Raw genomic sequence first — 129,931 nt, forward strand, 5'->3', positions numbered from 1 at the left:
TCCAAATCGGGCTCGTCTTTGTAGCCGCAACGAATGAAGAAATCAACTATTTCTCGATGCTGGTCAAACGAATCCATGATCGCCTCGAGAAGCCAATCCATCTCTTGCCTTGTAAAGATATCGCGCAGATTTGGAAGTCGTTCCGTCCAATCTTTTATTAATGTTTTTAAATTATTGATAAGTAGGTGTCGATGGCATTTCTCCTTCAAGAAGTAGTTTTTTCTTAACCTCTTCAATTCGTCTAATTTTGGATGCTCCACGCGTTGTTCGTCGGATCTGACACTTGACGAAGACATTATAAATTTTGAACACTGTAGCACACGACACACAAACACCGATTATTTAAAAAAATATATTATTTTTTTCTTTCAAAATCAATGAGACAGTTGTGCTACTTACACCACGAGGTCGAAACGCGTACTGAGATCTCTATACAGAAATTAAAAAACACATGGTCGTAAGTAGGCCGTAGCTACACGAGCTATGCATAGTCACGGTTCGAAAGTGAAAGTCCCCTTAGTGTAATCGGAGGCCGCATCGCGCGACAATAGCGCACAGGAAGCGCATAGGCAACACCCCTAATACACGCTGGACTTTCAAAAGTTTGATCGCGACGCTGCTGACTGTACACTGGTTTAACATCGATTCTGTCTGCGGTCCAACCGAGGAAATTCCGCCGTTCCATCGGACAGAATCGATGTTAACCCAGTGTACATTAGGGTGTCCGTTATTTCCCGACTTTTTTGTATTGCTTCTCCCCCCACTTAGATGTCTTCTATTTGATTAGACAATGAGAAAGCCGGGTTATAGAGTTCGAAAAAATGATTTTAAGGTGGCCCCCAGGCGGCTTGAAGCTTGCATGTATTTTAAATGGAAAAAACCAAAAAATTTGATTCTTAGCGATAAAAATGATGAAAAAATTTGAAAAAATTCACAAACCCATGTATTTAATGTATCTTTTGACGGGGAATCGATTGGTGATCTTAAATTTGACCTTGAACATAACCTCAAAGCTACAGCTAACAATATATTTTATGGCACGCTAACCTAAAATTCGCAACTTCGCTGCTACTTTTAGGCTTTTAGTACCATAAAATATTGTATGCAACTGATACGGATATGCTTTTCTAACGAAACTCGTTACAGCCCTCGCCTTCGGCTCGTGCTGCAACCCCTCGTTTCGCTGAAAAAGTATATCCGTACCCGTTGCATGAAGTACTAGAAAAAAATCGTTTTTTTTTTGTGACCCCCAATTTTTATTGCAGATTCGAAAAGAGCAAAAAATTTCAAGTCAGATTATGTCTTTCGATTTTTTTTCAAGGGCATTATAAAGGGGCTACAGATACAATTAAAACCCTAATTTTAGCGTGCAATTTTCGGATTTTTCCTAATTAAGGCTTTATCTATATCTGCAGCGCCTTTAAAATACCCTTGAAAAAAAATCAAAAGATATAATCTGACTTGAAAGTTTCCGCTCTTTTCGAATCTGCAATCAAAAATGGGGGTCACAGTGAAAAAAACGATGTTTGGTTTGCTGTATAGCTTTGAGGTTATGTTCAAGGTCAAATTTAAGGTCACCAATCGATTCCCCGTCGAAAAATACACAAAATACATGGGTTTGTGAATTTTTTCAAAATTTTTTTTCGTTGTTTTAATGAATTTTTGTCATATTTGTGTTTCCGGTGAAATTCAAACTTTCTTTTGATAATAATACAAATTGAACATGCATAAAATAATCATTGATTTCCATCATTTGGGTCGACTTTTATTCGCTGGAATCATGGCTGTAAATTAAGTAAAATTTTAGAGTCGAAAGTTACATTGACTATATCTCAAATATTTACTCACATTATTTTAATGACTTGCGTTTTGATAAATTCAGGAAGAGCCCAGGATTATTATAAAGACATTTACGCATTCACTGCTTACTATAAACGGTAGGGAAATTCACCATAATTATAAGGGCAGCAAAAAATTTTCGGGAAAGATTAAGCCTCATATGAAGGTCAGAATGATTTGAGAAGCCACCACTTATAGGAACACAAAGGCCGCAAAGATTTTGCATGCGACCAGTGCACGAAAACATTTGTGAAAAAATCGAGTTTGGTTACGCACCAAAAAACAGCACACAAAGGTGGCAAAGACTACGCATGCAACAAGTGCAAGAAGAAATTTGAAAATAAATCAACTTTACTCAAGCACAATAAAATATTCCACGAAGTTTTCAAAGATAACTTATGTGAAAAGTGTGCAAAGAAATTTGGAATTAAACGAAGTTTGCTCTTTCACATAAAGTCAGTACACGACGGTCGCAAACATTTTGCATGCGTTATTTGTGAGAATAAATTTGGGGATCAAAGCAATTTGAGAAAACATCAAAAAGCAGTCCACGAGGGTCGAAAAGATTACGAATGTGATAAATGCAAGAAGAAATTTGGACATAAATGGAATTTGCTCATGCACATAACAGCGGTCCATGACGGTCGCAAAGATTACCCATGCGACAAGCGCGAGAAAAAATTGTGAAGTGAACAGAGTCACTATTACATCTGAATTATTAAATAAGTTTAAAGGAGCGGTTCTTTCTTTTGGACTAGGAATGGATACTTGGAAGGTAGCTGCATCATTTAAATCTAGCCATATTACTAGTCGCATGCGTTGAATATCTCCACGGAAAACACTTTATTTTGCTAAAAAAATTTTTTATTGCGAAAAGTTTCTGGAAGAAGATGGTCATTTGAATAATAATAGATCCTACTTGCAATATGATTGTCTCATCGGTCCTCGTAAAAAAGAATAGATTAAAGGAAGTTCAATTGAAATGATGAGAGTGTATAGATTTATAAAATAGATGACACGATTTTTGAAGGTAAAAATATGTTAATTTTCAGGGACGGCAGAGGGATCGACCTTGAAAAATTAGAATTTCAGCCCAGCGCTAATGATAGAAATTAACGATGATTTTATTTATGTTAAATTTGAATTATTATTAGTAAATAAAATTTAATTTCACTTGGAATATAATTATGACAAAAATGTATTAAAACAGCGAAAAAAGACTCGATTAAAAGGATTTTCATTTTATGTTTTATGAATGAAAAACTAAATATATCCTGATGTAATACAATTATTTTTCTAATATTTATTGATAAAATTATAATTAAACTGTGAAAAAAATGTTTTCTCTATTTTTCATCAAAGCTTTCAATCGATTCATAAGTCTCATTTAGTTTTATCATTATACTTAAAAATGTCTTGATTTTTATTTGAATGTGCATGCTTGTAGCTCCTACATATTTTATTGAAGCCTTTTGCCTTTTATACTATTTACACATTACAGAAAATTTTGAGATGAATGAGATATTATGAGTGATGTTTTTAAAATCTCACTAACTTTGTAAACATTTGAAGAAAAAATAACATTTTTCTTTTTTTTACAATATAAATACGTACTTGATCGATGAATTTTAACATTTCAAGTCTTAAATTAAAGTTTAACCGCTCATCTTTTTAAATCTATACACAAAAATTACAATAAATCACTACATCCTTGCAGAAAAATTAAAAAAAAAATTCGAAATATTAATAAATTACAAAATATTACACGAACCGAAATGATACTTTTCCGGGATTCATTCTCAACCCAATTGACAAAAAAGGCAGTTTATTTAAATAATATTTACCTTCATATTATTGAGAAAACTCTTCCAATATACATACGTGCATACATACATACATAGTTTATGGATATACTCGACGTATATGAGGCAGAACAATTGACAAAAAGTTTTTTCAGACCCATTACAAAGCTTCCAATATACTTTATAATATACGTTATGCATAATTTATATTTTACTTGCATTAAACTTTTTTACTTAGAATCATACATTTGCTACTTAAATTCAATTTTATTATGAATCTTGCTTTTTTAATTTCCCTTGAAACTTGAAGAAAAACACCGACATTCAGCAGACGGAAACTCCAACGCAACTTACAGCGACGCAAATCCCATCGACGAAAGTGGATGTACACATTTTCAAATCGCTTGCATTACCGAATGTTATGACGCTGTAAGGGGGTTTGTTCTCTTCGGGCAAAGTCCTAATTGCCTCGTTCCAGGGAAAAATTATTCGGTTCTTCACTCAGCTCTGATTGGTAACAATGCAATAATGGCAGAATTACTGCTGAGACATAGCGCTAATCTTAATTTGACCAATGTAGACAGATTGACTACTTTGCATGTTATTTGCACGCTCAACTGCGATGCTGGCATCGCGAAAATTTTATTTGACATCAGTGATCAGAGGCGTTAACGGGTGTTTATCAATGCCCAGGACGATTCGGGCAACACACCATTACACTTAGCATTAAAATATGTAGAGACCGGTACCAAAAGCATAGTGGAATTGTTGATCAGAAGAGGAGCCGATATACATGTGGCGAACGCAGAGGGGTTGTCACCTCTTAAAATTGTTTCCACAGAATATTACGATAAAGAATTGGTCGAGGTATTTTTCAAGATAACACCGACATTCGGCAGGCCGAAACTCGGGACAATTCTGTCCATAAACTGCTGCGTTTAGCTATGGTAAATTTCCAGCATGATGTGGTCGATATAATCTTCGATCAGGGGGCTGATCTATCAAGATTTGCTTTCCAAACTCTGAGTTGCTTTAGCAAACGATTTGATGAGCGGTATCGTATTGGCGATTACAGGCGATCTCGTGGATATGATACTAAATTAGAACTAGTCTCCGGTATTCTAAGCATCATCGAGTGCTTAGAGCGAAAGGGATATGAGCTAGACCAAAGCGACGCTCTGACGATAATGAATTTGTTCGTCAGGTACAAATCGTTCCTGAGTTGTTCGAAGTTGGTGGATATTGACGACCGTTGGAGGAGTCAAAAATGACTCGTACTTTAATTATTTTCTTTAACTTTCAATTGTAGCTTCGAAAGTACATTTTTATTAATTAAATTAGTGCATTGAACGGTTATCGTTCGTTGTATGTTAATATAACATGATAAAAATGTCGACTTCCCTTAAGAAGACACACACTCATAGACACGTATACATGAATGCATTGTTGAACATCAGATTTGAAAACATGCATGATAGGGCGTAGAATCTCGCGACGTATACGCATAGACAGCACATACGTATTCTATGTATTATCGTACGCATAAGCAAGAGAGAGAAAGATATCTCAACGCAGTCAATGCCGTGAGCTAAGCTGACTGCTGCTGCTTATGCTGTTACATTGCCTCGTGCGTATACGTCGTAAACACAGTCATACGCGCGTGCGAGAGAGAAAGAGATACGCGCGTCGAGTTTCGGCAGCGGGCAGCGGGCAGCAGCAGAAAGCAGTTCTGTAGCTGGCGCGGCAGCCAATCACAGCGCGTAGCGCAAACCGACGCTGTATAGGCAGTTCTACTACCAAAGTTGCGCTCGCTCGGACGGACGGACGGACGGACGGACGGACGGACGGACGCTCGGTTCTTACGGGTTTACCCCTGATGCCAAACGCGAATATAGATGTTTCACATCAAAATATAGATGTTTCACATCAAAAAAGTTTGCGAGCCGAATGAAAGAGTATCAAATCTTTCCGCTTATCCAAAACACGGGGGAGTACGAGAGAGAATGAAATGAGACAATGATGACTCCAAGACTCTCGACCTACGACTTATTCCAGTTACAACCCCAAGAGGTAACGCAAATATTCTCATTTAAGGACTTATACAAGATCGCAAAATCGTCCAATTTGTCGAAGATTTTCCCAAAAAATCCTAACATTCTGAAAAAGGCTTGTGCATTGCACATGACCGAGATATTGTCACGTCCTTCGTGACTTATTATAAATAAATAATTATAATACGAAAAATAAACATAATTATAGAAATAATTATAGAATTCCGAATGAAAGAGCATCGAATCTTTCCGCTTATCCAAAACGTGGGGGAGTAAGAGAGAGAAGTGAATGAGACAATGATGACTCCAAGACTCTCGACCTACGACTTATTCCAGTTACAACCCCAAGAGGTAACGCAAATATTCTCATTTAAGGACTTATACAAGATCACAAAATCGTCCAATTCGTCGAAGATTTTCCCGAAAACTCCTAACATTCTGAAAAAGGCTTGTGCATTGCACATGACCGAGATATTGTCACGTCCTTCGTGACTTATTATAAATAAATATTTATAATACGAAAAATAAAAATAATTATAGAAAGAGCATTTCAAAAATAACAGCAAGCGTGAGAAATCGCTCAGCGAGCGACTGCGCTGGCTCGAACTAGGTGATCAGATGACATGAAAAACAAAGCTATAAAAATTTGAGAAATCAAGTGAAAAATACTTGTAAATCGAACACCTCCTCTAAGATATAAAACAGATCCAAAATCTAAATAGATCGATAGAGACCAATGCTGAGATAAGGCGTTGGCAATTTAACTTGAAGAGCAACGAACTTAATCTGCTAGCGAATAAAAATATGTGTCGTCAGATTCTCACGTACGAGCGGGTGCAGATCGTTCATCTCCCCCAATAAACTATGTAGAAACTCACGGTATATATTGAGGGCCCGCGAAGGCCTCGGAGCGATTCGACTATCATCTTATTCGGTGTGCGGAGCTCACGTCACTTTGTACCGCGATTTTATATTATTCAGACTTGTATTAAATCGAATCGACAACTTAGACGATCAAGCGGTAGTGCGAGAACTTTGTGAAAGCCACTTATACTTTTGTCATAAAGTCAGCGATATCTGTGTTCCTTGCCACATTAACGAAACTTGAGGATCCTGGCCATTTGAGACGAGTGGCCATAGTGGTCATCGAGCATCCACTCCAATCATCAGGGAACCAGTGAGACATCGTTCACACCGGAGAGTCGCCAGCAGTACGTTAAGTAGTTTAAGTAGATAGAACGCATGTAATTAGATATAAGTACCCTTTTATAATCCTTCATACTCCCCAGCCAGAATAAAAACAATATTATTAAACGACGACGTAACAATATTATCACGAGGATTTTGCCGGCGATGGGCCCTGGATGCCCTTTTCGAGAAGATACTACGATACCGATTGCCGATCGAGCGCTCTTATATGATCATCGATCGGTAACGGTATCGGTATCGTAGTTGACGCGGTATAGACCACGTATATTATGGATTCTCCCAAATTCTGCGTCTCTGAGAAATCTGAAAAATAAAAAAAAAGGTGAAATTTTTTTTCTCACATTTAATGAAGTAATAATTAAATCTCGGACATCAAAATTTCTTTTTTCGAAAATTAAGTTCAGTTTTTTGCTTAAAATTATCTATTTTTAATCTACAACGGCTATTAATCGATTACATTTGAAAAAAAGGAATTGAACAGAGTTTTCCAATTACCTCGAAATTTGCCTTTCATAAAAGTCCTCTGACTGAACAAGTGATTGAATAAATGATCCTTGCTCGAGATTTTCATGTCCATTGAGGAGACAGTATTTTTAAAAAATTGAAATATTTATTTCCAATCAGGAAAAATACAACAATATTAAATGAAATACCAATCCAGTTTTGGCTTATTTGTACTGTTGTTCGTACTTGACGAACAGATTCATTATCGTCAGAGCGTCGCTTTGGTCCAGCTCATATCCCTTTCGCTCTAAGCGCTCGATGATGCTTAGAATACCGGAGACTAGTTCTAATTTAGTATCATATCCACGAGATCGCCTGTAATCGCCAATACGATACCGCTCATCAAATCGTTTGCTAAAGCAACTCAGAGTTTGGAAAGCAAATCTTGATAGATCAGCCCCGTGATCGAAGATTATATCGACCACATCATGCTGGAAATTTACCATAGCTAAACGCAGCAGTTTATGGACAGAATTGTCCCGAGTTTCGGCCTGCCGAATGTCGGTGTTATCTTGAAAAATACCTCGACCAATTCTTTATCGTAATATTCTGTGGAAACAATTTTAAGAGGTGACAACCCCTCTGCGTTCGCCACATGTATATCGGCTCCTCTTCTGATCAACAATTCCACTATGCTTTTGGTACCGGTCTCTACATATTTTAATGCTAAGTGTAATGGTGTGTTGCCCGAATTGTCCTGGGCATTGATAAACACCCGTTAACGCCTCTGATCACTGATGTCAAATAAAATTTTCGCGATGCCAGCATCGAAGTTGAGCGTGCAAATAACATGCAGAGTAGTCAATCTGTCTACATTGGTCAAATTAAGATTAGCGCTATGTCTCAGCAGTAATTCTGCCATTTACCAATCAGAGCTGAGTGAAGAAGCGAATAATTTTTCCCTGGAACGAGGCAATTAGGACTTTCGGCCGTTTTAAGACTAGAGTTTGAGCATGGGATGAAGTTCATACAGAAACTGCTTTCTCTCCATTTCTTCCTCCAAATTAAATCTCGCTCTTAAGTTGTGTAATTTTTCCAAGTTGTCGTTGGCCATTATTGTTCTGTCGTTCCTGAAAATGATCAAAACAAAAAAATTAGTTTGTCTTGAGGTATTCATGAAAAATAGTGTATATACGTATGAATGTTATTTGTACGCAAAAATTAAAGAAATGTCGTGGAAAATTAAAAGTAGTAATTGCATGTAAAAACTGCATAAATTTGTATCTGTTCCGACGTGTTGAGTAGATGAATTAAATATGTCCTAAAAAAGTGGAATGAATATCGAATTTTTTTCGAGTCACTCCGTAAGACATGTATCAACAAGAAAAGCATATGCTAGAGCAGTCGATGTTGGCGTGATAAAAAAGACTGCGGGGTGAATTGAAAAGTTAAATGTTTTTGCGAAATTTTATAATCGCCCAATTACACAGTTTGATGTCAAGTTTCCTAGTGTAATAATTAATTGAATTTGTTTATTTGATTTTTTTTAAGAGTTCGTTTTTTATTTCTTCAATTTTTAAAAACGTGAATTCGTTTACTTGTAACCACTATAAAGCTCTTAACCCTTTAACGCCCGAAGTGACCATTTTTGGACAACATTTATAGCGATGAATTACACCAACTAAAAATTGTTTAAAAAACTTTTCAGACATCATTTCTCACGTAAAATTTAATTTACTTTTCGAATCCGGGGTCAGAATTAAAAAAAAATTATTCAATAAAAAGTTGTAGAACAAAAAGGGTTTAGAATTAATCAAAGAACGCGCCTGATTTTTTTCAGAAATTTTTGGAACGATTTTTGGATTTTTGAAAAAATGGTGTTATCCAGAAATCCAAAAATCGCTCCAAAAATTCTGAAAAAATCCAGGTATGTTCTTTGATCAATTCTAAACACTTTTTATTCTACAACTTTTTCTTGTAAAGTTGATGGTTATCGAGTTAAAAATTGTCGAAATCATTTTATGACATACAGGTCTTCGAGAGCCGAATTTATGATCGCCATTTTGAATTTCGTCATTATAACTATTTCAGAATGAAGTATACATGCTATTGACCAAATTTATATGCGTGAGACCCACGAGCGAACCTTCTTTCCGTGTTGAAATTTGAGTTGAACGAGATTTTTTTCTCGAAATTTCATGTTTTTTTTTACAAAATTGTTTATAACTTTTTATTGAATATTTTTTTTTTAATTCTGACCCCGGATTCGAAAAGTACATTAAATTTTACGTGAGAAATGATGTCTGAAAAGTTTTTTAAACAATTTTTAGTCGGTGTAATTCATCGCTATAAATGTTGTCCGAAAATGGTCACTTTGGGCGTTAAAGGGTTAACGCGAACGAAATGATGAGGTATTTGAGTTGAGTTTATAAGATGATCTCCGCGTTCAAAAGCTATTTAAGACGGTATATAAAATTACGTTTAACCGCGAGGACCCTCGACAATGCGCATAAGAAAGCAATTAAATTGGAATATGAAGTTGAGCTCTTTACTGGTGAGGATGTATTCGATTCGTATGAGATAAAAAAAGTGATGATCACGAAAAGCTTGTTTTTGATGTCTCGTCTTGTACGCAGATGAAAATCGTGAATCGACGCTATTTGAATATGCAGAATAGTTGGGTATAAATTATTTCTAACTTTTTCATATATATATAACACAATTATAATAGAACGCTATTACCGCACCGGAATTTCCCGTTTTTTATGAATATTTTTAATGTCAAAGTTGGGCGTTTTTTGGTTTTTTGTAACATTAAATATACGATAACTCGGAAACTATTTTTAACCATTTTCTGTATACAAATTGCCCAAAATTAAAATTTTCCACCAAAAACTAAGCTTTTTGAAGCCATTTGAAACAAAAAAATTATTATTGTGTTTTTTCTATTACATCGATATTTTTGAGATATGCAACATTGAATTTTTGAAAAAACATGATAATAGCGGTTTTCAACCCTCTATGAAAGAGTTAATAATTATGAAAGTCGAGGTCGACGATGATTCTATATAATCTTCATAACTTCATCGTTAATAAAATAAAAAAACAAAATTTGTCAATAGATAATTGTTTAGCCATGGTTTTTAGGTTTAAACAATTTAAAAGTATAGGACTAATGCAGAGTTTTACTCATGAATATTGTAAAATAAAATTATGTAAAATAGTAAAAACAAATAAATTTATTGTAGCTTGAAATTCATCAGCCACATTTAATGATCAAAAAGTTATTTAGATTTGGAACGTAACAGAATGCAAAGAGAATGGATATTAAAAATACAGCTTTGTTTTTATTTGATATGATTGATAAAATTGAAGTAAGAGAGAAAATAATCGAGCAGTCAAAATAGAATTAGCATAATAAATGATTAAAAGTTAGAATAATATCACTTATTCTTACCTGCGCATAACACTAAATCTTTGAAACTTTAAACTGATATTCTTCATCTAAGCTCACCAATTGAACTGTTGCGGTGATCTGTTTCACTGAATATTTATGTAGCGAGAGGACAAGATCGAAGAAAGTGGGGGAAACAAAGCTGTAAAGAATTTCACATTTACATGCACACATGTCCACGGGGGATGTGCTATTCAGTCAAATGATTCAAAATATTTATTGCTTTCTTAGTTATTGAAATGTTTCGTAGCCTGTGCATAATTTTAGACTAATCATCAAAAAAGTGGTGAAATGTTTTAATTTTTTTTTACATATTTTTAATCTCCGATTTGAAAATAAATAATACCGAATACATACATTTTACTAACAAAATATAAATCTTAATCATGGAAACAATTATTTTGCATAAAATTTAAAAATTGTCAACTTTAAAAAAATTATAGCGTTTATTACATTTTGCAAGGATCTCAACATTGAAAATACTTTTACACTAATAGAAGGATTTTCAGCGCCCAATTATAGCGGATCTTTTGTATAGGTTGAAGTAATGTATAAACTTTTCCCAGCGAACATAGCAATTTTCATTAGAAATTCTTTCGTGTATTTGTAAACTATTTAATAGTAACAGGAAAGTATTGATGTTACATTAATCGTAAAGTTAATTAAATGTAGTAAAATAATTTAATATCTTTCGTAAAATCATAACACATATAATGTTATAATTTTTTGTTTTAATTCTTCCGGTTTTAATTCTACCTCTAGCCACAATCAATTACAATAAAAAAATCGTCACGCAAGTTAAAAAAAAGTTTTTTTGCACAATTATCATCACTCAAGCGTAATTGATTTGTCGAACAATTATATATATGTCTTCGTTTTAATAAAATTTTTGGAATTATAACTTCATTTGGTATTTCCATTCGTGAAGTTTCAATACAATTTTTTCATACACAATATTCTTTGGAAAACATAAGCGCGCGCTTTCTCTGTGGGCCATCTGATGGCCGGGGAACTTTAATCCAACAACACACAGTGGTGCATGGTGTTTGTCACAAGGTATTACTGCTTTTCACGTTGCTAGCTAGCATATTTTGACAGCTCGAATATTATAAGTAAGAAGAGTTGAAGTTAAGTATACCAAGGAGAAGAGAAAAGAAATGAAAAATAGAAATCATTGAAGTTTTAGCAGAAACAGACACAGCAGCAGCTGAAGCTGTACGAGGTGAAAATCCCTCATAGGAATTAGCCCAGCCGATGAATAAATAGCCAATAAATTGTTCACGTATTCTTATTGCATTACATTTATTGTCATTTTTCATAAGTACATCCAAAATGTGAATAGCGCGTTTTTATCGCAATTTGCCACGAAGCTTTGAATCAACTAAATTAATTGGAATCGATTATGTTTTACACAGAAATTTTTCCTTTAGATGGTATTAGAAAAAAGTTACAAACTAACTCTTTTTATTGAAAAAATGAGTTCATTAAAATTAGACATAAAATGCTGGTGCATATACAAGTGTATAAACTAATAAAAGGGAAAAATTCTTTGGTTTTTATCGTAAAACGTTGCGCTTAATTTTTTTTTTCAATAGCATATATAACCGAATGATGCTTGAGGTCTCATTTTTTATCATGAGTAAACGTATATTGATGTAGGTATGACTCAACGTGTGAATTTAATACAGATAAATGTCGCTGTCGACAATGTATCTGTATCCCCTGTGATTCTCATATACGGCCCATTTTCTGTAAATTCGAATGTCAAATTTGTTTTTTGTTCTGATCTGAAAAACGTCACTAGTTTTCAATGTCACTCACCTTTCCGAACTTCTTTAAAATTTTTGGGAACTTCGGGGAATTTTCGGGGATTATCCTTTTTCAGAGGCTCGAAGTGAGAATTTCTCCGAAATTTGTACTTCAATGTTTACTAATACCTCTTAAATACTTATAATCTTGACTAAAATCCGGTGGCCACGAAAATTCGAGGGTATAGAAGAAATTTTGAAAAAATTTCAAACCAAAATATTGTAGTCCTTCTCGATTCATAGACAATCAATCATATACAATATCTATTATACACCCGCACAAGCTGCGGTACCGCGAGCGACGAATTCGAAGTTTTTTCTGACAATGATTCAAAGCTCTCCAGACACCTACGTTACGCACGTGTGTCTATGAGTGTGGGTTCGTATATACAGGAAAATTAGCTAAAAAATGTTTCAAACCAGAGATTTGTGATAAAGTGGTGGGTAATTTTATAAAGCTACTTTTTCAGTATTCTTAAAAAAATTGTATAAATTATTACCAGAAAGAAGCATAAAAATTAGCGATTACTTCGGTTAGAAAAACCGAAGTTATTTTTATTTAAAATTTTTTTGAATATTCTTTTCCACCCTATGGAACATCGTTTCTTTTAGAAAAGCTAATAAAACTTTATAAACTCTATAAACTTTTATTAATTAATAAAAACATTCGGATTTGAGACTCTTATAAAAGTTAATAAAGGTTTACAGAAGCTAGTTTATAAAATTTCAGCAGAGTTAATGGCGATTTTGAGTTTTTTTCATTTTTCAGTTACAATAATGTCAACTTTAATAAATAGTTATGAACAGTAAATAAAAACTATTTCATGATTATAAAAGATAATAAAATTTCATAAAAGTTTTTAAAAGTTTATAGATCTTTCTATTTAGCAATTTTGAATTCTGAATTATAAAATATAAAAATGTATAAACTTTTTATAATAGTTTATAAACCTAATAAGAATTTTATTTTAGTTTATAAAAGTTTATGTAATTTATTTGATTTGTCGATGCTAGAACAACTGCGATATTTAAATTCTATCATGTTGTATTTTTCTTTTCTTTTGCCTCCTCTTAGAGGTAAGCTTTATGATATACTTTAAAATGATCTTTTCAACTAGGCCATTGTACGACAATTTTGTTTACATATTCATAGACTTCATTGAATTCTCAACAAATGGCTGTATGTGTCCTATATGTATATGTGTGTGGCAATTCATTCATAAATTCTATAAACTTTTATAAAATTTTATTAAATTTTACAGATTTTTAATTTTTTGTTGATAATTGTAACTATAAACATTCATAATTACCTTCAGCAGAGCCTCGAATCTGAATGTTTATATCAATTAATAAAAGTTTATAAAAGTTTATATGTAAATAATATATAATATATAATATATAATATATAAATAATATATAGTTCATATAAATAAGTATTACCTTTTTCAAGGGGCCAACTTGCTACAGTCGATTCGATTCTTCCGTCTTTACAGTGCAGGCACCGAGATTGCGCAGCCGCCTTCACCGCGTAGCGGTTTCGAGGGACGATTACAAAATCATTAGCCATCATATTGTTTACGATTTAGGTACCGATTTGTCTGTTAACACATCATCTTTACAATATTTGAAACAGTTTGAAATTTCAACTTGTCAACGATTCCTTTGAGAGATTTTTTTGCGAATAGATTGTTAATTTTAAGGGTAAGTTAAAGTCGCTCTACTTCGACTGCACTATTGACTTTATATCGTAATATCGTCGCGTCGAAAATTAATAATAAATCACTATATTACAGACGCGCATTTATTTTGCGCAGAGAAAAGAAAAACATTACGCATCGTTAATACCAGCGGATAAAAGATACGAACGATTGCTTGCAATTATACATGATTATTATCCCCGAAGCATCGCAATGACCTATATAGCACTTCAGGCACGCGTTAACGCGCGTACGTTTTTTTCACGAATGCTTATGTTTTATTAACACAATCGGTAAGTCAATCTCGTTGTAAACTTAAAGTATTGCATTTTTCGAGTTCATTGTCAAAAATGTATTTATTTTAAAAATTATCTAATTGATAAGCTGTTATTTGTTGAAACAACAAATCTTGAATTATCTTGTATTATTGAATGCAGCGCGACAGACGTTTTCTTAGATGATCGCGAAACTTGAACAATTATTGTGAAAATATAATCCCATAACCCGTTTTATAATCGTTATTATAAAATGACGACGCAACGTGAACTGCACTAGGATATAGGGGAACTAGGAACTCTTCAATGGGTTTTCCGATTGCTACTTTTTTTTAAAGTAATACCTAGGTAAATTGCACAATCGGTTCCAGTTTATTATGTGACAATTCTTTGACTTTGTGGAATTTTTCATCAAACTCCATTGTGCATAAATCAAATGCAATCTGTGATTCTTTCGACTGCAATCATCATTTTTTTCTTTCAGAAACGGCGGGAAGCTTCCGGATTATCTGCATTTAAATGAGAAAAAAATCACGAGTAAATAAAACTTATTACGCATGGAATATCAAATTACTTACTCGCAAATTCTGGAACTAAATTTTCTTCGTTGCGGCCCCTTATCTTTAAAATGAATTCAATTACTTGCAGATCAGTTTTCAAGTCTAGGTGATAGCCTTTGGTCTTGATTATTTGATAAATTTGTACAATTTTTAAAACGAACGGTGTTTACGTTACACGCCGCCAGGTGGCATCGACTCATGAATGTCGCTCTCACAAGTAATTAGGCGAATAGACGAGCATATATCGTATTTTTTTTACAGCTAATGCCGAACAAATTTTTGATGCCCTGTCTACTTGCATCTTGAATGTGGGTCAAAATAATACTTTTTTACAAAACCGTGCGCACGCATGACACCGATCTTGACGCACTTTTGGTATGTTATATTATATTACATACTAAAAAGGTCCCAAAACCAACATTTTAAATCCCCTCCCCCCTTCCAACCCCCCACTTCTGGTACAAACGTTTATTTTCTATCTACATTCATTCTGAAGGCCTGAAGTAATTAAAAAATCTGAAAAAATTCATAAAAATACTTTTCAACAACCCAAACAACCTTGAATTTTTTTCAGATTTTTGTGTACTCCAAGCCTTCAGATAAAATCATTAAAAACTCTGAAAAACGAAATACGGCGATATGAGCCGATATGAACTCAGACATTTTTTCAGTTTTTTATTGCTATGAAAAATACATCCTCAATTTTTTTTCAGATTTTTTCCAATTACCTAACACACCTTTTGAAGCAAAAAACTAGAAAAATTTTTTCCTAGTTTTTTTCGAAGCTCCGCATCGTCCTAAAATAATTATTTTCGTTAAAAAAGTGGTTTTTTCGAAAATCTATCGACACCGGTTCACGACACTTTTCAGAGATTCTGAATCCGGCTTTCTTTTCTTAAAGACTTGAACTTTAAGAATCACCATGACGTAAACGCGATTTCGATCATTTTTGCAAAAGCGAACCACCCTAATATACACTTTAAGCTCATAAAAAATCATAAATGAATTATAAATTCAAATGAAAAAAAATTCTAGCAAAAAACATCCTTTTTTTAGAAAATTTGCAATATTTTAAAATACATTATACGTCAAACTTATTGTAAACTCAAATTCGAATATTTTTTCGGGCTCTTTAGTAAAAGTTAACGCTTTTTACATTTTATTGAATACAGCACGACAGATGTTTTCTTGCCCGATCGCGAAGCTCGAACAATTATTATGAAAATATAAGTCTATAATCGTTCGTTTTGTAATCGTTCTTATAAAATGAGGACACAACGTGAACTGCATCTATTCGCGTATGGAAAATCAGTGGTGGGGGATAATGAGAGCCAAACAATGCGTGATGATATTCCAGCCACCGCAGTCTTTGCGAGAACATACAAGAAAACGGATGACGGGCATCGATTTATGTACCTGTTTTTTAGTTCAAGTAAATTAAAAAAAAAAAAAAAAAATGAAGCCTGTCGAAATCGAATAAAACTCAGTGTAAATGTTCTCTTATCGATAAAATCATCAACATGTTATCGGGATACTCAAAGTCGGAGTTTCTGCCGTTTTTCTCGAAATACGGCCACTACGTGTTCGCGATCATCGTCGTCGGCGTATCCGTCAGTTTTTTCGTCCAATTGTTGATCGACAAAACCAAACGCCGATCCAGCAAAGGTTCGCAGCTCTACTCTGCGAACAAATCGCTGGAACTCGCGCCGGATGAAGGTAAATATATCGACGATTCAAACATATCAATTTTACCCAAAAACTGTGTGTCGGTCAGAATTCGCCGAGACCGAGGAAGAAACGAAGGAAGAGGAGGACGGGCCGTATCTACCGCGAGACTTGAAACACGTGAAATACGTTTACGCGAGGCCGAGCGTCGACGAGATGATCGAAAAGTCGGCGGAGTTCTACGCCATCGCGAACGCTCGACGGACCCTGCGATTTTTCAGCTCCGAGCCCGTTCCCCGACAAGTCGTTCGCAATATCGTGAAAGCTGCCGGTAATTATAATAACCAAATCGGGTTCGACAAAAAAAAATGACTTGGCTCGATTCATTTATTTTTGTTTTTACGCAGGCACAGCACCGAGTGGCGCTCACACCGAGCCCTGGACGTTCTGCGTCGTGTCCAACGACGAGCTCAAACGTCAAATTCGCGAGATCGTCGAGCGCGAGGAGGAGATCAATTACAAGAAGCGCATGGGCAAGAGATGGACGGCCGATCTGAAGCCCCTGCGCACGGATTGGCACAAGGACTACCTGACCGAGGCGCCTTACCTGATTCTCGCGTTCAAGCAGGAGTACGGACGCCTACCGAACGGCGGGAAAAAGATACACTACTACAAGGATATGAGCGTCGCCATCGCCTGCGGCATACTGATAACGGCCATACAGGTGCGATCGACGTTCCAGCTAATTTTCATGACGATGGTGTATGAGAAAAATGAATAAAAATGATTCGTTTACACAGTACTGCGGACTCGTGACGCTGACGTCAACGCCGCTTAACTGCGGACCGGCTCTGAGGCAGCTGCTCGGCCGACCGGCCAACGAGAAGCTCGCCCTGTTGCTGCCAATTGGGTATCCGGCCGAGGACGCGACGGTTCCCGATTTACAACGCAAGCAGCTCGACGACATTCTCGTCGAGTTCGAGTAGGAGGGCATATGCTGAGAAATGAACGACGAGTATAAAGATGTATATTCAAATTGCATTTATTTAGCAAAATGCGCTGTTAATAATAATAAAATCTTATTAGCTGCGGTAAGTTATTTTACAATTACACGTTACGCTATATCAGAATTTTACGTCCTATAATATGCAAACATGCTCGATTACACGCTAGAAAAAGTGTTTAAAAAATAATAATGATTAATAATAATAAAAAATCAAAAGTTCGCCATTCTTTTAATTCCTCCGTTTGTTTGTTTATTTGTTTCTTCTTTATATATATCACCACAGTAGTAAAAGATTTTAAAAATAATAATTAAGTACGTGACACAATCGTTTCCGTATAAAATAGGATTTTGTGTTAAAAAAATACTGCGTTTACAACACACAACAACCAAAGGATGTATTCGGACTGCATTGGAACTTTTTTTTAACCAACATTCGAATCCTCGCTTATTAAAAATCAATGCAATCGGTTTTTGCTTTTTGTCAATCTGAACAGGACTTCGATCTTTTGAGTATCTTTAGATTTAAAGGCAAAATTATATTCCACTAAGGTACGAATAATCCTAGGAATTAACTACAATTATTACAAACAAACAAAAAATCGTTGAGAATCATCACAAAAATGTAAACTCAATAGAGCAGCAAAATGAATTAATAACAAAAAAATCACTTTCAACGAGGACACAATGTTCAATTTGAATTTTATAATACTTTTTTTCTTCAGTTAAACTGAAATTTAAATCTCATATATTTGTGATATTCTCAGATGCGATTTTACATACATTCAAGTTCATCGAAAACGAGAATTTTTTTTTTTTAATGAATATGTATGAAAATCATAGCTATTAAATTTTACACTATAATTTTTTGAATTTCAAGTCATAGTAAAAGCCACAAATGATGTCTGGACCGAGGTTTTTACCTCTAAGTTTTCGATGATTTTATCAATTGGTTAACTTAACGATACATCCCTATGAATATTGTCAACATAATACACTTATAATTACAATAATTTACAAATGGTAAGGACAGATATCTTACTTAACAAGAAATAAGAATCGTATGCATTTAATTACAAGTGTTTTACTTGCTTACCGGCGGAATAATAACGTACACTAAAAAAAATGTAGTAGTATTTATAGTTCATTTACTTAAATCAGATATTTGTTTGAATCTACATAATTAGTAAATTAAAATAAATATTTCATTGCTTTAAATGAATAATTTATTGTTCCAAAGAAAAAAATTTGTTGGATATAACAAAATATACTCATTTTGTTTGAATGAACCTTTTATAATACTATCTAAACTATTTTTTTAGTGTAGTTGTTTCCACTTGTCCCTCTATTAAACAACATTCGTCGACAATAAACGAATTTTCCAAAAAAATCTTTCAAAAGTAAATCCATTATTCAATTTCAAGAAAAAATAAATTATTATGATACATCGACACTAAAACAAACAAAAAATCACAAGGTTGATTTTCAAAACTGCGCACGACTAAGAGTAATATAAAAAATATGTTCACGTTCCATAAATATCTAAAAAAAATCAATGTTCAAGCTGCAATTCATCATTGAGTAAAAAAGAATTCGGTATAAATTCGTACATTAAACATTTACAATCAAGGTCGAGTTATACATTGATAAAAGTAGTCACAAGCGCGCGAACGATACACTTATATCTGAGATCATTATGACATTTGTGCGAGAGTTTTATCCATTCATTTTTATAATTTAAAAATCACACTTCTGCGTGACCTGAATTATTATTATGTTGGCTTAGAAAAAAAAACGGGTACTGTTAAGCGTATAATCGTTGTCGATTCGTCACTATATCGTTCGCAATATAATATATCCAATTCGAACAATTGAAAATGTGATGATTCAAGCGTTTGGGCTAACAAACTTTACAGATAAATTCTACATTCATGAACGAATCACTTTAAAACTATACATACCGCAGAGCACCTTTGAATTTTAAATTAAATACAGGTAAATTTTACATTGCTGTATACAAATTGAAAGAAAAAAAAAGTGAAAAAAAGAAGTCGAAAAAAGTTGATCATATAGAAAAGATCGCGCTCTTGCGGAAAATCTATCGACTATATTTATATATTCATGCATTTTTCGTAATCTAGTCGTTGCCGTGTCATCGTTATCGTTATTAGATTCCTAATGAAAAAAATAAAAAAATAGCTTCATATACAGGAGCGCGTCGTCGCCGCGATCGGCTCGATACAGTGGATAAAGGAAACTTCAGAAGATCCCGGAGCAGCTGTAAACTCTCTGAATACGCCGTGTCGCTTTGCGGATCCTTCCGCTCCGTTGGTTACTTGGCCTGATGGAACTCGGCGATGCACAGTCTACAAGACCAAGAGCCCTCGGGCGGAGAAGTGAGCGGCGGATTGAGACAGTACATGTGGTAACCTCGATCGCAATCGTCGCAGAACAACAGTTGATCCTGATGATTTTCGAACAAAAAAAAAAAATAAATAATAAGCACACAATGCGAGATGCAACGAAAAAATTGAAAAAAAAAAAAAAAAATCGGCGTTACCGGCGATGTACTACTTACGTCATTGTCGGACGTCCCACACATCGAGCAGCACTTGCACTCGATGCACTGCCATCTGTATTTGCGCACCGAAACGATCATGTTAGCGGTGAATTGTAAGCACGTCGGGTGACCTGTGTTTGTTAACGTCGTGTTAATCGACGATAAGCGAGAGAGAAAAAAACAGAACAAAACGTTTCGTTTGTAGAGCGAACAGAAATAAAAAATTTTTGTATATATATAGGATCGATGAATCAAGGAACAAGAATGACGATAGGGTGCCTAGGACATTTATCTTGTGCCGAAGAACAGTGAACTCCAAGACAATCAATTTTGATTCAAATGCTTTGCTTTTTTTTATCATCGATTTGATGTGAATTTTGAGAGGCTGTTCGTTAATCAATTAATTAATCAATTTTTTTTTTTTGGCAATCATTTATCACTCATTTCGACGAGAACCCGCGTGAAATTTTCTTGCTTCACCTTTCCTCAGCACTACTTAAACGTCCAGAATAAAAACAATAAACAATCATAATGTATGTTTATATCGGTTCAGCGTGTTTTTATTCAGTATACTCTGTTTTACTTCTTTCTTTTCTTTTTTTATCATGATCATTTTTTTCGAACATCATTGATTCTTTTCTCTTTTTGTGAAATTTGATATTTTGCGGAGTTTAAGATAGTTTCAAAAAAAAAAAAAAAACGTAGTGGTTGAAAAAGAAAAAACCAACAAAAATTCACATAGCGGGGAGTCGTAACTTGGATTTGTTCACGTTCTTTCTTTCACAGCACAATATAAAAGTACAGCACACTCTCGCAGTCTCGCACTTTTTTCATTATATTCTATGATTATAAATAATACGTATTTCTTTGTCTATCACACTCATACTCATATTTCTTTTTTTGTTTCTTTACTCGAGAGCTTTTTTTTTTTTACTTTTTCGACACTCGATTCGGTGATGCGAGAGTCGGAATTGGTTCAGTTCACCATACCGTTCGGCTCCTGAACCAAATGTAAATAATGTCTTTTTTTTTCTCAAATCAAGATTCTCCGTTGACATTAAATAGTTTTCGGTTCGTCGTACATCATGATGAGCAATCAATCGTATCGGTAAATTTAATATCAATCATCAACGGAAAACCGATCAATTTCGACGAGTTTACTCAAGATTCAATTAAAAAGTACTTAAGTATATCAAATAATCATCTACATCTTGCTTTATAACGAAGAGGAACTATTTTTTCATTTTTTTTTACATTGCACCGTTGGGAGGGAAGAGTAAAATTAGAAGCAAAATTCAAAAAGAAAACGTCGAGATAGTAAAATTATTTTACGTATACAATGCTGCGAAATTCATCATATGAAAGTTCTTAAGGCGATTAGACGCCGTCAAGCGTTGCATGATGATTATTTTTACAAATGGTCGATTTTATTTATTAATATGGATTTTTTTTCTTGAAACGTTTATAAGGGCACATCGTGTTCTTGGTTGAATAAATAGCGTTGCTAAGTAATCCTTAATAGAACATGATTTGACCGAGAATTTCTGATTTTTTTTTTTGTTCGTTTTACAAGTATCAAGCAGCTGAGTACAAGTAAAGATTTGTATTGTGCTTTTGATTGACTGCTTTGAACTTTCTTTTTTCTATCAAATTTTCTTACGGATTTGATTATGTTATGATTGATTAAGATTGAAATCTCACGTTAAAAAACACTTGCGAACTTCAGTGTCAATTCGCAAATCTGATATCGTGAATTGGAAACGATATTCTTACACAACTATAAAAAGTGAGTATTACTTTTTTTCAACAATTAGCAATGCCTTGAAATAAAATGAGCATTCACTATTATGTTCATACTAACAAAGTAATTCAACATTTAAGCTTTGTTTTTTTTAAACAACCCGATCAATTAAAATATCACATATGTAGCTGCGCAGTTGCAAAGAAACATTTAAAGCTTAAGATCGAGGAAATGAATACGTTTTTTTTTTCTTTAATATTGCACAAAGTCGATGATTAATACTTTTGAATAAAAGTAATTTTACGAATAGATGAGATCACTCGTTGTCTCGTTAAAAAAAAAAAGTAGTAATAAAAGATTCGAAATATTTATCGTGATAATACTGGCAGCGGCAAGATAAAATAAAAAAAAAATTTATCAAAAATAAAATGCGTTCGATTTAGAAATACTGATTTAACGTTTCAGTAAATGATTTTGAAAGTCCTTGATTCGATTTTTTGGACCACTCGTGACTTTCACGAAAAAGCATCATAAGATGATTTAAAAATCGTCTTTTTTTGTTCTCGTCTCACCCCTCACGCACTCATTCTCAAAAACTACAATATCATTATATAAATCAACCGGTAAACACACAGCGCCGCCAGAAGAGTCTCCAATTTATAATTTTTTTTTTTGTTTGTTTGTTTGTTTTTTTTTTCTTATAAATTGTGATTATTGGCGCGTCTCGTGTACTTGCGCTTGGTCTTCTCTTCCACCACCGGTTGCGGTGGCAGTGGCAGTGGCTGCTGCTGCTGTTGTTGACCATTACTACTACTAGTAGTGGTAGTGGTGATGTTGTTGGTGTTGTTGTTGGCCTTACCTGATCGGCCGCAGTCGCTGCAGGAAACGAGCTCCTCGGAGCCGCCGGTCTTCTTGTTCTCGCGCGCGTCGCCGAGGCAGAAGTCGCAGTAGGGCGACGGCTGGGCCGGACCCTTGCCCTTCTTGCTGGCTTCGGCGCCGCCGGCGTGATGATGATTGCCCTGATGGAGCTGCTGTTGCTGCGGCGTCATCGTCGTCGTCGCGGCGCCCGACTGTTGCCCTGTCGGCGGCGTTGCCTGTGCGCCTTGCTGACCGGGTTGCAGCGGCATGGGCGTGCCGTCCGGCAGTAGGACGGGCTTCGGCGAGCCTGCGCTGGTCGGCGGTAAGCCGGTACCACCGACGATACCGCTGCCGGACATGGCGCCGTTGTTCTGTCCTAGGGCCGGTGACATGCTGCGCTGATCCGCCGTGTCCTTGATGCCGAGGCTGGTCGAGCTGGCACCCATAGCTGCGGTAGACACAAGGGCGGAACGAAACATTTTTCATGATGAGAGACTTGTGTGTGATGAAGTTAAGAAGATAACGCAAAAAAAAAAAGAAAGAGAGACGCGCGTGCTCTGCTGCTGCCGCTCCGAGAGAACTCTGGCTATGGTTTTTGGCTGCAACGGTGGTCGTCGCCACGGAGTTCGATATTTTTCGAAACAAACAATTTTTTTATCAATCATCACGAAGTACACACGAGATGAGTGCGTGGGTCGTCGTGTCGAGCTTCCGCCGCTGCAGCTGCAGAAGAGAGTGTTGCGTAGCGGTTGTTCTCTNCCAATTTTTTTTTTTTTTTTTTTTTAAATTAATTATCAGGCAAAAATGAGGGTATATGCGGGAGGATACGCGTTGCTCTCGAGACTCGAGGCATTATTTTTTTAAATAAGTAAACGATTCGATTGAAATGCCACGGGTCTGAAGAGCAAAATATATCAGTTTTCAATTAATTAGCAATCTTGATTTATGATTAAAAATATAGTAGTTGTAATAATAAGAATAATAAGGTAGATTTTTATAGCTGTATAAGATATAATAAGAAAAAAAATTAATAAATAACTCGAGAGAATACAGTAGAATAGAAAAAGAAGATGAAAAATACCTTGCGCCACAATATTATACGCACATCAAGAATAGAAAAATCAACGGGTCATTTTTTTTTTGCATGCACATCTCTCTCAGCCTATGTGTGAGCTCTTTTTTCTTCGTCTCTTGTCACCCTTTAACCCACATATACATATGAATTATACAGAAATACAATTTTTAATGTAAAAAACTTATAGTGACTTTTATGTTTTACGATAATTACCATATTTGTTAGAGGCGATTGCGATTGTCTCGTGTACTACGAATTCGAACATCGATTTCTCGATCTTCTCTTTATCTCATTATAATGAACTCTGTATGTCGTACACTTAATTTTCTTTTTTTTTTTGTTGTATTCGAGAATGAAAAAAATGATGAGTGAGAAAAAACACAAAAAATCAAAAGATACGTTTGCGTTGTACTTATACAAGAATTTATTGAACAGAATAATATGTATTTTTTTACAAACTTTTTCAAAAACAAATTGACATGATATTTTTGGTCATTGAAAACGCATTTCTTAACGGCTATATTGTATATATGCATGTCATCGATTGATATATAATATACACACTCAGCTCGATCAAAGTAATGCCCAATAATACAGACTATGCTCTAATTTTAGCTCTTTGAACGATAAATCTAAAGATAATATAAATCGTGTTTCTTTTTTTCATAGGCGTGCTTAACGCCATCGAAATGAAGGAGCTTTTGATTTCTTGAAAAAGTAATGTCTACGTACTATCGGATATGAATAATGTAAATAATGTATTACTTTACTTTTTGTGCAGATTAATTCAATCATGCCGGTAATATAATAAAATTATAATTATGTGAGTGTGTATGTGTTTTTTTCGTGAGAGATTAGAAATGCGACAATATACAGTGCTACTAAAAATATGGTAATCTTTTTTTCTGTTTTTGATTTTAGCTTTCGTACATAATAATAATAAGTTATATTGTATGATATGCTTTTCAAATATATTATATTCAAAAATTGATGTTAAAATTTAATCACCCATCTACTGTCAACAATAACAACAATAAAAACACTTTCTACTGAGCAACTACGTATATACAAAAAAAAACATGATTTCGTGAATTGGATAACAACCAACGACTTTAATCAACAAATTTATCTCTTGCTTGCGGTTCACACGTCTTTTTTTTTGGTTTAGTTGTTGGAATTAATTTTTTCAAGGTGGGCTCGAGAGACACAGAAAAAAGAGTGTTTGGTTCATTAATTCATTATCACACAACTAAAGATATAGTTATTATTAATGATGGCTAATAATAAAAAGCATGCAATTTTATTCAATTAAAAACAAAGAAATTACTGTCACCAGATTAATGTATAGATGTACGTTGGTAAAAGAAATCAATAGTAACACAGTACGTAACAAATTAACAAAAACAAACAAACACAATCAGCAATGCTAGCATTAACTGAAAAAAATCACTTATCAAGTTTCGACGGTATCAAAGTTGAATCACTTATTCGAATTGAATTCCGTGTCAAAATTTATCTCATGCATATTAATTAATCTTTACTATATATATTCATTAAAACGTGTCATTGGCATTAGGTGTATAAAAACATTGGTTTCTTTTTCGTAAATTTGACGCAACGAAACTTTTATATTATAGAGGAAAAGAGTAAAAAAAGCAACTTTTCATCGAAATCGAACGAACATATTTGTTCTTGTAGAAAAAGCAAAAAAAAAATGATGAAAAAATCAACGATGTAATGATGCGAAAAAGTAATATCACACACGCACGACATTCATACAAACACACGGGTTACATTAGCAGAATCAACTTTTTTTTTTCAATGACAACATGACGATATGATTGTTATTCGAAATCGATTGAAGTGAGAGTAAAGTGAGCGTTTAGTGAATGAAATGTAATATGAATGATGATGGAAAATGAACGATCGAGATGATTATTTGGAGTCCATGATATGTAAATGATAATTTGATTTTTTTGATGCATGCGTATTGCATAGATACACGTATATAATAATTAATAAAAGGTGCAATTCGTGAGATATATAAAGTGCATCATGCTGTTGCAAACTGTGTTAGAATGTGCTGGGATACTTGTTACCGAATTTTCTTTTTTAACACGTGAAGTTAGTTCAAGATTTCATGTCGTTAATTTACAATGACATATCACTCTATGGGTGCGTGGGAAAAATTGACTTTGAGAAGACAAGTAATTTTACCTTGTTTTTTTTTTCTTTTCTAGATTTAAAACATAGGACGAATTTGTGAGATATGCAAATCATCACCAGCACAGTACTAATTCAACATTAATCAAATTCGTGTATATAAATAACGATGATAAATATACGGTAGCGATAAAAATTTTCAACAGGACTCTATGAGAATGCTATGATCTAAAAGTTTCGATATCAAGTGAATAACTATATGCAAGAAAATGAGTATAAGCAATTTATTTACATGATATCAAGCTCTGAACGGAACGGAAATAGAAATTTAAAAAAAAAGTAATAATAATTGTGCTAAAAATATGTCCAATCAAGAAAGGGCTAACACAGAGACGATAAGAATCAAAGTTCTATGGAAAAGTAACATTTAGAAAAAAAATGTACTAATAAAATATGTATAACGAGAAACAAAAATTTTAATAGAACTTTGGTAATCATTTTCAACACCGACTGTATAAATTTTCACAGATTTTAAAAATTAATTTATGCTTATGTAAATATAAAAACGTGTAAATGAATGATAATAAATATATATTTTAATATTAAGAATTAGACTATTAAAAATATACAGTAAAAGAGATAATTTTGTACAAAATCTAAACATAGCGCACGAATACGAAATTAAATGGAACTTCTATGGAAAAAGTATTTAGATTAAAAAATGGAACATATCATATGCGATAATTTAAATGAAATGATGATGCATGAATATCGATATTTTGCAATAGTAAAAAAATTAATAAAATAAAAATAATCAGATATTTAGACAAGTTTTTAAAAAGTTGCTATGATACGAAAAAAAGAGAAATAAATTTCGAAAATAAAAGGTTAGTGGAGCGCTTCGCTTAATAAAAAAAAAAGAAATAATAATGATAAAAGGAAGGAGATTAAAAATTGAGCTTATTTCTTTTTGAGGCTCCAACCTGGCTGGTCCGACGATGCGACCGCATCTGATGCTACGTTCCGAGACTCAACATCGGCGGGACTGGGGCTATGTTCCTTAGCAGGATCGCCGGAGGAAGTAGAGTGGGAATGACCGTAATGGTAGACCAGACCCGGTCTGGTTTTATACCGTGCACTGCATACTGCAAAATTGCAAAGTACTTGTTTTCCCGCAACGACAAAAAAAATCACCTAATGCAATGGCAAACTGTTTCTTTTTTTTTCCTTCTGTTATATCCACATTAAAGCTGTTAAGTTATTCTTATTTTTTTTTTACTTTTTTACCAACTTATCATCAATTCTGTCCATTTTACAACATACAGTCTTAGAAGAAGAATATTATGAGAAAAATTGCAAGGATTTGAAGGATCTGTATATAACTTATTGATTATTGGAGTGAACAAAAAAAAAGTGGTTGATAAAAAGAAGAGCTTCTGGAAAATCATATAGTTATTATTTTAAACGGAAATGTATTTATTCTTTTTTACACTCAAAAATCATTGGAAATTTTCAATTAAACAAGAGTCCATTATACATAAATATCTTTTATGAGAAAAGACTTTGGTGTAGATTTTTTAAAATATATTCTTTTTTAAAGTCTTAATAAAAAAATGCAACCAAGAAAACAATTCCAGAGGCTATTTTACATCAGGAAATAATATAAGAGGACAAGGGACGACTTGCATACCTTTCACACTAGAAAACATCCTATCTGCCTATAAAATATCGTTCTAACGTGTTTTTAAACAAGCAGTGAGAGGGTTTCCAGCCCAAAAAAGCAAAACTAATACGATGCAAGGCTTAAATAAAATCTCGATTACACCTAAAAATCTGCTTGCTACACATGTGAGGCAAGTAATAACATTTTTGCTTTTCATTGTATTTATGTTTATGCGTTTTTTTTCTGCTTGCACAAGATCATTCTCCAAAGGTATCAAAGATAGATTGTCTTGTCAATTTTAAGAAATTCAATTTCGAAAGTGGATTAAAAATTTGCACGAGTGCAGAATTATTATAAATGGAATCATGATGAACCATTCATGTATGGGCATCACCCAGTAAATGATTGGAGCATATTGAGATATAACATAAATTTGATTAAAAGTTTATCACACATAAAAATCCCAAAATATCGTTTTTAAATAATTAATATCATCTACTTTATACCTTTGAATTAGTTAACTATTTCTAAATAAGAGCATCATAAAGAATTATCAGCAGGCACATTCGAATTATTTCAGAGCTTTTTTTTATCAATGATTTCAACAAGCTATTTCTAAATTTTACTTCAATTACTCTAAGAAATGAGCAGAAAATTTAAGAAATATTTTTGCAATATTATTACTTGAGGAGTGGAATTTCTACTATCTAAGTTTTAGGATTAGTCCCAAAATTTTACTAGGTAAAACTACAGCTGTAGGCACATATCTAGGTTTGGTCAACTATTTGTCATGATTAGTAAGCTATATAATCTTTTTTTTTATATATAAGTATATCTATATATATAAATAACTCGTGATTCTAGTAATGTTATATTATTGATATAATATATCATCGAAAAATTTAACTATCGAAACAATAATAAAATTTTGTGTAATTTTTATAATATTTGTAATATTATTTTTTGGTCGAATCGATATAATACACGAAGTATCGTAAATGATGGATTCATCAACTATCTCCACTTGGTATTACAGATAACGTTATAAATATTAACTATTTAATATATATTTTTTTTTCCATCAGTCTCAACTTAAGCTAAATCTTTGTCCAATTTTTAGAATTATCAATCGATCTAGACAGTGTGAAAGTCACTACTTATAATAGGTACTCAAATTGTTAACAGAATTAAATTCTTTGACAAAGTGCATTTGTGGCTCAGCTAATTATTAAAGTAACAAGCGGAGCCATAATAATAACTGAAGTAAAATTAATAAGAGGAAGTTGTCATTTGTAGTTGTATCTATGATTAAACTTACGGTCACAAACGAACGGCTTATCAGAATCACTGGGATCATAGTTTGCTTTTTTACGTCCGCGACCACCACCCTGCAAAAAATTTAATGTGATATCGATTAAAATTTTTTGCGCGCAGCCATGGCATTTTATTTTGTATTCGAGAATATCTTACTTTTGTTCTTTTTCCTGTTGGTGTGTCGCTGGAAGTAGGATGACTTCTACCCGGATGATGACCACCTCCTCTTGGTTTCCTTCGTTTCCTTTTGCTACTGTAGCTCTCTTCATAGTCAAAGTCGCTGTCTGGATCTGGCTCTTCGTAAGGATCGATATCCAACATGTCTTGTTCGTCGTAGAACCAAGCATCTTTACTGTGCTCATCTGGCAATGGAAAAAATGATTTATAATCGATGAAGAAAAAGAAAGGTGAAAAAATAACGAGCAAATTTCTTCAACACAGCCGGTAAGTCTTAAGAAAGTTTTTACAAAGCTTGAACAATACCTTTCAGAGCCAACGAATCTTTACTGTCGTCGTTAATTCCTGGAACGGTATTCGAATCGGTACCGTCGATGCCGATCCCGTCGATCTCGATCTCGCCTCGAATCGGCCTCTTCGGATGAAAGTAATTCATGAGATACTGTCTTCTCTTTTTCCTCCATCTTTTGCTTGGGTATGTGTACAGTTGGCCGTGCTGTAAGCCCGGCAGACGCTCCCGCGACGACATGAAGAGATTCGAGTGATTTTGAGCGACTCCTGTAACGAGCATTTTTTGTTTATGTTAGTTCAGTTCGGTAGAGAAACACTGTATAGGCACTATATGCTGCCGCTGCTGAAATTCGAAGCCACTGCAGTTTCGCGCCACACGGTTGTTCGGTGGCGCGCTTCGGCGCATTCGGTGCTCGCAGCTCTGGCGCATCTTTTTCTGCCACAGCAGCAGCAGCGGTCGTGATAGTATACACTATATACAGTGTATATAATAATATTATATACATATAAAGCCTCGGTACACACGCATACACCTACACAAAGTCGCACTGCTCCGGCTTGCCCACACAGAGAGAGAGAAAGAGAGTCGAGAGACTCTGTGTATATATCTATACATGCACGCCCTTAATGCCACAATATAGCAGCAGCAGCAGAGCTTCGCTGGATGATACATATATTTACAAGCGGCGTCGTGTGCCTATATATATACACGTCCGAGAGCCTCGACTCCGAAAATTCAATTCCTCGAGAATCGTGCGTGACGCGTACGTATGATATACGAAAAATGTATCATTACGGCTTACCTGTCTGCGAGTCGAGGAAAGGCATGCGTAAACGGCGTTCTCTGCACAGACGACTGTTGTACGAAGCCGAGTTCTCAATGGCCTCCATGTAAGCGGAGTCGTTCAAGAAACTATATATGCGTGTATCACCAGAGACACAGAGCGTTGCAGACGTTGTTGGCAAATGGCAGATGATACGCATGGAAAAAAGGAGAGAAAAATAGCGTCGTCGTACAAAATTACATAAACAATGGCCGTAGACTACTCCTACCTTTCGATCTTGACGAGATTGTCCCGATTGACGAGACGATTGATCTCCTGGGGATCCGCAGCAGCAGCAGCAGCCGTCGCATTTTTCTGGCCGTTGGCACCAGTCTGGACGACGCTGCTGTTGTTGCCGTTCGACTGCGTCGTGTCCGTCGTCGTCGTCGTCGTGCCGTTATTCGTGATCGCGCACATACTGTTGTTGCTCGTCGTCGTCGAGGAATTGATGTTGTTGTTCGCAGTGGCAGCAGCACCACTGGCCGCTGACGAAGCCAGCGCTGCAGGTGTCGCGGTACCGGCTAGCGTCGTCGACACCGCCGTCATCTTGTAGCTTCGCCGAGGACGCGCATCGGAGGACTGACTCTATACTACTTTTATAATGCTATACTACTATTGGCGCTGGATGACGACGATGATGCCGGCTGGCGGCGGCGGCGGCCAGGCCGAAGAACGGAGCAGCAGCAGCGCGTCGAAATATTACACGCACACATAGGCAGTGCACATACACATAGACACAGTGCGCGCGCGGGGTGGTTGTGCGCCACTGCGCACAGCGCACAGCACAACGGCGCTGCTGCTGTTTTTTCCGAAACGAACACGACGCTCTCGGCTCTCTGCGTGCACTGCACTTTGGCATCGTTGCTGCTGCGAAGAATCGAGTACACGCTTTGCTTTTTTCATTATAAAATACTGCGTTGCGGTCAGACGACGTTCCGAAGATTATAAATCTTTCAGAATGCAATATAAATCTGTAACGAGAGGTCATCGCGCAGCTTGCGATTGAGATGCGAGGAGTATTTGAAAAAAAAATCTAATGCAGACTCATAGAGTTTGAATGAATGAATTTTGTACAAAAGTTGAGAAAGCTATTTCGGAGAAAAATTGAGTCTTGATTAATTAATTGCTTATGCAATGAATTTGTGTGAGTACAGACTGAGATCAAATCGAGTGTGCTAATATTTTCTTTGACAAGCGAGATGAATTTTTAATAAAACTGTCAAACTTACATGCTTAAAAGTTATTTTAAAAAATAATAATAAAATTAAACGATACTTCTGAAAAAAATCGAGGATGTTCCTTAAGCGATTCTGAGACTTTTTTGTGCTATAAACTTATTTTCCAAACTCAATAGTTTATGAGATAAAAATAAATAAGATACGATGGTTTTTATAGTTTTTCTCGTTTCGATTGAGACACGCTAAGAGGGAAAAGTTAAATATTAAAATATGGGTTAATATTCAGAGATCGGTAAGGTGTGATTTTTTGCTGGATGAACTTGTAGTATATCGTGCTAAAGTTTCAAATCATTGGTATATTTTGCCGGATAGGAGTAAAAAACTGAAAAGTCTCAGAGCATCTCAGATGGACTCAATGACGGGCTCCGAGGCTTTCTTTTTTCACTGCATATAGGTGCAAATGAACTTTTTTGTGAATTTTCCCCAGTTTAAAGTTAAATGTTACTTTAAATTGGGATTAGCACAAAAAAAAACATTTCAACCGAGCTGAGTTGACGTTGGTCGAAGTCAAAATTAGATTAAATTTCGAAACTCGAAATTCGTTCGTTTTCATTGTTTATTTACACGTTCCCCAATCTAGTCCAGAAAATTTAAGCAAACACTCCGGTACCGCTTTCGTTTGGTCTCTGAAGACTTAAGAGGATCAGGGGGCTCTCCTATTAGTTCTTTATTTTTGACCTGAAATCACTAACAGCTTCACTAATAGATTTTTAAATTTTAGTCACAGCCTCGACACAGGTTACGACGCCTCAACGTGAAGAGAGCGATCACATCGAACGTGGCAAGTTTTCTTTTAAAAATTCGAATCAATTGTGTGCAGCGTGAGTGCGCGAAAAGTTTTCTTTGATCGGGAAAAGAATAAAAACATATATTTAATTCGAGTCAATTGAATTATAGACATGTACCACTACGAATGGGACAGTAGTTCCGACGACGACGACTTTCGTTCCGATTATTCGTCCGCAAGTGACTTCGAACCCTTACGAAAAGACGTCAATTGGGAGGTCGACAAAGACCGATTTGAACTGCTCCGTCGACTTCATTATCGCATAACGTGGGAATGGAAATCATACCGAATTCCCAATTTCCGATCAGCTTTTCGAGACGAAGAGATGGATCGTCTTCTCTCGGATTGCGTGAACCATCGGAAAGGAAAGCACGATGATGACGATTGGTTGAGCAGATTCATCGGGATAGTGGCCGGCAGCGGTTACAAGGACCAGCCCAAGGACGATGATGAAAATCGCACGACACCCATTCATCGCGCGGCTAGATCACATACGTGTAGCGTATGGATCGTCGATCATCTATTCGATATCTACGACAGGTACGACGTGAATTACCGCGACGAAACTGGATTGACGCATTTCCATGTGGCCTGCAAGTACGGCTGCCAAGAGATGGTGGAGAAATTCCTCGAGGCCGGTCAGGATCCGAACGTCGTTTGGCGAAAGACGGGCGACTCGCCGCTTCATCTGGCCGTGGAAAATTATCAGCCCCGAGTGATTTCGTCGCTGCTCAGCAAAGATGCCGATCCCAATTGGGCCAACGCAGAGGGATCGACTCCTCTGCACTCGATCTGTCAAAGAGACGAGGAGATGAAGATGTTCTTCGATATCTGCGACGAGTTGAATCGGACCGTGCAAGTCGATGTTAAAGACAAGAAGGGCCTGATACCTCTGCAATTGGCCGTGGCGAATCTCGATCCGAATGCGGTCGAGCTCCTCTTGGATCGTGGCGCCGATCTGTCGAGCTTTACCTTTCCCACCGGGATCAATTACTTCGACGGCCGATATAGATCAAGTAAGAGCCGGCTCGGACTCGCGTCCAGCATCGTGATCTGCGTCGAACTGCTCGAGAAGCGAGGCTACGAGCTGCACCGCGGCGACGTACTCGGGATCCTGAAACTATTCTCCGGGTACGAAATGTTCCTGAGGTCGGACTACTACAACGACGATAAAAACGACGACGACGAGGACTTCGAGAACGAAGCCAAAGCGATAGCGGTGAATTCGCGACTGTCCCTCTACGATCTGTTCCGGTCGGCCGAGCAGCTGCTGGAGCTGAAGCAGGTCACGCACGCGGACTGCGAGAGGTTGTCGCGCTCGGACGAGTACCGGGCTTTTTGGTCCCGTCGCGTATTGCATCGCTCGATTCAGCTGTGTGACAAGATATCGCGGAAACTTGTCCAGGACTGCGCGCTGGAGCCGTTCTGGGAGTTGATGGGAGGCAGACTGCCGTTGGAGTGCTGTCGAGCGATACTTGGGAAGTTGACGAACGAAGATCTGTATAACATTTGCTTGGCGTCTGAGGGATAAAGCTAGCCGGAGGCGACGAGTATTATAATTGTTGAATTATTTTTAAATCTCTTGTATTGTTTAAATTTGAAATAAATAAATTTAAAAAAAGAATTAAATTTACTTATTAGCTTCAATTTTAATCCTTAATACCTCGAAAAAGACCGATCTCGCCAAGCTCAGATTTCTACTTGGTTCTTCGAGGGTATAAATTACAAATTAGATAAATGATTTAGCAAAAAAACTTGATTTCCTCAACACGGATGAAAAGACACTTCGACCTGATGTTCCTAGTGGTCAATCTGATGTAATAATAATCGAGTGAAAGAACCCTAGATTTCCTCGCAAAAAATATATTTCGAACTGGTGTAATCATCAGATAGAAAAACTCTCATGGTTCAAATTTTAACCAGGTGTATCAAGAAGACACCCTGGCCAAATAACCATGACTCTCTAAGTGAAATTGTCATCAAGAAAGTGAGGATGGAGGTGGAAAGATGTGACAATCTATACAAGAAAGTCTTATTATCGCGATTTTCTCCCTATGATTTTGTTAGAATAAATGAATTATCAAGCTTCAACTGTTTTTGTAAAATAATTTTGACAAAAAAATTAATTGCATAAGTGCAGTTAATTAACTATTTATTTTTCTCTAATATAATTTTCTTAACCTTGTGAATTATTCAATTGAATTTATAAAAGTACTAACTATTCATGATAAAATCAAGTGCGATAACATTTTCTTTCAAAAGTCAGTTGAATTTTTAATAAAAATGCAAAACTTACAAGATTAAAAATTGTAAAAAAAAATAACAATACTATATCGGAACAGTCTTTCCAAGCTTCTGAAAATCATGAAAAATTTAGACTTTCTTGCCCTTGGTAGAGATCTGCTGTGCCTTCATTACTTTCAGGACTATCTTTTGTTCTTCAATGAGGAAAGCTCTGACAATCCTGAAAAAATAAAAAATTAATGGCAATGTTTGAAAATTTTATCTGTTTATTAGAGTCTTTTTTACACACCTTTCTTTGACACATTTGTGGCACATCACACCTCCATAGACACGCTTGACAGTTTTCTTTCTGCGGCACATGCGAGAGCGTTCTTGAGGCCTGGCAGGTTGAATTCCCCTCAGCTTTTCTTTGCAATTTCCACATCTTGGGATTTTTTTTGCTTTTTTGAGATACTGGTATACCAATTTTCCACCAGGAGTACGTACACTGAAAAATGACAAGACATTCTATGATTAGGGTATTGTTAAAAGCTCAATTCAAGTAAAGTAATTTTTTGCTTATGCAATGTTTGCTTTAAAAAAAAGTTTTCAAATTTATTTTAATACAGTGCTAAATAATGGAAATACATTTGAAAGTCAAGTTGTCACAGTACAAAATTTCACACATTCGACATAATTAAATTATTTGTTATTTCCAAATGCTTTCTTATAAACCAATAACATCATTGAAATTGTTTGATAACAATACAATGCCAAATATAAATTGCATGTGTTTATCATGACAGCTACTGTCAATCAAAACATAACCATGACTTCATTTGACACATGCAATACATCAGTCTTAACGACACTTGTCACCAGATTACTGGGAATGCACTCGCGAAATTCGCGATGGAATGGATTGAAAAACTCACACTTGTCTTCTGTTGCTCTTCGTGTTGTACGACAGCCTCCTACGGTACGTCAACCTCTGCACCATTTTCAATCTGGAAAAGTTTAATGCACGTACAGGAATTAGCAAAAAATGACAACAGTAGCTGTATATCGATATCGATGGGTGTCTCGAAATTTTGCAACGATTATTATGAAACAAAAACTTGGGCTTCGCAAAATTGGCAGATGTACGTACCCTTCTGGTATCTAAAGAGAGAAAAAATTCACCATGCAGCTCCAATGGCCGAACGGGTGAAAATTCGCAGTGATGGTGAGATTTGCAGTTCTGTGGCGCTGCATATGGCAACACGCGCTGCACTTGAAGTGCATATTGCAATTTATCATTTATATTTAAATTAATGAAAACCTTCATATAAAAGTGTAGTGTAGGCTTTTGGCGAAACTTGCTTAGATTTCATGTTCAATGTAATGATAAATTCTTTTGAAAACTTGTTTTATTGATCTTCGTAGGTTAGAAGAATTTACAAAAACTTTGTCTTTAATATTATTGAAAAAAGGAGTGTAAGATTCATTCATTTTTTTCCTCTGATAATTGATTTTTCATTCGAAAATGATTAAAAATTAATGAATTAGTTTAGAATTCAAATTACGTGAATCGCGCGTCACGCATGCGTTTTTAGACCTTCTATACACACCACTCCGTTGACAAGCAGCAGAGCACATGGACTGCTCGCCAAGCCGGTCTGCATCGCGAGTCGCGACGTGTAGCAGTAGACATCGCGACCAAAACTCAAAAACCAAATAATCGTTTATCGTCCATTGCATCATCATGTTTGTGCTCACGGAGTTCAAGGACACGGTGCAAATATTGCCGCACAAGTTCAAGAAGAAGCTCAACGATGCCATAACCAACGAGCTCAATCGCAAGCTGGCGAACAAGGTCTTCTACAAGGTCGGCCTGTGCATCGCCCTGCACGACATCACGCACATCTCCGAGTCGTTCATCGTGCCCGGCGACGGCTCCTCGCACACCAAGGTTAACTTTCGCTTCGTCGTCTTTCGGCCCTTCATCGACGAGGTGATAGTGGGCAGGATACGCAGCTGCGACAGCGAGGGCGTGCACGTCACCCTCGGCTTCTTCGAGGACATCATCATCAAGCCGGAAAATCTCAAGCAGAATTCCATCTTCAATCAGGCTGAGCAGGCCTGGGTTTGGCAGTACGAGGGAGAGGATGGCAATGTGTCAGAGCTCTTCATGGACATTGGTGAGCCGATCAGGTTCAGAGTTTGCAAGGAATTCTTCGCAGAGGCCTTGATTGTCAATCCAAGTGCCAAGAAAGATTCCGATGAGAAGAAAGAAACCACACCGTACGCACCACCTTACATGCTCGAGGGTGATATCGATGCAACCGGTCTAGGACTACTCAGTTGGTGGGCCAACGTATGATATTACCTATAGTTAAACACTGTTAAGTTGTACATTTTTTTAGTTTCACTAGTTAAATCAAATTTATTAGATAAGAACAAAGTTATAATAAAATCATGTGTTTATCCGTTATTGTTAAGGATATTTTAACTATATGTGTATTTTATCCAAGAAAATGCGTTGAGCATCAAGGTGGTCAGTACCTATCCAGAGAGAAATTTTAATCTATTAACATCAAAAATTATATTTTGATACAAACAAACTATCAAAAATATACAATCAATAAAGTGCAAGATTTTTTATACTTGAAAACTGTTTTCTTTTAATTTAATATGAAAACCTTCATAACATTCTGAAAAAAAAAGAAAGAAAGCTCCATTTACTTTCAATACTTCAATATTTAAACATAAGCAATGCAACAGACAATGAGTGATAAGAAAGCCAACAACTGCTACTTCATTATCAATGGCTTTCAGACTCACACGAGATAACAACAACACAAGCGTATGTATAATGTTGTCCAAAATTCTGCAAACGACGAGAACAAAAACCAATTAAGAGGCTCGAACGATAATGCCTGATAAAAAACGTAAATAACGGGTATTCGCGCGTCGATTGCAGCTCATCGTGCAAAAATTCACAAGATCACCGCGAGATTTCTGCAGGTGCAGCACACGAGCTCTCCTAAACACCGCTAAATTCGATTCCGCGCACCATTGGCGCTCGCTGCGAGTTTAGCGAGCGAAATTGATCTCATCCTTCCGTATAAGTACACAGTCTGTTTCGCTTCGCCAGTCGTCGCTCGACTCTCGCGAGTTGTGTGTCTGCAGGCAGTGAATCCCCACATCGTATACATATAGTGAGTGAGAGATATTACACATACAGAGACTCGCGTTAACCTAAAGCCGAGGAAAAAGTTCGCGTATACGATACACAGGTACCTACATATGCACACAATCGCGTATATGCACTCGCACGTGCACTCCGCATTATATACAGTCCTAGATCGTTGCACTCTTATATGTACGCATAAAGCACGCACGGTATATATAACGCTGTGGTACACAGACGTACACATATACACACGTGCAAAAACGTAAACAATGGAATAGGTCGTCAAAACAGTAACACTTTAAATTATCCGCGTACACTCGTCGAAACATCCAAATTCTCCGTAAAACCACAGCGTCAACACTTGGCGACTCTCGCGAGCTCCGAAATTATACGTCGCGCTCTACCCGTGGAACGGGTTCTCGCCAGTCCGATCGCTCATTTTCATTCATCTTGTTTTGCAGGAAAGAAGAGAGTTTTTGATCCGCGAGTGCGAGTGCCGTGATAATCATACACGACGAAAATTATGGACGGTCAAGCTTCGGCAGCAGCAGCAGCAGCATCGGCGACGTGCAGCAGCAACAGCAACAATACTGCCGCGGCGGCGGCGACGACGACGGCCCCGAGGCGTCGCGGTCCAAGAAAGCCGCGACGACGCGCCGAGAGCGTCAACAGCGAGCAGGACGAGGCAGTGTGCCCGCCCAAGGTACTGATAAACAAGCGGCCGCCGAGGAGGCCTCGAGGCGCCGCCCCGAGGGAGAAGTGCGACGCCTCGTCGTTCGCCAGATCGTTCAATGACGCAATCGAGTGCAATTCGGACAATCTGTCGGAGACGGACCGTCTGTTGCGCGAGACCGAGAGGAAGATCGCCCTGTTGAAGCTTCGTCACGACTCGTCCGCTCAAGAGGTAGGATTTGTTTTTATTTATTAATTTTTTTTTATTAAATTAAAAAGTGCCTGTGATTGGTGTTAATTGAATGATGGTTTTTGTATAGAACTCTGAAAGTACACCCTCCACATCTGATCAATCCAGTGGATTGAGGATCAGGAAAAGGACCAGGAGACACAGGAACAGAGGCAAACTAATTGCAGATGAAACAAACGTCCTGCCCGAAGATGCAGATGATGTCTCGCCAAAAGCCAGTGCGTGTTACTTCAACGACAATCAAAAGCACGACAAAAGGAAAGAGGAGAAACAAAAGCTTTACATAAACAATAGAGTTAGAAGTAAGCCAAGAAGGCCCCAAACGAGTGAGGCAGACGAAGAAGCATCTTGTAGTAAGGATAAGGATAAAAGAGATAGTTCTGACAAATACAAAAATCATAAGAAGAAAGATAAGAAAAAGAAAGAAAGAAGACTGTTTTGTGATCATTTGCCTATAGACGTCGTTAAGAAACTTCTTGGAGTTCAAGATCCAGAAAATCCTAATATCGTCGAAGGTTCCATTCGTATAAATCCAAGATGCTATCAGAATGCTTATGTTGCATCGACAAACGGTGAGCCTGATATATTGATTGTTGGCTTGAAGGATCGGAACAGGGCATTAGAAGGTGATAACGTAGCTGTAGTTATTCATCCTCAAGACAAATGGTTCAAAGTTGACGAAAATACTTTTCACAAGACTGGAGCTGTTGTCAGCATATTAGAAAAATTCCATCCGAGAAAAGCTGTAGGCTTTTTAAAGAAACAAGATGTGTTCGTTTTCTTGCAACCTAGAGACTATAGGGTACCATTGATGAAAATTCGTCCCAAGACTGTTCCTAAAGCTTTCTATGATAATCCTGATCTCTTTAAAGAAACTTTATTTTTATGCAATATTGTTGATTGGAAAAAAACTGCTTTTGCTGAAGGGTAAGAAAATTTATTTTCATACATATTAAGTATATATTTTGTATTGTATTTTAATAACATGTGAATACTTATTATTTTTTGTTACAGCGAAATTCAGTTAAATCTTGGTCCCAAAGGTGACTTGGATGTTGAGTCTAATGCTATTTTATTAGAAAATGATTTAGTTTTGAAGCCATTTAACGAAGAGCAAACAAAGGACCTTCCACCTGCAGATTACGTTCCTAGTGAATCAGATATTGCAGGTCGAGAAGACATGAGAAACAAATGCATTTTCACAATAGATCCTGCCACTGCTGTAGATCTCGATGATGCTTTATCTTGTGAACCTTTGGAAAATGGAAATTTTGAAGTAATGATTGAAAATTCTATTTTTTTAATTAATCGATTATTTAATTAATGTTTATATATTGATGATTTTCAGATCGGAGTTCATATCGCCGATGTGACCCATTTCCTCGAAGCCTTTTCACCATTAGATAAAGCAGTAGCTGAGAGAGCAAATACAATTTATATGGTTGATAATGTGTACCATATGCTGCCCAAACAACTCTGCCTTGCGTGTTCACTCTTGCCAGGCCAAGACAAATTGGCCTTTTCTGTGATAATGGAAATTACGCCTTCTGGTGAAGTAGTCAAAAGTCGTTTTGCAAAAATAGTTATGAACTCGTGCTGTCAAATGTCTTATGAACAAGCTCAGAAGATGATTGACGACGATGATTTCACGTACGATTGGGAAAAAGATGGTTCATTGAAAATTGTTGGAGGATACACTGCCAAAGATTTATGGACAAATGTTAAAAATTTATATTCAGTAGCAGTTGTTTTGAGAAATAAAAGATACGAAGATGGAGCGCTCAGGATAGATCAACCGAAGCTTCACGTCTTCATCGACAAAGAAACAAGAATGCCGATAAATTACGCTATTGAAAATAGAAGAGAAAGTAACAGGTACAATAAATAATTACCCTATAATATTATTTAATAACTTTTACAAAACTTGATTTTTTTTTCATTTCAGTTTGATCGAAGAGTACATGCTACTAGCAAATATGGTTGTAGCCAAACATCTTTATGAAACGATGCCCGAAGTATCTCTACTTCGATCGCACCCGGAACCTTGCATGCGCGTACTGCAAAAGACCAAAAAATTGCTCGAAAAATTCGGCGTCTTATTGAATATTGAGTCTGCAGGCGCATTGCACGAAAGTCTCTTAATGTATCAATCATTCGACGAATATGACCCGAGCAGTCCCGAGCACGGTAGAATGATGGTTATCAACTGTCTCTGTGCCAAATCGATGACAGTTAGTGTTTTTTGACTTGATAATAATGTATTCAAATATCAACGATTGTAACGACTTTTGACCCATGTATTTATTAATTTTAAGCGAGCGTTATATAAATGTTCGGCAACGGTGGAGACGAAGGATGATTTAAGACATTACGCGTTGAATGCAGAATTTTATACTCACTTCACGTCACCAATCAGAAGATATCCGGACTGCGTTGTTCATAGATTATTGTACTCGTCCATTACAGATACACCTATGCATTCAGAGTGGAATTCGGAACTCTGCAGAAAGTAATTGATTTTTCATGTCCATATAATATCCGCATTTTCGTAAGCCCCTGGTACTCACGATCCCACTTCATTATTTTACAGAATTGCTTCAAACTGTAATGGGAAAAAGTTCTCGGCCAAGCAGGCGCAGGAGCAAAGTAACGCATTGTACTTTACTTACTGGTTGGAACTCCGAGGCTCGATAGAAGCCTTGGCCATAGTTATGGAAGTAAAGGAGCGATCGGCAGATGCGATGCTGTGCGATACAGGCTTAAAAGTCAGATTGTATTTCAACGACACGGTTGAAGAAACGACTAGTGAATACACAATGGAACACGATGTCCCCACAGTACGCATCACGTGGACCGAACGAAAAATTGTTCAAGTAAATAACTATTTTTTAGTAAAATATTTACCAAGCCAACTGCAATTGAGAGTAATTTTTTTTTCATTTATTCTAGGTCATAAATATCTTCAGCATACTGCATGTAAAAATAACTAAACACCAACAGTTGTTCAGACTTCAAGGTGTTATATTGCCGCCCTTGAATGCAAATGCATCTCAACCGGCAATCGAATGATTAGGACTTTAATCGAAAATTTTCTGATATTAAAGTCACTATATAGTCACTATATAGTCATTCAAAATATGTACAAAGTGCATGAATCTTACGTTTTATCTATACAATATATTTTAAGATTTTAAAATGCTGTATATCATTTTGTATACCGATGTAAAACTATGTGATTGAGAATTTGCTATGGTGGATAAGATATATAATTTTTAAAAAGTGAAAAAATTTTTTCGAGATTGTAATCTACAATACTTACGGCCACTCGTAATAAATTACGTTTTCTATAATTAATTTTACATATAAATGTAAATTAAATCTGAATGTATGATAGATATATGTATAACAGCAAAATTTAAAGAATATATTGAATAATGGAGAAAATCCACTTTATTCATATTATGTACAACAATGGATCTACAAAGAAAAAGTATAATATAATGTAAATAAAGTTTCAACTGGAAAACCAAAAACAGGAATACGTATATACTTTTTTGCGAAACCCATTCGGATTTCAACATGCTTTCAAATCTATATCATCAAATTCTACTTACACATATAGCAATGAAGTAAAAAGTTCATGAATGAAGATTGTTGGTCGCAAAATTACGATATGAACGTACTTCTTAATATTCAATTTACTTCTAATCACGGTGTGTACTAAGAATTACTGTTCGAATTTATAACTAGGTCACATTTACAAGTATTTTTCTGTAATAACTTTGACCAAACACACGCGTTATATTCATAGCACTAAAAGGCCCTTAAAGTAAATATTAATATATTTATTTCATTAGTCTTTTTAAACGAATACAATTCTTCAAGTTCATATACATTCACGCACGAAGAAAAATTAATTTGTTTTTTCTTCTTGAACCAAGTTGGGTTCGTAAAACATCAAGCAAACTTTGAGTGTTTAATGTACAAAACTATTTTAATAATTTAAACTTTCATATATTCGTTGTATACAAAAATACCATTCGCATTCTCAAACTCTTTTTTACAATGTACATAGACTCTCGTTTTCGATTACTCAATATGCATTCAAAACTTGTTTAGTATCATAAATAACACTCATAATTTATGGTTTTTGTTTGTGGAGTAAGTGAAATAAGAAGTACCAATTCAGTTGTGCAAAATTGAGATAGATTGTATAAAGATAATATACAAAAGTAACTGCGCGTGTTATCTTTAATTTTTACAAAGGTTACAGTTGATGTTTCAAAAGTTTTCGATCTGAAAAATCCAAAAGTAGGGCAGTCATAGTGTGCATCATCTGTTAATAATGTTCGGGAGGAGTTGATAATTTTTCACTTTTACTGTCAACACTGATCGTAATACAACAGTCGGAGTCTTAATAGTTAATGATTTCAATGTTTTATAAAATCATATTAAAAAAAACCTCGGTTTACATCTGTAACTATGCTAATTCTATAAAATATTAAACAATAAAGCTTTTAATAATCGACTCATGATCAGTGAATCTTGTCTCTTGAATTGTTTCTAAATCACACTATCTACACTTTTTTGAAGTAGCCATCCCACACAATTTATTAGAAAAGAAATTAATTCTATAATGAATTATAATATTTAAAAAATTTACATATTTTGATATAACAAACATCACACCGAACAATTTGAGTTCTTTCAAATTATTGTAATTCCGAAGCATTAACTAAGTCAGTTAACTGTCAACTGCTTGCTCTTGTTGTTCTTGCGCTTGCTGCTGTCTGTTTCTGTGCTCGTAATTTACGAGTCTCTGTCCGACAAGATACTTATCGTTCTTAATGTGTTCATACAACTTTTTGAATGACGTGATCTGAACACTAATCACCGCTATGAAAATACCCATCACCAATACAAATGGATAGATTCGCCGTGCAATCACTATCTGCATTGGTGCGTTAGTTATGAACAAAGGTACTAAGCCGTTGGCTATCACATATGGTATCGCTAAAGCAAGTCCGAAGACACAGATCACCGGAGCTGCGAGATTTTGTATGATGAATCGCAGATCCATATCTCTAATGCCGTCGTTGTATGCTCGCTCAATAGTGAACTTCAAATGCCAGTCAGGTCCCATCATGGTAACAGCTGTAGCAATTTTCGTGTAAAGAACTCCTACGGTAGATAAAAAAAATGATTAATGACTCCACTGAAAGCGTAACGTTAGCTGAAAAATGATAACAATTAAATTACCAAGGGCCCAATCTTGCCAGACGAATAGTATTGGACTTTGCTCGAGCGGTACTCGTAAGGGTACAACGACGACCAATTCCAGTAGTAATCCAAATAGCAACGGTATAATACCGAAGAGTAGGACAAAAGATACGTAAGCTTTGCAGCCAATGTAAACCCAATGTTTTATACGTTCCAAAATAGCCCTTCGTCCTCGTGGCAACCACGACATGGCTAAAGCTAAGGTACGCGCTGCTGCCCAACACAAATAAGTTCCACACGCAATCGTATAAACTTCGTGAACTCGAGTTTCCGAGAGCACTGAAACCACTGGGTTCGTGTCGTCTGTCGAGGAGTAAAAATTGGAATTAAGATCATTTAAAATTTTACCATTTACGATTGTTTCGAACTTCTCGTACCTTTGCTTGCAGCGGGTATATAAGCTGGCGGTAAAATAGGTGGCGACGGCGCCGGAGCTCCGACTACCCAAACTGCCATGACTCGTCTGCCGATCCATACGGGCAGGGTCATAGCAATCAAACTAGCCAAAACCAAAGAAACGCACACGCATACCATCAAACCAACTAATCGTGCCCCGAACCATTTGGGTCTGACGTAGGGCTGATATCCCATCGGTCCCTCGCGATTGAGCAGAGCCTGATGAGCGGCTCCAAGGTCGTTATTGTGATTGTTTATTGGCTCGGCGGGTTCGTCAGCCGCGGGAGCCTCGTCGTTTCTTGGTTGCGGAAGAAGATACGATTGCAGATTGAGTAACCAAGCTATGGAGCGACACCATCCGCGTACCAAAGATTTTAGCCAGGTACGGGTGTGAGACTGTTCTAGAAGCGCTGGCAAAACAACTTGGAGCAATAGTAATTCTAGAGAAAGTTCGTTTATCTGAAAAGACAAAAAAAAAGTAAATAAATATCCGTTTCTCTCTTAAGCGTAGGTACATGAAAATTTAGCTTACTTGAGTTTCTGCCTGAACTGTGACGGTGTAAGGCAAAAAGCCTGGTAATAGCGACCTAAGTATCTTAATTGGTAACCAAAGTATCAACAAAATTGCTGAACCAAATATGATCGCCGATGCAACCAATCGACGAGCATGTCTGAGTATCGGCAAATGAATCATCTCTTGCAGCGGAGAAAAATCGGGATCGTTCAAGTTGCGCAAGAACCAAAGTACACCGGGTCGAAGTATTTCCCGCAGAAGCAATATGAATGACGCGAAGTAGTACACGTAAATCATCCCGATGAGCCAATGTATGAACATGGAAGTGCCGGGAGCCATACGGAACGAAGTTTCGCGATCTCGAAGAGTGGCGTCGAACATGGCAAGAGAGCAGATGTCCAACCACCATCCGCAAACGAGAGGCAGGACACCAATCTCCACAACGCTTAGTAAGGAAACCTGCAGCAGTAATAACAACAAAAAAAACATTAGCTTATAATCTTCCAAATCAGGAATCAAAAAGGATCTATCTTTATTTTTCATCTACTTGCCTTTACTATGACATAGCCAAGTCCAAGAATTCTTTGAGACCGTTGGAAACCTAGCACTGCAGCGATGGCGTGCAATACTATGAGGCACATACCAACCACGCAATAACCAACCAGAGTCGTGACTGGTCCTTCAAAGTGGGAGGCAACGACTAATTCTTCGCCACCGAGCAACGAGATCGTTGAATAACCGACTCGATAAGGTAGAAAAGCGAAGAACTGTAAGTTGAAAAATAAATTTTAACAATGGATATTAATTATTTTGCAAATTATAAAAGATCTCAAAAATAAAAAATATTACCAGTATGAATAGAGTATTGAGCGACATCACCCAAAATACATGCTCCAGAAACAGCAAGGACCCATCCAGACCCAACAAACGCTCCCAAGTGAGCTCTTCGGCCGGGCGATCCCACTCCATGGGATTCCAGTTGGCCTCCTCGGCCTCGCCTTGAGGTGGGTCGCGCCACTCGTTGGCCTGCTGCTGCTGCTGCAGCGGCTGCTGTGCCTGCTGTTGATCGGCAGCTGCATCGGCAACCGCGGCCGCCGCCGCTACTGCTGGCCCACCTCCGCCGACGGCCTGATTGTTTTCCTCCTCGTCGGACTCGCCCTCGTCGCCGGCGTCCTCGGCTGGATCGTGCTCGATGCGCGGCCGATTGTTCCATCGGACCTGACGCACGTTGCGAAATATTCTCAGCGGCTCGATTTCTGAAAATTTTCAAGTCGAATGCGGGAAGTGAATGATTTTGTCGCGTATTAATCACGGGCGCGCTCGCGCAAGAATTTGGGAGCTCGGCCAACTTCAGAATTGCCAATTCGCGGATTTCAAGTGCACCCAAGTTTAATGTCAGCACGTGTAGAAAATTTCAAAGTCAAAATAATTAAGAGCGAATTAGTCGATCGAAATTCGTATACTACTGACCAGCGTCGTCTCTCGGTTCTTCGGCGAACGGCGGTACATTGTTGTTGTCTTGCGCTCCCCTCGCGGCTCCCTGATTGTTAGGCTGCTCGACCGCGGCCGGTGCGGGATTGTCCACGGGTGGCAGCGGCGGATTTTCCCGCTCCAGCCAGTCGGGTCCGCCGGCGTGCAGGATCTGCTCTCGCAGCCAGACCAATCCCAGGAACGTGAACAGAGTACAAGATATCACAAAGCAACCGTGAAAGATATCGGACGATATGTTCTCGGTCGACAACATATCCATTGGCAAAGACATGAGCTAAAGACACAGAAATCAGTTATCGTTGGTGGACAAATCCCATAAAAAACAATATAGGTCCAGCCGCGCTCACCTTGACGAGATCCAACGAGCCGCTGAACACGGCTCTGTAGGTGCGACAAGCCGTGAGAGGCACGATGCCCAGCCAGGCGACGGCCACCAGCGTGTAGTGCATCCAGTACTTCATGGCCGTGACGACGCTTGCGCACAATCCGCCCACGACGTCCCTGAGAGGCAGCCTCCTCGGCATGTCCGGACTGTAGATCGGCGTAAACGAGAACCGATGGCCGCACAGCTCGCAGTACTCCTTGCGCGAGTAGCGCATCCACTGCATGAGGCAGTCCTGATGGATCCACTTGATGCTGCCCGTGCATATGCAGGGATGGAAGAGCGGTCGGTCCGCGGCGCCCTCGGACCGACACACTCGGCATATGTCGCCGCTCAACATGTCCTCCGGCATGTTGACGACAGCTGCTGCTGGCCGGGGGCCGTTTCACTCGTCGTTGGTCGCGGCGACACTTTCTTCGCGCTCGCCTAGATGGCTGCGGCTCCTCTAAGCCCGGGAAAAAACCTGCGGACGGAAGGACAAAGAGAGAATTGTCAAAATCGAGCTTTGTCGAGGTACACGAGTGTCGAGAGTGTTGAATAAATTTGCGATCGTTGTACCGAGGTGAAAATTGTGTTCGCGATGTTTGTATATAATCAAGACGTTTCGAGATACACACACGCAGGTATCACTGACATATAGCACGTCGATCGCGTCACGAGTCAAACGTTATAAACACTTGTATACATTTGGCTTAATGTGTTATAATACTCGCGAATACATAAGGGATACTTGTGTAAGCGATGACAACGACGACGACGACGACGTTACGATAGCAAGCAAAGTTAGACAGAGAGAGCAACGTACAGAACACAATTTTATTATCTGTCCTGCTTTTGTATATCAATGCTCGAGCTTAATAACAATATACCTATATATATTGTATATTATAAGCCACGAACGGCACAGTGACTCTGCCTCTCTGTGTCTCGAGTGCGTATGTACTGCCTGTCTATACGTATAGATATGTACGTTGTATATCGATATTGTATACATACACGAGCGAGAGCTCGACTTAATGCTCGCGCCCGTATGTGTGTGTGTGTGTGTCTGCGAAAATATGCGTGGGAATCAACGCGAAAATTTTTATTCTATAGATAGAATATCCGCGATTTTTATCGTTCGCGATACTACTACTCATTCCGCGCCCGACGGCGATAAGTTGCAGAACGCGCGACACACACGGCAAGGAATTCGCGGAGGTTATAGACGAGACTTTTGCACGATCGCTTATCCCTTCGCGATACATAAAAACAGCACCCCGACGGTTATGTTCAGCTCTCTCTCGATTAAACGATGTTATACTCACACGCTCAACGATCGACGGTTGAGGCCCCGCGAGGACGACGACGATGCGACGACGATGACGATTTACGTTGTTGTTGGCTGCAGCTAAGACTACCGAACGTCGTCACCGTAGACATAACCGAGTGCGAAGAGCTAAAGGCTAATTTGTTAATATAGGAAATCAACACCGATTATGTATAACTCGAGACTGCTGCTAGGCCTAGCTAGCTGTATCCGCTGTTGTTGTCGTACAGGATGGGATTCTCTTATATGTTAATGGCGAGGATGTATATTTGTGAACTGTCACTCGCGATGGACATTGCGCGATTGCTTGCGCTACTGCTGCTGCGGGCTGCCTAGTGCCTGGTCTGATGTCGAGCGAGACTTTCGCACGTCAGCTCTCTCTCTCTCTCTCTCTGCTGCTCGGAGCGATGCGATCGTCGCGTTTTCGGGATATTGTATTATCTAGCAGCAGCCAGCTTACTACAGTGGCGCGCGCAGATTGTGTCGTGTGCGATTCGAACGAAGCGCGAGACAAACCGTTACATGCTTATCGCGTGCGAATTTTTATAACTTTTTCACGTTATTGATTGTCGTTTTGTTTTATGGTAAATATTTATGTCCTATCGAAAGTTTTATGTGCTTTTAGTTTTATGCTCATAAATCGAGATGGGTGTGGAAGTTTAATTTTGGCGAATCGATGCTTTCGCGTTCTAAACCAACAATAGCGAGTTTAATCGAGTAATTAACTTTGAGCAGGTGTTCGAATGACTTTTGGCCTCTGAATTCGGAGCCAAACTGAAATTACCGTTACGCGCGTAGAACGGAGTTCCGTTCAAGTAAAACGATGCACCAAAGACCGAATCGTCTGTAAGGTTATGATTTTGGCGGTAAACAAACACCGTTACGGATCAAAACAAACTCTGTCCGTCTCCCAAGCGGACGCTTTTTAATGATATTTAATAGTACAGTTTGAACTTTGAACCGCATCTCGACGAACGTCGTCGTCGTTTCCCGATGCGTCCAAAGATCGACGACGTCGTCATGGAAAATAATTCCGAGTCCGAGTCCTCGAGAAGCGGCAGCAGCGGAGCGCTGTCGCGTCCGGCGGGCGTGCGGGAGTCGCGCAAACAGTTCAACCTCGCCGCGGTCAGGAAAGCGCCTGATTTTGCGGCCGGCGCCGGCGACAACGGCGAGAATTTGGATCCTCTTCTCGATTTGGAAGGTGAGAGCTTTGTGCTTTGCTCCGTTTTTATTTATTTTTTTTTTTCAAGTATGCCTTCGCATTCGAAATAATATTCGAATAATAATAATGTTATTATCAGTGCTGCTGAGACAGACATGGAACATCTGCGGCGTCTCGACCTTGTTCAACTTCCAATGCGAGAACGAGGTGGTGTTGAAGCAGTACGCGAAAAAGTTGCGCGAACAGGTGGCCTGCATGCTGTCGCAGGAGGACGTCAGTTACGAGGCCAAGGTATCCGTTTTGGAGCTCGAGAGGCCCAACAGCGACGACCATCCAATTATCAAAGTGAGTAAACGATTGCACAATTGCTTTTATGAAATGTCATTGATTGACTTTACATTTTTTGACTCTTTCAGATTAACGTCACAGCCAAAGTCGCGACGAAAGGCGACCGAGAAACGATGGTTTATTCGGGCTACCTCATATCCTGGGGAAATGAGAACGTTGAGAATTCCTTCACAGACAATGCCACAAAATTGCCACTGCTTCTCTGTCGTGGAACACCCAACACCATGAAGGCTGTGCATGCCACTCTGTCTCGCTTGTTCGATTGTATCATTGTAACTTTACCAGCCAACTCTGAAGATTTAGCGTGGCTGTTACCCATTATAATAAGTCCAGGATGCGGTCAAGATTCTGCCAAAGATGCGGATGAAGCTTCATTGGAGTACAGAATTCCCAATTTACCAACCTCTGAAAGCATCACCATTAAATTTCAAATTAAAAACCTTCAAAATTTATTGAAGAGGTAATTTCATAAAAAAATAACATATTTTCTATCACATACTTCTTAAATTTTAATTTACAATTTTTTTTTCAGTTTTCTTAGTAATGAAGATGAAATAAATGCCCATGAAGTTCATAAATTTCATGAAATCATTCAGCATCAAATTTTAGAAGTCAGTAGTTTACAACTGGGACTTTGTATTCTTCACAGAATTAGTTTACCTTGTGTAACTATTTCTGGAAGCAAGGTACTTAAAAATTGTTTTCTATAAAAATTTTTTCAAACAAACAAAGATTGCAAAATAATGAATTTTTCAGATGAAAGTGACAAATGTTCAAGCCATGAATGCAGTTTTGACTTACTTGAATGAGAAAGCAATGGATGCTTTACATTGTCACGTGGCTCAGCTGAGTATATGCAAGTAGTTATTGGCTTCATTCAATGTGAAATTAAAAATAATTCTGTGTAAAAAATATTTCAATTATATATACGACAGGTAAATAACATGTAGACCTAGTACAACACGAATAGCACTGGAAATTATTTAATAAGTGCAATTACGTTACTGTTTTTGGGAGTTGTTCATGTTGAATTTTTATGTTTAAGAAATAGGTATGTCTGTAAATACAGGGAAAACAGAAATCTTGTTAAAATTAAAAATTATAAACTATTTTTTTATACAATATAGTTACTCATATTTTTATTCATATTTAAAAGCTATCATTTGAGTATTTACATGGAAGTAAGTCTAAGTATTTTTTTAAAATCTACAAGACAAATGATGCAAATTTGATAGTACTAACTGGTTCTGTAATAATTACAATTCTTACTAATTTATATAATATCATGACAAGTTTAATTTTCTTTGCACTTTGTAAATGAAACTTAATACTTTAATCAAAGTAATTATTATAAATTAAGTATTATTACAGGTACTATCATGAATTTAATATCTTATTCAAGCTACCTCCATTTTTTTATCTTTTATCCTACTTTTTGACTCTGCAATTTCCTTTAAAATATGATTATGGTAATCTATATAACCCTCTGGTTTCACATCATACTGTTCTGGTATACTTATACCAAATACTTCTGGTAACATATACACCTTCAACCACGTAACAAGTGGGGTTTTTCCATTAAAATAGTGTCCTTCTTTATGGAAAAATAATATTCCATCTAATGGATACAAATCAGGTGTATTTTCCAAACAGTCGCTTAGATCAGAAGGACTTGTAAAAGTAGGTAACAATTCCATTGATACTTCATTTACACCTTCAACTTTTTCTTTCAACTGACCGCTTAGCTCTTCTATTTTAGATTTTAACCAGAAAAATCTGAACTCAGCCTGCAAAACAAAAATAAAATATGCATAAAAAATTAATAATTTAACTCTTACCATAAAAAAATGAATTAATTCCTCACTTCACAATTGTTGATTTGTTGGTCTGACCATGCCATAGAATCAAGAATATAACATACGCTTTTTTCTTCTGACCATACACCATCCAATACTGTATAACAATTTTTCTCGTATTTACGACCACCCCCTGGAATCAAAGATCTGAAAGTAGCCAATTTTTCTCCTTTCCTTGTAAACATTCTTGTAGTTCCCTGTAAATAATATACACTGTCATTGCCAATTGTTGATCACATTTTAAAATTTAATTACCTTGCCAGCTATGATGACCACTCTTTTTCCAATTGGACAAGGCATCATCACCCAATTTTCTGAAAAATCTTCCGGAACTTCGCTCATCCATTCAGATAACATTAACAGTCTTCCGTACTCTCTTCTTAGTTTGTGGTGTCTTTGTTTCTTCTGATCTACTTCCATATCTTCCGACTCCTCGACTTCCTTCATTTCTACTTCTTCATCGTCCGAGGCAATGATATCTTCGAGTATCCCTCGAGCCGAATTGATCGCATCGTTACGATTTCTGAAATCCCATTATTTTCATAAATACCGCCAATAATCGTAAAAAAGTAGAACTCACTTTTTCTGTTCGTCCAGTAACATTCTTCTTCGGGTCTCTTGCGGCGTTTCTTCGTAATCGATCGCCAATCGGACGTTGTGTTTGTTAATCGGTTTCTTGTAAAACGCGGCTCGTTCGTTGCATTTTTCCCTCTTTCCTTCATTATGAATGTCACTGCGTTCGTTGAGCGAAACCGTGGAAGTTGCCATTTTCGCTAAAGTTTAGCACGTCAATTATTTTATCGAGGGTAGCGAGTCAACGACGTGCGTCTGCGGCGGGCTCGACTGACTAGCGGCTACTGTTTACAAATACACGCAGTTTTTGCAGCAAACAACCGCAGCACGCGGTACTGCTGTGTGCGTGCTCCGAAGTTCGACACTTGACCGTCATTCGACGACGAGTGATAAAATGACAGGTGCGCGCATGACTAAATTGTAGCAGACTATAATTTTGCGAAAATGATCGCGAACTCATCGAAGCTCGATATTTAATCTTATCTTCTACCTGTCATCGACTGTCGCATTGCTCGATAGCAAATCGAACTTCTGACATTCGAAGCTTGAATTTCTGATTTTTCGCGGTGTTTGCAGTTTAATGATTTTGGGATTAAATGATTTAGGATCTAAGCCGTGCAATAGTTGTAAAAACTTAAAGCTTCAGCCGTTTAGAGCGCTAGTTGCTGGCTAAAATTCCGAGAGAAAGTCAAAGTGCACTGGTGCATTACGTCTTTGGCAGTAGTTTACGTGGTGTTTTTCTTCGCGTACCGAGCAAAATATACAGGAGTTACACATCGTGTATGCAAAAACATCAAGATAATTTAATTACCGCGAGATCGATCGAGAACGAGACTCTGCTCCGTTTATTTACGATCTTTAAAAAATGACGTGTTAGTTTATTTTCTGCTTCACTATTTCATGAACACCAAGATGGGTACTACTGATCAACATCTGACTAGTTTGATCAAGTGGCTTTCGACGTTCGATTTGAGGTCCCCTTACAAAACAATAGACGATATCAGCAGTGGAGAGGCCTTGGCCGAAGCTCTTACACAAATAGCTCCAGAATGGTTTACTCCTATGTGGTACTCCAAAATCAAAAGAGACATTGGCAACAATTGGAGATTGAAAGTGAGCAATCTCAAAAAAATCATCGAAGCTGTCACAGAGTACTACGTAGAATGTTTGAATCAGCCACTGTCGGGCTACATCAGGCCAGATGCTCAAAAAATAGGTGAACACTGCGATAATCAACAACTCAAGAGACTCATGCAGTTAGTACTTGGTTGTGCTGTGAACTGCAACGAAAAACAACTGTACATTACAAGAATCATGGGATTAGAAGAATCTGTGCAGCAGGTATGTTTTATATATTTATTAACATATTAACAATTTTTTGTATGAAATAATATTTTACTTGACTTTTTTTGTTATTAGGTCATTATGCAAAGTATACAAGAATTAGAAAACAGCGTACATGGACCAAAGCTTAGTCTTGGAGCAAGTTTAAATTTTGAATCGTTTGATGCTGCAGATGGGAGTCAAAATAGATTATTAGCAGAATTGCAAGCAGCAGTTGATTCAAGGGATAATTTGGCTCAAAGATGCCATGAATTAGACCAACAATTATTGCTCTTGCAAGAAGAAAGGAACACAATGCAATTGGAAAATAAAAAATTACAAGAAAGATTAGATGAATTTGAAAGCATAGAGGATGGTGGAGCTCCTAACAGTCTTAAATATTCTGGTTTGAGAAAACAAATTGAAGCTCTTAAGGATGAAATGTTTAAACTTGAAACTTCACGAGATGATTATCGATTGAAAGTAGAACTACTAGAAAAGGAAATTCTAGAACTTCAAATGAAACATATAGAACTGCAAAAAGCTGCAGACGAAGCAAATCATTTGAAAGATGAAGTGGATGCTTTACGTGAAACAGCTGATAAAGTAGCCAAATATGAACTTAGCATTGAATCATATAAGAAAAAAATGGAAGATTTCAGTGATCTGAGACGACAAGTGAAAATTTTAGAAGATAAAAATACAGAATATTTACAAAATAAAATTGAGTACGAAGAAGAGGTCAAACGAGCTAATTTGTTGCGCAGCCATTTAGAATTATGTAAAAAGCAGTTGGCTGAAGTACATCATAAATTAGATGAGCAAAATAATAAATGTGACAAGCTGGAATATGAATCAAAGAAACTAGAAGCTCAACTTGGAGCTGTGCAACGTGAAAGAGACAGATTGATTGTTGAGAGAGATACATTAAAAGAAACTAATGAAGAACTCAAATGTACACAATTTACTGCAGTGCAAAATGTTGGAAATTTGAGCACTGACGAAGCAGTAGTCAATACTGAAATTATACCACCTGCAATTAAGGAAAAATTGGTGCTTCTACAGCACGAGAATAAAATGTTGAAATTAAATCAGCAGAAGGGTGTCGATGATAAATCACCCATACAAGCTTTATTGGATGATTCAGAGGAAAGATTGAACAATCTCAGAGCCCAAAATCGTAAAGCTAATCAGAAAATATTAGAATTAGGTAAAAACAGATTTATATTATTTTTTATCTAAAATTTTCTTACAAAAATAAATTATTTAACATTTTATTTTCAAATTTTTAGAAACAAAAATCGAGGAAATGACAGGTACTACGGATTCTGGGAAATCCGTGCCCAAAGTTCAATCTCTGCAAGACGAGCTTCATCGCTTGCAGTCCGAGTGCGAGCGACTGTCCGTCCACAACGAGGAGCGCGAAAGCTCCCTTCAGACTCAGAAGCAAAAGATACAATCTCTGCAGGAGACCCTGTCGAGAAAGGAATGCGAACTCGCGTCTCTCGAGGATCGCTACAAGAAATACGTGGAGAAAGCCAAGAGCGTCATCAAAATCTTAGATCCCAAACAGCAGAGCGGCAGTCCTTCGGACTTGCTCCGAAACAGGGACGAGAAGGACAAGCGAAAAGACGAGAATCCCGAAGCCAAATTGTTCCGCGAAATGGAAGAGAAATTAATGATATCGGCGTTTTATCAATACGGTCTGACCAGGCATCGAGAAGCCGTCGATCAAAGATTGGCGGTGTTGGCCTCTGGACAGGGACAATCTTTCTTAGCTAGGCAAAGACAACCTACTACTCGAAAGACATATACGACTTATAATTCGAAATAATTTATTGTACTATCATCTTTTTTAACACATTTACGAATGTGGGATGGTTGTCTTGTAAATTTGGAAAGGGACACGTGCAAGCAATTTTGTTGAAATTGTCAAAATAATTTAAAAGAAAGCAAAGCACTGTAAAAGAACTGTGCTGTGGAATCTTCAAGTACAGAGATATTCTGTATTTAATAATCTGTCTTCATTTAATGGACGTTATTTGTACATCAATGCTTGATTTTTTTCATTTAGATATTTTTTTGTTGTGTTGTGTTTACAATATTATATGTGCAAATCATGTTTATACATTTTTAAATCTATTATTTATATGGTGAGAGTGCAATGAAAACTTTGCCTTTTTATAATTTAAAACTCATAGAATGGTTTGTTGAAAGTAATCTGTAATTTATTTTACATTTTTATCTTTTTATAGAACATTCTGGGAACCACGAGAATTTTAGGACTATTTCAATCATGAATATTTATTTAAATATTGAAATCATTCTAGCTAAGTATGATTGTATAAACTTAGTTATGATTCACTAGAACAAGTGTTAGAATAAGAAACTAATTATGACATTTATTATGAAATCAATTGTATTTTTTGCAACAAAAAAGATAAATATTTTTTTAAACAGTATTGATACACTTTATATAAAGAATTTGTATATAAACCAATTATAAAAGCTAAAATAATAAACACACTATATTGTGTTGTATAAATAATTTGATAAAACATTAGCATTATAAATTTTTTTACAATTCTTACACTAGACATTTTTTCCCCTAAATAAAGTATAACTAGCTCAAGCATCATCATTAAAATATGATTTTATGCACAAAAGTTGGACACCAACAATATTATTAATTTCATTACAATTATTTTTAGTGTATTCCATTGGCTCTCTTTGCTACTGGTTTAGAACCAAGTGACTTTGTATCTTTCAATTTTTCTTCTAGTTCAATGCTTCTTTTTTCATGAATTTTTTCAACAAATTCATTAGTTCTTTTATTCAACACTGTATTATTTTGATATTTACTTTTGGCTTGTACTATATCACTGTAACACCTTTGATAATAAAACACTGCATAAATAAGATCCCATGCACTAAATTCTGGCCACAATGTTTCAGTAAAGTACACATACGTGAAGCTAGTCTAGAGAAAGAAAAATGTAATGAAAGTTTACATAAAAATTTCTACAAAATTGAATCACCATCATATTACGATCACTTACTTGCCACATAAGAAAATCACTAAAACGTGTTTCTCCTGAGGAACGTATTAATAAATCTGGATCTTCAGACTTGTGCGTGTAAAGGCACTTGGAAACAAGATTCTCGTCTATATCATCTACACTTATTTCACCTTTCTGTACACTATCTACAATATCTCTTGCAGTACATGCAATTTCATCGTGAGCTAAAATGACATCAATAAAAATATAAATCCACACACTAATTAACTGTAAAAATGATGAGTAGAACATTGTATCACTTACAAGTATATGAAAAAGCAACATTTAAAATAGCTTTATTATTATCTTTTGTTGTTCGCATAGCTTCCAACATGAGCGAGAGAACATCAGGAGGTACCAGTGTTAAATTACCTATGACTCTTACACAAATACCATGTTCCATCAGTTTATCCCTGCAACAAGCACAGTTAAGATATTAACAATCAAAAACAACGATGAATCACAATGGTGTATTCATGAAAATACCTTTCGTCCAACAACTTCTGAAACTTTTCTCTGGCCAAATTCATCAAACAGTCCACCTCCTCCTGACTCCTTTTGAAATTTTCTATACTAAATGCAAAAACAGTGACTTCTGGAATGCCAAATTCCAAGCACCATTGCAAAACTTCTGCTAGTTTGTTGAAGCTGAAAGTGAATTGTGTTGAGAGTGATGTTAGAGTTATGGTCAAGTCATTGATAGCGGTACAGAGAAGATGCTTTTTCATGTTGCATCATGCTCGAATCTCGTGACAGTGCGCGCACTTACCCTTGGGAGTGACCCTCGATCTTCTTGACGCCGGCCTTGTTCGCGTACCTCCTGTTGCCGTCCATGATGATGGCTACGTGCTTGGGCACGTTGCCGCTCCTGAGGACTTTGATGGCCAGCGACTGAAGCCAGCTGAGGGTGTTCTTGGCGATCCAGGACATCGTCGTCGTCGTCTTGGTGCGCCGCAGAGTCTCAACATTTATAGATAGGATATAGAAGCGTATGAAAACGCGTATAACTGTCTAGTTTTCCTCCTGAATAAACATGACTTATGACTTATTCGGCACCGAATGAACTATATATATGTTGTGTAAGCACTGGACGCATACACGCGCAAGTAAAATGCCTCGGCTTACGCCGCACTATCTTATCTGCGTCAAAAGCACACTCGATAGCGGCGGGCCGTTATAATAATTTTGCCAAACGTGTAATAGCGGAGCGCATGCCGCTGTCCACGCGCTTCAATTCTTCTTTCCCCGGGGGCACCCGCGTCTTTCTGCTCGCAGGGACGCTCTCGACTAGCCGCTGTTTTCTTTTTTTTTTTTGCATACGTCTACTCTACGCCGTCAGGTGTACTACTACTACAAATATAGCTATAAGCTGCGGAGAGTTGGCGTGCGGTGTCACGTGTACACAGCAGAATCAGCAGCGGCAACCACCGCCTTTCGCGCAAGCTGCTGCACTTGACTGAAGCATCGCGTATATCGTCTTCGATGTCTCGCAGCAAAAAAATTTCATTAAACGATGCGAGAAAGAGAGAGAGAGAGAGAGTCTCGCGTTTGACCACATCACCGCGTTCGGTGCCGCGTGTAATTTCGCATTGGTTAAACGATAAGGCAGTAGCGTACGTACGTAGATATAGTAAGTACTACTATATACGTATGTATTAGCAGCAAGAAACGCGGACGAATGAGACGAAGCCACGGCTCGGCTACCTATATGTAAGTGGCCGCGCTTGTATGTATATGGGTGATTTTTGTCTGTCGTGTTTTTCTGTCAAAATCGGACACGAGTCGCTGCGGTTTTTTTGTAAATTAAACACTGTAGGTTTGCACCGCACAGAAATAAACGTGAAACTGAAGAATTTTGGAAAATTTGGACTTTTTGAAAAAAACTTAATTACCTCGATTTGTCGACTTTCTACCTGTTGGATAACGGAAAAAATTATTGATATTTGTCGAAGAGAATGTTGAAGTAAAACTTCATTATGCACGCCGAAGTTAACGCAATACTAAATTAACATTTTTTTAAAAGGAGTTTTTTCAATTTCTTACCGTTGCTATTTACTTGTGGCTTATTTTTTTCTTTCGAGTATTTTATTTTCTGCAGGCGTTTGAAACGTTTGAGATAATTTGTGTGTTAATACAATTTAACACAGTGCCCAAAATTATTTGGCAATAATTGAACCTTATACTTTTGTATAGATTTTATTATTAAAAATACTTCTAAAAAATTTCTTACAATTTTGTACAACCATCACGAATAACATATTTTTACACTTTGTTTGCGTAATAATGAATGATTATTTACAATTTAAATCAATTCCTCATACCCCATTTATGGGTCTAGCTATTCAGGAGAAAATAAAGAATGAAGCTTATCACTTTTGCACACGAAATTTAAAATGGCTCAAGTTTTTTTCATGAAAATTGTAATTTTTGTGTACAATTTTCCAAATTCTCTAAAAATATCTCGTCACATTTTTCCATAAATGAAAACTTGGCCATCGATCATCATCTTCCAGCTATTAAAAAAATTGATAATATACTCTATCCATTTCCGTCGAAATTTATGTTCTTTAAAACCATCTTGCTCTGAACACAGTAATTTCGGTGACAATTCCTAACCGACGATAATCTTATAAACATGATCCAAATTGTGTTTGCCGGCAAAATTTTTTGAGTCATCAAAAAACTCGTATGTACAAAACATTTTTGAGACCCAAATCTTTAATAAAAAATAATTCAAAGGAATTCTATCCTTACAGAGATAAAAACTGCAAGAATTAAAAACGGTATTTTTTTCGGTCAATATAGGTGCTTGGGTATTTGAACAAAAATTTGATTTTTATAATCATCGACACCGAAATTTGAATAAAAAAAACACCATTACAAATCTCTCCGAGAAGTCAGCTCACCCGTAGACCGATACCGTGTGCGCAAAGTACCACAATGGATCGCTAGATGGCTTCATCCTAGTTTCCGACAAACTCCCTTACAAAATCATCAAGTTAAAGACTTATACATGAAAAACACAGCTCAACAGTGTCCATCATTTAATTTGTAACGGTTGCGAAAGCCATGCACGATCGTAAAAGAATTCTCGAACGTCGTTGACGTTTCCATTTTACGATGCTGCTCCGCGGCGCAACATCCGACACACAATTGAAGCGCCTGAAAATGTGAATTATTTGCGGTCACACAATTATTCTAAAGTAATAATTTCCTATATTAATTATAATACCTACATTTGCGCTTGGTCTCATCTCGAACGCAAAGTTGAATCAAGATTCATCACAACACATAAGTATAACTACGACTATAACACAGCTCCTAATACATACATCTAAAGGCGTTATAATTATTGCTTTTTTTTCAATCATCCATCATCATCAACTGTTCAAGCCCAGCACCGTCCTCGCGAAAATTCTCAACTCTCGATCCTTCAGATGTCCCAGAATCTCCTCGGCGCAGACGTCCGGCAGATCGCCCCCGACGCTCGACAGCCTGTACAGCCTCGTCAGCGTCCTCTTGGCCTCCTCCAGCAGCGGCCGCCTCTTCTTGCCCCTGGCCAATTTGTATCTCACCACGTTGCCGTAGATCGGAAATTTCTCCGCGAATCCGCCGCCGTCCTCCTCCTCCACCGTGAATCTCAGCCTCGCGTTCAGCGAGTATCTCGCCAGTTTGTTGGGGCTGCGCTCGCGGGCCAGCCTCCTCAGCCCGAGCTCGTCCAGCCTCTCCAACTCCTCCTGGCAGGCGCGTCTAAAGCCATCCTCGTCGAAGTCGCGACACCTCTCGGCCAGTCTCTCGTAGTGGCTGTCGACCTCGCGGCTCGCCGCCTCCCCTAAAACCCTCCGGCGCTGCACGTGACTGAGAAACGACCAGGCCAGCGGCGAGGCCTGCTTCACGTAGGCGATCGAGCTTCGAGCACCACCACCACCACCGATCGAGCCCACGTCCGCCCCGGCCTCCAGCAGAGCCTCGAGCAAATCCTCTCGATTACCACCGCCTCCACCTACGCCGCAGCACTGCAGCAGCAGATACAGGGCAGTCCTGCCGTAGGCGTCGCGGGCGTCCACGTCGGCGCCGTGATCCAGCAGCAGTCGCGCCAACTCGGGCGAGTTTCTCAGCACGGCGTAGTGCAGACCCGTGTACTCCATGGAGTGACTGGAGGCCGGCGTGTCGGGCGAGTGGCCGAGTCGCAGATACTCGGCGCAGATCGGCAACGAGCGCGGCGAGTACAGGCAGGCGATGTGAAAGTGGGTGAGGCCCGCGTGGCCCTGGGTACTGGGCTCGGCCTCCAGCTGGAACAGCCTCGGCTCGTACAGGGCCCGTCGCCTGTACGACAGCAGATGCAGCGGTGTGTTGTTTCTCGCGTCGCACAGCCACGGATTAGCGCCTCGATCCAGCAGCCAGCCGATCAGCTCGGCCTGCTCGAAGTTGGCGGCGATGTGCAGGGGCGTCCAGCCGGCCCAGACGGGCGAGCGCGGATCGACCGGCTCGTTGATCCTGGCCGCGGAGACGAGATCCCGCGAGCCCCGGGCGCAGCCGAGATGCATCCGGTCGAGGTAGCGATAGAAGTGCGTGCCCAGGCAGCGCTCCTCGACGAGCCTCGAGATCTCGGCCTTGGCCGACGTCTCCTCGACCTCATCCGCGAGTTCGGAATCTCCGCGCGTAGAGTTGTTGTTGTCGTAGACGTAGAGATCGCCGAAGGCCAGATTACCCGGACTCAGAGCGACGTCGAGAGCCGTGAGGCCCTTGGCGTTGCGCGCCTCGCAGGTGGCGTTGCGCTCGAGCAGGTGGCGCACCACCCTGAGACGCTTGAAGGCCACGGCGAAGTGGAGCGCGGTGTAGCCGCACCAGCAGGGCGAGGCGGACTTGATGATGGCGTCGATGTCGCCGCCCGCCTCGAGGTAAGCGTCGATTATCTCGATGGTCTTGAGCTCGTCGTCGTGTTGGAATATGTTGAACATCAGCGAGTTGAACATTTTTTTACTTTTTTTTTCTATTTTTTCACACTCACCGACACACGAGAGAGCTACGATGGCCTATTGCGACGCGCACGAGGGACGGTTTTATTGATCGCGCGACGATAGCCTGAGCGAATCTCTCGGACCGAAACGTCAAAAGCACGCTGCATTATTATTGCTATATGTAAGTCGGACTCGCGCGCGTCCAACTCGGCCGAGCAGACGACACTGACGTACAGCAGCAGCTGATCTTTTGACAATCAGTAGTTGTAGTAGTAGTAGTAGTAGCAGAGTGCATTATTGTATACGCGAACGAAAGGAGTGCAGAGGCGCATGTCTCGCGAGTCACGTGTCGGTGCATGCGTCGTTCCTTGCGGTCGTGGAAGATAGGTCGATAATTTTGAATGGAAATGAAATTATGTTCATCAAAAGAATAATAATTTTAGATAACAAAATATAAACGTATCTTATTATTATTTTCTCTTTGCATCAATGGTAGCTTTCCTTATACTTACATCAGAAAGCCCAAGAGTATTGCAACAAGATTCGTGTACACTTTCCCTATATTTTTAAGAAACAGTCGTTGCGATTTTTATCCAGCCCAATTTGTAGCCAGACTTAGACCGTTCAGCGATGTACAAATTCATTAATTTTTTACCCGACTAAAAAATGTTGAAAATCGTTGAAAGAAAACTTGTTAATTTTTCAAATTCTCTAAATTCATTAAAAATTCATGTACAAAATTATTTATTAGTAGGTTCGAGAACGAATTAAATAGGTAAATGTGTTGATATTTTTTACTGAGAGGTAAGAAAAAAGGTTCTCTTTGTCATTGCGACAAAATGATTAATAGTTTGAAATACTTTATTGTTCTTTACAAAATTACACGCCCCTAAGGATTGCTTCGATTATGTACTCCATTTAAGTGCCTCTTAAGATAATTCTGATGTCGAAAAGATTTGTGACACAGCACACAATCGAAAGATTTGCTCCGAGCATGTACAGTATTCATGTGAGTTTTGAGGGAATACATACGTCCATATGACTTTTGACAGATCTCACATTCATAGGGTTTGCTCCGATGATGTACTGTAATGATGTGATCTTTCAAGTGATGTTTTTGTCCAAATGCATTGTGACAAATATCACATTCGAAGGGTCTGCTCTGATCATGGACTAATCTTATGTGGTTATTTAGATTACTCTTATGTGAAAATGATCTTTGACATATTTCACACTCGAAGGGTTTGATGCAATCATGTACTGCATTTATGTGCATTTTGAGGTAACATTTGTATGTAAACGATTTATGACACATCTCACATTCGAAGAGTTTGCTACAGTCATGTTCTGTATTTATGTGCCTTTTGAGTTTATAGTGGTGTCCAAATGATTTCTGACAAATGTCACATTCGAAAGGTTTGCTTCGATCATGCACTCCAATTATGTGAGATTTGAGGTTACCTTTTTCTCCAAAGGATTTGTGACAAATGTCACATTTAAAAGGTTTTTTACGTTCATGAACAACATTTATGTGAACTGCGAGGGTACTTTTTTCTCCAAAGGATTTGTGACAAATGTCACATTCAAAGGGTTTGCTCCGATCATGTACTTCATTCATGTGAGCTTTGAAGCTTTTCAGGTAAACAAATAATTTGTGACAAATTATACATTCATATCGTCTACTTCTCCTGTGTGTCGTATTAGCATGTCTTTTCAGACTCACCTTTCCTCCATACGTTTTTTTACAAAAATCATTCTTTTTGTATAATTTGGTTGGAGTCCTTTTTTCGAAAACTTGTATTGCCTCTAATTTGTCAAGTTTCAATTGTAATTTGTCCGAAAATGGACCATTATTATCATAATCAAATTCTTTTTTTATCAAAATTATTAAACTTTTTTCATTCGAATAGTTAGTCTCAATTTGGTTTTCTGTTTTCACTGCAGGTGGACAACTTTCACACTCAGATTTGCACGTAGTTTTTGATAGAGATTTCAGTTCAGGGATCTCATACTTGCACTCAAAATCAATGAATATATTTTCATTTATGTCATTGGTCGGATTTTCGTTTTCTATTTTCACAATCGGTGGATTACTTTGCTGCTCAGATTTACAATGGGTCGCAGATAGAGATGTTACTTCAGTTTTAGCATCTCTAACCTTCTTGCGCTCCAACTCCATGAAATTTTTCTAAAATAAAAATTGTGTAATAGTTTTTGTTAGTGAAAAATACGAACATAATTCAAATCATTGAACTCACTGATAAATTATGTGTGAAAGTTTCAACGTTTTCGGCTTTGCAAAATTCCACCGAATCGAAAACATAATCGTCGCCTGCAGTCGTCAAAGTATCGCTCGACTCTTCTTTAATACTGAAAAATAATCGAGTTTAGAAATATATGCGTTATGGGACTCTAAGTAAGACGCCTAAATGTTTACCTAATTACGTCACTGCCGTTTTCCATTGCTCTCTTGATTATAACGTGTAAATATACTGTGAATTTTCACGATTTGTACTGTGGAAATATTCGAGGTTAAACACTTCTTAAGTACCCATAACCTAACACTGTAGCCCGAATTCCTCAATTTGTAAACAACTCGCTCGTCGACGAATTCAGCTCTTCACTGGCGACTGGACGCACTATACTATTCGAGGAGAAGACGCCGCGTTTACGATAGCTCTTTTAGCGATACTTTCCCCCTCCACTGTCGACTAGTTAGAAGCAGTAGTATATTGCGATAATTATATGTTAGGCATTCGCGTGTTTCTAAAATAACACCAAAATTGCGATGCAATTGTCATTCATTCAGGCGCACAACTTGTTCACATTATATGTTCAAAATAAATATCTGTGCAAATTCACAACGATTCATTACATAATGGTATCACACTTGTGATATTAAAAATAAAGTTCAATTAATCATCGTAACGTAGCCAATGCTCTAATTTCTTATCTGCATTTCTATTTGTATTATTATTTTCTCCATGTAATCTTCTTTTATATACTTTATTATATTAATTTTATTTTTTGCCTTGATTGTATCATCCAAAATAGACGTACTACGATTGATCGTTGTTAGTATTACTGAGCATTCATGCTGTGGCTGGTAATGTTCCAAAGCACATTGAAGTACGTAGCCGATGTTTTTATTACCTGAGACAATGAGTATAAATACATGAATTTGGTGGAAAATCGTTCCATCAATTGCGAAAGTTCAGCGTATAAAATTAATTTTTTTACTTTAGCGAAGCTCGCCATGGATAAAACGATGATCTTTCCCGCGGTCAGGGCGAAGGGCCTGTTCGCGCGGACGAGCAGTAGGACGATGCTGCGCGCGTTGCTGCCCGAAAGCTTGTGCCAATCGGCCATGTAGATGGATCTGCCGAGCTCGTCGAACTGCAGAAAGATCGTTTACAGTCAAGCAGTGCATTTTTGTTTGTTTTTTTTTTACTCAATCGTACGGACCTTATCCATGAGTATCTGTCCGTAGTAACACAGAATGAATAAATTGTAGGTCATGCTCGACAAAGAGATCGCGAGAGTGTAAGCTCGCGTGTAATTGTGTTGGAGTAGCGCCTTTTGAAAACAACGTACATTATTAAAAGGGCGATGCGTAAGACCTCTAAGACAAAGCGGCGACCTTATGCTCACTCACGATTATCATGTAATATCCAACGAGGCAAATCAATACTGTATTTCCCACGAACTCGACGAGGCAGAGTTCATTGAAGATGTCCCCGAGCTCCTTGGCTAATCTGAAAAATTGTTATCCAAATTTACTGTCCGCATCGATGATATAGCTACTTTTCATTATACCTGTACAAATTCAGTTGATCGTCGACGATTCGCTTGAGCATCCGATTGTCGAGTTGATCGACGGCTCGCTCGATCGTCGAGCCGAGCACGTCGATTCGGCCGGATATGTGCATGACGAACCAGATGAAGATGCTGCACACTCCGCACGTCGAAGAAAATCTCACGACACTGCCGAGACTTTGCAGGGCAAACACGTAATCGTAGGCCGGCCGAGTCTACGAGGGCGATCGATGTAATTTGGATTCAAACGAATGAACGAATTTACAGTACACTCACCCGAGGATTGAAGAAAATAAAATTTCCTGGATAGGCCAGCTGGTGCAGGGTAACGTTGTCGACGACGATCGGCGCACGACTGAGCGGTCCTACGGTCGAGTAAAACAGTCCACCGGTGAACGTCAGGGCCATGCAAAACTTGGTCATGCTCCGAGCTCGTCTCGCGTAGTCCAGCATCGTCGACCTCTCCAGTGGATCCTTCACATTTTGCCAGTCCTCGGCCATTCGCCTCAGGCAGGACTCGATTTTGGGACCCTTCCACATCAGATTCGCGTACTTGCTCATGCATAAGGCAGAGAACAGTAAAGGTGCCGAGAGTTGCAGTCGTACCTTGAAGGTCGGACAAAACCCATTGTGAAAAGTTTCGTCGTGTTATTTATAGTTCGTTGCGTACAAGAGACATTGCTTTATATACAGTAGCGCTACTTATGTCAATCAAAAAGTCACGCGTGTACTTATCGCACGCAGCGCTATAGCAATAATTACATGCTACAAGCGATTCGTTTTACCGACCGAAATATTCGGAGCGTCCGAGTATATGAATATGCCCAGCGGTATCATCATGAAGAGACTCAGCGCGACGCAGATCGCCACCAGAAAGTTCCTTAAGAATCTCGGATAATCCTTTTGCAGAGGCCACAGTCCCACGGACAGGAGAATCGATCGAGTCATTCGCTCGGCGCGCAGGTATCCGTCCTCGTTCTTCCATACTTTTTTAACTTTCGAAGACATGGCTTTAAAAAAATATGTTTATAAAAAAAAAAAAAACTGCGAAGTTATTCGATCGACGCTGTTCGCGCTACTGCTCTTGAGCTTGAACGGAACGAAGCTTTTTGCACACGTGTACATAATGATAATAATAAACTTTATCTGCGTGCGTGGTAGACATTGATTATATAGTGCATGCTGAAATGAGCAGTTGTGCTTTTTTATAACTTCAGTTTTTTGTAACTTCATTTTAGCATTGAATATTGATTCCAATTTAATATGAAGGCTGTATAACTCATAGTTTTGTTTTTCGAAATATATACGATTCTCTTTTTTTTCTTTTAACTTTCGTTTAAACGACCGTATCAAATTAATATACAGTTGCTTAATCTTCCGCGTGAATGTTGGAATCAGTTGTGAGGTGGTTGGGCGATGATAATAATTAATAATTATTTTTCAAGGCCAGAATTTTCTACTCGCATGCGAATAGGGATCATTCATTTGGAAAAAGGTTGTACTAATAGTTGAAATATCGGTCTAACTGCAATTCGTCAACCCAATAAGGGAGCGATATAAAAATTCAATCATTTTGTACTCGACAACCGTAGATCAATCAATCAATAACGAACAAATGTCATTAAATAATGAGCGATTAAAAGATTCAAGGTGAATTCGTTCACATTTTTTCAAAACGATTTGACTTTTTCTAATCTATTGAAAATTCATGCACAAAATTGCACGCTTGCGCATTAATGGGTTAAAAACGAAGACGAAACCGTTTTAAAAGTTTATGAACAGAAGGTGAAAAAACATTTTTTACAGTCAGAACATGATGAATAGAAATTTGACATTGTTTATTGTTTTTCATACAATTGAAGAATAATCATGTGAAAGATTTTACAAAATTACATAACGCAAACAAGTGAGTGTATACAAATCTTCATTGGATATGAATTTCTCGTTCTCGGAATCAATTTCACGCCCCTAAGGTTTGCTTCGATTATGTATCTTTAATACATGAGTATTTAGATGACTTTTTTGTCCAAATGATTTGTGACAAATATCACATTCGAAGGGTTTGCTCTGATCATGGACTAATCTTATGTGTTTATTTAGATTACTTTTATGTGAAAATGATCTTTGACATATTTTACATTCGAAGGGTTTGCTACGATTATGTACTGCATTTATGTGAACATTAAGATCACCCTTGTGTCCAAATGATTTGTGACAGATCTCACATTCAAAGGGTTTGCTCCGATCATGTACTGCATGTATGTGTCTATTAAGGTTACTCTTATCACCAAATGATTTGTGGCAAATATCGCACTCGAAGGGTTTTCTATGGACATGTACTGTATTTATGTGAATTTTAAGCTTACTTTTTTGTCCAAATGATTTGTGACAAATCTCACATATGAAGGGTTTGCTACGATCATGTACTGTTGTTATGTGCTTATTGAGGTCACTTTTTTGTCCAAATGGTCTGTGACAACTGTCACATTCGAAGGGTTTGATACGATCATGTACTGATTTTATGTGAGAATTAAGGTAACACTTGTATCCAAATGACTTGTGACAAATCTCACATCCGAATGGATAGTTTCGACCATGTATAACATTTATGTGTTTATTTAGGTTACTTTTCCATGCAAATGATTTGTGACAAATGTCACATTCGAAGGGTTTACTTAGATTATGTACTGCACTTATGTGACGATTGAGATCACTTTTTAGTCCAAATGATTTGTGGCAAGTATCACATTCAAAGGGTTTGCTCCGAACATGCACTTCATTCATGTGAGCTTTGAAGCTTTTCAGGTAAACAAAGGATTGGTGACAAATTATACATTCATATCGTGGTATTACTCTTGTGTATCTTTTTAGACTCACCTTTCCTTCATACGTTTTTTCACATGAATTTAACTTATGGGATAATTTGGTTGGAGTTCTTTTTTCGAAAATCTGTATAGCCTCGAATTTGTCAAGTTTTAATCGTAAATTGTCTGGAAATTTATCGTTCAAGTAATTATTCGCCATTTGGTTTTCTGTTTTCACTGCAGGTGGACAACTTTCACACTCAGATTTGCACGTAGTTTTTGATAGAGACTTCAGTTCAGGGATCTCATACTTGCATTCAAAATCAATGAATATATTTTCATTTATTTCATTGGTCGGATTATCGTTTTCTATTTTCACAATCGGTGGATTACTTTGATGCTCAAAATGGGTTGCAGATAGAGATGTCACTTCAGTTTTAGCATCTCTAACCTTCTTGCACTCCAACTCCATGAAATTTTTCTAAAATAATAATTGTGTAATAGTTTTTATTAGTGAAAAATACGAACATAATTCAAATCATTGAACTCACTGATATTTTACGAAACGTGAAAGTTTCAAGGTTTTCGGCTTTGCAAGATTCCACCGAATCGAAAACATAATCATCGCCTGCAGCCGTCAGAGTATCGCTCTGTTCTTCTTTAATCCTGAAAAATAATTGGGTTCAAAAATATATGCGTTATGGGACTCTATGTAAGACGCCTAAATTTTACCTAATAACGTCACTGCCGTTTTCCATTGCTTTCTTGATTATAACGTGTAAATTTTCTTGAGAAATATTTAAAGTTAAACTCGTCGAGTAACCAACACTGTACCGTCCCGAATTTCGTAATTTATAAACAACTCGCTCGTCGACGAATTTAGCTCTTCACTAGCCACTGTTGTACGCACTACTCGTTAAAGTGTATTAGCGAGAAGACGCCGCGATTGTGATAGCTCCTTTGGCGGCACTTTTCCCCCTCTACCATCAACGCAGTAACAGAGGCACTCGCGTGACGTTAAAACCCCACCAATTTGCCATGAAAATGTCGTTCATTCAGGCGCACACCTTTTTTCACACCTCACTCGCGATATATGAATGGAAGCATTTTTTCGTCAAATAAATACCTCTTTGAAGTCACAACAATTCAGTACACAATGAAATGACACGTGTGATACCAAAAACGAAGTTTAATTAGTCACTGGAGCTTAAATATATTAATTTTTTTACAAAAATATTTTTCAATGAAAAGCCCAAAAATCAAAATTGAGAAGTTTCATACTCAAGATGATCTCTGGAATTTTTCGTTATCTCTCGCGCTCGCGTGCCTCGCTCTCGCAGCTAATTGCACGGCACGAGCTTGGGGTCGAATGACTCACATAGATCGCAGCTCCTTGTACTTTTTCATATCTTGTGCACATGTTTACACTTTCTACACAGGTACAGTACCCGCTGCGACTCTGCAGAGTAAACAACAAAGTATAGCACATATCTACATCGTCGTACGCCACAGCCAAGTAATTCTTGTGCAACAAAAAGTGAAATAATTAATTCAAATTATCGAGTGATCTTGTGCATCGAGTGCGCGAGCGAGTGTGCATTGAACAATGTATTGGGAAGAGTACGAATCCGATGAAAATCCCTACCAAGATCAGTTGGCGATATTGAGGAGGATCCGCGAAAGGGTCAACTGGGAGAACTTCGAGGAGCGACGCGATCTACTCGATCGATTCGACCCCGTGATCAGCGACTGGAAGGGCCGGCCACAGGACCTGCGAGGCATTCTTCCCAAGCAAGAAATCGACTGGCTTCTCTCGGAGTCAACGAGGCACAGTTACGACGATAAACACGATCGAGGAAAACGATTCATCGGCTTCGTGGCCCGCAGCGGCTACGAGGACGTGCCCGAGATCGACGAGGACGGCCGGCCAATTTTGCGCCTCACCACGGCGTTGCATCGCTTGCCGAGAATCCACAAGCCCGGGACGCAGATCGTCGTCGATCTGTTCTGCGTGTACAGCAGGTACGACGCGAATTACACCGACACGGCGACCGGCACGACGCACTTTCACGTGGCCTGCCGGTTCGGCCAGGAGAACGTCGTGCGAGGTTTTCTCGAGGTAGGTCAGGATCCCGATTGTCGTCCCCCGACGAGCGGCTGCGCGGTCGATCCGCCGCTTCACTTGGCCCTGTGGAGAAAACACGAGAAGGTGTCGGAGTTGCTGCTGCGCGCGGGCGCCGATCCGAATCTGAGCAACGAGGAAGGCTGGACACCCCTGCACGTGATCAGCAACAGAGACGACGACGACGAGTTGGCGAGGGTGTTTTTCGAGATCTGCGACGGATTGGAGCAGACCGTGCGAGTCGACGCGAAAGATAAGGAGGGCCGAACACCGCTTCAATGGGCCGTGACGAGTCTCTTGCCCGACGTGGTCGATGTGCTTCTGGATCGTGGCGCGGATTTGTCGAGCTTCGTTTTCCCAACCGAGAATCACTTCGACGAGAGATTCGAGGAATGGCGCTATCACGAGTGGGATTACTTTCAATTGAGAGTGGCGTCCGGCCTGCTGGCCTGCGCCGAACGACTCGAGAGACGAGGATACGAGTTGAGCCGAGGCGACGTTCTGACCATCCTGAAACTGTGCAATAAACACGGAGTGTTCCGGAGACCGGCGTATTTCCGGGAATTTTGGTACAACGACGAGAATTTGACCAGCACCCTCGAAGAGATCAAGATGAGAGACGACGATCCGTCGAGTCCGTCGCTGCACGATCTGGTGGTCCGCACGCGTGGCAAAGAGCAGGAAAAACTGCTCGCGTGCATGGATTACTTCGAATTCGCGCGCGCGGAAAGACGACTCGACAGCGGCAGTCAAACGGCGTCGTGCAATCTGCATCTGTGCGAGATAATGATGAGAGGATTCTGTCGACGATGGGCCTTGGATGCGTTCGTGCGGCTGACGCGCTACCGATTGCCGATTCTCTGCTGCGACACGATCGTCGAGCGGCTGATGAACCAAGATCTGTGCAATATCTTCTTGGCGGCTACGCAGCGCGTATAAAATGTTTGTGGCATTTTTTGATGGTATTGCACGATTAAATAAATAAAGGAAAAAATTGAATTTATTAATTTGCTTGCATTTTAGTTTCTTTTTTATTTTCATTTTTCTGTCCTGGTCCTGTTTTTTTGTATCCGCACACCGAACTTGATGACTAATGATTATGCTATTAGACTAATTATTGGTAAAAACTTTTAATTTTGGACATAATATAATGCGCGAGGATTGAAGAAAGTAAAATTAATGTTGATATTGAAAAAACAGTTATATAGCTATTTAGTCAAAATAAGTACATTTTTCAATATTCAGTCTGTCACAATGTTTTTCGTCAAAAATGAAGGAAGAACCTATATGGTGTTTTGAAATCGTCTTCAAATAATTCATAATCAATCGATTTTCATCAACTAGGAGTTTTGAGAAAAACTCAAAACAATAACAGAAAAAGCAAAAATCGTTCTGCATCTAAAGTGTTATATTTTCTATCATTAACATAAACATTGAATCGTTGAAGGGATTACAAACGTCGTTAAGCCCTTATACTATTGGAGGTCATGTTCCAAAGCACATTGAAGTAAGCAGCCGACGTTTTGACTATCTGCAAAATCACGCATATTAACGCCGTGCAAAAATGAAAATATTCTTACAAGAAGAGTCTTTCACAGATCTTCAGAAAACTTTTAGAAGATATATATTATTACATGTATTATACATTAAGAGCCACGCAAAAAAATTTGGGGAAGATGTCGCAAATGAAAGGCTCTCCTCGTTAGTACATACAGTTCCATAAATTGAACCTTGAGCGCAGCTCACCTTGGCGAAACTCTCGATCGACAGAGTGATGAGCTTGCCGGCGGTCAGGCTGAACGGTCGATTCGACCAGCCGAGGACGAGGACGACGCTGCGGGCGTCACCGAACGACAGCTTGTGCCAGTTGCTCATGTACACAGATCTGCCGAGCTCTTCGAACTAAAGAAAATAATAAAATGAAATAAAAAGCTCGAACCAAAGTTTTCCTCCTTCGATTTAAAGGTCGCGTGCGCCGAACCTTGTCCGAGAGAATCTGACCGTAGTAGCACAGAACGAATATGTTGTAATTCATAGTGAGCAACGTGATGATGAGGTTGTAAGCTACCGTGTAATTATGCTGAACAAATGCCTGTCGAGAAACGAACGAATACTGTAAAAATTGTGTATTTCAAGTGTGCATACCTTAATGACCTTTTACTTGTTATATAATTTAAAATTACAGTATAGTTACGCTAAAAAAACCGCTGCCAATGTATTGGCAAGTAGCTTCCTCATACTTTTTCTTTAACTTGAAAATAATTTGGAAATATTAATATCATCTTTTCTAATTTTTTCCACAAAACAGTTTTAATCATAAATTATTTCTGTTTGTGGAATCAATTTCCAATGATCTTCTATTCTTTGATATATAATTATTATCGAATTTTTTTCACGATGACCTAACATTTAAGGCAAAAACTTAGCAAAAACTTGAATGCTGTTGATATTTTATGAAATTTAGTTGCAATACTCGCGCTAAAAGTGACGCATTATGCTTAGAAAAATACAAAACTCAAAAGTAAGCGTGCTGAAATTGGCAGGGATGGATAGTAGTTGGTGAATAACCGCTAGATGGCGTATGATCGAATTATCGGACACTCAAAAAAGATAGTGTTCTGGCAATGTATCATCATACGATCAAGTCCAATAAAAATATACTACTACTCAAAAAAGAAAAGACAAAGTATTAGCATTAAGTAAGAGCGATTTTAGATACTAGATTTCAGTTGATTCTTGTAGCACGTAGCTCAGTTATGAAAATAATGCTTACGGTAGTTTACTTGAATTTTCAAGTAAAAAATTTTTGTTATACGTATCGATGTATCGTTTGTGATGCATGAAGGACCTATTTGTATACGAACGCTCATCAAGTAGTATCCAACGAGGCAAATAAGTATCGTATTCCCTACGAGCTCCACGAAGCTGAGTTCGTTGAAAATACCACCGAGCTCGATCGCCAATCTGCAAACGTTTTTATTTTTTAATTTCTGCTTAAGGACATCGATATCATTGTATACGTTCGAGCTCACCCGTATAATTTCAATTGATCGTTAACGATTCGGGCGAGTATTCGATTGTCGAACCTGTCGACGGCTCGCTCGATCGTCGAGCCGAGCACGTCGACTCGGCTGGAGATGTGCATGACGAACCAGATGAAGATGCCGCACACCCCGCAGGAGATCGTGTGCCTGACGGCGCTGCCGAGGCAGTGCAGGGCAAACACGTAATCGTAGGCCGGTCGAGTCTGCCGCAAGTCTCGTTTAGACTTTATAGAAAGGAATGATAACACGATGAAATGCACTCACGCGAGGATTGAAGAAAATGAAATTCCCTTGATAGGCGAGGGGGTAAAGTGTGACGTTGTTGACCACCTCGGGTGATTTCAGGAGCGGCATGAGAGACGAGTAGCACATGCCACCCGAGAAGTAAAGAGCCAGGCAGAACTTGGTCATGTTTCGAGCTCGCCTCGTGTAGTCCAGCATCATCGACCTCTCCAGTGGATCCTTTACATTTCGCCAGTCTTCGGCCATTCGTCGCATGCAGGTCTCGATTCGGCGACCCTTCCACAGCACACCGGCGTACTTGCTCATGCAGAGCATGGCGAACAGATTCGGGCCCATCAGCTGTATTTTCACCTGCGATTATAAAATGGAATGCGGTGGACAAATTTTTTGGATTTTGTCTGGACTATATAAACCGTGATGTTCGGTGCGTCGACGCAGATGAATATGCTCAAGGGTATCATCATAAAGAGGGTGACCAGGACGCTGCCGACGATGAGAAATCTTCGCAGGAATCTCGGATAGTCGCTCTCGACCGGCCAGAGTCCCACGGGTAACATGATGCAGCGAGTCATTTGCTCGGCGTACGAGTAGCCCTCCTCGTTCGTGAGTATTTTCTTCGCTTCCTCGGACATGTTCTCGCGTTTAAGTTTGCTTTCTTATTTTTTTCCCGTTAAAAAGTTTTTCTTTGCAGCATCGTTGTACTCCTTTCAAATTTAAACCCAACTCTTTATGCTCATTAGCTATAAATAAGCATTACAACGACCATCCGCGGGCGCATGATTCGCATTGATTTACCAAATGAGCGGTTGTGCGTAATTTTTTTTTTATTATTCATAGGGTTTGCATTATACTATGTGTACGATTCGCAAACCGCAGCGGCTATGATTTATAGGTACGTCTATTTTCATTGAAACGATTATCGCGACTCGATTTAAAGCAAGGCATATGATACTTTAAATTGCCTTAAAAATAAAATCGTATAAATTGTCAATTGTTAGAATATTTGTAATTTAAAATTAAATTTTTTTAGTACCATGTTCTAATATTATCTGAAGACTACTTAAATAGCGGACATAATTGAAGTTTACAGAATATAGCCAGAGTAATATTTCAATTAACAAATTGAAAATTTTTATGACCTAAACAGGATAAATCGTCGCCCCAGCGCAAGAACCGCACAAATAAACTCAAGTGGCAAAAAGGTGCCTTAATCCTATCCTTTTAACATAGGGATAAGGTTGTTTTTGCCACTTGAGTTTATTCGTGCGGTTCTTGCGCTGGGGCGACGAAATAGTTACATTAATTTTTTTTGTTAGTAGAACATAGTGATACTCTCATATTCTCGAAATCCTACATCGACAGAACAAAAATTTTGCCGGCCGTGAAGACTGGACCACTGGGACCAGTATCAGGACGAAGTTACGCAAGCTCATACAAATCGACGGCGCACACGTATTAACTCACGAAAACGAAGAGCTTGAGGAAAGAATTTTATGGAACAAAAAATACGTATGAATTTTTTCAAAATTTTTTAATGAGTTTTTGTATTTTTGGATATGATCATTTTTCGAAGAATCGAAAAACCGCTCCAACAATTCTAAAAATTCAACCGTGATTTTTAGTCAATTTCAAGCCATTTTTGTTCCATAACTTTTATTCATTAAGTGCTCCGCTTTCGAGAAGGCACATATGCAGAATAGAAGGAATCCAACGATCTAAGCGGTAAAAGCTTCGCAAGGCTAGAACTCGAATCGACCTAGCGTCGATTTTGTTTACCCTATTTCTCATAGAAATGATGAATTGTACTCTTTGAAAACCACCGAATTTTATATAAAAAAATCCTCGGCTTGCCATTGAATCAACAAAAAGCGCGAGCACAACGTGAGTTTTTAGAAATATTCGAGTTTGAAAGTTTACTTTAATTTTTAGAGACGAAAATAGAATACTTTGGAAAATTAGACCGCACCATAGTAGGCTGAAAACAATTTTCTATCTAAACCACTAATTTTCTCCAGCTTCATTCAGGTACTTTTTAAGCAAATTGAAAATTGAACAATATCAGCATCTAAAGTTTTATATTTCCTAACATTTACATAAGCATGAAATCATTGAAGTGGTTGCAAACGTGGTTTAGCTATATTATATTGCTAGAGGTCATGTTCCAAAGCACATTGAAATAAGCAGCCGACGTTTTCACTATCTGTAAAATCACGCATAATAACACCGTGCAAAAATGAAAATATACTTACAAGGAGAGTCTTTCATGTTCGAGTCGCAGAGATCTTCACCAAACTTTTTTGGGAGACAAAAATTACAGAGGATATCCAATTGTTTTAAATATTTTATAGGGTCAAAGCTTAAACAGTCAAGTTCAACTACCTGCAAAGTATTTGTACTTTAACTTTATCAAGTCTTGAAAACGTTTTTAATCAATAAACGCTTTGGCTCGAGTAGTTTAGTCCAAATACTTTAAAGAGCGAACTAATTTGAGCTAAAATTAACGCATTTCTGTAACGCATGTAACTATAAATATTGTTGCCAATGAACTGTAGAAATTTTTATAATATTAAACTCGATGTTCTCTTTTCTCCGAAACCCATTTCTGATCCTCGATTGAAATGAGTATATATTTTTTCAGGGCTTATAAGATCCACCACCAAAAAAGTTTGGCAAAGATGTCTATTGACTCGCAGATGAATTCAAGCGCAGCTCACCTTGGCGAAACTCTCGATCGACAGAGTGATGAGCTTGCCGGCGGTCAGTCTGAAAGGACGGTTCGACCAGCCGAGCACGAGGACGACGCTGCGGGCGCTGCTACCCGACAGCTTGTACCAGTTGCTCATGTACACCGATCTGCCGAGCTCTTCGAACTGAAGAAATAATTAAATTAAATAAAAAGTTCAACATGAACCAACGTTTTTTTCGTTCGATTCGTGCGCCAAACCTTATCCATGAGTATCTGACCGTAGTAGCACAGAACGAATATGTTGTAAGTCATGCTGAGCAACGAGATGGTGAGGGTGTAAGCTCTCGTGTAATTATGCTGAAAAAATGCCTGTCGAAAAATGAAACGAATATTGTAAGAATTGTGAATAAGTCACAAGTACTTTTAATAAACGTTTTCATTGGAATATTTGAACAGGCATACTTTATTGGCCTTCTACACGATGATATATACTTAAAAAAACCGATGATATTGAAGGTAATCAATTACCAATATTTAAGTTAATGTAACCAATATTATAAGTACGCAATAAATTAACTTTTGACCAATATGTGAATTTATCGGTAAAAACTTGAATACTATTGATATTTCATGAAATTGAATTGCAATACTCGTGCTAAAAGTGACGTTTTATGCTTGAAAAATATTAAACTCAAATTTATTGCAATACCAAAGTAAGCGCGTTGAAGATCGCACATACTTTAACTCTTTTTCAGAGATCGTAGTAGTAGTCGATGAAATACCGTTAGATGGCGTATGATCGAATTATCGGTCACTCAAAAGAGAGAAGACAAAGTATTAGCATTAAGTAAGAGTGATTTTAATACTCTTGTAATGGTTTTATTGTTGGTTTCCTTAAATGTTTGTTCGAGACCCTTGTTATATAGTTGCACATATAGTCCAGTTTTGAAAATAATGCTTCCGGTAGTTTACTTGAATTTTCAAGAAGAAACTTTTGTTATACATATATCGACGGGTCGTTTGCGACGCATGAACGACCTATTTATATACGAACGCTTATCAAGTAGTATCCAACGAGGCAAATAAGTATCGTATTCCCCATGAGCTCCACGAAGCTGAGTTCGTTGAAAATATCGCCGAGTTCGATCGCCAAACTGCAAGGGTTTCAAATTTTCGATTAACGACATCGATAGGTCCCAACTATTGTACACTGAGGAAAAAATTACATTGATTCAACAAAATTATTTAATTAAATACAATCTATGAAATAATTTCATTGAAATAATCTTTTTTATTTCATCCAACAAAATATTCAATTGTTTTTACCCGAGTTTCATTGCTTCAATCAATCATTTGATTAAATTAATAGTAAATAAAATATTAAATTAGATTTCATTGAATCGATGAATTTTTTTTCTCAGTGAACGTTCGAGCTCACCCGTATAATTTCAATTGATCGTTAACGATTCGGGCGAGTATTCGATTGTCGAATCTGTCGACGGCTCGCTCGATCGTCGTGCCGAGAACGTCGACTCGGCTGGAGATGTGCATGACGAACCAGATGAAGATGCTGCAAACCCCGCAGGAGGTCGTGAACTTGACGATGCTGCCGAGACAGTGCAGAGCAAACACGTAATCGTAGGCTGGTCGAGTCTGTCCACATATCTCATTTAGACTTCAGAACGAAAAAGAAAAAATAACCAAACGTGTGTATATTTACGCGTGGATTGAAGAAGATATAATTTCCTGGATAGGCCAGGGTGTGCAGCGTCACGTTGTCGACGACGTCGGGCGACTTGCTGAGCGGCACGAAAGTCGAGTAGCACATGCCGCCCGAGAAAGTCAGAGCCAGACAGAACTTGGTCATGTTGCGGGCTCGCCTCGTGTAGTCCAGCATCATCGATCTCTCCAGCGGATCGACGATTTTACCCCAATCCTCGGCCATGCGACGCATGCAGGTCTCGATTCGGCGACCCTTCCACAGCACATTCGCGTACTTGCTCATGCACAGCAGGGTGAACAGATACGGGGCCATTAATTGTATTTGAACCTGCAATTACGACGATAATAAACCAATTTTCTGGATTTTGTCTGGACTATATAAACCGTGATGTTCGGGGCGTCGACGCAGATGAATATGCTCAGAGGTATCATCATGAAGAGGGTGACCAGGACGCAGCCGACGATGAGAAAGCTTCTTAAGAATCTCGGATAGTCAGCATCGACGGGCCAGAGTCCCACTGCTATCATGATGTATCGAGTCATTTGCTCGGAGTACGAGTAGCCCTCCTCGTTCGTAGACCTTTTCTTGACTTTTTCGGACATGACGTTTTTTTTTCGTGTTAAAAAGTATTTTTTTTACCGCTTCGTAACCCCTTTAAAATCCGAGCTCCGACGCTTTACCTACTAGCTAAAAATATAAACGCTTTAAAGCAGTACCGCGCGCATAATTCGCATTGATTTACCAAATAAGCAGTTGTGCGTAATTTTTTATTTATCAAAGGGTTCGTAAAGAGTATAACCGACTGTGCGATTCGTCAACCGCAACACGGCTATCATTATGCCAGTTTTTTTTCATTGAAACGCGATACTTTAAATTGTCTTAGAAGTTGAAATCGTATAATTTGTCAATCGTTAGAATAATTCGTTATTCAAAATTACATTTTCTTTGTATCTATGTTCCTATATTAGCTAAAGACTACAAAATAAAGTATGCAGAATAACAACCAATCGTTAAGATTACGATTCACGAATTCACAGTGACGGTTCGCAGCATGTGGAGGTAAGTGGCGGAGGCCTTGATCACCTACAAAAAGGATACGTCGCTGCTGCATTCATCTTTGGCAGTTTTTTTTTTTTTTTAACGGTGTAACAACCGTCTTCTTACATTGGCGAAATTCTGCATCGACAGCACGAACATCTTGCCGGCCGTGAGGACGATGGGCCGCTGCGACTGGGCCAGTATCAGGACGAAGTTGCGGGCCTCGCGGGCCGGAAGCTCGTACCAGTCGACGGCGTACACGTATTTGCCCACGAGTCTGCACTGTATGACAAAAGAACTCGAACTTCGAGTCTGTATTTTTCACCGAGGGATAAATGTACCTGTTCGGTCAAAATTTCTCCCACGTAGCAGAATATGAATACGTTGAAGGTGAGGGCGATTAGTAAGCAGAGAAATGTGACGATGCCGATCGGCTCGCTTCGTTCGAAATCCTTTCGAAAAGTGACGATTATAAATAAAAATCCACAATTCGGTATCTAATGAAATTACCATGATCAGATAGAAGCCAACTAGACAGATGTTGATGGTGTTGCCGAGAAATTCCGCCATGCAGGTCTCGTGAAATATGTCCTCCAGATCGCGTGCGAAACTGCGTCACGGAATCGATCTTGATCATAATTTTCTAAAAAAAAAGGACTGACCGTGATATAATAATTACGCGATAATTCGTCGATGCTGCAGCACGACTCGGCTCAGAAGCTCTCGATCGAAATTCCGTCCGAGCTCGCGATACATGGCCGAGACGAAGGCGCAGCGACTGGCCACGTGCAGCGTGCACATGGCTATGAAGCTACAAAGACCCGTGGTCAGCGAGAAGGCCAGTATGCCGAAGCAGAAGTGCACCGAGAACACCAGATCGTAGACGGGCCTGACTCGCGGCTCGAAGAAGCCGAAGTAGCTCGGATAGCTGAGGTGTCGCAACAGAGTGCGATTGTCGGCCGACAAGAGGGGCGGTTGACTGAGGGGGAGGACCGTGACGTAGGGCACCCCGCCGCCGAACATAAAGACGAAACTGCAGCAGGTGAGTAGGCGAGCCGCCCGGGCGTTGCGCAGCATCAGTCGGCGCTGAGGATCGTTAGTGATGGAGCGCCAGTCGAGATGCATCTCGGCGAGACACGAGCCGATTCGATGGCCTCGTAGGAGGAACACGAGGTACTTGGCGACGTTCGTGATGCCGAAGACGCAGGCGCCGGTCGATTTTATCCTCACCTGTCGATACGGGATATGAAATTTTATGCAACGTGGTGATATGGAAGTATCCGGATAGATAAGAAGTGACTAGCAAAATTATGACTAATAATTTCATTTTTAATTTTGACGATAAAAACTCAAAGCCTGTCCGAATTCAATTATACATTTGGAAAATAAAATTGTAAATATCACAATGTAAAACGTGACCAGCAACTGATCGGAAGAAAAATCATTTTTTGTCAATATCCGGTTTAACACGACATAATTCGATTGTTTTATCTAAAATTGAACAATAATTGATTCATCCGTATTAATTAAAATTCAATTTAAAACTTCTTCGAACGTTTATAAGACTCGAATAAAATTGTGTCCGAACAATGCTACAATATCGTCGTACCTGATTGTCCTTTTCTATCAGAAAAGTCTGCACGAAGTAGGGCCCGACGACGAAGAACAGTATGAACAGGCAGAGAAAGTTGGCGATGGCGCGGGCGCGCGATGCCCCGCGGCTCTCCTCGTAGTCGCGGACCGGCCAGATGCCGAACGGCAGGAAGAGATTTCGGGTGTAGCCGATCGCGTACTCGTAGCCCGCCTCGTTCAGCGACAAATCGATCGACTTCCGGTTCATTTTCAGATCGTCGTATTATCGTCGTTCGTAATGCAACGTTTATCGAGGGCGGAGTAAAATTAAACGTGTATGTGTGTATAGTCGCTCGACCCGATCGGTTTACGATAAATAATTCTGCATCGAAATTTTCGATAATTGGGATGTGATGAGCGTTCGACTTTACAGTCATTATTATGCGAACCGTTTAAAAAATAGCCGATCGAACGAGTAAACGAGTAAGTATGATACAACTTCGGTAATACGTTTGCTATCGTCGATTTAAAAGTATTAAGAAACATTAAAAGCCGATCGTTGTATACTTAGATAACACGATGAATAATTCGCAACGGAAAAAGTTTCATATTACAATATATACAAAGGTGCAGCACAAAAAAAAAAACAAAACAAAACAAAAGCCGCACTTGTAAGCCGCCGCGTGCGGGGGAAACTGCATCTCTCTCTCTCTCTCTCTTCAGTGCCCTTTCTCCATTACCAGCAGTGAGCAGCTGGCAGCTGCAACGGACATGCGCGCGAAAAGGACAAAAGCTATCGTCGTACGTTGTGTCGATGAAGCTTGCGGCCTGCCTCTGCCTGGGGGGAATCAATAAAATACCTCCGGTGTAAGTTATACGCACTCGCGCGAATCGTTTCGGTGGCCAAAAGCACGTAGACTCGTTACACTTTTTTTTACAATTTATATTTATCGTGCAGCGTGACAATAACAACAACGACATCATGAAGCTGGAAAAGGAGCGTATCTCGCGAGAATTGCTGAGCGACAAGACCAAGGAATTATGGCAGGCCGAGGATTCGTTGCCACCCGCGAAGAATGCCGAGCTGTCGCAGAGTCTGCGCAGGCAGGGCAACGATCTCTACGTCAAGGTGCAGACGTCGGTCAACGAGCTCAAGCAGGAGGAGATCTATCGGCTCTACTCGGCCAGCATAGCGCAAGCTCCGCCCGATTCCGACGATCTCGCCCTGGCCTACGGCAATCGATCGGCCCTACTCCTGCTCATGAAGAAGTACAAGGAGTGCTGCGGCGACATCGACCGAGCCCTCGGGATAAGCAAAGTGGATTCGTACAAGATCAAGCTGCTGTGCCGCAAGATCGAGTGTCTGACGGCTCAGGGCTTGCCGGGCAGCAAGCACCTGTACTCGGACGCGCAGGCACTGATGAGCAAAGTCACCGAGGAGGACAAGGATTACGGCACTCTGGTGAAGCTGATGGAGAAGGCCAAAGTCTCGTCGAGGAGTCACGTCAAGAGCGAAGAGATCAAGAAGGAGGATGTCGTGCCGAAGCACATGAAAATTTTGATGCAGAAGGAGAGGGAGAATCCGTTCGACACCGTGACCATTCGGCAGGACAAGAAGTACGGCAGGTACCTCGTGGCGGGCAGAGATCTCGAGGCCGGCGAGATCGTCTGCGTGGAGAAGCCCTACGTGAAGGTCGTGAACGCCAACAACGCACACATGTACTGCAGCCACTGCCTGGCGCTGTCCTGGGCGACCGTGCCCTGCGACAACTGCAGCCTGTTCATGTTCTGCTCGGACAGGTGCAAGGCCGAGGCCTGGGACAGGTATCACGACGTGGAGTGCAGAGTCGCCGCGCGTATTATGCCCCCTGGACAGCTGACGCTGGACACGGTTTATCAATTGCTGACGATCAAGGAGACGGTCTGCGGTATCAGAGAGGCCAACGGTATTGGTCGATTGAAGGCAGCCATTCGACAACTGGACAAAGCGAAAGGTAGAATTGATATTTATTTTATTAGATGTTTGGTTGGATTTAATAATGATTCTTGAATGATTGTGTGTTCAGGGCAATGTACGAGAGGGTTTTTCAAGGACAACGAGTGCAAGAAAGTAGGATTCGAGGCATTGTATACGTTGTGCGATAACATTACTCAAGAGCGTTTAGAGATATATATACCAAAGAGCGTATTCATTTTGATAACCCTTTTGAAATATACACCTCTATTTGGAGATGACTTGAAAGAAGAAGAATTTGAAAATATAGTAAAAAACGAAGAGATTTTATTCGTTGGAGCTCTCATACTAAAGTTGTACAAAATTAACAAGTTAAACTGTCAGACACTGCCAGGGCACTTTGCAGGAGCGTGCAGAAAGTCAAAAGATACTGTTCAGTGCCATATACAAATGTGTTGTCAAAGAGGATGCGGTGTTGTGCCAATAAACAGTTTGATCAACCATAGCTGTGATCCAAATGTAAAAAATGTTGTTACATCGTCGCAAAATTTTATTTTGTATACTCTCATGCCTATAAAGAAAAATAGCCAGGTAAAGAAAAGACTTTTTTCTCCAAAACTATTTAGAAATTAATTACTCTTCATTCTTTGTTGCAGTTATTTATCACATACCAACAAAACTTTTATGATATGATTAGATACGACAGACTGACAATACTACAAAATGGATATAATTTTCTTTGCGATTGTCCAGCGTGTCTGGAAAATTGGCCAACTATAAAAGAATTGTTGAGAATGATTCAGGTGATTATCAAATATGTGAATTACAAATTAAACTATTGAACTTAAACTCATTGGAACATTGCTTTATAGGAAAGACCAGATGTTTATAGGTTGATGTCAAGCCCAAAAGAACTGAGCCTTTTATACATAGAAAATGAACTTGTTAGAACTATTTTAGAAAATCCTGAAAATGCCAAACCCAATCAGAAAACCATTCAGAGTCTTTCAAAAGCTTTAGCTAAGGCAGCTCGTCAACTGAAACAACCTTCGGTTGTACTGTGGAAATTGAAGTCCAGCATGCATGCAGTTTTTGAAATGCTCTATATTAAAACTTGAAAAACCAACAATTTTATGAATTAATAAGTGTTTTTGAAAGAAATCGTTATTAACGCACAAATAGTTTGGAAAAATGTTTTTCATATGAATTATTATTGAACCATTGTAAAAATTTTACATGTTTAATTGTATCTTTACAAACTTAGATGATAAAGAATGATTTTTAAATGAATTATTTCTATTTATTCACTACGACCTACTAATGCCACTGTAAAACCTCAATAAATTATTTTTTGTCCAGTTATCCCGAATTTATAAACCATCAACAAGCGCTTTTATGTTATGTATCTTGGATGGTTGGACTGTGCGAATTCGCGCATGCCATTTGCTTGCGATTTAGCAGACTACGCCGCGAAAATCAGCTAGCTAAACTGGTTTGAAGCGCGGGTGGCAGCGGCAAAACTGCATCGCTTGCTTGTAGTCGATTAATTTTTGTATAAATATCAAGCTCGAGTGGTGAAAATTAAACAAAATGTCCAAATTCAATTTCGGAACTCCTACAACAACAAATGCTAGTACGCCTGGCTTTGGTTTTGGTACACAACCGTAAGTTTACAATTTTATATATATCTTAACCTCTGAATGAGAACTATTTTCGCGTAATATCTCTTATAATTTTTAATAAAAAAAATCTCTCTCGCGCGTTCCTAAGTTGTCATGAATATCAAAGAAAGATGTTAAATTTTTTTCCTTCTGATAATGCATAATTTTCTTAGAATGTCAAACACACATTTTCAAAATAACAATTGACATTGAAAACAATTCCAAGATCAAACACTTTGTATTTATGTTTATACAGGGCTGCACAACCTGCAACTGGGTTTGGTTCAACGTTTGGTGCCGCACCTGCTCAACCTGCGGGTGCAACCACATTTGGTGGAACACCAACTCAAGCTCCACCATCGTTTGGTGCAGCAACTGCCCAGCCTGCAGGTTCAACATTATTTGGTTCTACGCCTGCTCAGCCAGCAGCAGCCGCAACTACACCAAGTTTAAACTTTAGTTTTGGAAATAATGCAGCAGCTCCAAGTACACAAGCTGGAACTTTGACATTGGGTGCTGCTGCAGCCTCTAGTGGAGGTCTATTTGGTAATACCAGCCTACTTGGACAACCACAACAACAGCAGCAACAGCAACAGCAACAGCAGCAACAACAGCAACCACAACAGCAACAACAACAGCAACAAAATACTAATATATCCTTTGGAACACCAACAGCGGCTAAACCTCTGTCTTTTGGTCTTGGTTCCAACACTCCTAACACTGGCTTAGGAGGCACTGGAACAAGTTTATCGTTTGGTGCTACTGCTACAACTACAACTAGTTTATCTTTTGGAACAACCACTGCAACTAGTACCAGTGGCGGCTTAAATTTTGGAGCTGCTCCAGCTAGTGGAGGATTAACCTTTGGTACTACAAGTACAGCTGCTCCTGCTTCTTCAACTAGTACTAATTTCAGTTTTACAGCTGCAACTCCTGCTACAACTTCAAGTATGTTGTTAAACTAATTTTTGAAATTTGTTTTTCATTTAGATAAAATAAAATCCTTGAATTTTTTTTTATTAATATTTTGTAAACTGAATTTATAAAAAAACTGTTTTATATCTGAAGCATCACTTTTTGGTTCAAACACGGGTGGCCTTTTTGGAGCAAAATCGACAGCTACTGCATCGCTTACTACATCAACTACAACTACATCTACGAATCGTGGATTAGGCGGTTTAGATGTTTCAGTTACAAATAAAGGACTTACTCAAGGCAGTACCACTCCCACAGTTGCCAAAGAAAACCCTTTGCCCAACGAACTAATGCAAACTATTGATGGTTTCAAGTAAGAATTTTCACATAACTTTTAATATCTTTATCTTGACAACAGATGCGATTTTATTCATTCGCATTTCCGCAGAGAATTTGTCAAAACGCAAAAAGGATTATCTTCCGATGTAGCCCGCGGCTCGTCGCGTCCTCTGAATCGTTGTGCCGAAGACACAGCCTCGCTGATGGAGCTCCTCACCACTTTGGCGGGCTCGGTACAGCGCGACAGATCTCTGGCTGACAAATTGAAGCAGGATACGGCTAGGGCTCTGCAAAACGCCGAAATAGCCCAACGCACTCATGACACGCCTGCCGGCTTGCAGTACGAAAATAACGCGCCTCTTGTATTTTTCCTTGAATTGGCTGAAAATTTCGAAAACGATCTGATGCTGTTTAAATCCCAGATCGAGAGCACGGAAAAGCACATACAAACTATGATGTCACCAAAGACCCTCACGCCACAAGGTGGATGCAACATTTTTAATCATTTAACAATGTTTGTATTAATTCTCAAACTAACTTTGATGTTTTGAATTTATCAGAACTCACGACGGCAATGAGTAAATTACACGATTCACTTGTGGCCGTTGCTGGAAAATTACAAGGAGTTCATTCAAAAGTGCAACAGCAAAAGGAACAATATCTGAACATTAGGAAATATGTACTAAAAGATTGCACCAATGTGTTTGATGATATCAATAGTTCCAATGGAAAAGTAAACAGAACTAGTTTTGGAAAAGTAACCAGCGGGCCTACACCGTTCGGTCCAGGTGAGTTCTAATCCGATTTTCGAAGTATAATGTTTTTTCGAAGTATTAAGTTTTTTGTGTTTATGTAGGAACAAACAGAAGTTTTCTATCTTCGACCACAATGAATACAACGCAACCTCCGGCCTATGGAACACAAAATACTTTGGGTAAAATATCTTTTGATCTCAAATGAAAAGAACAGTAAATAATGCCATTGTAAATTCAATCTTTGAATCAATTTAACTATTTAGGTATTGCAAGGATCTAGAAGGTAGAACTTGTAATTTGATTCTCTTAAATGATTTTGTTGCATATCTTTTTTTCCATTATTTTCAATGATACAATGATAGAATACAATTGTGCAAACCCTACTTTCTTCACAATGTAAAAGTATGATCATTTTTCTACAACTTATATTACATTTCAGGACTTAAATAAAGTATGGCTGTGATCTTATTAATTATTAGAGGTACATAAAATTTACTCTGTTTGTAACCACGTTTATTAATGTATTGTAGCTCATTCATTATCGATATCAAAAAAACAAATTTGTGTTTTGACACGATGGTTTGATTTCTGACACGAGGTTGCTGAAATTCACTTTTCGCTACCGCAATGCTTTGGTCTTCATGCTTTTAACACAAATTTACTAAAAAAAAAAAAAAACAATCAATGTTTTTGAGATTACGTGCATCAGTGCTGTAACTATAATTTCGTTCATTTTGAATGTTTAAAGAGTCATTTGTTTTTTATTGTTCTAGTTTCACACAAAGAAACCATTTATTGCTTACCGAACTCACATGCTCATTACTCCAAAGTACGCACATAAACCTCTCTGTTCTGATGCGTTGCTTTTTCGCAGGATGGGGCAGCAGCGGCAACGCGACGACCGGCGGCTTATCTCAACCGCCCACGCAGGGCTTGACCTTCAATTCTCCGGTTAATCTGACAGCGCCTCTTTCCACTGGAGGGGATATAAATTCGAGTTTTCAACTACAAAAACCGCCCACAGGCAATAAGCGCGGCAAGCATTGATTAGAAAATTCAAGTGAAAGCGTAAAAAAAAAATGACTAATTGCTTCGTATCGAAAGTGAAAAGTGGATTTTTTCCTAATACAAATGTAGTCTGAAATGAATGTTGTAAGTTTTTTTTCTTTTATATTTATTCATGTATCTTAGTAGATAGTAATTTTTGTAAGATATGTGTTCATCTTGTATTATTCTTTCTGAAAAAAAAGTTTGTAAAGATGTTTTTGTTATACCTGAATCATGAATTTTTCTGATTCGAATCAGGAATATTGTACGTAATGAAGCGTTGAATTATTGTACTTTTATAATGTTGTAAGGTACAATTGCGGTACTTGTTGAAATAGGATATAAATATATATATATTTTTTCTATGGAAAGATGAAGAATAAATCGGTGATCGTAAATAAATTAATTTATTTTTATCGTAATTATTAATACTCTTTACACTTGTAAACGTTGTGATTATCAATATCTACATTACATCGTAAATTTAATATACAAAATTATGAAATGCTTCTAAAACAGAGTTTTAAACAATTATTTCTTGAATCTATTACATCTTATCTGCATATAATACATATATCTATTCTTAACGAGCTCGTATAGTTGCAATACAAGTATATTCAAACGTTATAAATGTATAATATTAAACTGATGATAGAAATCTGAAATCTATAATGAAATCTACAACTACTCATAAAGTTGATTTAAATTACAACACTCCAACTTGCACAATTGGAATTAATAACATGAAAGCTTCTTGAATATATGAATAAGCATTATTAGCCTGCAACAAAAAACATTTGGTTTTGTTTTGTAAAAAGTACGATAAAATCGCAACAAAAAATTTTAACTTAAAACTTACTTCTTTAGTTATGGTAGTGAGACCAACATGAATGTCGAATTTCGGAGTTTCAACTTTGTTTTTATCAATTTTACTGCTGTATAAATTAGATATGGACACCATTTGTGAGGACAGAATTTTTGTTATTTGAATGAGAGAATCACTCTCATTAACGGTACTACGTCGTTTCTTAATGAGAAGCAGTTCTGCAGTTTTGTGGAATCTTTCGACAGAATAGGCTGTAAATCGTGCCAATCCAGCTATGGCCTTAGCAAAAACTTCTCTGTTCGTTAATTTTTCATCTTCTAATTCAGAATTCATATCATTCCATACCTATGAAACAATAAAATAAAATTATTTAATATTTTTCAAATTCACGTGATTAAATAATTAAATGAAAATTCGTTGCAAAGTTCTTACGTCAACAAGTTTAGAAAAGTTAATCTCAATTCCTAAATCTTTACATGATTCTTCCAATTTTTGTTCAAGACTTTTGTTTTTATTTTCATCATCATCATCATCATAATTATCATTTTCAATATCACATAATGTTTCAACCTCTTCTAGTACTCCTTGTAAATAAGCCAAATCATCTATGTCCAGATTATCCAAATGTGTTTGAATTTTCATTTTACATTCTTTAGATAGTATTTCTAAAGCTTCCAAATGAACAAGACCCTGATAATCATCAAAAAGACTTTCAAAGCGAACTCTCTTGGCCATATTTTTTTCTTCCAGCATTTTTTCTTCTACGTCAGCTTTCTCTTTAGCTTCTCTTAAAATTTTTGATAAATTTGGTTTATTTGGATCACTCAAAAGTGCTCTCTTTTTCTTGAGACCTGGGTCACCTTCTTGAAGTACTTCCATTGTTTTTTTACCAATCACTTCAAGTGTATCGAGTCCACCTGCTATGACCTTGTTACTAGTAGATTCTACTAATTTTGTAAGGGTTGATACACCAGACATAAAATTACCAAAACCAAATGAAGTAGGTAAATACTGTATTGGGTTATCTTTTGTTTCTTCTGAAGGCAGTTCTGATGACTCCTTATCTACTGCATCTAGAATGATTAAAATTTTTTAATATGTTATCATGCGTTAATTTTAATATACATACCTTCTTCTATAGCATCTACAGATTTTGTCTCATCATCTGCATAAGTTTCAGTCTCAGCTAATTTTACAGGATCTGGAACTCCAATAGTTTCTTCTAATATACTTAAACCTTGACTGACATGAGTAGTTAGTGAAGATACACTAGCTGTGGCAGTATTTATTAAAGAACTAACACCCCAACCACCCCATCCACCCCATGAAGAATTGGAATTTTCTTCTTCTACACTGCTGGCTAGTTTATTTAATACAGGCTTAAACTTGTCTTCTGCCAATTTGTCCAAATCCTCCACATTATCCTTCATATTTTCCCAACCATCTGGTTTAAATAGATCTTTGAATTTCAAATTGGACATCAATTCTGCAGGTTCTTCAGAGTCACTCCTTCCAGAACCTACTTTTTCTTGTCCGCTCTTATCCTCGACACATTGATCCAGTTCTTGCTGTAAACTCATTACTGTATTTCCTTCATTGGAAATTTGTTTATTTATAACCTTACTTGGAGTTTTATTGTTAACTTCTGGTAGTTTATCTATCTTTTTAGCTCCCAACTTCTTAGCACCCAATGACGATGACTCTTTTAACTTTCGCTGCTCCTGTGTCCTTTTTGATCTTGAGATAGCTCCTGAATTTTTTTCTGCAGATTTAACAACAGTAGATTTGCCATCTTGTGGCATATCATCACTTGATTCACTTGGGTTCCTTAACTTTGTCTTTCGCTTAAAATCTTTGCTCAACTGATCCACTTTATTGTTAGCATTGCGAGTGTCTTTCTCAACAGCCTTATTATTGTCAGCATCTGTCTCCATCTTAGTTTTACCTAGATACCATAAAGAAACATATAAATAGACTCAGATATATTATCAGTGCTATATGCACAGATGAATGAAACTGAAAGTAATTCTTATCGCGCTTACCAGGCGGCATGCCACCAGTTTTACTCAACTGACTGGGGCTATCTCTTATTTTGTAATGTTTGCTTGTAGGAGTTTGATAAGCCATATTATCTGGAGCTCTGTATCCGCAATCATCATCGCTGTCAGAGCCAATACTTCTGTTCAGGGGTTTAGAGGAGCGTGATCCCAGCTTCTTCTTGGCACCAGCTAGCTTGTCATCAGCACTGTCGAAGTCATCCGCGCTGTCCGACGTAGACATATTCACGAATTACAGGCTTACCTATGAAAACAGATAAAAAAGAGCCTCAATTAGAGCGCATTTAATCGTAAAATACCAAAAAATGACTGGATCAAGTAAATGCACGAGTCGTCGCGAGTAAACGAAAAAAGAAAACATTTAAAAACGATCGAGTTTACGTGTACAAACCACTCGTTAATTAATCAGCGAACAGACAATCGTGAAAATATGGTGACGAATCGATGCAGAAAAAAATGAAGTTTTTACGTTGCAAATTGCGCTCGGCCTATTGCTGCGTAACTCTTCGTCGATACTTGCAAAGCACCACAAAATTGTCTTAGGATTTCCTTGATTTATCGTTTAAAGGGACTTCGTCGCCTTCGGCCCAATTCGATATCGAGGGAATCGCGAGCGTTGATTCCAGCAGAAGGCAGGAAAAACAAGATCGACAAAGTTTATACAATTGACAAATTTATCCGTGTCAAGTTTTTGCGCAGAAATTGCACACACATACACGCAAAATCGGACGCGCAGACGACATGTTGGTGCGTTACCATCAACGTATATATATGTACACACATAGGCATACACGTTAAACGCGTATGTGTATATGTATGTATACGCTGTATGTATACATACAAAGAGACGTCTGTGTTGCGCGCTCCTTCTTTATCTTCGAGAGCGCTTATAAATATATATGTTAATTGCGTGTACTCCGCGAAGCTCACTATATAGTCACTGGTCGTGTACTGTTAATATTATACAGGCGCAAAATGAATGATAATCGCGGCAACCTACCTGTGCTCACTGCTCAGTGCTTGGCCAATGTCAACGCGGCCAGTGCGCGACCAACGGTATGATTTTTTTTGTTCGCAGGATCTCGCTACATGGACGACGATGCCAAAAGCAGTGCAATTACACCCTCGCGGGCCACGACAGGTTGGTTAGGGTCAAGGTACTGCCTGCTGGCCCGTTCGTCGTTGCGATACGACCTCGTAGTACAAAACTACACTACTATATCGGCTGCAGCTGATGGATAGGCATTCAATATATATAGCTATACTACTTGTTAACGTGTAGAAATCCTTTTTGCGAGAGGGAGTCGCTCATTGTGTCGTGCACTTATGTATGTGGGTACATATACACACTGCACGTACACCTATATATACGCGCGGCTTATAGTATGTACCAACGCGAGATGGTCTATTCTAGTATTATATTTTTTGCAGTCGTCGCTCTCAATTTACACATCGTCGTTGCTCCGAAAGATGAGTTCTGCATGCACGTCGCGGGAAGCCGTACTACATAGGGATCCGCACGCACGCACAGTCGGAGCTAGATAGCACCCGAACGATCAATCGACTAACGGCGGATTTAGGGACACGTTGATCGTTTTGACGTTCGTGCATTTACGTCGTATCGGGTACTCATTATAGTTATGACAATTCGCAATCACTGCGCGGTATCCAGAGACCGATCAACAAATGTACAAATTCAAATCTAAAAAATCGATCTATATGCAAATTATTATTTTGCAATAATGAGTGCCAAGTTTTTGAATCATTTCAAGCAAGTGATGAAAATTGAAATCGCTGCTAGATTTCTAAAAAAAAAAGAAAAGCAAAAATGTATCTATAAAGTACGATTTTTATTATAAAAACATCAAAGATTACATTTAAGTTTATAAAATCTTACTCAAACACAATTATAAAATTCAAAATGTAATAAGGCATCAAAGTACTACACTAAAATAAAAATGTTTTACATTATATGTTATTAATTCAACTTATAAAATTACTCAAAATATGTTTGAAAATTATTTTAATGTATTGGATGTCCTAAAAGAGTATCTAGTAATTTGTATTGAAAATTCTCAAATATTATAAAACCACTGTCTATAAAATTACCTTAAATGTCGAACAAAAGTTATCAAAGGGTACAGTAAGACCATAATATTTTTCGAAAACCTCATCAAATACATTGAGTAACATACATCTAGATAAACTAGGTTGCGGTAGAACATCAGCTAATTCATCCATAATATCAGCCATAGTTTTTATCAAATCTTTGTTGATAACATTTTTCTTATCCTTATTTTTTGCAAGAGTATTTTTCGAACGGAGAAATCTATCTATCAATGGATTAATTCTCTTTATAAATTTCATTTCTGTGAATCCTGTAATTGGTTCCAAAACCATTTTTCGATTCATAAATGCTTCATCTACCCCTGGTAAAATAAGAGGAGGCCAATTTCCCTCACAAGCAATGCATTTGCACACAAAATTTGTATGTCGCTCTCTCCTATGCATCCGCGGAGACTCATAAAAAATGTTATTGTAAGAATCTAGAAGCTGTATAAAAATTGAATAACATAATATGCAGTTAACTATATATAAAAACATTTATGACAATGAATACTAAAGGGTACCTCAGTTCCACTGGCAATTGGTTCCACAGCATAAAAAACATACTTCATCTCATCTGAAAAACATCTTCTAATATTTGGTGCACAACTATTATTGATCATACTACTGATAAGTCCCATGCAAAAACCTCTAGTTCTAGTGCTTCTTCCAGCTAAGAAAGGATTCATTTGTGAACTTACAGCAGTTACATTTGATATCTAATGATTAGGAAAATAAACAAAATATAAGAGTAGATCTAATTATGTAGTAAAATAAAAAAATCATAATTGAAAAATATTTTTCTTACACTATGAGAGTTGAGAGCACTTATTTTAACCAATCTCAAAAGCAAGGATCCAATATAAATGAATTCTTCATTCTTTGAAAAATCGTTGTATGACATGTTTTTCAATTTTTCAGAAAAGAAAGATATATACTTTACCAAACAAATCAAGGTCTTAACAGTATATATATTTAAAAAATGATTTACTTTCTTTGGTAAGTCATAAGACAAACTCATTACTTTACTAAATAAATTAATAAAATTTTTTGGTTCATCATTCCCTATTTTAGCTGTAAAATATTGGAATGTAAACCATATAAATTGAGTTATAATAGAAAATTTTAAAATTTTAATAATTTTAATTAAATTTACCTTGATTGTTTTTGGTAATGTTCAGTTTTGATTTTAGCTCATCGATGGTTTTACTGTCTTTCATTAATGTTATGATAAATTTAAGATTCAAGTCGATCCATTTAGGAATTTCAGGATCACATAAAATAAGATATGGTGTTATTGAGCAATCAATCTGATGATACTCTTCCCAGGCCATGTTTTTACATTTTAGCGAGCAAAACATATAATCATGACATGTTTCACATGGGATTCCAGTCCATGCAACTGATAAACATTGTGAACAGAATACATATTGATTGAAAAAATGTGGTCCAATCATGCAAGGTTTTTCCACGAGTACTAAATCGCCTGTTTTAAAATCAGTTTTGGCATATAGACCTCTGCCCATATTTTTGGTTGATTTTATTTCAACAAAGTCAAAAGGATCAACTTTCTCTCTATCATTTATAATTTGATTGCACTCTGCTTTTTCCTGTAAGAACTTTTCATTCTGAGGTTTGAATTGCTTCATCGATGACATTGACGATTTGGTTTTTTTAATGATATCCGTAACAAAGGTGGCCTCCTCAGTAGATAATTTAGATTTTTTCAAGATTTGATCAATCTCTTTCATAACAACATCTTTCATTGAGGACCCAAGAGCAGCCAGACATTTGGCTTTTTGACAGTATAGTTTCACTTTCATCGTAATCGAATCTGATAATTGTAAGGCTTTATCTAAACTCTCTATAGCTTCATTGTATTTATTGATGTGTAGTAATAAATATGCTCGATTACTGTAAGCATACATTAGTTCTTCAGATTCACTGGGAGCATAAGCTATACTTTTGTTATAATAATACAAAATCATTTTATGATCTTCGTCAGTGTGTTCTTTCTTTATGTAAATGTCATTGCCTTCCTTTCGGGCTTTGATCGATTCTTCTGCATTTTTTATTTGATACTTTATGTCCGATCGAAGCGCAAAATCTTTAATTTCTGGTCGCGACAATGTTTCAACTATAGCTTTACGTTCGGTGTCCATAATGAGTTAATCTATCTAAATTTATTAACGACCGATTAAAATCATTTGAAACTTAAAATTATTCAATATAGTACCTTGTTAATTTCGATGAAAAGTCTTTGCACGTATTTCAGGAAAAATAAATTCAATGGAACAAACGTTTAACAGAACAACGAGAGATCCAACACTTATTGCGACCTGTTGAGCACGGAGCAATGATCGTATTTGGGAATGCCATATGAACATTGAACGCGCGCTGACGATCTCAAACTCGCAGGTTTTCCCAAACGATATTCTTTTGTTCGTTCGCGGCTCGCCACTGCAAGCGCCGCACCGGCTTGATGTGTTGTGCGGTCTGTCGATGTACTTTTGAAATGTTTCCGTTGGCAATGCTGTTGAATACAGGCATCGCGTTTTGACTAACTGACAGACGGCGCGTAAATTAAGTTTTTTCAGTTTTGGTGGTTCGTTAATTTGATCATAAACAACGGCTACTGCAGTGAGTACACATTAGAACGCTTTACATCAAACTTTGATTGAAATAATAACTTTTGTATAGAACGACAAGAATCAGACTAATTCGAAATCGGAGTTTTTTATAAGTTTGAATTAAAGAAAATCAGTACAAACGCGATTTTTTCTTATGTATCGGGGTGGCATGGGATCAATGGATGTTTTTCAAAAAGGTATCGAGCTTTACGGACACACTGACACCCTCGATGCTCTGATTAAGTTAAATGTAAAATCGAGGGAGTAGCAAGCATACGATTAAAAGATGATTTAGAAGGTAATAAAAATTATTCAGATTCACGTACTTTGTAAATTAGTTAGTGCGTTGTTAACCCAACATGTTGTTTCATTCAAACTTATTTATGTTATACTTATTAAAATCTTTAAGGAATAGTCTCAATCCAATTTAAACATTATTTTTACGCGTTCAAAGCAAGATTTAATTCAACAATCTATTTTTAATGTTTTGCTTATTTTCAAGCTTTAACAATCTGTTTCTCAGTTTCAATCAAGACATACTTTGCTATCTTTATCTAAGAGCATTCAATATTCGTTTCATTTTATACAACTGGGTGTAACGTTTCGGAATTACCTTTCGCAAATAATCTGATTCAAAATCTAATTTAAAATTCGAACTTGATGAATTTCAGTTCATCCATTAAAATTGTTTTATTAATATGATGGCATTGTGAAAAAAAATTGATCCATTAATAATTATGATTATTATTATTATTATTAAAACATCATAAGATGAAATATTAAAATTTGCAAAATATGTTTATAATTACACTCATAAGTTTAAGAATATGAAGGTTTCTAAACATTATACAAAAATCAGAATGTTATTAATTTGAAAAAACAAGTACAATCTGTAATTAACTAAATAAGGTATAATATGATTTAAATGTATTGGTCATTTATAATAGATGATACAAATTATTTCAATTCATAAAAGTTCTGCCCTCTGGAAAAATTATTTTTACTTGGAACAAATGTTATCGAAAGGTACAGTAAGACCATAATATTTTTCAAAAATCTCATCAAAAACATTAAGTAACATACATCTAGCTAAACTGGGTTGTGGTAGCGCATCAGCTAATTTATTCATCATATCAGCCATAGTTCGTATTAAATTTTTATTAATAGCATGTTTTTTTTCATGACGTTTTGCTCGAAGAATCCTTTCTATTAATGGGTTGATCCTCTCTATGAATTTCATTTCTGTCCTAAATGTTCTGATTTCAAGTCTCATTTTTTGTTCCATGAAATCTTGATCTACCCCTTCTATTATAAGAGGAGGCCAATCTTCCTCACAAGCAATGCATTTGCATAAGAAATTAGTATGTAGTGATTTTCTACGCCTCAGTGGAGATTCATAAAAGCAGTTATTGTATGAATCTAAAAGCTGTAAAATAATTTGATAACCTGATAATCAGCTGACTTAAAAAATATTTATAACAAACAATATTGATGAATACCTGAGTTCCACTAGTAATTGGCTCTAAGGCATAAAAAACATACTTCAAATCATCTGAAAAACATCTCTTGATATTAGGTGCACAACTGTTATTGATCATACTACTGATAAGACCCATGCAAAATCCTCTAGTTCTTGTGCTCTTTCCAGCCAGGTGATAATGAAGTTGTAAATTACTCACAGCAGTTACATTTGATATCTAATGAATAGAAAAATAAACGAAATGTAAGAGTAGATCTAATTATGTAGTAGATTAAAAAAATCATAATTAAAAAATGTTTTTCTTACACTATGAGAGTTGAGAGCACTTATTTTTACCAATCTCAAGAGCAAAGATGCAATAAAAATAAAATCTTCATTCTTTAAAAAATCATCATATTGCATATCTTCCCATTTTGCAGAAAAGAAAGATGTGTACTTTGCCAGACAAATTAATGTTTTAACGGTATAGACAGTTAATAAATAATTTATTTTTGATGGCAAGTCATAAGACAAACTCATTACTTTCTTGAATGAATTAATTTTTGGATCAGGATTGTCATTCACTATTTTTGTTGTAAAATAATGCCATAAAAATCAGATAAATTGAATTAATAGAAACATTAAATAATAATAATACATTAAAAGTTATGTTTACCTTCATTGTCTTCAGAAATTTTCATAATTGATTTTAGCTCATCAATCGTTTGATAGTCTTTCATTAATGTTATGATAAATTTAAGACTCATGTGAATTGATTTAGGAACTTCTGGATCACATAAAATGAGATATGGTGTTATTGAGCAATCAATTTGATGATACTCTTCCCAGGCCATGTTTTTGCATTTTAGAGAGCAAAACATATAATCATGACATGTTTCACATGGGATTCCAGTCCATGCAACTGATAAACACTGTGAACAGAAGACGTATTGATTGAAAAAATGTGGTCCAATCATGCAAGGTTTTTCCACAAGTACTAAATCGCCTGTTTTAAAATCAGTTTTGGCATATAAGCCTCTCCCCATATTTTTTGTTGATTTTATTTCAACAAAGTCAAAAGGATCAACTTTCTCTCTATCATTTATAATTTGATTGCACTCTGCTCTTTCCTGTAAGAACTTTTCATTCTGAGGTTTGAATTGCTTCATCGATGACATTGACGATTTGGTTTTTTTAATGATATCCGAAACATGGTTTGTCTCTTCAGTAGACAACTTTGATTTTTCAAAAATTTGTTCAATCTCATTCAATAGATCATCTTTCATTGAGGAGCCAAGAGCAGTCAGACATTTTACTTTTTGACAATATAGTTTCAGCTTCATCTTTGCGGAATCTGACAATTGTAAGGCTTTATCTAAACTCTCTATAGCCTCACTATATTTATTTACATGCATTAATAAATATGCACGATTACTGTAAGCATACATAAGTTCTTCAGATTTACTGGGAGCATAAGCTATGCTTTTGTTATAATAATACAAAATCATTTTATGATCTTCGTCAGTGTGTTCTTTCTTTATGTAAATGTCATTGCCTTCCTTTCGGGCTTTGATCGATTCTTCTGCATTTTTTATTTGATACTGTATGTCCAAACGAAACGCAAAATCTTTGATTTCAGGTATCGATAATGCATCAACAATAGCTTTACGTTCGGCGTCCATAATACTTATGGAGTTGATCTAAATTGAAAAAATAAAAACGTTTAAACTCATTTGAAATTCAAATATTATTTAATCAGTAGTACCTAGTTAAAAACGATGAGAAGCCGTCTGATATTATATGTTACCGGACGATGAGCTTAGATAAAACAATGACCAAGTAGAACAGCGTTAAACCCAACACTCACTACGATTTCTCGAGCAGTAATCGCACTTGGGAATGCCACCGAAGAGATTTCTGCGTATAAACGCGCGCTGACGATCTCAAACTCGCAGGGTTTCCCAAACGAGATTCTTTTATTCGTTCGAAGCCCGCAGGTCTGCAAGTTTCAACTTTCAATCCAACTGAGATTGGCTTACTGACAGATGGCGCATAAGTTAAGTTTTCTCGGCATATGTAATATATAAATTTCATGATAATAGCTTGCGAATTCTGGTTTTCAACTTTAAAAGAGAAAATTCATTTTTTGCATGTACGTTGAGAAATTGTACTTTCGGTTGAAAAAAGAAAACTATTCATTGCATGGATCCAAATCCAATTCAGTACTCTTCAAATTATCCAAATCCTCATTATTAATCTATCTACCATTGTTCAATTACATGGCTATGATATGAATGAAATCAACTATATTCTAACAATTATTCACCATTCAACTGAAATTTTTATTTGTCAAATACTATACCAAATTAAAAAGTTTACCATACAGTAATTTAAAATTGTGGTGATACTTTTTTCAAAAGATTAAATGAGTGCAAGTATGACAGTCTTATCCCAATTCAAATCTAACTCACGAATCTTTTATTTTTCTAATTTTGGAATAGTTGAATATCAATCTACTATTGAACAATTATTTAATGAGCTATGATGGTAATGAAATCAAACATATTCTGACAACTATTCATACGCAAAATGAAATTTTCTTTTTTAAACTTTAATTATACTAAAAGTCTAAAAAATAATTCAGTACGTGATTTTTAACACCTATTTTGTATAAAAAACCTTACTTATCATTCTACTTGCCCGGCTGTCTCAATCGAAATGGATGCGAACTTTTACAACATGATGAAAAGAATGCTTTGCGTACTTCCAATATATCTGAATTTATTTTATCACTAAACCAAATTTTTCAGTCTTTTTTTCAATTTTTTTTATGTTTATAACATAATGTTTGAAGACGATTCATTTTTTATGCAGTGTATTTATTACATTAATTACATCATGCACTAACTCTTTATCAATTTTGAACTCATGTCCTCCAATAAGCTTTTCTTATAAAAAGGAAAAAAAAGTCCACATGCTATCCAAAAATATTGGAATAAAAATTTTTTTTAGATGTTAAAGAATCATTTATAGCAATAATAACTGATATTATTAAATTTTCAGTATAAATTGACATTTCTTATTAAATTCTAACGTCATGAAATTGTCTTCGCAAAGTGTAATCTACAGTCTAGTTTTTATTTTTATTATTTTTATTATATGGGCCTCGAAGTAGCATCATGCAGAACGCAGCCACGAAGCACTAAACGCAGCGCTGAAGCAGCATCTTGCCAAACGGCGCGCCGAAGTAGCATCTTGCCGAATAGATTCTGAACTGGCATGATGCTGCTCTGCTCTGTGAACTGGCATCTTGCTGCTATAGGAGGCATCGATATGTTGTATACATCTACTAGACGTTTAAGACGCGCTTCGCGCGCGTCAATTTTGTCATTCGTATTTTGAGGTTATAACTTTCAGGCGCGCTTCGCGCGCGTACATTTTCAGTCAGTTTCGAAAAAGTTGCTATTTTGACCGTAGATGTCACTTTACTACGTTTCCACTCGAGTCAAAAGTCAGTCGACCAATCAGAGGCCGAATAGATTGGCTTCACTTTTAGGTCCATCTCTTTTTTATAAGTTAGAATGTCCAAAACAGTGGCCCTGTTGGTTTCCATAATATGCCGTTTGCAATGGTGTGGCCGAATACATGAGCGACGAAGATCTATTCCGTTTATGCGAGCAGAAAAACGAAAATAAATAACGACTATATACGATGTGTAGCAGGAAAAGGTGCAGAAGCAAAGAATATGTGGCGTCTGTGGATCCTGAACCACCGACTCGTCGATCACGGAGATTACGAGGCCTGCGAGCAAACGAAGACGACTTTTGAAGAAGAGTAGTGGATTTAAATGAATCTGTTCCTAGAGTTTCAGGAAAAATTCCTATAGTTGTATCGATCAATGCTCACAACTGTATTACTTCCTTGTTAATAGACGTCTCGTAAAGTTCATCTTCTGGAAGTTTGCCGCAACGAGTGTCAGTATTGCGACGACACCGGCTGTTGCTTATTTATTGGGATCCGAAGCAGCGCTCGTTTTTCGTTGAAGATGGCGGCGTACGCTCGGAATTTAACATAGGCTAGCTTATGGGCGAGACGTCCTCTTATGGACAAGGAGAGAAATTCTTCTCGCTCATAAGGGCCTATGTTAAATTCCTAGCGTACGCCGCCATCTTTAACGAAAAATGAGCGCTGCTTCGGTTACCCAAAATTCACACGTTAGAAGAGCCAATTTCCAAATTTACGAAATATTTTCCAGAAAAAAGAGATAGATTGCCTTTTGTTGCAGTCTACACGCTAAACCCAAAAGTAGAAAATATGTTGCTGGAAAGAGTAATCTACGCAGGTTCTTCTTTTAAAAAGTGAAACCAGCGTAGATTATACTTTTTGTAACATCGCCCATCACAGAAAAGAGTAACCTGCATGGACTCTACTTTTTAAAAGAGTAACCTGCGTGAGTTATACGTAAGTTATACTGCGTGTATTTTACACAAAAAGTTAAGTAAAGAATGTCTTTTTTAAAAAAGACATTCTTCACTTAAAATCAAGTCAAATCACTAAATTTGAAATCGCTGTACAAGTACTAAAATGCAGCTAGAGAAAAAAAATGAACCCATGAGTTTGATGGGAAAACTTTAAAGTCGATTATCTCAAAAAACTTCATTTTTAAGATTTTTCTAAATAATCTAGATCGAAAGATCAGGAACTTTTCCATCGATATAGAAATTTTCCAGAGAGGCGTTTTTTGATTTTAGCGAGATATAGCGAGAGAAAGAAGAAAAAACGTGGCTTTTTCGTGGTTTTTACATGCCCGGCCGCCTGGGAGCGCGAAAAAAACCACGTTTATTTCAAACCAAATTTTATTTCAATAATATCATAGCCAACAATAGTATGCATCTGAGTACCATATGAATAAATTATTGATAGCTGTTATTTCCTTTTGTCAAAATTTTGGATTAATATTGAAGTAGTGACCTTTAAAATAGCATATTTCATTAAAAAAAAGTGCTTTTCGGTGGCTGTATTAAGATACAAATTTCGGATAGCATGAAAAATTCTGCTGCGGAAATGACCCAGCCTTTACTTGTGTTGTCATATTTTTGCGAAAAGCCAGAATTATGTGTTGCTTTGAGTTTAGAACGACATATTAATCAAACTAAAGAATTAAGGTCTTATACGTAAAAGCTAGTCATTGCGTGTAGAAACCGCATAAATTTGTAACGGTCCCAACGTGTTGAGTAGAGAACTGTTTTTGTGAAATTTTACAATCGCCCAATTACACAGTTTGATGTCAAGTTTGCAAGTGTAATAATTAATTGAATTTGTTTATGTTCGATTTCAAATAAAGAGCGAAATTCATCTCTTTTATACATTTTGTTGTTTGCCTAGCAACCAAAGACTTAAGAGAAAGAAGAAATAATAATAGTTCTCATTCTCCAGGTTACCACGCGAGAGTGAAGAGCAAGTTGATCGACTTTTCTCTCTCGCTTTCAATCTTAATTGATTGATTGTAAAACTTAATCATCAATTTGATTAAGATTAAGCTCTCAAATGAGCGACAATTGTATTTATACTTTTTATAGTTCGATATAACGAGAAGTCGGTTATAACGAGTAAAAATTAGAAAAAATTTTGGAAAAATTGACGTTTATAACGAGAAATTGCGTGTTTACACTCGTAGCTAGATACTCGTACGCAAACTCAATAACACAGAATTATGTACAAAAAGCTTACTTTAAGCAAGTTAAATGATTAGTTTTACAGTTGCTTTCGTAGGGAAAACTTGTACTTTTCTCTTCGTAAAATTTGAAAATGGGAGATTTTAATCCAAAAAAAAGAAAGACATTATCAGTGAGCGATAAATATTCTATCATTCAAAATGGTAAATCTCATTCCGAAGTTTGCAGTACTTATGATCGACCGTCCTCAACTGTTTCGACGATTTGGAAAAAATCGTGAGAGTATAATAAAATCAAGAATTTCTAATTTTCATTTAAAACAAAAATCAGTAAAGCAAGTACAAACTAAAATTTTGAGTTTCACGAACAACATTTTTCTGTAATTTTTATAACTAATACAATTCATTTATGTTATTATCTATGATATTATTCATACCAATGTAAATAAATAATCAATACATATAATAGTCTCATCTTATCTGATAAAAAAATGAAACTGGTAAATAACAAAAAAATTATTCAGATTAATGCTCATGTCGGCTATAACGAGGACCGGATATAACGAGAACTTTTCAATGGTCCTGCGAATCTCGTTATAACCGGCCTCCACTGTATAAAGAAATAAATGTCGCTTAGCCAAACTAAGGAACTCGACGCTACATTTTTTGGTGCCCTGACCAGGATACAACGTTCTGTCGAGTCATCGAGTCTCCGATTTGTCCGACTACGATTGACAATACCGTCTACGAGCATCTTTCATCGGCGTTCGTCTTCCCCTCTGATGGTTCATTATTCCGCCTCGGCTGTCGGCAAGGCTGGAGATATTTAACAACAGTAACGAATTGAGTATTACATTTTTTGCGCGAGCATTCGTTAAGAAAGTTGCCGTAGAGTCAATTTAAAAATAAAATTCAAGATTCTTTGGATTGTCTGGAACATAGTTGCGGTTGTTTAATTGCGTTGCCATAGAGTCATCTCTGATCGTAATTCATTATTGCTACGACACACAACTAAAAATTATTTGTAGCCTTTATTAGTTGCTCGTAAAAATTTCACATCATGAACGGGCGTGTAAAATATATAAATCAAAAGCGAGCTTCTTTAAAGGGACAGATCACTCAGCTTGAGCAAATCGTCGAAAATATACCTACGGAACCAGCTAAATTAGCATCGTTAAAGGCGCGCATAGATCGCGTCAAAGTTTTGTTTGAAGGTTATGAAGAGTTGCATGATGAGCTTGCATTACTCGATGATGCGGGTGATGAAAACATTGCAGATTTCAAAAATGTACAAGAGCGGTACTATAACCACCTAGGTAAAAGCGTGAGCTTAAACTCTGAGACGTCGGGAATTTCTAATGCGCTGAAAACATCGTCGATATAGTCGCAGGTAACAATACACATCGTTTGAAACTTCCTGTCGCAGATTTACCGCAATTCGATGGTGACATAGCGAAGTGGTTGTCGTTCAAAAACGCTTTTACGACTATGTTAGGTTCAAGTGATATTTCTGATTTGCAAAAATTTATGTACTTGCAAAATTGTTTAAGCGGTGATGCGTCGAGGAAAATATCTGTTTATAACGTGAGCGAGGAGAATTTTAAATCAGCGTGGCAATTATTACTAGAGACTTATGATCAAAAGAGGATATAAATGTTTAAACATTTGGATGCAATTTTGAATATCAAATACGTTCACGAATCTACTCGTAAAAATCTAAGCAGTTTAATCGATGAAATGCGACAACATATTAATATGTTTGCAACGTTAGAAATTGTCCCTGATGAGCATTTATTGATTCGTCTTATAGAACGCGCGTTGCCGGCAAATATTCGCTCAAAATGGGAGGAAACGCTCGCGTTAGACAAAATACCGAATCTCAAACAGCTTTATACATTTATTTCCGAAACTGCATTTCGACTCTTCACTGTATACCTGCAGCTGCAGCTATCACGTGCACGAGATGAGATTCATAAAGCATCGAGAAACTCGGCTACTACTACTACTACTACTACTACTACTACTACTACTAAAGTCAAGGTTTTTTTCCTCTTTTTTTTTTTTTTAATAAAATTTGCATACGAGTGCAGTAGCAGTAACTCGGTATTTTGGAGTAGCCGTTAGAGTTTTTCTTTTAAAAAATGTCGCGGCGCGCTGTAACGCAGATGTCGAGAGAATTTATTAGGGCCATTTCGTGAAAGCTCTCCGGGACTGTTGATGAAATAAAGGGAGATATTTATCCTTGGAGTAGTAAATCTTTTTAATCAACTGCGTGCGCTTTGGAACAGAGTTGTAAAGATCAACTATTCAATTTCGAGTTTCGTTGATCTTTCACTGAAGATATAAACGCAGACGAATTCATCCTTGCCTTGCGTAATAGATACAACAGGAGCGTGAAATAATTCGTCGACGAGAGCTCCTCGTGCTTTACATCTTTATCATACAGCTCACGCTCCACTGAAACAATACACAAACACGCGTATTATACTTACTATTATACCTATCTCCGTACTTGGAGAAAACTCGAAAAGTTTCTCCGGCTCAACGCAGCACTTGGTCTTACGTATAAATTCAAATACCTCGTATAAACATACGCAGCTCTCACTAATGAGTGTATCGTGTGCCCCGACGAGGTACATAGCTGTAGCTCAGGGAGATCCCTTTTCCGAATAAGAATAATATAAGCTGAAACGGTCCCCCGCTTATGCTGCGGTGTAGGATATACATATACGCAATAGACAGACGAGCACACATGTGCGCATCGGCAAAGATATATTATATTGGTACATACGGCCGCTTATACGGGAGGAGCATATGCGCGCCCGGTCGCCACAGACAGAGAGGGAAAACACGGTGGGGATCGCCGCCATCATATTTGATGTGCACACGATTCGATAACTCGTTATCGGCTGTGTGTGTAATATAGCGCGCGCCAGCCAACTTTTTCCTCCTTCGCAGTTCCGCCGCCCCAGCCGAATGACTTTGAGCTTTAGCACATCGCGTGTGCGTCGCTAAGGCATCATGAGTGCGGGAAACGCGAGCCGGAAGACGAATACTATACTATACTATACTCGAGAGCGAGCTCTCGGCGCGGGGAGCATGGAGGAGCAGACGGATAGACATAGGAAGGATGCGGCGCGCGCCAGCGCCAGGGGTTTGCGAAAATATCCGCTAGATTATCTTCTCCGTGCGACTTTTCCAAGGCCTTCCAACCTCCTTTGATGTAGTATACTTATATAATAAACGTGTGTAGATACCGCATGTGTATTTAATGCGTCTTCAAGTTGCTTTCGACCTTCTCTCGATAATATGAGACGCGCTAGTTGGAGGCTTCTTTTTTTTTATCGCGATGGGCGAGGTTGAATATTCGCGTGGATCGTGCGTTCGATAAACATTAAATCGCGACGTAGGGACAATTTTGAGGCTCGTTATAAAAATTGATATAAAGACTCAAGGAGGTTCCCTTGCAAAATTCGCAAGAAGTACATATATCAATATCGATAGATTTTGACCTCCCGAATCCAATGGCTCTTATATGCCCAAGCCAGGCAAAATCTCGAGAAAAAGGCGATCAAAGTTTCGCAAATTAACATGGGCAACATAGAAATGCATGAAAATTTGAGCTACATTTACAATTTATGAAAATAAATCGAAGTTCGCAGGGGAATGATTATATACAAATTGTAGAGAAAGTTCTTACCTTTCAAAAACCGTGTCTCCAAGTAGAGGTAGCCTGCCGTTTTTTCAATATTTTTTTAATAAAAGACGCGAAAAGATAACTTTTTCGGCTCGTTTTAGGGCTAGCAGACGACAAGCCAGCTAACTTAACCCATGTTACTGCGCTAACACTCACAAGGAGAGCTTTTCAGGTGCGGATCATGGATTTGCTCCAAAATTTTTTTGCGGTCTCTTGGTACCCAATACTGAAGCTCCCTGTCAAGTGCCGGGTTATAGACTAGGCCAACTAGGCACGGCCTAGGGGCCCCCACAAAACGGGGGCCTCCACAACTATGAAAAAAATATTGGTTAACTGCGAAAAAAATGAAAAAAATATAAAAAATTATCGAAAAAAAATGAACCAGTTATAAACAATGCTTTTGAAAGAATTCATTCGAGCATTGGCGTTAATAATTATTTTCCGTACTTATAATCCCGTTTAGTACTATTAAGGTATCCCTTAATCTCTATAGATAGGTAACTAATAAAGAACTTTTTTTACCTACTGAAAAGAACTAACCGACTAGTATGATTCTATACTGAGAGAGTAAAAGCAAAGTGACTGTCAGTGCCGCGTGGCTGCAGCACTAAATCGCAATACAGTGACTCGACCGCCGAGAGTACACTGACTATGCTTTTTAGCGTGGCTGCTCTGCAAAGAAGCGTATGTCACGATTGTCAACATTACTAGTGTAGATGTATCTTAGCACCTCAATTGCCACTTCATGACCAACATCTATCATATCAACTATTTGGATTTTGTTTTCCATCATATCATGGCTGAACATGGCTCTGAAAACTGGACTGGCAGCAGCAAGCATGAGTCTATGTGCTGGAATTTCCTTTCCACCTGCAGTTCCTATCTTGACATCACTCAAATTTTCATCAAGAAATATCCAGTCAAATTTTAATTTAGACACAGACTCTTTGTTTATATTGGCTGTCGATGCAGGGTCTAGATATGACGTTGGAAATCCTTTGGACAATGTTAGTTCGCATCGAATAATTGTTACATCACCCTTCCAAAGAACATTTTGTCGAGGATAACTTGTTGCTAATTTAAAGCTGGTTTCTTCATTTGCATTTAAATATGTCTCTTTACCAAATGAGAAAGCAATTTTGCCATCTACACTTACTGATCCCTTGTAAAAACAATTAAGATGGTTCACAATGTTTTTGCTGCATAAATGTAAGCTTCTGACCAAACTCAAAGTTCCATCGCTCGTTCTTGACGGTAGTCATTTAGCGCTTATTCGAAAGTAAAATTGTCCGTCCGATTTGGCACTAAATATCTGTGAATCGACATGTTGACCTTCTTGGATATTATTTAATAATTCGATATCATTAATTGTCCACATAAATACACAGTCTTGCCTATCGATTTGCGTATAACATTTAGCTTCATTGAAGGTTGATATGTTTTACACTATCACACCGTTAATCAATAGATTTGTATAAAACCACAAGAATGTGCAGACGACGAATGACTGTTATGCAAGTGACAAGTCGAGACTAGTATTTTCAAATAAACATGTACACGCATAGCCTGAAAGTCACTCTATTTGCTTCTGGCTCAGAGACTCGCGAGCTTCGAGATAACTGACAGGTGACTGTGAGTTGCTAAGCGGAGAACTCGGTGTTGCTGCATGCTAATATAGGACTTACATGGTCGTAGCAAAAGGATAGTTTTGATGGTTTAATTTTAAAGCATGCATATGAATTGATTTTGTAATGAATTTTTCTAGCGAATGGTAGATGATCCAACGTCATTGAGGAACGTATGTCCAACTTTCTCAATAAATATTGTATATTGTAATAAATTGAATGACAAAACAATTGAATAAAAAAGATTTTGAAAATTTATTTTTGGCACAAAAATATAAAAGTGTTAGAAAAATATAAAAATGTTATAAGCAAACAAATACAATTAAAATGGAAATGTAGACGGGTGTTAATACAAGTTTTCAAATTATTTCAGTAGTTATATTGAACCATACTGAGAATCACATTACCTACATCATCAGAGTCCGAAGATGAGCTGATATGCTGTTTTATAAAATCAACTGTTTTTTTCTTCAAACTTTTCACGTGACATTTATCGGCAACTTTTAAAATATCTATAGCATTTTCAGTAGATAAATTGATGTTTAATAATTGTCCGCACTTATTTTTCAATTCTTCTATTTGATATTTGTCAGCAGCAATCAAAAGATCAATAATTACGGGAATTTCATAATTTTCAACTTTTCCTTTGTAGATGTATCGCAACATCTCAACTGCTATTTCATGATCAACATCGACCATATTCACTGATTGACTTTTGTTTTCTAATGTGTCATGACTGAACATGGCTTTGAATACTGGACTTGCAGTAGCGAGCATCAGTTTATGTGCTGGAATTGTGTTACCAGATGCAGTTCGTAGAATAACATCACTTAATTTTTCATTCATAAATATCCAATCGAATTCTAGTTTTGGTTCCTCATTCGTATCGACGGATTCGTTGCATGTATCGCTTTTTCGATCTCCGATAAAAACTGATAATTCGAAACGAAAAGTTACGCTATTCGTGGATGAAATGAATTGTTCCACATCTTCTGGAGAAACTATGAAAATGGAAAGTTTATTTTTTGTTTGTTTAATATAATTCGATTTGGTGTAAACAATTTGGTCATCTTAGATTACTGATATTTTATAATTGCATGTTAAGTTATCATCGTTATTATTTAAGCAGTTTAGTTTTAAAAATGCTTGCCTTATGCAAGTATAAACAAGACTTCTATAGCCGGTGATTTCCCTGAATTCCAATTGAAAGTGTTTTTGATCATCACTACCGATTTTAAATGTTGGTGATTTTATATTTCCTTGTATAATACCTCGTAATAATGTAAAATTTCTCATCACCCACGTAAAATCGCAGTTTTCTGAAAAAGTTTGCGTAAAGCCTACGATTTCATTCATGTCGTTTGACATATCGCACTATCGAAAAATCCCGCAATTTGCTCGAAATTTTGATCACACGCACAAACTGTTGGCCAATACGTAATAGGTATGCGTTCTAAAACTGAGCGAGATGAGGCTTCTTTGTTTCATCGATGTGTCTGCCGCCTGCTGACTGCGGAGTAAAGTATCATATAACTTGAGTACTGCAGCCTCCCTCTCCCAACCACGTATGACCTCAGTGGCTTTAAACAAAATGTTAATTTAACAAACTCAAGACCTAGAAAAATAGGATTTGGCTGATTTTACTCTATCCTCCAGTTCTTATAAGACGCTGTCATTAAATAGTGAGAGTTTCGTCGCCCCAGTGCAGAGAGGAATTTTTTTGAACGCACGAGAAGCAAAAAAACTATCAGTCCGTATTATTTACAAATGACTTTGACGACGATTTGTTTCTTGGGATTTACGAAAAAAATCATAATAATACTACTACAATTTTCGATCGTCTCATTTGTTGAAAAAAAAAACGTGAAATAGTTTTGTTTTCAATTTTTCCACAAAAACGTAAATGAACAATAATTTTACTGAACCCATTATAAAAATTTAAGTACCCGCGGATGAAATGAATTTACGAAAATTCGGTGAGGCAATTTTGAAAATCACTGCTGCGGTAAAATTCTTCAAAAATGTGTGATGACTTATTCGAGCTAAGCCTATATTACTCACACCCACACCGAGACTCGGCAAAAGAGATACTTGTATAAAATTCCTTCATCAGCATGAATTATGCTTCTGTACGCGAGGCAGTCTTGAAAAAGCATCGTTGCTTAGGCACGATCGACACATGACTTTTCATCAATGAATTGATACTTTGTAGTCATTGTATGAATAAATTTTTATTACTGAACTAAATTTATTCAATCATATTTTTTTATTTACCATAGAGATCTGAGTTGAGTTGATTTTATATAGACGAAAAAAGTTTACGTTACTTTGTTTGATTCACACAGTAAAGTTAAAAGAGCTCATGTCTACAGTTTTTTATCACGTTTTAAATAACTCATAGTATAAACACACCCACACACACACACGCACACACACACAGACACACACGTATTTACACATACATTCGTTGAGGCATAGACATTCCTAACTTTCTGAATGAATAATATGTTCACATATTGTAATGAATTAAATAATGAAACGATTGTGTAGAGTAGACATTAACAATTTATTTTTAGTACTAAAAAAATAACAAATCATTTGCGAGTTGAGATGATAAATAAAACAATTATACGTAAAATAAAATCGAGAAAATGTATTTATGCACATGTTTCAGATTATTTAGCAAAAAGTCGTTCCATGCTGAGGATCATATTACCTACATCATTAGAGTCGGAAGATACGCTCATGTACTGTTTGATAAAATCGACTGCATTTTTTTTCAAACTCGACATGTTACATTTATCGGCAACTTTCAAAATATCTACAGCATTTTCCGAGGATAGCTCCAAGCTCAATATTTTCTCGCACTTATTTTTCAACCCTTCGAGCTGATACTTGTCACCGGCCAGCAAAAGTTCAATAGCCAATGAATATTCACCATTTTCAATGCTACCCGTGTAGATGTATCGTAGCATCTCAATCGCAGCTTCATAACTGATATCGATCATGTTTACCGATTGACTTTTCTTCTCCAACATATCGAGGGTAAACATTGCTTTGAACACTGGACTGGCAGTTGCTAGCATGAGTTTATGTGCAGGAATTTCCTTCCCAGACGCAGTCCGCAGTTTGATATCACTCAAATTTTCATCCAAAAACACCCAGTCGAATTTTAAATTTGGTACCATCACTTTATTCATATTCAATTGATCTCCCGTGGTGACTGATAATTCACAGCAAAAACCTAAAGTACCATCGGATGAAATAAATTTACGAAAATCTGATGAGCCAATATCGAAAACCACTTTTGCGTTATAATTCTTAGAGAATGTATTTTGACCTGTTTGGGTTTTAAAAATTTTGTTATTCTTGATTATTGAAATTTTGTATTTGCATACCAATTCTTGACTCGAATTTCCGACGAATATTAACAAATACTTTCTACTTATGTACACAGGATGAAGAGCTTTTTGTTTGCCGAGCTGCAATTGAAACATTCGTTTGTCATCCGTATTGACATAAAATATGGGAGAATTTATGATTCCTTTTTTCGAAATACTTTTGTAATTGCTTATTTTCCACGTAAAAGTATTATGCTCTTTATTGAATTGCATATACCCAACTGCATTGTAGAGCGACATAATACACTTCGAGAAAAATCTCAATACAATTCAACTACCACTCGAATCGTCTGGGACGTTTATCGCACTCGCGCCAACTGTTGCATATAGGCACATGCGGACGCGACAAAATGCCGAGTCGTACTGACAGATGCTCAAGTCGAGACTCGTATCGTTACACATTATGCGTTCTAAAACTGATAAAATGGATCTCATGTTTCAAACGCCTTACGATAGTAGCTTGCGAATCCCGAGTGGCCTCCAAAGCGTCGCTATAGCAGAACAAAGCTGGGGAGACTTTACAGTCAATTCTAAGGAATCATTAATTTTTTGGGTATATTAAAAAAAAACATTTTTGACGGTTGAATTTGCCAAAAAGACACGAAATAATTAATATCTAATATTAATATTAATTCGTATAATTAATATTAATTCGTAACGAATAAAACTCGTTGATACTTACAGATTGAGATAATCCATCAAAATCATTTCTTCGATAATCGCCGTAATCATATTTACTGTTCATCAATCAATTGATGCTTTTTAGTTATTTTTTCAGTAATCATTTTTTTTAGGATCGTACATTGAATTATGATTTTTTATTTACCATAGAATTACAAGCAGTTTAGACTCTATGTAGAAAAGCAAAAGTAACTTGACACAATAAATATTTTTTCGTTCGATTACAGTTAAATTTTATGAGCTCGTAACTGTAGTTTCACACCACGTTAAAATCGCACATTTTACTCGTTTATGCACACAATTATTCTGTATGGTTCAATCATGATCGATGGATTAAACAATTTTTTTTAATGATTTCAATTGAATTTTTATTTTGATTAAAGTACAATAATATCACATAATTTTCAAGTTCGAAAGGTAAAAGAATGTATGATTAAAACATGAAAGAGTTTATTCCTGGCGATTTTCAAATTATTTCAAAAATAGCCGAGCTTTGCAAAGAAGCATATCCTTAACTTCGTTCAAAGGCAATGTTTCGTTTATTTTACGCTTGACAAAGTCTACTGCTTCTTTTTCCAAATGTTTCGCGTTGTATGTATCGGCCACTTGAAGAGCTTCAATGGCATTTGCAGTGAATAAGTGGGAAATTAATATCTGTTCGCACTCGTTTTTCAATTCTTCAAGTTGGTATTTTTCAGCAGCCACCAAAACTTCAGCGGCCAAGGAAAATTCTTGAATCTTGACACCACCCGTGTAAATGTATCGCAGCATCTCCACTGCTGCTTCGTGACTAATATCCGCAATATTCACCGATTTGCTTTTGTTTTCCAACATGTTGTGGTTAAACATGGCTTGAAACACTGGACTCGCAGTAGCTAATACAAGCCTATGTGCTGCGATTTCTCGTCCATTTGCAGTTCGTAGCACAACGTCACTAAATTTTTTATCGAGAAGTATCCACTCGAAATTAAATGTTGATCCCAATTGTATATTCTTATTAACAGACTTAGTTTTTACAAAGTTTTCTTTACGTTTCGAAGCAAATGTTAATTGGCAAGTAATACTGAAATGAATGGATGAAATTCCATTAATGTCCAAAATCATTTTTTCATTATTATTAAAAAAAAAACGTATAATTGTCTGATCGGGCGTCGACAATGTGTTCATTTTTGAGTACTTTTATGACGTATTTGCATGATAATGACGACGTTGGATTCAGACGGCGCAGACTTAGCCCCCAAACACCTAGAAAGTTCCTCTTCACGAGTTTCAATCGAAATGATTTTTCATCATCATCACTGACTTTGAATCCGGGCGATATAACCTCTTTCGCTCCCAGCAATAATGTATTATTATTACTGTTTATTGTCCACGTATACGCGTTGTCGTCTTTATTAAAATATAAACGACCGAGCATTACTGACATGTTGCACTTAGGGATAAATCTCGGAAAGAGTCAAAATGATCACTCAAGTCGTTCGAAACTTTTATCACACTTGCACAAAATGTTGGACAGTAGATTTACCTACGTGTAGGTATAATGTACACGACTGCAGACGTCAATGTCTTGACTGCGACTGACCGTTACATTGCCCAAGTCGAACTCGAGAGTCTCGAATAGTCACTTGTGCGTTCTAAAACTAATCAAAAAGGATCCTGTGTTTTATCGGAACGTTTGCATAAAACAATTATTTGTTCTCGAGATTTAACTTATAATAATAAAGTATCTTATAGATTCATTCGAGTATAAGAAACGTATCATATGTTTATATTAAATTTTTCAATTATAATTTTAATTACGCGGCAAATATCCGCGCCTTCTCGACATGTTATATTGCACACTCCGGGATAAATATAGGAAAGTCAATTATTACTTAAGTTGTTTAAGACTTTTATCACACACGCACAAAATGTTAGACAGCAGATTTACACAAACACAATGTTTTGTTCGACTGAAACTGACCGTTGCACGAGTTACCACTCAAGAGACTCGAATCGAGACCCTTTGTAATTTTTATCTAAAAACAGTTTGTAACGCACAGCAGACTACGCCTAGCGCACTGCGATCAGCGCGACTTGAGTGTACGACAGTAGCGAGACTCGGTGGAAGTTTCGAGAAACTGTAACGGCGTCGATTTTAAAAAAGTTATTTGTTTCAGAGATTTAACTTGGAAAAATGACACATTTTATAGTGTAACGTGAGTAGAAATGCGGAATATTTTCATATTGAATTTTTCAATAATAATTTTAATTATCTGTTATTTCGTTGCGGAACAGATATTTATAAAATTCCTGTTATTTCGACGCGAGACAGTCCTGAAAAATTATCGTAAATATGATCATCGTAAATATTACTTTTTATCAATCGACTGGGCACTTTCTCAATGATCATTATTTTTTAGCATCGTGTATGCCCTTGGTGTAATTTTTCATCGCGTTCAAATCACACGTTTTACTCGTTTCAACGCACATAACCAGCATATCTGCATAATTGTAGACGGGTAAAAAAAATTAGACGATATTGTTTGAAATCTTTATTTTGATCAAAGTACAATAATAGTAGAACGTCTTTAAGTTCGAATGGTTAACAAAGAATAATGATTAAAATTAAAACACGAAAGAATGTATTTCTCCTGAATTCTTCAATTATTTTGAAACTAATCGCCCTTTACCAAGAATCATATCTTTTATTTCATTTAATGGCAATGTTTCATTCATTTTACGCTTGATAAAATCAACAGCTTCTTTTTCCAAATTTTTCGCGCTATACGTATCAGCAATTTTAAGAGCCTCAACGGCATTTTCAGTGGATAAATTCGAGCCTAATATGCGCTCGCATTTATTTTTCAACTCTTCAAGTTGATACTTGTCAGCAGCCGCCAGAACATCAGCAGCCAAGGAGAATTCTTGAATTTCAACACTACCCGTGTAAATGTATCGCAGCATTTCAACTGCTGCTTGATGACTAATATCGACCATATCAACTGATTGGCTTTTGTTCTCCAGCATGTCATGGCTAAACATAGCTTGAAATACTGGACTGGCAGTAGCAAGTACAAGCCTATGTGCTGGTATTTCTTTTCCACATGCAGTTTGTAGCACAAGATCACTAAAGTTTTTATTGAGAAAAATCCACTCGAAATTAAATTTTAAACCCAACTCGGTATCCATATCGGCAGATTCATTGTTTCCTGTATTTGTTGAAGGAAATTTTAACTGGCAAACAATACTCAAACTCCAGGATGAAATTCCAATTATGTCCAAAATAATTTTTTCACGATTATTCACAGAAAACGTATAATTATCTGATCGAGTGTCGGCAATTTGTCCATTTTTGAGTACTTCTATGGTGCATTTGCATGATAATGATTTTCCATTCACACGACATAGACGTAACCCCCAAATGTCATTTAGAGAGTTCTTTTGCACGAGTTTCAATTGAAACGCTGATTGTTTATCATTACTGACTAAGATTTCAGGCGATACAACCACTTTCTCTCCTGATGATATTATTAATTTTTCAGATACCACCCACTTAAATTTTACGTAATTGTTGTTTTGTGGTTCATGATACAAACGACCGAGTATTGCTGTCATGTTGTACTCTACGATAAATCTTGGAAACAGTCTATTATCAGTTATAATTTAAATCGTTCGGGACTTTGATCACACTGGCACTAAATGTTAGACAGTATATTTACGTAGGTACACGGCTGACGCCACTTTCTCGACTGCCAATGCTCGTTGCCGAAGAAAAACTCGAGAGACTGGATTATAAGTCGTGACTCGTGAATCGAACAGATCGTAAGATTCTTAAGGAATAAGGACTCTTCGTTTTATCTGAGCGTTTGCAAACAAACACTGACTCAAGTCCGGCAGTAGCGTCGCCTAGCGGACATTTTGGCAGATCACAGGCATCAATTCAAAAAAAAGTTATTCGCTTCCAAATTTCAATCAACTTGAAAAAATGGCATATTCTATAGTTTAACACGAGTAAAACATAAGGGCGAACATACGTTTTTGGAGATTTCCTGAAGGATTTCAATTAAAATAATTTTCCTCCACCTTTTCTCGACTGTGAATTCGGGCGATGAAATCACTTCCTCTCCCGATGCCAATATTGCCTATATTCATCATCCACGTATTTAGGTGTTGTCTTCTTTATTAAATAGCAAACGGCCGAGCATTACTGTCATTTTGCACTCTGGGATAAATCTTGGAAAGAAAGAAGGAAGTCTCTCAATTCGTTCGTAACTTTTATCTCAGTTACACAGAATGTTCGATAATAGATTGCATGCGAGCACGACTAATGACAACGTCCTAATTATGACTGACGATATTAAAAGTAAAGAGTCATATATCGCTTATGCATATGCGTTGTCATAATAGTAAATAATTTAATATCATTAATTGTCCACGTAAATATACAGTCTCGTCTATCAATTTATGTGTAAAATGTAGCTTTATTGAGGGTTGACATTTTACAGGCACACACAGTTTGCCAATAGATACTTACGTGTAAAGTTAGCCTAAGGAATCTGCCAATTACGAATGACTGATGACTGTTGTACAAGTCGGGAGTTGAGACTCGTATTTTCATATGATGAATATAATGTTCCTACAAGTATGTACATATACCGAGCACAGATCGAAAGCCAAGCTTCGTATCGAGATAGCGCCATGAGTGGCCATGCAGAGATCTCGGGTGACTGCATGCCATATGCATGGCCGAAGCCAAGGAATCGATTGTTTCTTTGGTGTAACTTAAAAAACTGTTTCAATGGTTGAATAAAGATATGAAATGATTTCGTATTGAATTTTTCTAAGAAATGGTACAGAGTTTAGATCATTGAATATAACAGAAAAAAGGCATATATTGTTATGGCAGCAGCAAATGCTTCTTATGGTCTTGTGTTCTTGGAACAAACACATACTTCCTCTTTTGACAATAAAACGATTGGGTAGAATAAATTTTGATGATTTATTTTTAGTACAAAAATAACATAAACTTTTCAAGATAAAGATTATCAAGAAACATTACAAGTATAACGTATAAAAATGTTGTCAATCACCATAAATTCCAACATAAATTCAATAACTGACGAAAACTCTTGAAATTCGATGCATCACTTGTGTCTGCAGCCTCGCCATTGAAACCTTTCATATCAATAGATTGACTTTTCTTTTCCAACATATCAGTTTCATTTTTACCAATAAGCATATCCTTTACTTCGTTCAAAGGCAATGTTTCATTCATCTTACGTTTGATAAAATCAACTGCTTTTTTCTCCAAATGTTTCGCGTTATACGTATCTGCCATTTTAAGAGCTCTGATGGCATTTTTAGCAGATAAATTTGAGCCTAATATTTTTTCACATTTATGTTTCAATTCTTCAAGTTGGTATTTTTCGGCAGCCACCAAAACTTCAGCAGCCAAGAAAAAATCTTGAATCTTGACACTACCCGTGTAAATGTATCGCAGCATCTCAACTGCGACTTCGTGAGTAATATCCGTCATGTTTACTACTCGGCTATTGTTTTCCACCATGTCATGGTTAAACATAGCTTTAAATACTGGACTTGCAGTAGCAAGTACAAGCCTATGTGCTGGGACTTCCCTTCCACATGCAGTTCGTATCACTAAATCACTAAATTTTTTATCAAGACATATCCACTCGAAATTGAGTCTTGACTCTACATTCTTTTTTTTTAAGTTTTCTTTATTTTCGGAAATGATTGTTAGTGTGCAAAAAAATTGTAAATTCACGGATGTCAACAGATCTGGATGCCCCATGATGAGCATAATATGATGTTCATTATTGTTCGGAGTAAACGTACAATCATTGGATTCGCAGTTGACAAATTGTCCGTGTCTTAAAACTTTTATGCAGTATTTGCATGTTAATGATGAGTTTAGTTTCACTAAGCACTTAAGATTCAAAGCCCAAACATGATGTAGAAGAGTCCTGAAGAGTTTCAATCGAAATAATTTTTTTTCATTATTATTGATTTTCAAAGGCGGTGATAAAACCACTTCCGTTACTATTGTATTTTTGGATATTTCCCATGTATAAGTATTACTGTCTTGATCAAATTTCAAACGGCCGTGCCTAACTGACATGTTTGCGTCTGAGATAAATCTTGGAGAGAGTATATTATCACTGAAAACGTTCGTAACTTTGATAACACTTCCACAAATGGTTAGACAGTACCTATAAAAATTACGTATGCGTGTGCACGATTGACACCAATGTTTCGAATGCGACTGACCGTTGCACGAGTCAAACTCAAAAGACTCGGCTCGCCACTCGACCCTTTGTTTCATCTGAAACCGTCTGCATAGCTACTCCAGTGTACGGCAGTAGCGTCGCTAAGCGGAAAGTTCAGGAAACTACGGCGTCGATTCGAAAAAATCATTCTTTGCTTGGAATTAACTTTTGAAACTTAGGGTAGTTTAACTGAAACCATGACGTGAAATACTTTCATATTGAAATTCGTCAATCCAAATTTTAATCATCAGTCATTCCGTTATAAACACTGTGTACATGACACCGAATTAATGCAAAATATCGACAGCGTAAGAAAAGTATATGAAAATATCGAGAGCTCTCAGCTACAAAATATTCAGATATAACATCGATATCTACCTTAATCGTAAATCTTCAAAATTAATGTAGTAAAATCACATCAAGCCCAGCCTATATTTATTTAAAAACGTTCATCAAATTTTTCTCAAAGCACGATTCGAAGCCCTCCCTGCCTACGCACACCCCATCGAACGAATCAATCGCGTCTCGAGCCTTACGGAAAACCCAACGGAAATTAGATGAACGCAAAACGTCCTTCTACACACCTATACATATACCTATACCTATACACGCTCCCCGAAACGGATGTGACACGAGCGAAGCGCAAGAACCGTTGGGCGCGCGCTCAGCGCTACATATCGCCGCGATGCAAGGCGGTCGCGCGCGTATATGCGCAAATGCGATTCGAACGCGCCAGCAGCAGCAGCAGCATCAGCGGTAAGCACCCCCTTTTCCTCTTCGAAGGGGCTGTAAGAGGGGGGTGGTGGTGGCTCGTATATATATATAGTCCGACGCTGCTGCCGTTTCTCTCTGCCTCGCGCGCTCGCCTCAGTCGGCTTTGGAGCGTTTCGAAAGGTGCGTCGCACGACGACGACGATGCCGCCGTTCGCGAAGCTGTGCGAGCTGCAGTGAATCGGCTCGCGACCGGTTATTTTGTGCCGCTCGTTCGTGCGTTCGTTGAAATCGTGTGCTGCATTTATGCCACTTGTGCGTCGTTCGACAGTGAATAGTTCTTCGAAACAAAAAAAAAAGAAGCAAATAATAATAATAAAGAAAGAAAAAATTGCTATCGTACGTTGGGGCTTGATTGCCATTTCTGTGTTTCAAGAAAATAAATAGTTTCGCCCGCGGTCGTTGCACGAGAGATACAGACAGACAGAGAGAGAGAAGAAAACAACTCGTCAAACAGCCATGAGGGAGGTACTTCTGCTCCTAACCGTTTGTCTGCTTTATTGCGTCGGACTCACGTTGTCAGGTAAGAGAGAGATAGAGAAGCGAACAGAATCTCCTTTTTTCTCTTATACCCCAGCGTTACAATAGCTCGTTCTTCTTCTTCTTCTTCTTTCCTCCCATTTAACTTTTCTAACCGTTTTCAGTTTCATGAATAGCCGCTTACCTTATGTACAACCGGCTGTAACTGTGATCATTTTTTTTTCTCAAGATTTCCCTCTCTATTCTACTCGGCGAATGAATATTGTCGTTTTTTTCCTCTGAAAGTGAAGTACGCGAAGCTTCGTTTAATGAAAAAAAAGTCCATTAACATTGTAATCTAAAATAGGTTATTTAACAATAAATTTCTCATGCATAATATGCATTCCCATTTATTGAATTCGCATAATCGAACTGACGGGAACATAAAAAATTTATATATTATATATCGAGGCTCATCGTCTCATTAAAAAAAGAAGTTCGTTATGCGCTTGAATTTTTCATTCGCGCAGAGAGCGCCTTCGGCCAAGGAATATATATCCTTATGGAAATCATCCCTTTCACGAAAAAGCTCTTAAACATTTTTTTTACCTTTCGTATAACGAGTACCCAATCGATCGTACTTTTTATCGAGAACCGCGGAAAAATCGTGCGTCCGATGATGTACATTACATAATAAACAAGCCATCTCAACCAAAGTCGAGTATTATTCTATTCAACGAAAGAGAACAAAAAATCGCTAACTCGACGCTCGACGATTTACCTCTAAATTATAGCGACTGAATAACGTCACTTATACGAATGAAAAATTCATGAGAAATGTTTAACGCTCGATCGGAATCGTCATTTTTTTTTTATCATTCCGCTTACACCCTTAATCTCGTCTTCGCGCACCGTTACATCTAACTTCACCGCGTTGACGATATATTTTTAGATTTCAGCTGCTGAAAGACGCGTGTGTGTGTGCACGCGAAAAAAATCGATATTTCGCGCAATTTTCGCATTTGCCCGCTGGAGCGTCGCTTTTATCTAGCATCCGATGTTGAAAAAAAAAAATCCACGCAGAGTCTCTCTGGTGCGCGTCGTTGCGAAAATAGTTTTTACCACTCATAAGCCAGAGAATACTTTCGACGTATTCGCTTTATTTTCCAATTAAATACTCGGGACTCTGCGGGTAATGCGCGTACTTATACACTATCTCAAAAGGGAGGTCCATTAGATTAGAATAACGCATTAACATTGTTGCTCCGGCCGTCCGTTTCAAAGAGGATTTACCTCTCCCCGAGCATCGATCTAAAATAACAGCTCTTCTCCTCTCGGTCTTTTTACATTGCGAGTCCAGTTAAATCCGCGACGGCGGCGGCGCGTAAATGCCCAGCAGCGTGAGTGCAACCGCGTATATAACGTACACACACAGACAGACATACACTTACACTTTAGCCCGTTAAAGTTTCAATTCCGGTATGTACGAGCGCGCGTCCAGCTGAGCTTTCGAGCTTCGGGTAATTCGTATGTGCAAGAGTTACTGTAGCTCGCTCGCACACACATGTATACGATGATATATACACTAGCTACACATCGCGCCGCAATCGCGTGTTCACATCAAAGTGTATTTTTACTGGCTTCCAAACGCCGTGTATCATCATCATCGTGTTGGTACGTGTACTTTTAATCGCGAAACTTTCTCGATCTAATAACATAGTTTGTTGCCGCCGCCGCGGACACACACGTACACGATCCGCACTCGCAAGCTCGCAATCGGCAACTTCAATTTACACACACACATAGTATAGTGGGCGCGTCGATAACTACGTATACATACTCGTTTGGAGGATAAATAACGCAAAGTACGCGAGGCTCGCACCCGAGTACTTATACACACACGTGTATGTATTATTATGTATACCATGAGAGCAGCACAGACTCAAGGACTCTGCCGCTAGACAAAAGTACACGCGAGAAATATTCGAGCACCTATAAACATATCTATATATATGGAGAGAGAGAGAACACAAGCTCGCTTGGGTAAACCAGAAGCCACTTGTGTTCGTTGGTACAGGAGCCTTTGTGTGCTGCAATGCGCATAACTTTGACTTCGGCTTTGGTGCACTATTATATACCTCATTCGTATATCGACGGATTCATAGTTCAGAAAATTCTTCTGTACTACAATGGAAACTAGCTTAATTTAGTGGTAAAAAATGACATTTATTTCCATCGTCGCTGGGAATTTCGAAAATTTCACGAGTATCATGCTCGTGGAGACAGGTTTCGTATCGATTTACGCATGAGTTCTAAAACTAATCAAAAAGTCGCGATTAATGTCGTGAGAGCATCGCTTTAAGCGCATAAGAACTCAGGAATTATCTCGTCGATTTGAAGAAATCATTCGTTCCGTCGGCTCTATTTGTGAAAAATATAGTATGCATTCGAAAAGTCATACGTTCATAATTGAAACCATTGGAGAAACAGGATACATATATCGATATCATATTAATACCTTTTTCCATCTTCTTCGAGTCAAAAATGATTGATAATTGTAATGAAACATAATAATTTAATGGATGAATAAAGAAAATTTGTCCACATTTAAGTTTTATTTTTATCAGAATTATAGTAATAAAATTACATTTTTAATTCGAAGACATATGAATATAAATAATTAAAACAAAAATGTATAAATCTTTAAACTATTTCAAAAATTTTTGGCACAACAACTCGAGGATGTAGTGATTTGGTATTGCGATTGTGATAATTATTGCTTAAAAACGATCTGAAACTGTAATATGGAAGAACCGAGAAAGTTTTGCTGTACTGTTTTTTACATACAGTCGTACATTCGTGCTCGAAAACTATTTCGTCATCCTCACCCCTCGTTCTACTTAGCATCAACAATAATTTTTATATCCATGCTGCCGATGCATCGCTAAGTTTGTTTTGTTATTACACTGTGCGTAGATTTATCGAGTAGTTCGCGATAAATTATTATCATACGCACTCGTAATCTTCGAAAGTGACTAATTAGCCAAGCAATGCATACGCAATATAATACTCGATATGATTATTCTCCGCACTGTATAAATTTTCGAGGACTTGTGCTTTCTACACTAGACAAAAGTACACGCGAGAAATATTCGCCGCTCTTCGAGTACCTATACTATATACATCTCTATATAGAACATCTGCACAGAGATAGAGAGAGAATAAGCTTCTCTCGGTCGCGGGGCTACAAACCATGAGAGAGAAGCCACTTGTGTTCGACGCTGCTGCTGCACTGCTCTGCACGTCAGCGGCAACCTTTGTGTGTGCAATGCGCATAACTTTGACGAAAGTTTTAGTAGCGCGTGGGCGTTATATATATATATATAGAACGAGAGAGTCGTGAATTCCAATCACACACGGCGGCGGCAGCGGTGGTGGTGCATAGCGTCTGAGCTTTACTCTCTCTCTCTCTCTCTCTCTCGCTCTCTTGGTACGTGAGCGCACACGCACACACGTAGTGCCGAAGATAACACACAGGATAGGTATATATACCGAGTTAAACAAGCGCCAAGTGCCGCGCGCGTGCGTTCGCCTATATAAATGCGCGCATACATGCAAGGAACGAACATCGCGTCGCGTCGCGGTGGCGAGGATGCACCATACGTGTGCAGGTGTGCTTTGCGCGCGCGACGCAGCGAGGATACCAATACGTATACCGTTGTCGCGCGTCGTCGTACTTAGAGATGTGCTACGTGACTGCGAGAGGGGGGGAGATCGAGTCTCATTACCGAGCGCTGTACGCGCGTGGTATAATGGTTTCTGCGAAAACTACTACTACTACTACGTTACACTACTTACTTTACTATTTTTTTGTCGTTCCAACGTGCCTACGTATAAGGTGTACGTTCGAGCTTTAAACTTTCGCGAGTTCGCTCGCTCGCATATAGTCGATCGATCGATTTTCATTATTATAGAGATATATTCTATATAGGTGAGCTTAGACTTTTGCTATATAACCCAAAAATATATATGTGTATGTAAGTGCACGCTGGCTTCGCATTCTTATCGCGATTTCATCGATAAGTGCCAATTTTCACTCTTTATGCACTTCGTCGTCGTCGTCGAGATCGAGCGAGACGTACAGCAGTGGCAGTAGGGAGCCACGCTTTTTTTTTTTTTGTTATATTCCTGCACTCGCAACTTCGACAACTCGCGCGCTTAACCCTCGGCGTGCAGCAGCAGCACTGATATATTTTGTCAACTTTTTTCTCTCTCCCGCACCTTTCCTTCCTTCCTTCCTACTTTCTGGGCCGCGCGTAAAACGTCACGTGAGCGACGGAACGCGTGAACGGCTATAAATTTTATTTCATATACGTACACGCGTTAACTTTGTTTGTCGAGGCGCTGCAGCAGCAAACTTTTGCATACGCGCCGCGTTTCGGAAAATGATCAATCAACTTTTTTTTACGGCAAAGCAAAAAAAAAAGAAAATAGTAAAAATATATAAATGCTTTCCCGACCGCACCAACGAAATGTAATTATAAGCTCTCACTCTCTTTCTGGGACTTTGAGCTTTTCTCGACATTCGCGTATATATATATATATGCGCGCGCAAGCTCGATTAAAGAATTGCGTTTTGCTTCGCGGGTAAAAAGCATTAATGGAATAAACATGAAGTACAGCTGCAGAGTAAATTTGCAAAAAAAAAGAAGGAAAGAATTATCGTAACGCAGGAAAAAAAAGAAGAAGAAGAAAACGTTACTTTTGCCCTCTTCCATCCGACTCGTCGCTCTCCTTTGCCATGATAAAAAGGAAAGGAACTTTTCACTTATAAATGGCTTTGTTCATTCCCTTAGTTTTTTAGAGAGCCAAGCCCAAGGCAAAGATGACATACCTTCTTGCGCAGTGTGCGAAAGTATATACTATACCTCTTGCTTTGCCGCGCGCGCTCGCGCACGCCCTCCTTAGTTACATACACGGCAAAATGCCCCGGCACTCAAATCCACATATTTTAGTAGAAAGTGAGCCGACGGAGAACAAGAGAGGTAAGATAGAGAGAGAAAGAGAGAGAGAGAGAGAAAAAATGTGCGTGGCGAAAAGGAAAAGCTTTTGGCCGCGCGCGCGCGCGCAAGAAAAGCCGAGGAAAGTGGAAAGGAAAATATACGAAAAGAATAAAATGCCAAAGTCACTGAGCAAGACATAGTCGCGCGGGGCAGGAAAGGCAGCTTTAAGGGAAAAGCGTAAGAAAAGAGTCAAAGAACGGAACAAAAAAAAGGAGAGAGAGAAAGAAAGAAAGAAAGGAATAGGAATTGTAAACATGTAGCGCGATATATAAAAATGTTAAAAGAGAACGGATGGAGAAGTTTCGGTCAAGATACCGAGCAGAGCAAAAAAGTTACGCTGAAAAATCGTATTATCATATCTCCGCAGTGACACGGTCTACGAAAATTTAGCAGAAATATATCTTGTATCCAGAAAAAAAATGAAATAAACGTGTAACGACGACTGCAGTTGTACGTAAAATAGTTGATAAATATCGGGTAGTATATTACTGCGCACCTGAATAAAAAAAAAGTAAAATAATCGGATAGCTAATACAGTGATACACAAAATAACACGAATAACGATAATAATAATTTTGAACGGAAAGAAGGCACGAAAAAAAGGGAGAAAAAATAAATAATTACTCTATTTCGCGCGTGTATAAACTCTTGAATATATCATTGAGCTTCTCGTATAAAACAAGTAGAGAGAAGAGAGAATCGAGTACGAGAGAAAAAAAAAAGAAGCGCGAGCGAAAAAAAAACGCGAAACGATGACACTGATGATGCTGTAGAGACTAAAGAAAGAAAGAAAGAGAGAGAGAGAAAAAAAAAGAAGATCTCGTTGAAATGTGAAATCGAAAGGAAACTCGTCCTCGAGAAGCCTCGAGGGGCTGCTCCGGAGTCGTCGCTGCCGCTGCTGCTGCTATTCAACGGCAGTAGATAGTTTGATATATAGTCGGTATATAGTTTTGTATACCCCGAAATACCGTGTATGAGCACCGAGTAAATGGAGAGAGAGAGAGACGAGTTGAGTCGAGTCGACGGCAAAGAAGTTGTTTTCCAATTTCGACGTATATACACGCGGATAAGAGCGAGCAAATAGCATTACGTCGTAATAGTATACGTGAATGTAAAATGTATTGTGCGGCAAATTATATATAATTCCTCTTCGTCAAACTATTTTTCATTTTCCTTCTTTCTCTCTTTTTTTTTTTCACTTTAACACACTCATCCGCGCGTGATTGAAATTTTCCACGCGGCAAATTTTCCACTGCGATGCAGAAACTTCGGTAGCAGAGGTAGCTGAGGCGCGCGTCAAGTTATATACGTGATGGATCGTACATCTTGTAGTTTTCTTAATTTAATAAATTGCTTGTTACATCTCGGTAGCTAATCCCACGGTAATATAAATATCGATCACTCTCTCGCGCGAGAGTAGCAGCATTAGTAGCAGCAGCAGCAGCGGAGAGACCTTAATTATTTTCCTATTTTCAAGAGCAATTTCCTTGACCCATTACCCCCTGACGAGCCAGAGCCCCGAGAGAAGGCGGGGGCGAGGAAAAAAAATTTGTTCCTCGGTGTATAGAAGCTCTCACGGTTCACGGCAGCAGCAGCAGCAGCAGCAGCAGCTCTGGAGAGTGCTCGAAAAGCTCGCGCACACACAGGCCTCGACTGGTAACGCCTCTTAAAAATGCATACACAGGCTAAAGTATCACTTTCTTCGGAGGGGGATGGAGGGCACGGCAAATTGATATGCATTACCGACACGCTCGCAGGTATATTGAAAAATTTAAAATACATGCAAATTATTCCACGCTCGTGCGTGGGCCCTGGATGAATATTGAATATATGGAGCGTAAAACTTTTCTATTTTCCTTTTTTTTTTGCGCGCGCGATCGTGTAATATATATTTTTCTCTATGTACCCGTGTGAGTGTTTTTTTTTTTTTTCAATTTTCCTGCGTTAAGAACTTGCTTTCGGCTTCGTTAAAAATTATTTTATACCGGGAGCGCGGCTAAACGAGAGAGCGAAGGAATAAAAAAGTAGTTGACTTTATACCGGGAGGGAAGAACGGGGAAAAAATCATTTACTCGCTCTCTATACATGAAGATTCTTACGCCGATCATCTTTTTTTCTTTTTCTTTCCTCACCCCATCCATAAAATATTTCCTCTCTCGGACATCTTACAAATGTGTGTGCGGTTTCGTCGTATATGCGGCCTCCTCCTTCTTCTTTTTTTATCTCTTTCTTTTTGTTCTTCGATCGCGCGCGGTTTAACCAACCCTTGGACATTATAAATCATTCTCCACCCTTTCCTCTCACCCTCGTCGTCCGATCATCGTCGCTTCCTCCTTTCTTCTGGCACGGCTCGATAACGACTCGACACATGCTGCACCGAGGGAAAGAAAAACGAAAGTAGACGCGCGTATACACACGCCTCGCGCGCAATTGATTTCGAGATCTCTTATCTTACACTTTTTTATATATAAAAATGGATAAGTACTGGTTAAAAGCACTCGGATAAAGTGAAAATTATTATATATCGCTCGATGCTCTTCGATTTCGGAAAATGCTAGATACATAATATAGATTTTCGATGATGCCAAGTTGCGACTTGTAAATCGTTTATCATGAGCCGGGTGCATACAAAAAAAATGATCGATACATAATGCAAATATTTATGATACCCCGCGAAACTTGGATGTACAAAAAAAATAAAGAAAAACAGCCGTAACGTTTCTTCCGAAACTTTTGTGCGTTAGGTAGTTGTGTACGTATCGGTGGCGGCTTTCGCGCAAAAGTGAAAAATGTTTTATTCATGATGTATTTCCAGTGACTGAGCTTTTATATCTATACGGGGGACGCGCGGGAATCCCCGAAAAACTTTTCATAAACTACGATTTATTCCGGGAAAATATAGCCGATTTACATATTCATCTCGATGCGCTCGCAGCAGCTCCTCTCTATCAACGATATCGGCGCGCGCTGCGGTGGTGTTCGATACAAAAAATTGATACCTCGCGAAGATTCTCCGATCGAGTCGATAAGTTCGTTAAAAGCTATAAATAAAAACGAAGTAAAAAAGAGAGAGAGAGAGACTAAAAAAACTGTTTCTAGCAAGCTGCCGACTCTTGCTTCGACTGTTTTTCTTTCGACTTGTTATATTACATTGTGTAGCCGCTTGTTTTTTGCATTGTTATTATGTTACAACGCGCGCGTCTAGTGAGTTTTCTATATACGCGGCGTGCGCGCACGATATTTCGCAGGGCTCTTGACCCAAGAACTTCCTTGGCAGACTTTTCTTTCTTTCTTTCCTGCTGCAGCTTCTTCTTCTGCTCTTCTTCCTCCACCACTACTATTTTCTTTTTTTTTTTTTTGCACCCACGACCATATTATTATTATTATTATCCCTCGTTTTCGCTTAAACTTTCTTCTTTTTCCGCCGCAAGTCGCACACTCGTTACCCCGGCATTTTACCCGGGATTTTTTTTCTCTCTCGTGACTTCCTCGCGTCCTCGTAGGCAGCAGCAGCAGCAGCAGCAGCGCAACTCGTTCCAATCTTTCTCTTTTAATTAAATTGAGGTTGAACCTGAAAATTCCTTCCCCTTGAAATTTAATTTTCTGATGGCTCTCGACTCGACTAATTGTTACACACACAGAGAGACACGGAGTCGGCGCATAGTGACAAATTTCGCGTTTATCTTTGATGATGCTGATTGCGCGTGCGGATGCAAATATTTGCTTCGTACTTGAACCCCAATGTATATATGATATAATTGTATCAAGAGAAAAGAGAAAGAGAAACATGCGTCATCATATTTTCGCGCTTACGATCGTATAGCGAAAAGAAAAAGCTCACGATTCTCTTTGTGCGCTGCCGCAGTTTTTCTTTCCATTATGTAACGTGTATATGAGCAATTCTCTAAATGAAACGCATTTTTGGAGGTAGAATCGCGGCAAATTTTTTTTTTAACCTACGCGGATACGGACCCCCGGGAAATGTTTTTGGGGGTCCTAGGAACATGTAACCACGTAGGAACCATTGAAATTTCCATAGTGCTTATTTTTATAGCTACTTTTGTGATTTAGAGGACGAAAAATCATGTTTTCTCGTAAATGCGGCTAGTTACTCAATTTCTAAGTCGCTGAAAAAGTATCAAAACTCATCTAAAAAAAATAACTGGCTACTGTGTTCGATAGGAAATTTTCTCAGCTTTCCAATGGTGGTATCAGATTTTCCGATAAGTCGCACATTCACCGAGAAAATCGCCATCAAACATGCCAAGCTAAATATCTCGAAAAACTCGGTACGGAAAAAGTGATCTTTGAGGTTTAATTTCGATTTTTCCTCGTGAAAATGAAATTTATCGAAAAATCTGACTACACCATAAGAAAGCTGAGGAAATTTCCTATCGAAAGCATATCTTTATTTATTTTTTCGGTGGAATTACGAGCTAGTTTTGATTGTAGCGAGCCGAAAACCTCGCGACCGCGCTGAATCAGCTCGGAAACAGAAAACAGCGAACAACGTGAAAGAAATTCCCATGTATAACATTGTAATTCCACCGAAAAAATAAATAAAGATATGCTTTCGATAGGAAATTTCTTTGGCTTTCTCATGGTGTAGTCAGATTTTTCGATAAATTTCATTTTCACAAGGAAAAATCAACAATTATCCAAAAAGTTCACTTTTTCCGTACTGAATTTTTCGACATATTTAGCCCTCAATGTGTGATGGTGATTTTCTCGGTGAATGTGCAATTTATCGGAAAATCTGATACCACCATTGGAAAGCTGAGAAAATTTCCTATCGAACACAGTAGTCAGTTATTTTTTTTAGATGAGTTTTGATACTTTTTCAGCGACTTAGAAATTGAGTAATTAGCCGTATTTACGAGAAAACATGATTTTTCGTCCTCTAAATCACAAAAGTAGCTATAAAAATAAGCACTATGGAAATTTCAATGGTTCCTACGTGGTTACATGTTCCTAGGACCCCCAAAAACATTTCCCGGGGGTCCGTATCCGCGTAGGTTGAAAAAAAAATTTGCCGCGATTCTACCTCCAAAAATGCGTTTCATTTAGAGAATTGCTCATATAATACCAACGCCTCTTCTTTCCATGGTCCAGTGCTCTTATTGTTTCATTCCTACCTCTTTTTTTTTGATAAAAATATATATCCGAAAATATATATATCGCTCTTATTAGGTGCGAAAATGAAACCGAACGAGAAATGGAAAGAGAGCTAGCTAGCGAGCAGCAGCAGCAGCAGCAAAAAAAAGTGGAATAGAACCGCCGCCAGCTGCAATTTCTTTTACCCGAATGGAGCTTGTACCGCTGGTACTCTATTTTTTTTTATAGGCTCCGTTCATCGAGTTTTTCAAACTGCTCTTATTTTATCGGGCCAAGAGGCACTCGTGCATTAAACGGAGCAGTTGGGCTCGTACCCCCGCGTCACCGCCGCGTGGAAAGAGAGAGAGTAACATATAGGGTTTATTTCCATAACAATATACTCCGCGTACGTGCCAGGCCGGTGTGTATAGGTAGGACCAATCGTATTCTCTTTCAATCTTCCTGTTACACGAGTTACGTCCAATTTTTTTTCTCCTTTTTTTTTTTATTTCGTCAGCAGCTCTCCCGCACGACGTGGTTTCTCGTATTTTCCTCCGTGGCAGCGCGCGCGAACGTGTTACGTCGGAAATGCATGTACGCGTACGTTTACCGCTGTTAAACAACATTTTCCCCCAAAAGGCAACCTGTGAACCGACTGGTTTACGTAATTCGAGATTCGGACGAAATATACCCGCTGCGAGTTTGACCCTTTTCTCTACTCATTAAAAGTATACATTTTCTCGAAATTTTCCTCGAATCCGCCAAAAAATGAATGAAAAAAAAAAAAAATTCCAGCCAACCGGTCGACGTTATAAGAACCTTTGATTTCGCAAAGGGTAACTCCGTATATATGTATGAAAACGCAAACTTTGAATCAATGCAAACACCGAGTGCAACTGTGGCCTAGAATTTTTTTTACCCCGTCTCG

At 37.8% G+C, this 129,931-nt stretch overlaps 25 protein-coding genes across 34 annotated transcripts; 8 read left to right on the top strand and 17 right to left on the bottom strand.

Annotated features, from left to right (window-relative positions):
• Positions 1-16,564: 16,564 nt before the first annotated feature.
• Positions 16,565-17,798, top strand: LOC106659929 (iodotyrosine deiodinase 1). The gene is made up of 4 exons (XM_014382708.2): positions 16,565-16,855; positions 16,914-17,135; positions 17,212-17,528; positions 17,605-17,798. The coding sequence occupies exons 1-4, from the start codon at positions 16,660-16,662 to the stop codon at positions 17,788-17,790; spliced, it is 921 nt and encodes a 306-aa protein (XP_014238194.1). The 5' UTR covers positions 16,565-16,659; the 3' UTR covers positions 17,791-17,798.
• A 67-nt stretch (positions 17,799-17,865) lies between these two features.
• LOC106659927 (zinc finger protein DPF3-like) lies at positions 17,866-31,117 on the bottom strand. Its single transcript, XM_014382707.2, has 8 exons — positions 30,703-31,117; positions 30,453-30,562; positions 29,665-29,916; positions 29,338-29,543; positions 29,186-29,255; positions 22,968-23,414; positions 20,386-20,498; positions 17,866-20,271 (listed from the first exon to the last, which is right to left on the bottom strand). The coding sequence occupies exons 1-8, from the start codon at positions 31,017-31,019 to the stop codon at positions 20,140-20,142; spliced, it is 1,647 nt and encodes a 548-aa protein (XP_014238193.1). The 5' UTR covers positions 31,020-31,117; the 3' UTR covers positions 17,866-20,139.
• A 1,187-nt stretch (positions 31,118-32,304) lies between these two features.
• Positions 32,305-34,030, top strand: LOC106659849 (integrin-linked protein kinase homolog pat-4-like). Its single transcript, XM_014382566.1, has 2 exons — positions 32,305-32,532; positions 32,609-34,030. The coding sequence occupies exon 2, from the start codon at positions 32,611-32,613 to the stop codon at positions 34,027-34,029; it is 1,419 nt and encodes a 472-aa protein (XP_014238052.1). The 5' UTR covers positions 32,305-32,532; positions 32,609-32,610; the 3' UTR covers position 34,030.
• A 750-nt stretch (positions 34,031-34,780) lies between these two features.
• Positions 34,781-36,213, bottom strand: LOC106659873 (60S ribosomal protein L34-like). 2 transcript variants are annotated; one of them, XM_014382592.2, is made up of 4 exons: positions 35,872-36,213; positions 35,657-35,728; positions 35,032-35,229; positions 34,872-34,962 (listed from the first exon to the last, which is right to left on the bottom strand). In XM_014382592.2, exons 2-4 carry the CDS (start codon positions 35,719-35,721, stop codon positions 34,872-34,874), a joined length of 354 nt encoding a protein of 117 aa, XP_014238078.1. In that variant the 5' UTR covers positions 35,722-35,728; positions 35,872-36,213. The 2 variants fall into 2 exon arrangements, with proteins under 2 accessions (XP_023313641.1, XP_014238078.1); XM_023457873.1 differs by lacking the exon at positions 35,872-36,213 and having other exon boundaries at positions 34,781-34,962; positions 35,657-35,721.
• A 149-nt stretch (positions 36,214-36,362) lies between these two features.
• On the top strand, positions 36,363-37,347 carry LOC106659872 (DNA-directed RNA polymerase III subunit RPC8). The gene has a single exon (XM_014382591.2). The coding sequence runs from the start codon at positions 36,466-36,468 to the stop codon at positions 37,081-37,083; it is 618 nt and encodes a 205-aa protein (XP_014238077.1). The 5' UTR covers positions 36,363-36,465; the 3' UTR covers positions 37,084-37,347.
• Positions 37,348-37,831: 484 nt separating this feature from the next.
• Positions 37,832-42,351, top strand: LOC106659866 (DIS3-like exonuclease 2). 2 transcript variants are annotated; one of them, XM_014382585.2, is made up of 9 exons: positions 37,832-37,921; positions 38,358-38,800; positions 38,889-39,745; positions 39,833-40,094; positions 40,167-40,693; positions 40,764-41,049; positions 41,134-41,327; positions 41,409-41,691; positions 41,768-42,351. In XM_014382585.2, the coding sequence occupies exons 2-9, from the start codon at positions 38,420-38,422 to the stop codon at positions 41,885-41,887; spliced, it is 2,910 nt and encodes a 969-aa protein (XP_014238071.1). In that variant the 5' UTR covers positions 37,832-37,921; positions 38,358-38,419; the 3' UTR covers positions 41,888-42,351. The 2 variants fall into 2 exon arrangements, with proteins under 2 accessions (XP_014238071.1, XP_014238070.1); XM_014382584.2 differs by having other exon boundaries at positions 37,833-37,999.
• Positions 42,352-43,002: 651 nt separating this feature from the next.
• Positions 43,003-48,493, bottom strand: LOC106659865 (E3 ubiquitin-protein ligase MARCH6). Of its 2 annotated transcripts, none has more exons than XM_014382582.2 (9): positions 48,189-48,493; positions 46,847-47,344; positions 46,479-46,773; positions 45,858-46,264; positions 45,560-45,775; positions 45,027-45,467; positions 44,476-44,953; positions 44,078-44,401; positions 43,003-43,999 (listed from the first exon to the last, which is right to left on the bottom strand). In XM_014382582.2, the coding sequence occupies exons 2-9, from the start codon at positions 47,231-47,233 to the stop codon at positions 43,563-43,565; spliced, it is 2,985 nt and encodes a 994-aa protein (XP_014238068.1). In that variant the 5' UTR covers positions 47,234-47,344; positions 48,189-48,493; the 3' UTR covers positions 43,003-43,562. The 2 variants fall into 2 exon arrangements, with proteins under 2 accessions (XP_014238068.1, XP_014238069.1); XM_014382583.2 differs by lacking the exon at positions 48,189-48,493 and adding an exon at positions 47,440-47,554.
• Positions 48,494-48,638: 145 nt separating this feature from the next.
• Positions 48,639-50,817, top strand: LOC106659869 (centromere protein L-like). The gene is made up of 5 exons (XM_014382589.2): positions 48,639-49,391; positions 49,492-49,697; positions 49,769-50,160; positions 50,233-50,386; positions 50,457-50,817. The coding sequence occupies exons 1-5, from the start codon at positions 49,184-49,186 to the stop codon at positions 50,562-50,564; spliced, it is 1,068 nt and encodes a 355-aa protein (XP_014238075.1). The 5' UTR covers positions 48,639-49,183; the 3' UTR covers positions 50,565-50,817.
• Positions 50,818-50,905: 88 nt separating this feature from the next.
• Positions 50,906-52,427, bottom strand: LOC106659871 (snurportin-1). The gene is made up of 4 exons (XM_014382590.2): positions 52,137-52,427; positions 51,812-52,079; positions 51,565-51,753; positions 50,906-51,487 (listed from the first exon to the last, which is right to left on the bottom strand). Exons 1-4 carry the CDS (start codon positions 52,322-52,324, stop codon positions 51,098-51,100), a joined length of 1,035 nt encoding a protein of 344 aa, XP_014238076.1. The 5' UTR covers positions 52,325-52,427; the 3' UTR covers positions 50,906-51,097.
• Positions 52,428-52,569: 142 nt separating this feature from the next.
• Positions 52,570-55,564, top strand: LOC106659867 (protein Hook homolog 3). Its single transcript, XM_014382586.2, has 3 exons — positions 52,570-53,470; positions 53,549-54,662; positions 54,745-55,564. Exons 1-3 carry the CDS (start codon positions 53,030-53,032, stop codon positions 55,284-55,286), a joined length of 2,097 nt encoding a protein of 698 aa, XP_014238072.1. The 5' UTR covers positions 52,570-53,029; the 3' UTR covers positions 55,287-55,564.
• A 91-nt stretch (positions 55,565-55,655) lies between these two features.
• On the bottom strand, positions 55,656-61,678 carry LOC106659868 (dehydrodolichyl diphosphate synthase complex subunit DHDDS-like). 2 transcript variants are annotated; one of them, XM_014382588.2, is made up of 6 exons: positions 59,748-59,879; positions 57,281-59,673; positions 56,998-57,159; positions 56,776-56,924; positions 56,512-56,696; positions 55,656-56,432 (listed from the first exon to the last, which is right to left on the bottom strand). In XM_014382588.2, the coding sequence occupies exons 2-6, from the start codon at positions 57,439-57,441 to the stop codon at positions 56,160-56,162; spliced, it is 930 nt and encodes a 309-aa protein (XP_014238074.1). In that variant the 5' UTR covers positions 57,442-59,673; positions 59,748-59,879; the 3' UTR covers positions 55,656-56,159. The 2 variants fall into 2 exon arrangements, with proteins under 2 accessions (XP_014238074.1, XP_014238073.1); XM_014382587.2 differs by lacking the exons at positions 55,656-56,432; positions 56,512-56,696; positions 56,776-56,924; positions 56,998-57,159 and having other exon boundaries at positions 58,706-59,673; positions 59,748-61,678.
• A 683-nt stretch (positions 61,679-62,361) lies between these two features.
• LOC111693362 (zinc finger protein 28 homolog) lies at positions 62,362-64,315 on the bottom strand. Its single transcript, XM_023457849.1, has 3 exons — positions 63,910-64,315; positions 63,731-63,842; positions 62,362-63,660 (listed from the first exon to the last, which is right to left on the bottom strand). The coding sequence occupies exons 1-3, from the start codon at positions 63,933-63,935 to the stop codon at positions 62,362-62,364; spliced, it is 1,437 nt and encodes a 478-aa protein (XP_023313617.1). The 5' UTR covers positions 63,936-64,315.
• A 238-nt stretch (positions 64,316-64,553) lies between these two features.
• On the bottom strand, positions 64,554-66,296 carry LOC111693363 (odorant receptor 82a-like). The gene is made up of 7 exons (XM_023457850.1): positions 66,078-66,296; positions 65,565-65,894; positions 65,289-65,503; positions 65,128-65,227; positions 64,938-65,048; positions 64,713-64,868; positions 64,554-64,625 (listed from the first exon to the last, which is right to left on the bottom strand). Exons 1-7 carry the CDS (start codon positions 66,294-66,296, stop codon positions 64,554-64,556), a joined length of 1,203 nt encoding a protein of 400 aa, XP_023313618.1.
• Positions 66,297-67,980: 1,684 nt separating this feature from the next.
• LOC106659735 lies at positions 67,981-68,980 on the bottom strand. Its single transcript, XM_023457872.1, has 4 exons — positions 68,825-68,980; positions 68,644-68,758; positions 68,166-68,573; positions 67,981-68,085 (listed from the first exon to the last, which is right to left on the bottom strand). Exons 1-4 carry the CDS (start codon positions 68,848-68,850, stop codon positions 68,065-68,067), a joined length of 570 nt encoding a protein of 189 aa, XP_023313640.1. The 5' UTR covers positions 68,851-68,980; the 3' UTR covers positions 67,981-68,064.
• Positions 68,981-71,676: 2,696 nt separating this feature from the next.
• On the bottom strand, positions 71,677-74,133 carry LOC106659734 (odorant receptor 4-like). Its single transcript, XM_014382413.2, has 7 exons — positions 73,915-74,133; positions 73,523-73,852; positions 73,247-73,461; positions 73,079-73,178; positions 72,196-72,306; positions 71,961-72,116; positions 71,677-71,745 (listed from the first exon to the last, which is right to left on the bottom strand). Exons 1-7 carry the CDS (start codon positions 74,131-74,133, stop codon positions 71,677-71,679), a joined length of 1,200 nt encoding a protein of 399 aa, XP_014237899.2.
• Positions 74,134-75,648: 1,515 nt separating this feature from the next.
• On the bottom strand, positions 75,649-79,483 carry LOC106659733 (odorant receptor 33a-like). Its single transcript, XM_023457851.1, has 11 exons — positions 79,459-79,483; positions 79,290-79,400; positions 79,075-79,230; positions 78,294-78,494; positions 77,908-78,237; positions 77,626-77,840; positions 77,242-77,341; positions 76,446-76,556; positions 76,216-76,371; positions 75,751-75,880; positions 75,649-75,701 (listed from the first exon to the last, which is right to left on the bottom strand). Exons 1-11 carry the CDS (start codon positions 79,459-79,461, stop codon positions 75,649-75,651), a joined length of 1,566 nt encoding a protein of 521 aa, XP_023313619.1. The 5' UTR covers positions 79,462-79,483.
• A 140-nt stretch (positions 79,484-79,623) lies between these two features.
• On the bottom strand, positions 79,624-80,788 carry LOC111693364. The gene is made up of 2 exons (XM_023457852.1): positions 80,558-80,788; positions 79,624-80,178 (listed from the first exon to the last, which is right to left on the bottom strand). Exons 1-2 carry the CDS (start codon positions 80,786-80,788, stop codon positions 79,624-79,626), a joined length of 786 nt encoding a protein of 261 aa, XP_023313620.1.
• Positions 80,789-81,330: 542 nt separating this feature from the next.
• LOC106659844 (SET and MYND domain-containing protein 4-like) lies at positions 81,331-83,764 on the top strand. Its single transcript, XM_014382560.2, has 4 exons — positions 81,331-82,514; positions 82,587-83,065; positions 83,131-83,277; positions 83,347-83,764. Exons 1-4 carry the CDS (start codon positions 81,503-81,505, stop codon positions 83,590-83,592), a joined length of 1,884 nt encoding a protein of 627 aa, XP_014238046.1. The 5' UTR covers positions 81,331-81,502; the 3' UTR covers positions 83,593-83,764.
• Positions 83,765-83,954: 190 nt separating this feature from the next.
• Positions 83,955-87,597, top strand: LOC106659960 (probable nucleoporin Nup58). 4 transcript variants are annotated; one of them, XM_014382763.2, is made up of 8 exons: positions 83,955-84,138; positions 84,392-85,083; positions 85,204-85,423; positions 85,499-85,872; positions 85,950-86,177; positions 86,246-86,323; positions 86,584-86,625; positions 87,019-87,110. In XM_014382763.2, exons 1-7 carry the CDS (start codon positions 84,065-84,067, stop codon positions 86,592-86,594), a joined length of 1,677 nt encoding a protein of 558 aa, XP_014238249.1. In that variant the 5' UTR covers positions 83,955-84,064; the 3' UTR covers positions 86,595-86,625; positions 87,019-87,110. The 4 variants fall into 4 exon arrangements, with proteins under 4 accessions (XP_014238249.1, XP_014238250.1, XP_023313651.1 ...); XM_014382764.2 differs by lacking the exon at positions 87,019-87,110 and adding an exon at positions 86,918-86,997; XM_023457883.1 differs by lacking the exon at positions 86,584-86,625 and having other exon boundaries at positions 87,019-87,597.
• Positions 87,580-91,577, bottom strand: LOC106659959 (protein FAM114A2). Of its 3 annotated transcripts, none has more exons than XM_014382760.2 (6): positions 91,075-91,577; positions 90,060-90,318; positions 89,147-89,962; positions 88,450-89,090; positions 88,051-88,362; positions 87,580-87,972 (listed from the first exon to the last, which is right to left on the bottom strand). In XM_014382760.2, the coding sequence occupies exons 2-6, from the start codon at positions 90,295-90,297 to the stop codon at positions 87,898-87,900; spliced, it is 2,082 nt and encodes a 693-aa protein (XP_014238246.1). In that variant the 5' UTR covers positions 90,298-90,318; positions 91,075-91,577; the 3' UTR covers positions 87,580-87,897. The 3 variants fall into 3 exon arrangements, with proteins under 3 accessions (XP_014238246.1, XP_014238245.1, XP_014238244.1); XM_014382759.2 differs by lacking the exon at positions 91,075-91,577 and adding an exon at positions 90,544-90,847; XM_014382758.1 differs by lacking the exon at positions 91,075-91,577 and adding an exon at positions 90,466-90,557.
• A 390-nt stretch (positions 91,578-91,967) lies between these two features.
• LOC106659732 (SET and MYND domain-containing protein 4-like) lies at positions 91,968-94,342 on the bottom strand. The gene is made up of 6 exons (XM_014382411.2): positions 93,337-94,342; positions 93,172-93,254; positions 92,989-93,060; positions 92,695-92,899; positions 92,184-92,452; positions 91,968-92,021 (listed from the first exon to the last, which is right to left on the bottom strand). Exons 1-6 carry the CDS (start codon positions 94,340-94,342, stop codon positions 91,968-91,970), a joined length of 1,689 nt encoding a protein of 562 aa, XP_014237897.2.
• Positions 94,343-95,794: 1,452 nt separating this feature from the next.
• LOC106659731 lies at positions 95,795-97,057 on the bottom strand. Its single transcript, XM_014382410.2, has 4 exons — positions 96,946-97,057; positions 96,597-96,853; positions 96,310-96,507; positions 95,795-96,236 (listed from the first exon to the last, which is right to left on the bottom strand). The coding sequence occupies exons 1-4, from the start codon at positions 97,034-97,036 to the stop codon at positions 95,811-95,813; spliced, it is 972 nt and encodes a 323-aa protein (XP_014237896.2). The 5' UTR covers positions 97,037-97,057; the 3' UTR covers positions 95,795-95,810.
• A 109-nt stretch (positions 97,058-97,166) lies between these two features.
• Positions 97,167-98,174, bottom strand: LOC106659730. Its single transcript, XM_023457853.1, has 3 exons — positions 98,035-98,174; positions 97,276-97,969; positions 97,167-97,201 (listed from the first exon to the last, which is right to left on the bottom strand). Exons 2-3 carry the CDS (start codon positions 97,949-97,951, stop codon positions 97,167-97,169), a joined length of 711 nt encoding a protein of 236 aa, XP_023313621.1. The 5' UTR covers positions 97,952-97,969; positions 98,035-98,174.
• An 11,766-nt stretch (positions 98,175-109,940) lies between these two features.
• Positions 109,941-110,991, bottom strand: LOC111693376 (TD and POZ domain-containing protein 4-like). Its single transcript, XM_023457900.1, has 2 exons — positions 110,664-110,991; positions 109,941-110,605 (listed from the first exon to the last, which is right to left on the bottom strand). Exon 2 carries the CDS (start codon positions 110,463-110,465, stop codon positions 109,941-109,943), a length of 525 nt encoding a protein of 174 aa, XP_023313668.1. The 5' UTR covers positions 110,466-110,605; positions 110,664-110,991.
• A 3,002-nt stretch (positions 110,992-113,993) lies between these two features.
• Positions 113,994-114,944, bottom strand: LOC106659729 (protein roadkill-like). The gene has a single exon (XM_014382407.1). It carries the CDS (start codon positions 114,942-114,944, stop codon positions 113,994-113,996), a length of 951 nt encoding a protein of 316 aa, XP_014237893.1.
• Positions 114,945-129,931: the final 14,987 nt, after the last annotated feature.

The sequence above is a fragment of the Trichogramma pretiosum genome, unplaced genomic scaffold, assembly GCF_000599845.2.
Source record: "Trichogramma pretiosum strain Unisexual culture from Peru unplaced genomic scaffold, Tpre_2.0 scaffold21, whole genome shotgun sequence".
Taxonomy (NCBI): Eukaryota; Metazoa; Arthropoda; class Insecta; order Hymenoptera; family Trichogrammatidae; genus Trichogramma; species Trichogramma pretiosum.

Excerpts from the sequence above, each read along its gene's own strand:
- LOC106659873 (XM_023457873.1), bottom strand. The coding sequence starts at position 35,721 with ATGGTGCAGAGGTTGACGTACCGTAGGAGGCTGTCGTACAACACGAAG. Across the intron at positions 35,230-35,656 it reads AAGAGCAACAGAAGACAAGT|TGTACGTACTCCTGGTGGAA; the intron begins GTGAGTTTTTCA and ends GTCATTTTTCAG. Across the intron at positions 34,963-35,031 it reads CACAAATGTGTCAAAGAAAG|GATTGTCAGAGCTTTCCTCA; the intron begins GTGTGTAAAAAA and ends TTATTTTTTCAG.
- LOC106659959 (XM_014382760.2), bottom strand. The coding sequence starts at position 90,297 with ATGTCTACGTCGGACAGCGCGGATGACTTCGACAGTGCTGATGACAAG. Across the intron at positions 89,963-90,059 it reads AACTGGTGGCATGCCGCCTG|GTAAAACTAAGATGGAGACA; the intron begins GTAAGCGCGATA and ends TATGGTATCTAG. Across the intron at positions 87,973-88,050 it reads TCACTACCATAACTAAAGAA|GCTAATAATGCTTATTCATA; the intron begins GTAAGTTTTAAG and ends TTTTTGTTGCAG.
- LOC106659960 (XM_023457883.1), top strand. The coding sequence starts at position 84,065 with ATGTCCAAATTCAATTTCGGAACTCCTACAACAACAAATGCTAGTACG. Across the intron at positions 85,084-85,203 it reads AACTCCTGCTACAACTTCAA|CATCACTTTTTGGTTCAAAC; the intron begins GTATGTTGTTAA and ends TTATATCTGAAG. Across the intron at positions 85,873-85,949 it reads AAAGACCCTCACGCCACAAG|AACTCACGACGGCAATGAGT; the intron begins GTGGATGCAACA and ends TGAATTTATCAG.
- LOC106659872 (XM_014382591.2), top strand. The coding sequence starts at position 36,466 with ATGTTTGTGCTCACGGAGTTCAAGGACACGGTGCAAATATTGCCGCAC.
- LOC106659929 (XM_014382708.2), top strand. The coding sequence starts at position 16,660 with ATGTTATCGGGATACTCAAAGTCGGAGTTTCTGCCGTTTTTCTCGAAA. Across the intron at positions 16,856-16,913 it reads GGAACTCGCGCCGGATGAAG|AATTCGCCGAGACCGAGGAA; the intron begins GTAAATATATCG and ends TGTGTCGGTCAG. Across the intron at positions 17,529-17,604 it reads TACTGATAACGGCCATACAG|TACTGCGGACTCGTGACGCT; the intron begins GTGCGATCGACG and ends TCGTTTACACAG.
- LOC111693363 (XM_023457850.1), bottom strand. The coding sequence starts at position 66,296 with ATGTCTTCGAAAGTTAAAAAAGTATGGAAGAACGAGGACGGATACCTG. Across the intron at positions 65,895-66,077 it reads CGGACGCTCCGAATATTTCG|GTACGACTGCAACTCTCGGC; the intron begins GTCGGTAAAACG and ends CCGACCTTCAAG. Across the intron at positions 64,869-64,937 it reads GACAGATACTCATGGATAAG|TTCGACGAGCTCGGCAGATC; the intron begins GTCCGTACGATT and ends ATCTTTCTGCAG.
- LOC106659867 (XM_014382586.2), top strand. The coding sequence starts at position 53,030 with ATGAACACCAAGATGGGTACTACTGATCAACATCTGACTAGTTTGATC. Across the intron at positions 53,471-53,548 it reads TAGAAGAATCTGTGCAGCAG|GTCATTATGCAAAGTATACA; the intron begins GTATGTTTTATA and ends TTTTGTTATTAG. Across the intron at positions 54,663-54,744 it reads TCAGAAAATATTAGAATTAG|AAACAAAAATCGAGGAAATG; the intron begins GTAAAAACAGAT and ends TCAAATTTTTAG.
- LOC106659927 (XM_014382707.2), bottom strand. The coding sequence starts at position 31,019 with ATGACGGCGGTGTCGACGACGCTAGCCGGTACCGCGACACCTGCAGCG. Across the intron at positions 29,917-30,452 it reads TTTCCTCGACTCGCAGACAG|GAGTCGCTCAAAATCACTCG; the intron begins GTAAGCCGTAAT and ends TGCTCGTTACAG. Across the intron at positions 29,256-29,337 it reads CAACAGGAAAAAGAACAAAA|GGTGGTGGTCGCGGACGTAA; the intron begins GTAAGATATTCT and ends AATTTTTTGCAG.
- LOC111693364 (XM_023457852.1), bottom strand. The coding sequence starts at position 80,788 with ATGAACCGGAAGTCGATCGATTTGTCGCTGAACGAGGCGGGCTACGAG. Across the intron at positions 80,179-80,557 it reads TGATAGAAAAGGACAATCAG|GTGAGGATAAAATCGACCGG; the intron begins GTACGACGATAT and ends CCGTATCGACAG.
- LOC106659731 (XM_014382410.2), bottom strand. The coding sequence starts at position 97,036 with ATGAGTCTTAAATTTATCATAACATTAATGAAAGACTATCAAACGATT. Across the intron at positions 96,508-96,596 it reads GTGCTCTCAACTCTCATAGT|ATATCAAATGTAACTGCTGT; the intron begins GTAAGAAAAACA and ends TCTATTCATTAG. Across the intron at positions 96,237-96,309 it reads CAATTACTAGTGGAACTCAG|CTTTTAGATTCATACAATAA; the intron begins GTATTCATCAAT and ends ATTATTTTACAG.
- LOC106659729 (XM_014382407.1), bottom strand. The coding sequence starts at position 114,944 with ATGACAGCAATACTCGGTCGTTTGTATCATGAACCACAAAACAACAAT.
- LOC106659866 (XM_014382585.2), top strand. The coding sequence starts at position 38,420 with ATGGACGGTCAAGCTTCGGCAGCAGCAGCAGCAGCATCGGCGACGTGC. Across the intron at positions 38,801-38,888 it reads ACGACTCGTCCGCTCAAGAG|AACTCTGAAAGTACACCCTC; the intron begins GTAGGATTTGTT and ends GTTTTTGTATAG. Across the intron at positions 39,746-39,832 it reads AAAACTGCTTTTGCTGAAGG|CGAAATTCAGTTAAATCTTG; the intron begins GTAAGAAAATTT and ends TTTTTGTTACAG.
- LOC106659865 (XM_014382582.2), bottom strand. The coding sequence starts at position 47,233 with ATGCCGGAGGACATGTTGAGCGGCGACATATGCCGAGTGTGTCGGTCC. Across the intron at positions 45,776-45,857 it reads TCAATACTCTATTCATACTG|TTCTTCGCTTTTCTACCTTA; the intron begins GTAATATTTTTT and ends TTCAACTTACAG. Across the intron at positions 45,468-45,559 it reads TTGGCTATGTCATAGTAAAG|GTTTCCTTACTAAGCGTTGT; the intron begins GCAAGTAGATGA and ends TTACTGCTGCAG.
- LOC106659844 (XM_014382560.2), top strand. The coding sequence starts at position 81,503 with ATGAAGCTGGAAAAGGAGCGTATCTCGCGAGAATTGCTGAGCGACAAG. Across the intron at positions 83,066-83,130 it reads CTATAAAGAAAAATAGCCAG|TTATTTATCACATACCAACA; the intron begins GTAAAGAAAAGA and ends TCTTTGTTGCAG. Across the intron at positions 83,278-83,346 it reads AATTGTTGAGAATGATTCAG|GAAAGACCAGATGTTTATAG; the intron begins GTGATTATCAAA and ends ATTGCTTTATAG.
- LOC111693376 (XM_023457900.1), bottom strand. The coding sequence starts at position 110,465 with ATGAATAAAGTGATGGTACCAAATTTAAAATTCGACTGGGTGTTTTTG.
- LOC106659869 (XM_014382589.2), top strand. The coding sequence starts at position 49,184 with ATGCGTCCAAAGATCGACGACGTCGTCATGGAAAATAATTCCGAGTCC. Across the intron at positions 50,161-50,232 it reads CTTCAAAATTTATTGAAGAG|TTTTCTTAGTAATGAAGATG; the intron begins GTAATTTCATAA and ends TTTTTTTTTCAG. Across the intron at positions 50,387-50,456 it reads TAACTATTTCTGGAAGCAAG|ATGAAAGTGACAAATGTTCA; the intron begins GTACTTAAAAAT and ends TGAATTTTTCAG.
- LOC106659849 (XM_014382566.1), top strand. The coding sequence starts at position 32,611 with ATGTACCACTACGAATGGGACAGTAGTTCCGACGACGACGACTTTCGT.
- LOC111693362 (XM_023457849.1), bottom strand. The coding sequence starts at position 63,935 with ATGGAAAACGGCAGTGACGTAATTAG. Across the intron at positions 63,843-63,909 it reads AACGGCAGTGACGTAATTAG|TATTAAAGAAGAGTCGAGCG; the intron begins GTAAACATTTAG and ends ATTATTTTTCAG. Across the intron at positions 63,661-63,730 it reads CTTTCACACATAATTTATCA|AAAAATTTCATGGAGTTGGA; the intron begins GTGAGTTCAATG and ends TTTTTATTTTAG.
- LOC106659732 (XM_014382411.2), bottom strand. The coding sequence starts at position 94,342 with ATGGACACCGAACGTAAAGCTATAGTTGAAACATTGTCGCGACCAGAA. Across the intron at positions 92,453-92,694 it reads TGGAACTGAGGTACCCTTTA|GATTCACAGAAATGAAATTT; the intron begins GTATTCATTGTC and ends AACCAATTACAG. Across the intron at positions 92,022-92,183 it reads ACTTTTGTTCGACATTTAAG|TGTAGTACTTTGATGCCTTA; the intron begins GTAATTTTATAG and ends TTTTTATTTTAG.
- LOC106659733 (XM_023457851.1), bottom strand. Across the intron at positions 76,557-77,241 it reads TTGGATACTACTTGATAAGC|GCATTTTTTCAGCATAATTA; the intron begins GTTCGTATATAA and ends ATTTTTCGACAG. Across the intron at positions 75,702-75,750 it reads GAACATGAAAGACTCTCCTT|ATAGTGAAAACGTCGGCTGC; the intron begins GTAAGTATATTT and ends GTGATTTTACAG.
- LOC106659734 (XM_014382413.2), bottom strand. The coding sequence starts at position 74,133 with ATGTCCGAGGAAGCGAAGAAAATACTCACGAACGAGGAGGGCTACTCG. Across the intron at positions 72,307-73,078 it reads TTGGATACTACTTGATGAGC|GCATTTGTTCAGCATAATTA; the intron begins GTTCGTATACAA and ends GTTTCTCGACAG. Across the intron at positions 71,746-71,960 it reads CGATCGAGAGTTTCGCCAAG|ATAGTCAAAACGTCGGCTGC; the intron begins GTGAGCTGCGCT and ends GTGATTTTGCAG.
- LOC106659735 (XM_023457872.1), bottom strand. The coding sequence starts at position 68,850 with ATGGAAAACGGCAGTGACGTTATTAG. Across the intron at positions 68,759-68,824 it reads AACGGCAGTGACGTTATTAG|GATTAAAGAAGAACAGAGCG; the intron begins GTAAAATTTAGG and ends ATTATTTTTCAG. Across the intron at positions 68,086-68,165 it reads AAAAAACGTATGAAGGAAAG|CTTCAAAGCTCACATGAATG; the intron begins GTGAGTCTAAAA and ends TTACCTGAAAAG.
- LOC106659871 (XM_014382590.2), bottom strand. The coding sequence starts at position 52,324 with ATGGCAACTTCCACGGTTTCGCTCAACGAACGCAGTGACATTCATAAT. Across the intron at positions 51,754-51,811 it reads TGGTCATCATAGCTGGCAAG|GGAACTACAAGAATGTTTAC; the intron begins GTAATTAAATTT and ends TATTATTTACAG. Across the intron at positions 51,488-51,564 it reads AACAAATCAACAATTGTGAA|GCTGAGTTCAGATTTTTCTG; the intron begins GTGAGGAATTAA and ends TTTGTTTTGCAG.
- LOC106659868 (XM_014382587.2), bottom strand. The coding sequence starts at position 61,487 with ATGTTCAACTCGCTGATGTTCAACATATTCCAACACGACGACGAGCTC.
- LOC106659730 (XM_023457853.1), bottom strand. The coding sequence starts at position 97,951 with ATGGACGCCGAACGTAAAGCTATTGTTGATGCATTATCGATACCTGAA. Across the intron at positions 97,202-97,275 it reads CAAAACTGATTTTAAAACAG|TGTTTATCAGTTGCATGGAC; the intron begins GCGATTTAGTAC and ends TTCTGTTCACAG.